At 37.8% G+C, this 119,111-nt stretch overlaps 5 protein-coding genes and 2 long non-coding RNA genes across 16 annotated transcripts; 4 read left to right on the top strand and 3 right to left on the bottom strand.

Annotated features, from left to right (window-relative positions):
- Window positions 1–1,618: 1,618 nt before the first annotated feature.
- On the top strand, window positions 1,619–22,662 carry LOC126824052 (metal cation symporter ZIP14). The gene is made up of 9 exons (XM_050553212.2): window positions 1,619–1,720; window positions 8,572–8,726; window positions 9,704–9,893; window positions 11,745–11,919; window positions 13,126–13,295; window positions 15,451–15,579; window positions 17,322–17,622; window positions 19,528–19,715; window positions 21,775–22,662. The coding sequence occupies exons 2-9, from the start codon at window positions 8,620–8,622 to the stop codon at window positions 21,919–21,921; spliced, it is 1,407 nt and encodes a 468-aa protein (XP_050409169.1). The 5' UTR covers window positions 1,619–1,720; window positions 8,572–8,619; the 3' UTR covers window positions 21,922–22,662.
- A 13,712-nt stretch (window positions 22,663–36,374) lies between these two features.
- Window positions 36,375–86,991, bottom strand: LOC126824037 (carbohydrate sulfotransferase 11). Of its 5 annotated transcripts, none has more exons than XM_050553186.2 (4): window positions 86,884–86,991; window positions 48,110–48,223; window positions 38,358–38,423; window positions 36,375–37,877 (listed from the first exon to the last, which is right to left on the bottom strand). In XM_050553186.2, the coding sequence occupies exon 4, from the start codon at window positions 37,821–37,823 to the stop codon at window positions 36,381–36,383; it is 1,443 nt and encodes a 480-aa protein (XP_050409143.1). In that variant the 5' UTR covers window positions 37,824–37,877; window positions 38,358–38,423; window positions 48,110–48,223; window positions 86,884–86,991; the 3' UTR covers window positions 36,375–36,380. The 5 variants fall into 5 exon arrangements, with proteins under 5 accessions (XP_050409143.1, XP_050409140.1, XP_050409138.1 ...); XM_050553183.2 differs by having other exon boundaries at window positions 38,392–38,423; XM_050553181.2 differs by lacking the exon at window positions 86,884–86,991 and adding an exon at window positions 82,439–82,656 and having other exon boundaries at window positions 38,392–38,423.
- LOC126824132 (uncharacterized) lies at window positions 64,170–66,202 on the bottom strand. The gene is made up of 2 exons (XR_007681489.1): window positions 65,001–66,202; window positions 64,170–64,493 (listed from the first exon to the last, which is right to left on the bottom strand). It is a non-coding gene; the product is annotated as an uncharacterized LOC126824132 (long non-coding RNA).
- LOC126824123 (uncharacterized) lies at window positions 68,284–70,597 on the bottom strand. Its single transcript, XR_007681476.2, has 3 exons — window positions 70,316–70,597; window positions 69,650–69,771; window positions 68,284–69,010 (listed from the first exon to the last, which is right to left on the bottom strand). It is a non-coding gene; the product is annotated as an uncharacterized LOC126824123 (long non-coding RNA).
- Window positions 75,467–82,067, top strand: LOC126824047 (uncharacterized). Of its 5 annotated transcripts, none has more exons than XM_050553204.2 (5): window positions 75,467–75,513; window positions 76,701–77,737; window positions 78,326–78,395; window positions 79,448–79,613; window positions 80,225–82,067. In XM_050553204.2, the coding sequence occupies exons 1-5, from the start codon at window positions 75,477–75,479 to the stop codon at window positions 80,343–80,345; spliced, it is 1,431 nt and encodes a 476-aa protein (XP_050409161.1). In that variant the 5' UTR covers window positions 75,467–75,476; the 3' UTR covers window positions 80,346–82,067. The 5 variants fall into 5 exon arrangements, with proteins under 5 accessions (XP_050409161.1, XP_050409160.1, XP_050409164.1 ...); XM_050553203.2 differs by having other exon boundaries at window positions 75,469–75,646; XM_050553207.2 differs by having other exon boundaries at window positions 75,474–75,600.
- Window positions 86,992–90,907: 3,916 nt separating the features above from the next.
- Window positions 90,908–98,448, top strand: LOC126824095 (uncharacterized). The gene is made up of 6 exons (XM_050553283.2): window positions 90,908–91,118; window positions 92,304–92,450; window positions 92,843–92,911; window positions 93,724–93,918; window positions 96,156–96,296; window positions 97,181–98,448. Exons 1-6 carry the CDS (start codon window positions 90,957–90,959, stop codon window positions 97,370–97,372), a joined length of 906 nt encoding a protein of 301 aa, XP_050409240.1. The 5' UTR covers window positions 90,908–90,956; the 3' UTR covers window positions 97,373–98,448.
- A 6,441-nt stretch (window positions 98,449–104,889) lies between these two features.
- Window positions 104,890–118,338, top strand: LOC126824490 (glutathione hydrolase 1 proenzyme-like). 2 transcript variants are annotated; one of them, XM_056101919.1, is made up of 13 exons: window positions 104,890–104,981; window positions 107,363–107,404; window positions 108,622–108,834; window positions 109,660–109,785; window positions 110,365–110,462; window positions 110,935–111,133; window positions 112,403–112,557; window positions 113,274–113,423; window positions 114,353–114,495; window positions 114,943–115,130; window positions 115,875–116,115; window positions 116,737–116,850; window positions 118,032–118,338. In XM_056101919.1, exons 2-13 carry the CDS (start codon window positions 107,364–107,366, stop codon window positions 118,176–118,178), a joined length of 1,815 nt encoding a protein of 604 aa, XP_055957894.1. In that variant the 5' UTR covers window positions 104,890–104,981; window position 107,363; the 3' UTR covers window positions 118,179–118,338. The 2 variants fall into 2 exon arrangements, with proteins under 2 accessions (XP_055957894.1, XP_050409681.2); XM_050553724.2 differs by having other exon boundaries at window positions 104,913–105,138.
- The last annotated feature ends 773 nt before the right edge of the window (window positions 118,339–119,111 follow it).

Here is a 119,111-nt window from a genome sequence, read left to right as displayed (position 1 = left end):
ACATCGATTGAAATGGACAAATATTAAATTCTAATTTGTGTTTTTAATTTCGAATGTTATGGAAAATATTGAGTTAGCGATTCAGTCCCTTTAATGTAGATATCCCAATTATTTATGTTAAAAAGGCTTTCATTATTCCTAATCACGCCGAGTTCAGAGAAATATACTATTAATACATTTACAATACAGGCCAAATATTAGTAGGTCGTTGAAGACGTTGGCAGTGAAATTGAAAAATAAAACGAAACGAAATAGGATGTCATGTCCTACTTTTCTGATCCATCTGGGTTAATGTAGACGGACATGCGCTGAAGCTAAGTATTATGTTTAAACATACATTATGCAAGAGCTAAATCTGCCTATTGTAGGTCTTTCTTTAGGCCTGAAATGTTATCTAAATGATTAATTAGACATTAATTAACTTATCCAGACCATAATCAACTCTAGATGGCATCGCTAGCCTGCGATCGTTAGTGGACTATGAGCCGATTTACTGCATAAATTTCCTTAACGATTTAACGATTAACTGGATAATCAAGACTATGCTGTTTATCGTACTGACTTTAGTAATGATGATCGAGGCTAGGCGGAAATTTCAATCGCTTAGTTCTAGGTTCATAGTAGATCAGTTTGAATGAAATTTTCAGCAAATTGCCTTTACATTATCTAGTTTTTAAATTATTATAGTGAGGACTGCCAACCCAACTCGTTATCGAATCTCCCATAATGTATCTTTAATGTCTATTACATTCATATAAGCGAACGATATAATCAGATTCAGGGGCAAATAACTCGCCTGAACCCGCTCCTCAATCAGAGAGAGAGAGAAATTGGGTTTAACGTCCACTCGACACAAACTAGGTCATTTCGGGACTAACTTATGGTTTAATTTAATTTCAATAATTCGCTTGCGCGTAGGGGTATTTAGCAGTGGGAGGAAATGGGGTTTAACGTCCTACTATTCTGCTCCAATACTGATCTGATGAAGACGAGCATACAGTGTGCTATGGAGGATCTTTTACGTGCATGCCAATGTATACACAGGACCTCGGGTTTTCGTTTCATCCGAAGGACTAGACAGCTGTCCTTGTCAGGCCCTCCGTCCTGCACACCTGACAAGGGGAAACCGCGTCGGAAAATCCCGATGAACTTTCTCTACCAATACAGGGATACGTTTGGAGGAAGTCGCCATATTTGATACCTTATGAAATCCTTTACTTATTTAGATAAAGTGTTGGTGTGAAAGTGTTAAAGTTTTAAACGTATAAAGAAATAAAACCTTAACAACAAAGTAGTTACAGTATGTACGGCAGTGGGGTGGGGCGGGCAGGGGGGGGGGGGCACTGAAACGTTCGTCCTCCTGGCCTTGAGAAGCTGTTGAGTATGTTCACTAGTGACAATGCGAACGAAATGTCCAAGATATGTGTCAAAGATACATTCAGACTTTTTAATTTTTAGTGACAGGTTATGTTACGGAGATGGTGATAATATGAATGGCGAAGATAGGTCATACTTTGAAACCTGTACCTCGCTAAGGTCGGGATACAATTTCGTGATTTGGCATAAATTTAATAAAGTTTTATCAAATAAGCCACAGAATGACGTTAAACAATTCATACATAAATTAAAATCGTTTTCATTATGTGATCATGGGCGCAGATTGTATATCAGAACACCACCTTTATTTCAAAGGTAAAATCTGCCCGCCATCAGTATCGCGGTAAGTAGTAAATTTTTAATTACGACATAAGTCATTTAATTTTTACTTCGCTTTTTACTACATTTCACGAAAATGGTTATTTATAAAAGTTCTTTCCTTCAATGTGCCTACATTGAGATTTCTTGTGGCTATGTGGGTAAGACGCTGGCTCGCTAGCCTGGAGGTCGGGTGTTCGATCCCTGCATTGGCCGAGAAATTTCATTCAGATTTTCCGGCGTGGCTCCCTCTTGTCAGTGATGCAGGACGGAGGGCGGAGGGCCTGACAAGGACAGATATCTAGTCACTCGGATGGGACGAAAAACCGAGGTCCCGTGTACACAGGTCGTAGTGCCGCTGCCCGGGCATAATTTCTCTCATAGCACACTGTATGGCGTATGCCCGTCTTCATTAGCCCAGTTGGAGCAGAACAATAGGACGTTAAACCCCATTTCATTTCATTTTCATGACTTTCACTAGTATGATTCAAATGGTTAGCGCGTGCGGGTTGTATCGTAAGGTCTACCATTGAGTCAACTGGCGTGGTTTCGATTTCCCGGTTGTACCGGACAAGGAGTATGATCACCTGTCCAAACTCGTGGGTTTTCTCCGCGCAGAGGACGGTTACGGCTAGCCCCCCGCTTCCATTCACTTAATTTGATTTTTTAGAGGTGTAAATTCCTTCTTCAGATAAAACAGCCTTCAAATGATTCTTCAATTCTTTAATATACCGGAACGTACAAAAACAATAGATGGGATTAACGTCGTTAACCAATGTCGGCTCGGTGTATTCCCACGACGGCGCCGTTACAGAGCCTGACCAAAATTAATCCTTCCCACGTTGGCGCAGATATCGATTTGTCGGCTTTCGTTTGAAGGGAGGCATGTTGTTATTAGGGCTCAATTAACGGTGTTAAAGATTTTATGAATTTATGTTTACTCTAAATTTTATCCACCACTTGGCAAGTAATGATGAATATCATGAATATCATCAAATCATCCAAGTAGTGTTCACTCTGTCCCCCAAGGAAGAGACATAAATATGCCCAAATTCAAAGCCAGCTCCAGGAATTAAAGTGAAGACACGAAGAAGAGGAATTGACTTTAGTCGAGTATTTAGACAAGGTGTTATATTTGGCGAAATTAAATTAATTTGTTTTTATTTCTTAAAGTCCTATGCCAAACATAATAAAATGTTAGTTTATTAGTCATATTAGGAATAATGAAAGTATAAATTCTTATCATAACAAACTATAACCCCATTGTTACATTTTTAATCCATTTTAAGCTCTAAGAAGCTGGATTCCCAAGAAGTCGTCGAAATCCGTTACGGTCAATAACTGCGCATTCGTGGGAATACACCGTCGGCTCATAAAGGCTAGTAACTGGCTAGTACGGCGTTAACCTGTCATCACTTTTCAAGTTGTCATTGGGTAACGATTTTAATCCCATCTATTGTTCTTGTTCATCCATTATCCATTATCCATTATGCCTTCTTCATCTATCGTCATGTAAGTTCTAATTACAAGATCTACTTTAATCCTATTATCTGATTTTCCTTAAATATAACGAATCTGTACCTTGATGACAGTCACTAGTTAGGATCTCTTACCGAAGATGTTTATAGACCCAATTTTACGGTAAGTGCTAAATGATAAAGCCAGCTCAATTTTTTGTGATAGGTCAGAAATCGAGACAGAATCCCATTTTTTAATAGAATGCAAAATGTACCTCGACCTTCTTTAAAGACCGTTTAGAGAAATGCATAAGATAGAGGTAAATTTCTATAAAATGTCCCTAAAAGAGAAAGTTATTAGTATTTTTTATTAGTGATAACAACTCCAGTATGATATGTAATTTTATATTTGGCATGTTTCAAAGGAGATCCCGGTATGACACTATTTAATAATATGATCTTTTATTCAATGTCCCATAGATCATTATGGTCGGGCGGTGTTCGTTTTAATTAAGTTTTTAACTGAATTATGATATGTAAATGTACACCGTGTGACACTTTAATAAACACTTATTCTTGTTCTGTAAACAGGGCTAGCGGTCATCCCAACCCTAACCCTAACCCTGGACCTAGCCCTAATGCTTACTCTAACCCTAACCTGCAATCTCGCCAAAAATCACTTGCCCTAACATTGTTTACATCTCAGGGACCTTGACAAAAATTGAGCTGGCCTTAACAAATAGATTTAGCCCAATTTTTGCACAGCTACCACAGACCTCTATCATTATATGAAGTTAGTGTAGAGGCCTGTTTATTTGACAAACATCACGTTGGTTTGTATTTGACATTAAAGGAGTGTTGGGTGGACGAATGGTTAGCATGTGCGCCCTATATCATAAGGTTTGTCATTGAGTCAACTGGCGTGGTTTCGATTCCCTGGTTGTACGTGACAAGGAGTAGGGTCGCATGTCCAACCTCGTGGGTTTTCTCTGGGTCCTCTGGTTTCCCCCAACTGCTAAAGACAGCTACGCTCAAGAGAATTGTTGAAATATAATTGATCCACTTGTGAGTGTCGAAATGAACTAGTTTGTGTCGAGCGGACCTTAAACCCCATTTCTCTCTCTCTGTCTTTGGGACCTAGAAATTGACACAAATGGGTCGCTACGCAAATAATAATGTAATATGAATGTATATAAACTGATTTACATTCATTCATTTCCGTTTTTACTTTATTTTCAAATCGGTTATGTTTGGCGAAATACGCTAGAAGTCTCAATCGAATGGCAATATCTAGCGTCTGGTTATTCCAGTCTACACCGATAGTATCTATTGCGCATGCTCTCCAAATTAGAATATCGCGTCACCGATTGTTTAGCCTCGTTCTGCGAGTCTCTTGTTACAAATAGCGCTGAAACGCAGTACGGTACACGATTCGTGTACCAATGGTAAAATGTTAATTTTGGATATCAGAAGCCCATATTTTCCCGGTAAGATCACAACATCAATATTGATTTAAATTGACAAATAATTGATGTTGTCAATGTGGCAGAATTTGGCTGATATTTGGCTGAGACTTAGCTACTTTAAGGCCATAGGAGTTATTATTATGAATCCGCCAATATCAACACTAAACTTCGGGTAACAATGTTATGACACGTTAATGTCAAAATGAATTGGGTACAAAGGCTCACCCTAGTGTATGTGTACATTAGTAGGCAGTAATTAAAGGCACAATTTTCAGACCAAACACACGAGAGTTGCGCTTCGGGCTCTCGCCGTCCGGCCACCTATGTCATGTAGTCGTGATTTCGATCCCTAGGAGACAGGAGCGCCTTCTCGACCTCGTGGGTTTACTCCGGTTTTCTCCCACAGGAAAGACCCTGCGCGTGCTCTAAAACAAGACTTGTCTGCGGACGTTAAACATAATACTCTAGACCAAGAGGCAAACGTAGACTTTCAGACTATACACAATATTCCAGACCAAGAGGAACAATTTTTTGTGGTGTATAATCTTCCACGGACTTCATAATTCTATTTTATATTGGGGGGGGGGGGGGCTGAATGGTTAGCACGTGCGCGCTGTATCATAAAGTCTGTCATTGAGTCAACTGGCGTGGTTTCGATTTCCCGGTTGTACGCGACAAGGAGTAGGGTCGCCTGTCCAACCTCGTTGTTTTCCCCGGGTCCTCCGGTTTCCTCCCACTGCTAAAGACCCCTACGCGCAAGCGAATTATGAAAATAAAATTGAACCATATATTAGTCCCGAAATGACCTAGTTTTTGTCGAGTGGACGTTAAACCCCATTTCTAGTTTTTAACTATTATAATGAGAACTGTCAGCTCTTTATCTAATCTCCCATAATATATCTTTAAAAATATTTTTTAAGTATCAATATATATTTTTAGGCATGGAAGTTAACGTTCACCCAACACAACTGGGTTATTTCGGGGCAAGCACATGGTTAAAGTTTATTTCAAAGGTCTTTAGCTGTATGGAAAAACAGAAGGACCCGGAGAAAACACACGAGCTTGGACGGGTGACAGGCGACCCTAGTCCTTGTAATGCACAAGCGGAGAATCGAGACCACGTCACTCAATGGCTTACCATTCGGCCCCCCCCCCCGCCCCCCTTCAATCGCGTTCCAACGTCACTCAATGGCTTACCTTATGGTCTTATGAACACGCGTTAAACTATTCGGCCACCCCGACCCCCGTCAATCGCGTTCAAACGTCACTCAATGCCTTACCTTATGGTCTTATGTACACGCGTTAAACCATTCGGCCAACCCCGACCCTCGTCAATCGCATTCAAACGAACCAATGAAACAAATCTATGCATATAGTCTCGTAATTAACTAGCCTGTATTCAACATGCTCTGTCTAAAGATAGGGGGGTTGGGTGTCCGAATGGTTAGCACGTGCGTGCTGCATCATACGGCCTGTCATTGAGTCAACTGGTCTGGTTTCGAATCCCCGGTTGTACGTGACAAGGAGTAGGGTCGCCCGTCCAACCGCGTGGGTTTTCTCCGGGTCCTCCGGTTTCCTCCCACTGCTAAAGACCCCTATGCGCAAGCGAATTATTGAAATAAAATTAAACCATATGTTAGTCCCGAAATGACCTAGTTTGTGTCGAGTGGACGTTAAACCCCATCTCTCTCTCTCTCTCTCTCCCTCTCTCTGTCTAAAGATGAAGTACAAATGACAAATCCACATTTTGTATTCGAGACTACTGCAGATACGTTAGTAAACAACAATGTGAAATGAAATTAAAAGAAATAGGGTTTAACGTTCTACGCCATACAGTGTGCTATGAGGGAATTTTTGCCCGGGCAGCACCACCAGGCCTTCTCTTATATCGAATTCCAACTGCCAGGGGATCTTTTACGTGCATGTCAATATATACACGGGGCCCTGTTTTTTTCGGCCTTGTCAGGCCCCCCGCCCCATCCTGCATCACTGACAAGGGGAAACCACGTCGGAAAATCCCGATGAACTTTCTCGGCCAATGCAGGGATCGAACACCCGACCTCCAGGCTAGCGAGCCAGCGTCTTACCCACTTAGCCTCCGTGGCTCCTGCATCAATGTAAAGCATAGTTAGTTTGTATTTGCCATGTAAGGTATTAGGTAAAGAAAAACAAAGTGGCTATTTGTTACGACGAGTGTGAGCCAAGTTTAGAACGAATTCCAAAATGGCTGCCAATCTCACCAACACCAGCTTTGAAAAGGGAGCAGTATTTTCAACGTTCTCAGAACTAAAGGCAGCAATAAAGAGATGGGGAGGGTTGGGGTTAGGGTTAGGACTATTTTTGCGACTATTCAGTTTTTAACTTCGCCGATGGAGGGCAGTGAAAGCATCGTCGTAACAATAGCCCGAGGACTATTTTTATGACTCGTCGTAACAATAGCCACTGCCAAAGAGAAAAACAAGATGTCGGTTTAAACAATATTTTATTACTATTAAATCATGATTATTTACAATACTGATATTGTGGATCTGAAAACAAGCCATAGCTTCTATAAATTCATCTCCATGTAAATTGTAAATTTCAATAACATAGATAAAATGTACAAATTTCAAAGGTATTATATCTTACATTTTTACAAATAAATAAATAAATCATCTTCATTGTCATCATCATCACCATCCTCATCATCATCATTATTTAACAACAACCAGATGTCGACAAGAGTATGAAAATAAAACAAAATCAATAGGCTATATATTTATTTAGGATTATAATTACGTCATATAATGGCCGTTACATTAACTTTAAGCTCAAACAGTTAAAAGACTTGACAGATTAGTAAAATATCAATTCGGACAGTGGCCAATTGCCACTTTAACTAAAATTAAATGATAACAAAATATATACAACGATACACTATAACAGCAAGACTTGGAGTATTGCTCATGTAAAATAGGCAATAGCACTTTAATATGTAACAAATTGAAACGATTATATAACACGTTATGCTCAATCTTATGATATCGATCCGCAACCTTCCTAATTGGTTCTTTGTTTATTAGTTTGACAGCAAGCCACGCCCCTCCTACATATATTATTACACATGGGTTCAGTAGTTTATTAGTGCATTCGTTTATTGTTTGAAGATATTTCCATTAAAAATAGGATAGCTGAAAGGTAAGTACAATGAGAGAGAGTGAGAGAGAGAGAGAGAGAGAGAGAGAGAGAGATGGGGTTTAATGTCCACTCGACACAAACTAGGTCACTTCGGGACTAACATATGGTTTTTAATTTCTTTTTTATTTCAATAATTCGCTTGCGCGTAGGGGTCTTTGGCAGTGGGAGGAAACCGGAGGACCCGGAAATAACCCACTCCTTGCCACGTACAACTAGGTATTCGAAACCACGCCAGTTGACTCAATGACAGGCCTTATGATACAGCGCGCACGTGCTAACCATTCGGCCATCGACTCCCCCATACAATTAAAGATATGACAATCGTGAAACTTCATATTCCTTGCTGAATAATTACACTTCTTTTAGACCGGAGGCTTAGTTGCGGGGTTGGGGTGGGGGTGGTGGGTGGTCCATCAAATGGGCACAAAACCAGACCCAACTTTTCTAGAGTAAAATTATTTTGACCGTTTGACCTTAGGGGTCACAAAGAACAAAGGTGAATTTAGCTAGTTTACATTTTTATTGAAAGACTGATTAGTTTCGACCATTTTCAGCATGTTTGCACGGAATTCTGGGTAATCCACTAGTAACATCAATGCTGATTGGTTAATCAAAAGTCTGACGTCATAGGTCAAAAGCCGATCGTATGACCCCTGACGCGACCTATCGTTACAACCAGTGTAGTGTAGGCCATCGAAAGTATAAAAAAAAACAACGAAATATAGATCTGTATTTGAATCGGATTGATAATATGTCGTCCTTTCCTTTTATTTTAGATCAGATTTTACCAGTTTATCAAGCAAGGTTTTGACTTCTAGTTCATCATGAATAACCTACGAATACTACTGTTGCTATCTCTAGCTGTATTTGTCATGTCGCATCAGGAGGAGACAACTTCAAAATTTACACAACTGCTTATACGAAAATACAGGTATGCATTGTTGTTTCTTTTGATTTTTTTTTTGTTGTCGTTGTTTTTTTTTTTTTTTTTTTTTTCTTATTGAAAACATAATATCAAGATAATTAGCGTATACCCAACGTTATGCGACTAAGTGTAAATCCTTTTTTTTTCATTTTGAGTATGTATATGTATATATTCTGTCTTGTCCGCAGGTTTATCATGTAGATTTTGTTTTGCGTGTAGTGCGGTCCTCCTGTACTTACTATTGTATAGTTCTTAAGCTGTGTACGTAATCGTTATTCTCGCAACCAATCTTCATTATCCCGGTTGGCGCAGAACACATCGGACGTTAAACCTCATTTATTCTTTAATATGAGTCACAGTGGCTTAGTGGGTAAGACGCTGGTTCGCTATCCTGGAGATCGCGGGTTCGATCCTGGTCTTGGCCGAGAAAGTACGCCGGGTTTTTCCGTCGTGGTTTCCCCTTGTCAGTGATGCAGGACGGATGGCTTGACAAGGACAGCTGTCTAGTCGTTCCAATGGGACGAAAAACCGAGGTCCCGTGTACACATTGGCGTACACGTAAAAGTTCCCTTGGCAGTTTAAATTCGATATAAGAGTAGGCCATAGTGCCGCTGCCCGTCTTCATTCGCCCATTATAGGAACAGAACAGTAGCACGTTAAATCCATTTTATTTCATTTCCATAGATTTTTGTCCATTTTTATTTTCATTGGATCGTAGAATCAAGCTACGATCAAGCGTAGATAATTTGAATACGTGAATACCTCGTGGATAAACTCATGGTTTAGTGGAGTAGAACGGAAATGAGACCACTGCGGAAACCGAGGATGTTAGTTGTGAGCGTGGGAGATTGCAAAGTTATGGGGAAGGAGGGTTTCATTAGGTGATTCTAAATCCGACACTCAACAACAATTAACATTAATGTCCAGCTGTATTATATAATCAAAAGAACAAATAAATAGGAAATGAGTCTTTAAATTTCCAGCTCATCATCAACACTGAGTAGAAAAGAGTTTCAACAGCTGTACAATGATTTGGTACAGGATGTTGATACGGAGGACCATGATGGACACGTTCCTATGGCTGAGCTACCTATTCCAGAACCGGAGGGCCATGGTGATCATCATTCTTTGGAATTATTTTATAATCCTGCCAATGATTCCACCAATTTAACGGTATGTAAATTGTCCCCCTTTAGTGTGTCAAGGGAGATAACCGCTAATACGAAATGAAATGAAATGAAATGAAATGGAGTTTAACGTCCTACTGTTCTGCTCCTAACCTGGGCTAATGAAGACGGGCATACGCCATACAGTGTGCTATGAGGGAAATTTTGCCCGGACAGCGGCACTACGGCCTACTCTTATATCGAATTCCAACTGCCAAGGGATCTTTTACGTGCACGCCAATGTGTACACGGGACCTCGGTTTTTCGTCCCATCCGAACGACTAGACAGCTTTCCTTGTCAGCCCCTCCGTCCTGCATCACAACCGCTAATACATTTTTTAAAAATAATTTAATACACTATTAAAGATGCATTATGTAAGAGCTTAATTTGCATGTTTGTTTTTTTCTGGCTTCAAATGTTATATAAATTATTATTTAGACATTTATTCAGATGGCAAGCCTATAATCAACTGGCGTGGTTTCGAGTCCCAGGTTGTACGTGACAGGGAGTAGGGTCGCCTGTCCAACCTCGTGGGTTTTCTCCGGGTCCCCCGGTTTCTTCCCACTGCTAAAGACCCCCACGCGCAAGCGAATTATTGAAATAAAATTAAACCATATGTTAGTCCCGAAATGACCTAGTTTGTGTCGAGTGGATGTTAAACCCATATCAAAGATTAAAACAGTAATTATATACCATGGAATTGATACCAATGTATTCACAATAAACTAAAAAAAAAAGAAAATGGACTACCCCATATAAAAAAGGCAAATCATACCATGAGCCCTGGTGCCGCTGTTTGGCACGGTACATTATGTTATTTAGTTCCTAACAACGCAAATCGGTTAAGTAAAACTTAGAAAATAAAAATAACAGCGAGCTTATTCCGGCCAAGAACGACCAATCTCAACCACAAACATAAGAGACGGCGAGCTGCGATTAGGCCCCAAAGTGAGTGAGAAAGAGACACACAAACTAGGTGATTTTGGGACTAGCATATGGTTCAAGGTTATTTCAATAATTCGCCTGCGCGTAGGGTCTTTGGCAGAAGAGGGACAGACCTTGTGGATTTACGCGCTCGCGTTAAACGACTAGACCCCCCCCCCCACACACACGCACACACACAAACACACACTTTATAACGACAATGAGAGAGAGAGATGGGGTTTAACGTCCACTCGAAACAAACTAGGTCATTTCGAGACTAACATATGGTCTAATTTTATTTCAATAATTCGCCTGCGCGTAGGGGTCTTTAGTAGTGGGAGGAAACCGGAGGACCCGGAGAAAACCCACGAAGTTGGACAGGCGACCCTACTCCTTGTCACGTACAACCAAGGGATTCGAAACCACGCCAGTTGACTCAATGACAGACTTTATGATACAGCACGCACGTGCTAATTATTCAGCCATCCAACCCCCCATAACGACAATGAACAAAAATGTCCTAATAGATCAGCCTTCTGCTTTAAAAAAACAATACATGCATTGCATTTTGATACTCGAATTTGGTCTATCTGATTAAAACACAGATCCTATTTCGTTTCGTTTTTTTTTTATTATTGACGTGTTCTGAATGATGTGAGTTATTAGCAAATGAAACGGTCTGTTACGGCGAGCTTTAGGCGTGTTTTCCACGGAACTGTGGGTAATCCACTAGTAACATCAATGCTGATTGGTTAATCAAATGTCTGACATCATAGGTCAAAAGCCCTCGTATGACCTCTGACGCGACCTATTGCAGATCTTCATGTAGTGTAGGCCATCGAAAGTATAAAAAACGAAACGAAATATAAATCTGTATTATAATCAGATTGGGAATTCGGTATAAAGAAACATTTTTTTCTTCCTACATTTCAGTGTCTGAATTCGGGAAGTATTTTTGATCACTTCCAAATCAACTCAACCTTTGATGCCATGACTCTTACAGCCGTACTGCCGCTTGTTGTTGTCAATATCAGACATTGCAGACTTTTAGAATCCCAGTCAGGGGTGGTAACTGTAAATACGAAAGGTCGACCATCAACAGGGGAAGGTAAATATGTATGGTTTAATGGTCGAAAGTGAGACATTAAGTAATATATTGATACTGCACGAGGCGTCAGCCGAGTGTTGTGTCACTATATTACGCAATGTCTTTAGCTCGAGACCATTAAACAACTTAAAATAAAAGACAATATCCCGCACGTGCTTTTCAATGAAATACGTCACGCGAGTCCAATATTTCATCTAGTATAGATAATGTTGTTGCCCGTACATTATTGGAAATATTGCTACGCCAACATCAAAGGATGACGTCACATTTGTATTTTAAGATCTTTTACAGGCCTAGGGAGACGTGGTGGCCCTTTGAGTAAGATGTTGGGTGGCTAACCTAGATGTCCCGTGCTCGATACCGATGTTGTCGGAGGAAGTTCATCGGGATTTTCCGGCATGCACCCCCACCCCCTGTCAGTGGTGCAGGATGGGGAGCCAGCGAGGGACAAAGCATAATTGATAGTTGGAAATCGATATAAGAGTATGCCATAGAGCCGTTGTCAGAGCAAAATAGACCTCATAGCACACTGTATGGCGTATGACCATTTTCATTAACGCAGTCGCAGCAGAACAGTAGGACGTTAAACCCCATTTCATTTCATTTCACCCATCATAACTAGCGTGCAAGTTCTCTAGTGTTTATGTTGCCTAGAAAGAAGGATGGCTGAATGGTTACCACGTGCGCGTTGTATCATAAGGCCTGTCCATTGCTGGATTGGCTTCTGATACTTGAGCTTTTGAAGGAGTGTGTGTATTCTTCCCGTTCAATCTATCCCAAGTACAGCAACATGACAGCCCTTTGGACAGTGATTTAAGGTATTAAAAACGGTGAAAGTATGTTCGTCTCCAAACAGTATTGTTTACAGTGTTTTCGATTTGATAGCCTCGTTTGTCACGCAGTTAGTTTTTCTACAATATTCTGCTATGCACTGGTTAATTGGGCATAATAAAATCGCGAGTCATGACGTAACGTTATGTAAACATATTTGGTCCAATTTGGAGCTCTGTTTTAAGCGTAATGCTTTTGTAACACAGTTAGCTATTGGTTGTTAATCGGACCATTGACCAGTCATAATTTGGAACAGAAATTTGCCTTCGTTAAAGCAGTGATTAGTGGGATTAGGTAAAAAAAAAACCAACTTTGCTGTAAATGGAATCCTTTTGTCCTGAGTTACTTATATTGTTTATCTTCATGTTTTGGTAGTGTGGGGTTATGGTATTGGATTCGCTGTATTAATTTCCCTGATATCTAATCTTGGTGCTTTACTGGCACCCATCATGGACACCAAGTGTTTTAAACATTTGTTGATGTTCCTGGTTTCCATGGCAGTTGGAACCTTGGTAGCTACAGCCCTGTTGGTTCTTATTCCCGAGGTAAGTTTTCCATACGTCCATGTTTATCTTCTGCTAAGGTAACGCTCTCTAATACCATTACTAAACGGGCCTTAAACATACAGTGAGAGCTAAATCTGCCTATTGCAGGTCTTTCTTTAGGCCTGAAATGTTTTCTAAATTATTAATTAGATATTAATTAACTTATCCAGGCCATAATCAACCCTCGATGGCATCGTATTTCTCCGATATTAAAGGACAATATTGGTGTCAGTCATTATAAAATATGTGATAGAACTGGTTAAATACATCCCAAATATAACTTTAACACAGAGATCATTGCTACGATAGATGAGTAATCAATGTTTCAACAATGGGAAGTGACGAATGCAAAAGGAAAACACGAGTTATCCCTCAATATAACTGACTGAAGTGACGGGTGATAACAGATACATGGGCGAATTTCTGCTCACTTAAAATTCCTTCGAAGACCAAATGTTGTTATATGAGACTGTAAGAGTATATCTGACAATTCAAAAAAGTAACTGAATGCCATTAGATAAGAGAACACGAGAAAAACAGAAACAGTCCGTACATTCACGGGTGTTTTTTCATTCTGTAAAAACATGGTAATGCACGGACTTTTTCTATATTTCTTTCATGTTCTCTTATCTAGTGACAGTCAATTTTGTTTATGAATTGTCAGATATCCTTTCACAGTCTCAACAACAACTTTTGGTTTTGAAGGAATTATTAGTGAGCAGAAATTCGCCCATGTGTTTTCCTTTTGCATTCGTCACTTCCCATTGTTGAAACATTGATTACTCATCTATCGTAGCAATGATCTCTGTGATAAAATAATATTTGAAACGTGTTTAATCAATTCTATCACATATGGGATAATGACTGGCACCAATATTGTCCTTTAAGCTAAAAAATGGAGGAGCGAGACTTAGCTTCGAACAACCAGTACGGTGGTTGAAATTATTGCACAACCTTCAAAGGTAGGGTGACCCGTGCACTTTACAGAAAGTTGGTCTCGACACGGCTAAATGTGCACGCTTCAGTTGCGTGTCTCGAACTGATTTCTGACTACCCCGCACTCGCTTTGAGTCGATAAATAGCCATGGCACGTGCAATTCTCTACAAATATATCAACTATTACAGCCGTAAAAAATCTATTGTTGACGATTTTGAATAGCAGTAAAATTTAGCTTCTTGGTTATTACAGCAGCTTTAGTAATTACGTTTGTTTTATTTTTTAAATTGCTTTATCATTAACTGTACCGTTAAGAGCGGCATCTTTTGGTTTAGTACAAATACTATCTCTGAATCACTTTCTTTAGCAGGAACATGATACTAGCAGTAGTTTCATTTTACTTTTACAAGTTTCTTAAAACAATTGTTGAGTTGTCTAAAGTGCTTATTTCTAAATTCAATTTCTTGTTCTAGCTTTCTGTTATGTTTCGTAAAAAAGTAGTCTTGATTATCCCGACCTGTCAATCAGACGTAGAATGGTCGATAGACTGGTTAAGCGAGACTAATTTCAAAACAAGGGCACGTAACCTATCTTTTACTCAAAAGTGTCTGGATGTTATGGACGCAACTTGGAACCAGTTTTCAGTCTATTATTTATAGATGATTAATGGTCATAGCTTATTAAGTACAACATGATCGTTTATTTAGTGACTATAATTGTGTGAAACTGATTTGAGGCTTGGCATATATATAAATATTGTGGCGTAATTGTCGAGATATTTGGAGATATTTATTTATGGTGGGTCACCCTACCTTTGTCAAAGGCTAATATCTCCGCTCGCAATAGAGTAAATTGAATGAAATTTTCAAATTATTCATTTTACATTATCTATTTCCGAACTATTATAGCAAGAATGGCTAGCTATAGTCGTTGGGGTGGAAATAACGAGATCCCTGTGTACGGATGAGCGTGAACGTAAAAGATCCATTGACAGTTAGGATTCGATAAAAGAGTAGGCCGTAGCGCCACTGTACCCCCTATCGGATGGAACGAAAACCCGAGGTCCCGTGTACACATTGGCGTACACGTAAAATATCGATATAAGAGTAGACCGTAGCGTCACTGCCCCCCGTATAACACTGTTTGGCGTATGCCCGTCTTCATTAACCCAGTCAGAGCAGAAGAGTAGGACGTTAAACCCCATTTAATTTGTTGCAGGCACTAAATCTGATGGTATATGATGGACTGAGTGAAGAATATATAAGTAAAATGTCAACTGTCTGTGGAGCTCTTCTATTTTTCTTTTTATCTGAGAGAACTATCAAAAGTTTGGTTGAGAATAGTAGGGTGAGTTATCTTATACATACTCTACAACCATTATAACCAATTCGTATCTACATCACCACAACCAGTATATAAAACACAATAACCAGTTCGTATATAAATCAATATAAATCATTATAACCAGTTCGTATATAAATCACTATAAATCACAATAACCAGTTCGTATATAAATCACTATAACCAGTTCGTATATAAATATAAATCACTATAACCAGTTCGTATATAAATCACTATAACCAGTTCGTATATAAATCACTATAACCAGTTCGTATATAAATCACTATGACTATAACTAGTATATAAATCACTATAACTAGTTCGTATATAAATCACCCTAACCAGTTCGTATATATATCACTATAACCAGTTCGTATATAAATCACTATAACCAGTTCGCATATAAATCACTATAACCAGTTCGTATATAAATCACTATAACCAGTTCGCATATAAATCACTATAAACAGTTCGTATATAAATCACTATAACCAGTTCGTATATAAATCTCTATAACCAGTTCGTATAGAAACCACTATAACCAGTTCGTATATAAATCATCATACCCAGTTCGCATATAAATCACTATAACTAGTTCGTATATAAATCACCCTAATCAGTTCGTATATAAATCACCATACCCAGTTCGCATATAAATCACTATAACTAGTTCGTATATAAATCACCCTAATCAGTTCGTATATAAATCACCATAACCAGTTCGTATATAAATCACCATAACCAGTTCGTATATAAATCACAACTATATCGTCCCATCTGGTTACACATTATACTACTGTACCTATACAGTACCTATATCGGTTAGGGTTATGGCCACGATTAAAATTATCCATAGCAGAAACGTCGGTGGCCGAAATGTGTGCGGTGTGCTAACTGCTGCTAATAGAATGGAATTGAATACAAGCGATGGAATACACTGAACTATTTTTATTGCTGTCATCAAGTGGGTTTAACTCAATGCCAGACCTTATGATCTAAAGCCCACTTTTTAATGTAAGACTTGTAGAATTTTTGCTCTTTTAGTTAGTAGCATTATATTAATTAATATCTTGGCCAAGTCGTATCTATTGCAGTCAAGAATGAGTGACAGATTGATATATAAAAAAAGAGTTACAATTTGGTAAACATTAGCTGGTTCCGTGGGAATAAGAATATCATGTTTAACACGTGATCGGAAAATTACGATTCACCATTTGGCTTAATTAACCAATCTCTATAATTATTTACATCATATTTGATCAATCATATAATTGAAAGTCGCTACAAAACTATCATATTTGTGAGCATTGGTCGGACAGCAGCTTGATTCTGGAAGGGAAAAGATGTAGCAATTTCTATCAGCAGATTCGTCCTAGCGAGTCTGGCTGGATGGGATTTTAGAGAATGGCTTATAATCTATTATGCATTGTACCATATGTAAGTAGCCATGATATATAAAATGTAAAAACGAACTGTTGCATTGTTATTCCTGGTAAGACAAAAGTCTTCACTAACTGAGAAAACAACAAGAAGTAAATACACAACGTGAAGTGGAAGCAAAAGCGACAAGTGAAAATACTAGACGATCACAAGGCATATGTGATATGTAGTATGTAGTAAGATATGTAGTAAGAAAAGATGCATGGTCATACGTAGGATATGGCGACCGGTTTGGCGTGGTCCGCTCTTCACGTCTGACAGAAAGACCCATTGTAATACAGTTAAACCCTATTTATTTCTATTTTTAGAATAATAAAAAGACTAGTAAAGAGATTATAATCAAGGCACCAGATGCAAATGATGATTTACTTAAAGAACTCAATGATCTTGAAGTTACTGATGATTCAGACATTGCAGACACTCACCATGGACATGCGCATTACGACAAAACATCGCTTGTTTCCACGGTAGCGTATATAATCGTAGTGGGAGACGGATTACATAAATTCGTTGATGGTTTATCAGTTGGCGCCGCCTTCTCTGAAAATCTACTAACAGGAATGACGGTTGCTGTTGCTATGATCTGCGAAGAGATTGCACATGAAATCGGTAAGTTCGTCAACGGATGCGCTGTATCATACGGTCTGTCAATGAGTCAACTGGTGTAGTTTCGATTCTTCGGTTCTACGTGACAAGGAGTAGGGTAGCCTGTGCAGCCTCGTGGGTCTTCTCCGGGTCCTTCGGTTTCCCCCCACTGCTAAAGACCACTCTCCTCTCTCTCTCTCTCCATCTCTCTCTCTCTCTTGTCAACGGATACTGAGATTTTTGCGTGACTCTATATATTTAAATGTGCTACTTGTATTGGGATTTAACGTCCACTCGACACAAACCAGGTCATTTTGGGACTAACATATGGTTCAAATTAATTTCAATAATGCGTTTGCGCGTATGGGTGTTTAGCAGTGGGATGGATCCGGAGGACCCGGACAAAACCCACGAGGTTAAAAAGGCGACCCTACTCCTTGTAATGTACAACCGAGGAATCGAACCACGCCAGTTGACTAAATGACAGAACTTATGATACATCGCGCACGCACTAACCATCCAACCCCCCGGAAGGTGGCGACCCAACTCCTGTGATGTACAGGCCGTGTCATCTAAAGCGCATGCGTTAGACTACTCGACCACGCAGGTGTTAGAGTTAGATTAACGTGGTGTTGAAACACCTTTAATTGGCTAGAATTAGGCCAATAGTCGAATGAACAGCCGACTTCATCAGGTAATTAGATATAATATTTTTCGAGGTCCGACCGACGTTTTATATAAATGAAATGAAATGGTTTTCAACGTCCTATTGTTCTGGTCTAACTGGGCTAATGAAGATGGACATTCGCCATGCAGTGTGCTATGAGGGAAAAGTTTGCCCGGACAGCGGCGCAACGGCTTACTTTTATATCGAATTCCAACTGTTAAGGGATTTTTTACGTGCACGTCAATGTGTACACGGGGCCTTAGTTTTTCGTCCCATCCGAACGACTATACATTGTCCCTTGTCAGCGTGTCAGGCTCTCCGTCCTGCATAACTGACAAGGTGGAAACACGACGGAAAATTCTGATGAAATTTTTCGGCCAACGCAGGCATCGAATATTCTTGGCTGCGAGTCAAAGTCTTACTCACTGCACCACCATGGCCTCCTATCGGGGTACATATTGACCACCTGGCATAGGGAGTGAAATTGCAATGTACACCCACCAATAATATACTCTTCAAAAAAAAAGTAGGGGATATTCAGAAACAATACAAAACTGCGGAAATGCACTGCTGTTTTTATTAGAGGTGACATGCGAATGTTAATAACAGGTCAATTCCCTACACATGAACATAAACAGTTCATATGGGCAGCTTATCTGACAGTCCCATTTCATTCGCAAAGAGATACACCGTCAAAAGTGAAAATGGACGTTTTTGATTTTTGTCTTAATAATGAGTAATTGCTCCACCAATCCTTAGACATTCAGCAATTCGTCGTGGCATGCTCCTAATCAACCGTCCAATCACGATTTAGGGCAATCTGACCCACTCCTCTTGCAGTGCCACGGCCAATTCTTGCAGTGTTGTCGGTTGACGTTGACGTCGACGGACACGTCTCCCGATCAAATTAAACGTAACACACTAAAGCAAAGATACGCTAAACAGCAAATCTTATGCAAGAATCGATAGGAAAGCAAACATGGATAGATAAACCAGTACGCGGCAGTTTTCATCAACCCTTCCTTGAAGTGTCAAATTTGACAATGAACCCCTCCCACGTGTATGGCGCTATTGCATGTCGCATGTGCAGCTCAGTGGTTCTGCTGGGGCGATAAGTTCTTCATCTGTGAACATACACTCAAAGCATGTCAAGTGTCCATGACTATTTATCATATCACAACCTGCATAGGTATTTGCATTTCAATATCCCCTACTCTTTTTGAAGAGTATATAACGCTATTTTCTCCTTTCTGCTTTTTTAGGTGATATCGCCATTTTACTTCATTCTGGAATGAGCATGAAAAGAGCTCTGTTCTGTAATTGTATAGCGGCCGTCTTCTGCTTCTTTGGTGTGGCAGTAGGTATTGTTCTAGGGGAGACAACTTCAGCCAATCATTGGATATTTGCTATTGCTGGTGGTATCTTTCTCTACGTTTCACTCGTCGACATGGTAAGACGATTTATAATAACTAGTGTTCTCATGATACGGGGTACGACTCAATGTTCCAACAACCATACACCGCCGTCTTGCTTGATAATATAGGATGCAGACCACCATTTGTAGTTTGTCTATTTATAGCAATTCTCTGTCAGTATTCTACCCCGTGGACACACTGATCAGAAGTGAATATTCGCTAGGCCGCTACAATCACTGATAAGGATGACATCGATGCGGCTTAATGAGTCTCAAATGTTAAAGATACATTATGGGAGATAAGATAAAGAGATGGCAGTTCTCGCTGTAATAGTTAAAAACTAGATAGTGTAAAGGTAATTTGCTGAAAATTTCAGTCAAATTGATCCACTATGAGCCGAGAAAGAAGCGGGTGAAATTTTTGCATAGTCTCGGTTATCATTACTAAAATCATTAATATAAACAGCATAGTCTCGATTATCCACTTTTTCTGATTTAATTATCTTTGGCCGTTAGCGGCATATAGGAATCTAATCCAGCCAACATCGAAAGGCTAACCTTGACATCGAGAGTTTATTATGGTCTGGATAAGTTAATTAATGTCTAATTGATAATTTAGATAACATTTCAGGCCTTAAGAAAGACTTGTAATAAGCAGATTTTGCTCTTGCATAATGCATGTTTAACTTTTTTCCTCCGACAAATTAAATTATAAAACGTTTTTTTAAGCTTTAGAAAAATAAATAAAGATGTTTGAAGTATATGTTGGTTAGGTAAAAATTATTTCCTATTTAGTGTAAATGGATATATCAAACGAGTAAAGGGCGCCATTTTGCTCGAACCAGTAACGTCTTGTGTAAACATTACACACGCTATTACGCTATTGAGCCAATGATTGACGCCCCATGATGTGACGTCATATGTTGAAAGCAGCCATCTTTTACAGAGCTTTAAGAAGACTTTTCGCAATACCCCTGTGAAACAGATTGCCCCGTGACATGCCATTTTTGTTAAATTTGTTGGTCTAGGATCAAGGAAGGGGGTTGACGTAACATTTTCTGCCATTTTGTTTGGTAAATATTCATGGCTAAGCGATGTAAGGATAACAGAGTTAAGCGGCTGGTTACCGTGAAATGGACACAGCTTACCAAATATTTCTACAGCTCACTAAATATTTCTACGCCGTCACAATACGAATATAGGGCGAAAGTTATTTTTAGTCTTCCTCTCCCTTTCCTTTTCCCGCCTTTTGCATGTCGATTTTCGTTGACTTCTTGATGTAGAATCTAAGAAAAGGGTTTGAAAATACATTTTCTGTCAGGTTTAGGTGAATATTCATGATTTGGAAACGGAAGGATACAAGAGTTGAGAGGTTGGTTAGGTTGAAATATAGGGCCGAAAATTGCATGTTTACTTGTCTCGAATTCCAGCTTGTGTATCTCAAGTTTCCAAGGTGAATTTCATACGTGCTTTTGGGCAAGAGGTTATTACATTCCATCTGTGGTAGAAAGCGTCCTACCCAACGAAAATTTAGGGAAAAGTTAGAGCCGGTCTAAGTGACGAGAATTAACATTAAAGTCATTAGCGATCTGTGGCCAAATGTACTGTGGATAATGTAGTACTATGGTCTTTGCGACCATGTTGTATTTTTAACTAATTATTGGGTTCACATACACACATTCTATAGAAGTCAGATACCATGCACCCAAATAATGAGTGACGGAATTAAACATAAAAATAGTTATAATTTGGTAAACATTTAGGATGTGGCGACCGGATTTGGGGCTCGCTTTCCACGTCTAACAAAAGACCCATATAATTACATATTTGTGTATCTACAAATTTTAGTGGTCAACATCAAACAAAATTTTGAGCATAGACATGAAAATTTGTTGCTCTGACTGCAATGAAAACATTCAGCCCAAACAATTCGTGGAAAAGTTGGAGCGGCGCAAAGAGAAATGAGTTGACATTGACGTCGATGGAAACATTAATGGTAGTCTGCATCCAACTGCAAATGTATGAATTGCTTCCCCTTAATGGAGTCGAGAGTTATAGTAACAATTTATAACCTCGTTTTTTCTCTCTTTTATAGTTACCTGAAATGGGAACGGCTGCTGAGCTTGCTGTAAAGAACAACTCATCACCTGTATTTGTAACTTGTCTTCAGTTAACTGGTTTAGTTGTTGGCTTCTGTGTTATATACCTGGTGGCAGCCTACGTAGGACAAATACAACTTTAAAGGCAGATGCTTCAATGCAGCAAAAGGCTCTATCTGAAACGTGTATATCGTTTAAACGTCAGACCTATTCCTGAAACGTACCTGTATAATGTGAAGGAGTCAAGAGACTTTACCTACACACGCCCTACATACACTTCAAACCTTTTTGTGAGTGCAAGGACAGAATTAATACCATTGGTCGCCATTTGCATTTTTCCGACCATGTCTTATTTTTCGGACTGTGTCTTATTTTTCGGATAATGTGTTTTTGTTACGACTTAATCCACACTGACCTAAATACTAAAAGGAATTGAGCCATTTTTGAGTGCAAGGACAGAATTAATACCATTGGTCGCTATTTGCGTTTTTCCGACTGTGTCTTATTTTTCGGACTGTGTCTTATTTTTCGGATAATGTGTTATTTTTCACGACTTAATTCACGCTGACTTAAATACTAGAAAGAATTGAACCATTTTTTTAGTGAAAAGCCAGAATTACTACCATTGGCGGCCATTTGCATTTTTCAGACTATGTCTAATTTTTCGGACTGTGTCTTATTTTGTCGGATAATGTGTTATGTTATTTTTCACGACTTAACCCACGCTGAATTAAATACTAAAAGGAAATGACCAATGTTTAACTTTCACATTATTGTAAGTAGGACCTTTTACATGTTTATCATCGGCTTTAAACCCCAGGGCCCTTATTCACGAAAACTTCAACTAAGATACAATCGAAATTTTAAGAAATACTGCAATTCGATTGGCTGACCAGTAAAATCAATTTGCATATATCAAATTTGCATATTAGTCAGCCAATCGAATTGCAGTATTTCTTAAAATTTCGATTGTATCTTAGTTTAAGTTTTCGTGAATAAGGGCCCAGATGTAACTGGGTGTTATCGAGGATATAGATATGTTTTGGTCTGATTGTAATCCCATATATACCTATGAAATATAAACTCTATTTTATATATTATATTATGCCAGTACAACTCTTAATTGACTTGTATATAATTTTTATACATAAACTTGATGAACAAAATATAGACATATTCTTTTTATTTGAGATCGAAAAAGATCGACATGACATAAGGGTTTAACGTGTTGTGGGTGTGTGTGTGTGTGTGTGTGTGCGTTTGTATATGGTGTATATCGAGGACACACATCTGAATACACACCTTCTAATCGTGGACCTGTGTCAACCGAGTACGTCCTCGGTTGAACCGAGGACTTTTTTTTTTAACTAAATCCAAGACTATAACGATGTTCAGAAGCCCGGATTTAATATCTCATTTGAATGTCGCGTCGATCTGAGGTGCTCCGCGTTAGGCGGTATTCTACAGTTAGGGTGTATCTTTCGAGTGTGTGATCTGAAAAATGAAAAGTATGATTTTGTGTATCAAATCCTCGGTTAGTGTTTATTGGACAACTAGCGTATCAAGTCCTCGGTTGATCTACGTCTACCATACACATCATAATATGGTCACATGGGAGAAATAAGTTGTTATTTCAACGATAATGAAAGCAAGTTTTACTATTATCATCATCATACCTTTGACAAAACACCCGATGACCTGTACAGGAAAGCCGTTCGATGTTAAAAAATCAAGCCATCTAGTCATTATATCACTTCTGAATGAATTTTCGAATTTTTTACCTGGCGTAACGTAAAACATTATTGCCGAAATAATAAGGATAAAATAATAAGTAATCAACAATTGAAATATTAATAAGTTGCGTAAGTTCAAGTAGTGACACTTGTTAGCGCGTGTTACTGTTAAGCCTAGTTTTATATTATGCCTAGGTCCCACTGGGCATCGCGATCCATGCGGATCCATCTGGAAAGCGCCAGGAATGCCTCCACGGCCAGTTTTCCCGACGATAAGTAGGGAACACATCGGTAAAAATTCCAATGCAAGCTTTGAAATTTTTCGCAGTTCTCCCGGACAACCCCGAAAGCTTAACAACTTCCATTTCTCACGGGACTACTCCGGTGTTTGGGGAAAAATTTGTTTTATTTCCATATCGCCGATGATTTTCCCCCAGTGGGACCTAGGCATTAGTTCGTCAAACGTTAGTGATCAGCTATTTTCCAAATTGTACAAAAGAACTCAATATAAAAGACTAGGTTTTGTTATTAACATTTTGATCCACACATCTTAAATAAGAATAGGTCCCCATACACCACGGTGGAAGCGGACGTAAAATACAACTAACAAACAACAACAACATACATGCCCTTTGCGCACTACAGACTTGAGCCTTTCGTTTCAAGTAAATATCTTGAAAATGCAAGTTAATATCTTGAAAGTTCATGTTAGTGTTTTAAAAATTCAAGTTAGTATCTTGAAAATTCAATCTAATATCAAATTAATCTATCAAAAATTTGTTTCATATCCCTCTCAAAACATTGTATTCGGGAGGAAGGACCCCAAGATGTAAAAATCTAATTTTAAAAGCCATGTTTGTTACGTAACTTAATTGAGAGAGTGCCCATTTTCAGAATGTATTTGTCGTTACTTGTGTACATTAAACTATAGTTTAAATTCTGCCCATCGAAATATTGACATCAAGCGAAACAAACAAAGTACACCAATGTAACATGGCGGGGGTGTAGTATGTGGGTAGTTTTTTTTTTAATTATTGGCCATCGCATTTGGTGGCTTTCTATGTTCTGACCTGTTCGAGCTATTTATTGGTTATGTAACGAAGACAGTAAACAATTCGATTACACAATGGTCCTCTTTTAGTGGGTATTAAGTAACTGTTAAATGTAGGCTTTATTTATATTAACATTTCGTCACAAATCTGAATTATCATACTGCTTATATACACGTATAAGCCTTCGTATTTTCCATAAATACAGTGGCATATTGTTGAACAAGTTTCACTCATCAAAGTTTGTTTCCAAAGTAGCAAATTCTTATATGGGTTCAAATCGCAAAACCAACTGGACTAGTTTCTTCTTTAGTATTTCAGTTTTTATTCTCTCTATAGGTAGAGAAATATAATAGCCAAGGATTTCATATCGCATTTCACATTACATTGCAAGGGATATCTGGATTATATAGCCAGTTATGCTTGTCAGTTAATGATACAGAGTTAGGAAATGGTCGTCGTAATTGCCCCGAGCAAATATAGAGGACTGTTACAAATTAAAAGTCTTCCTAAAATTAGCATACTGTCCCAAAATTTATATTGCTTTTATTAATTTCACTCCACATTTGGTTTGTCTTCTCGTTATTTGCGTTTTATTCGTCTGATTTATTATCTAAAACACTATGGTTTAAAAGCAGATAAAATGGTCATATCAAAATCGTTTGTACTTAAAGCCAGTATATATTATAAATGAAATGAAATGAAATGGGGTTTAACGTCCTACTGTTCTGCTCCGAACTGGGCATATGCCATACAGTGTGCTATGAGGGCAATTTTGCCCGGACAGCGGCACTACGGCCTACTCTTATATCGAATTCCAACTGTCAAAGGATCTTTTAGTGCACGCCAATGTGTACACGGGACCTCGGTTTTTCGTCCCATCCGAACAACTAGACAGCCGCCTTGTCAGGCCCTCCGTCCTGTATCACTGACAAGGATGAACTTTCTCGGCCAATGCAGGAATCGAACACCCGACCTCTAGGCTAGCGAGCCAGCGTCTTACTCACTTAGCCACGTGATCCCCGTATATATTATAAATACTTTAGCCAATTGTACACCAATCTGATTAATATTATGATCGTGCGGCGGCGTCCATGATGATCACAAACTAAACTTGATTACCTAATCAACAACCTTAATCTCCTCGCCACAAGATGCTTATCAATTGGTGAGATTACCAGGAATTATTTGTCTTGACAAATCTAGACCGAATTGAAAAAAAAAAACACCTACAAATACAGGATCACTCTAAATTAAGTTTTCTTCCATTTTCTGAACAGTTGGTAAAAAAATGTTATTTTCTTGGTGATTGATACGTGTTTTATCACCCAAAATAACAAAATATGTCATATCATATCTTACAGTGCTAGCTTTAAAATGGGCATTTTATCATATTCAACGCTCTTAAAAGAGTTTGTTACATTCTTTGCTTCAGTTTCATATGTGCATACAACATTTTCGATAAAGATATGTTAGGAGTTCTTGAAGCTTGGTCTATGCAAATATACTTTTCACGTTTTTATATAATAAATGACATGCTTCCATATACCTTACCAGTGTCGGTATTACGCGGCTTTATTAAAATTTCAATTATCCATAATTATCCATGAAGCGAATCGAGGACAACATATTTGGGGACTTTTTTTTAAAAAAGGTAGTGATTTTTAGATAAATAAAACCCCCGGGCAATTTGGTGCAATATTTCCGAGAAAGAGATGAAAGAAATGAAAGACAGTCGTGCAGAACGAACAAAATAAATTTCTTTTAGCTATTTGAAACTGGGTAAAATGCAAACTTTTATTACGTTTTAATGATTATTAATTATTAATATGCTCAATGCACCTTATGATAGTTTATATAAATGAAACTCAGTTGTACAAAAATTGCACATCTATCGTTTATAAACAATGACGACCAGCTGGGCGAAGCGATATCCAAAACATTCTTAAAAATAATAGTTATATTTAAAATTTTTCAACTTGTCAGAGTAGGCCTCGAGTCTGATTTATAATCGTGGGAACGTGTAGTATTATGACAACCCATAAATGAAATGAAATGGAGTTTAACGTCCTACTGTTCTGCTCCTCTGGGCTAATAAGACGGGCATACGCCATACAGTGTGTTATGAGGGAAATTTTGCCCGGGCAGCGGCGCTACGGCCTATTCTTATATCGAATTCCAACTGCCAAGGGATCTTTTATGTGCACGCCAATGTGTACACGTGACCTCGGTTTTCCGTCCCATCCGAACGACTAGACAGCTGTCCTTGTCAGGCCCTCCATCCTGCATCACCGACAAGAGGAAACCACGCCGGAAGAGAACCCATAAAGCGGAAAGCTAACTATAGCAATATGGCAATTTCGGTTATTAATCTGAGAGACACCCCCCCCCCCCAACCAAAAAAGGAAAATAAATTGCCAATAGGAAAGCAGGGACAGATCCCCTCTATATCCACGTATAGCGCGATTTGGTTTGTTACATAATTCCCATCCGTCGGCTTTTCGGGTAGAAATCGTGGAATAATTTTGAAGGTTTTGATGTTTACTGACAAACAAACCAGTGTTGACATTTCTTTCGGAGTAGATCTTCATTATGGTGGTTGTTAGGCATGGAAGCGTATAGGGGTCAATAGCGCGATAAATACCGCAATATTAAGTTGGTAATATGTTAACATATTGTAATTGTTATGAAGATTTTATCTCTGAAAAGACAATTTTGCTATGGAAGCGTATTTGGGTCACTACTTATTGAGATAATATCGCAACACATCGAACTAAAATATGTCAACTTCATGAGTTATCTTACAAAAAATCGACTTAATAAGTCGACTCGACACATTAAATTCACCTCTAAACGACAAAAACTATGTCGATATGTTTACATCATGCCAATAGTCGATTTGACTCTAAATCAACAAGTCATATTTTAATGCAATATATAGACTTAATAATGTCGCCGTTTTCAGTTATGTACCACGTGCTTAATTTCATTGCCCGAGATTGCTTATTCATGAAAGTGCAGCCAATGATGGGGTTTAACGTCCACTCGACACACCTTCTAATCACGGACCTGTGTCAACCGAGGACGTCCTCGGTTCAACCCAGGACTTTTTGAACTAAATCTAGGACTGTAACGATGTTCAGACGCCCGGATTTAATATCCCATTTGATTTTAAGGTCGATCTGAGGTGATCCGCGTTAAGCGGTATTCTACAGTTGGGGTGTATCTTTCGTGTGTGTGATCTGAAAAGGGAAAAATATGATTATGTGTATCAAGTCCGCAGTGAGTGTTTATTGGACACGGAGTGTATCAAGTTCTCAGTTAACCGATGTCTACCATACACATCATATATGGTCACATGGGAGAAATAAGTTATTATTTATACCATATCTAAACTTAACCGTTTTAAACCCGCACGATATTAAAAATCTAGCCATCTAGTCATTATATTACTTCTGGCGTAACTTATATTACTTATTTTTACCTGGCGTAACATATAAGATTATTGCCGAAATGATAAAGATAAAGTAATGAGTAATCAACAGTTGAAATATTAATAAGTCGCGCAATTTCAAGTAGTGTTATATAATGCGTAGGTACCACTGGGCAATTTTTGCCTTGCCGATGTACTAAAGATATAAGGCGTCGGGAACAGGTTTTCAGGTGTCCTAGGGGAGCTCCTGGGGCATCGCGAGCCACGTGGACCCATCGTGAGGTGTAGCACTATCATCGTTGCGACATTGTTTTTAAATTTATAGACAAGGAATAGAGAAATAAGATCGGTTAAACAACATATTTTATCTTTACAAATTATTCTCTATTGTCAGTATAGTAGCTATGGTATGAGTTTATTTAAAACGCAAATTAATTGTTTGTGAAATAGCGTGAGAATAACAGGAAAGGGGTTTTAAGTTCAAGGATAGATTGTGTCGAAAAACATGTGACGGAAATTTACGATTGCATCATTTGGCTTATTTGACCAATCTCTGTAATTATTTACATCATATTTGACCAATTAGATAATTGAAGATCCAAAGCCAAAAGCTACAAAACTATCATATTTGTGAGAATTCGTTAGACAGCAGCTTGGTTCTAGAAGTGAAAAGATGTAGAAGTTTCTATTCAGCAGACTCGCCCATATCGAGTCTGGCTGGCTAGGGTTTGAGATTGACTTTAGTATTGTAATCTATACTAATGCTTATATGTATCCAGCTTGATATATAAAATGTAAAAACGAACAGTTGCATTGTTATAACTACTGAGAAGACAAACGTCTTAAGAAAACAGTAAGAAGTAAATACACAACGTGAGGCAGAAGTAAAGACAGCTAGAGGCAAATTCTTGACGATAACAAGGCTACTAAGATATGTAGTAAGAAAAGATGCATGGGTCGTACGTAGGATGTGGCGATCGATTAGGATCTCCCGCTCTCCACGTCTGACAGAAGGTCCATGGTGCTACAGAGGTCACGGAAGAACTGCGAAAAGTTTCAATGCTTTCATTGTCAGGAAAATAGATCGGGAGGCATCCCCAGAGCTTTCCAGATTCACAAGGACATTCCGGGGATGCTTCCCTGGAGCTTCCGCGAAATATGCTCCGGGGCATGACCGAAGCATCGGCGATGTCTTGCTGATGTATCAGAGGACCTTTGAGGATATTTGAATCGGGATGCCTCGGGGAAAAAGTATTCTTCAAGGAAGAATCTCGGAGCTTCCCCGTCGGGTAAACATCGGGCAAATTTTCAATACTAGCTTTGAAATTTATCGCAGTTATCCCCAGGCTTCCCGATGGTTTCATATGGCCCGCGACTACTCCGAAGCATCGGCGATGTCTTGCTGACTTATCAGGCGACCTTTGAGTATATTTGAAGCAAAATATTTCGCTGAAGCTTCACTGCTCCAGGGAAGCATCTCCGGAGCTTCCCCGTCGATATGGAAAGCTGCCGGCATGCCCTCCCGGCCTGTTTTCCAGACAAAACGTCGGGAACACATCGGAAGAAATTTCAATGCCAGCTTTGAAATTTTTTGCAGTTCTCCTGAGTCCTCCTAATGGTTCTACATTGCTCATGATGACCCCGAGACTTTCCCTTCACACCGGGCGCCTCGGGGGATCATCAATTTCAGTCGGTAGTATATCGCCGATGCAAAAAATGCCCAGTAGGACCTTGGCATATGTGCCGCCGATTGAGATCTCCCGACATGAATATTCACCCGATGTTTTGATTATCGGCAAAGGTACCCCGGAGCTTTCCCGGTTATTGGGAGCCATCCTCGATGATTCATGGCAATTGCTCGGGGCGGGGCATTCCCGGAAGTTTGTGACCATAGCCTAAGCATCAGTGCACATTCACCAGACCACTCCCGATGCTTAATAAGTTCTATTTCTGACGGGACTACTTCGTTTCTTTGGGCAAAAACATCGGGACCCATCGGGAGAAAATTTAATATCTTAAAAAGTTAAGTTCTTAAAAGTTTAAATTAACACTGTAAACCTCAGAATGCCTCGTTCGGCAATTTTGTTCAAACGTGGCAAAAATGTGGCTGAATTTTCTCGACCAATGCAGGGATCGAACACCCGACGACCTCCAGGCAAGCGAGCCAGCGTCTTACCCACTTAGCCACCGTGTCCCCGTTGAGGATGCAAATATCGATTTAAGCCGATAATGAATTTTGTTTCTGAATGTGTAGACATATTTATATCGGTTTCTGCATTGATGTTGTTATACTTTTCCTCATACATGAACATAATCGACCCATAAGCCACGTTTATCTTGAATAACCAATCACGAGCAAGGATTTAAACACTAAAGCACCAATATCAAATATTATTTTCGTGAAAAAAATGAAAGCAACATGTCGACAAGAAGTTGATAGCTAAAACCTTTAGATCTAAAATTAACGACCACATAAAAGTTATTGATTTTATTTCCAAACACAATTGATGCATACTATTTACAGCGAGAACCCCCCCAATAATTATTTCTTTTTAACGCAAGGATACTTCCCACAATTAGACTATTGAACAAGGGAGGTTATCATTTGTTTTATACACAAATAACTGATCACATGACGTGTTCGTTTGAACATGAATATAAAACATATAATGTTGCCATCTCATCATGATGGTTTAAACCACTCAATGTTCCAAATACCAGTTAACTGTTTGATTAAGAAATAATAACAACTTCCTAAGTTAATCTGGCAGACAATAAACCGTCGGACTAACAGTAAGTAATACCCTGACATTCTTGTCCAGTGCCTGCCCCATCCAGTATTTTTCTAGTAAGACTGGGCGTCTCTACGTTCATATACCAAATTTGCCATACTTCTATTGGAAATAACTACCCTATAAATACTTTCGTGGGAATGTATCTTTCATATCTTAAAGGTTTACGTTAATATCTTAAAAGATTAAGTTCAAGTTGAAATTTGAAAATGTTAGTACTTTAAAAGCTCAAGTTAATATCTTAAGCGGTTATATTTTAAGATATTGACTTTAAATTTCCCCCATTTACACTCGCTGCGCTCTCCCGTCTTCCCTCCGTTTCCCCTCCGTTTCAGTTCACTGTCCTTCTGGTCTCATTTACCAAATAATTTCTTAATTAATAATATAGAGTTAACTAGAGTTTATAATTTTCTCGTGTACCCTCACCCAACGCCTCCAGCCTTTCTTTTACTACTCCAATCATTTTCAGACCATTACAAACTGATAATGACGATGATAATGTTAATGGTGATGCTGATGATGAATTATGTTACTGCCGCAATGTAAATTTTGGAATTACATATTAGAGATCCAGATTCCCATGTATTCGATTGTGTGCGAGTCATCGATTGTTCAAATACAGACTGTAAGACCTCACTTATATTGGTTCCGGAAATTAGAAGTTTCAGTGGTTGAATCAATTAAAAAAATATTCTTTCAATGAGCTACTCCTGTGGACAAAGGGGGTCTGTCCTCGAATATAGAATGTTGAGCCCACTCAATTTATATTTTTGATATACATCCTCGGATGTGAGTGTGTGTGTACTCGGTTGTTGGTGTTCACCATACACAAAGTCCCCATTTGTCCGTATTAAAAGATAATGTACGTTAAACATGCATTATGCAAGAGCAAAATCTGCTTATTACAAGTCTTTCTTTAGGCCTGAAATGTTATCTAAATTATCAATTAGACATTAATTAACTTATCCAGACCATAATAAACTCTCGATGTCAAGGCCAGCCTTCGATGTTGGCTGGATTAGATTCCTATATGCCGCTAACGGCTATTGATAATTAAATCAGAAAAAGTGGATAATCGAGGCTATGCTGTTTATATTAATGATTTTAGTAATGATGACCGAGACTATGCAAAAATTTCACCCGCTTCTTTCTCGGCTCATAGTGGATCAATTTGACTGAAATTTCCAGCAAATTACCTTTACACTATCTAGTTTTTAACTATTATAGCGAGAACTGCCATCTCTTTATCTTATCTCCCATAATGTATCTTTAATAAAAAAAACCCCTCTTCTATCGCGATATTGCACCGCAAATCAATTATAACGGTTATGTTGTCTTTTTTCCCATGTGTGATCAAAGGGAGAACAAAAACGTAGTTATTTACGGGTTAAAGACCACAATAAGTGTCAAGAAGACAAGTCCTCGATTGTTCACATACAGTCTGTACGACCTCAGTCAGACTGGTTTAGAAAATTAAAAGTTTTATGTGGCTGAATCAATAAAAAAAATATTCTTTCAGTGGGCTGATCATGCGGTCAAAGGGGACCTGTTCTCGGATATAGAGTATTGATCCCACTCAATTTATATTATTGATATACACTTGTAACGTCCTCGGATGTGAGTGTGTGTGTACTCGTTGTTGGTGTTCAACATACACAAAGTCCCCAATTGTCGGTATTAAAACATAATATGCGTCCTCGGATGACCACATTAATAAACTTAGTTATTTACAGGTTAAAGGCCACAATAAGTGTCAAGTCCACAGTATGGTAGTATAGAGCAAATGACCTCGTTTGGCGGCGTTCCCAACTTACACCATGCGTGTCCTCGGTTAGGCGTAACGGACTCGGCCGGTCGTGTTTCCCCAATTATTTGCAAACTCCTGCATGTCCGCATTTCTTCCGTAAAAGGTCAAATGCATAAAATATATAAATTGAGGTATAAATTATAACTTTTCATAATCGTTTAATGTAATAGAGTTCAGGAATAAGGGTGGTTTTCAGCTACATGCAGTATTTATGAAGACCTCGATTAGGAAGATCCAGTCTAAGTCCTCGATTTACACCATATATACTATTCAAAAAAAGTAGGGGATATTTGATTTTTAAGTGTTATTAAAGTCACCTAATGAAACTGACGAAGAAACAAATGACAAAATGAAATGAAGTTCACATTCATCGATTTATTCCAAATGATCGTTAGACTAAGTAAGGCACAGACTGACCATTATAAGGGTAAAATGATACCCGGGGTCAAACAGCAAAGTTACCACAGCATCACAACCAAGTCAATAACGGGTAAATCCTCCTCTGTTTGCCAAACAAGCATTGATCCGAGGTGGCATACTCCTAATGAGACGTCTAAGGTCATTTTGGTCCAGATTGTCCCATTCCTGTTGCAACGCATCAGCAAGTTCTTGGACATTGGCAGGACGTTGTTGACGTTGACGTAACCTCTGTCCAAGCATGTCCCAGACATGCTCGATGGGGGAGAGGTCGGGACTCAGTGCTGGCCAAGGTAATGTGGTGATGTTCTGTTGTTGTAGGTAACCTGTAACGATCCTGGCCCTGTGACATCTTGCGTTGTCATCCTGGAAGATGAAACGGCGGCCATGACGTCGTGCGAACGGCACAACATGGACTGCCAAGATGTTGTCCCGGTAGTACTGGCCTGTAACACGCCCTGCAACAACATGTAAAGCCGTTCTTCCAGCAACAGTGATGCCTCCCCACACCATAACAGAACCACCCCCAAATCGATCATGTCTGATGACGTTAACGTCTTGGAAGCGCTCGTTTCGGACGACGCCACACCCTCCTACGTCTGTCCAAAAAATCAACAGTGAACCTTGACTCATCTGAAAACATCACATTGCTCCAGCGTCGATTATCCCAGTGTTGACGATCCCTACACCAACGACGTCTTGCCTGAATGTGATGATCTCTCAAACAAGGGATCACGCGAGGACGTCGGGCGCGAAGGTGACCCCTATGCAGTCGATTCCGAATCGTCTGGCCACTCACTCTCACACCAGTGTCTGTTTGAAGACGAGCGCTGATCTGATTTGCTGTGATGACACGATTTCTCAAGGCCAAGGTACGGATAAATCGATCCTGGGCTTGAGTTGTCGCCCTTGGTCGACCTGAGCGTGGTCTGTCCTGTACAGATTGTGTATCACGGTATCTGGACCATAGCCTGCTTATGACAGACTGAGAAACATTCATCGTCCGCGCCACAACCGCCTGTGTTGTGCCGATCTGTAGCATGCCAAGGGCACGTAACCTTTCATTTTGGGTAAGCCGACGCATATCAAAATTTGTTTTCTGGTCACTAAAACAATTAAACTGATGTTTCCACCCTGGAATTCAATGCCACAATGACTGTAACATTCAAAGTCAGAGTCGTGCAAATCTTGGGTTGGACCCCCATGATGATCCCAAGCATCACCTGCATTCCATGCGGTAGCTATTGGTGCGTTTGGGCGTCACATGTAACTGGAAATGTTTCTTCTGTTAGGTTCTATAGTGACTTTTTTCGTAGTCATTTGCATATTTTAGTATTATGCCCCCAAAATCAAATATCCCCTACTTTTTTTGAATAGTATACATGTATGGGTGTGTGTGTATGGGTGTGTGTGTGTGTGAGAGAGAGAGAGAGAGAGAGAGAGAGAGAGAGAGAGAGATGGGGGGGGGGTATTTCGAGACTGAGAATTTCTGACCTCCACAATCGACTGAAAGACTCCATCAACAGATATTCTCTTGTCCCAGAATGGTTAGCACGTGCGCGCTGTATCATAGAGTCTGTTATTGAGTCAACAGGCGTGGTTTCCATTCCCGGTTGTACGTGTCCAACCTCGTTGGTTTTCTCCGGTCCTCCGGTTTCCTCCCACTGCTAAAGACCCCTACGCGCAAGCGAATTGTTGAAATAAAATTGAACTATGTGTTAGTCTCGAAATGACCTACTTTGTGTCTAGTGAACGTTAAACCTCATTTCTCTCTCCCTCTTTCTTTCTTGATCGCTTTCATGTCCGTCTTGTATAACTGGTAGTTCAAGACTATCTTTTTTCTCGGTGAACCAGCACATTGCGTCTGTTTTAGAATTGGAGGGTTTTCTATTTCAAGAACACAGAATTTAGACTTCCAAACGAAATGTTTGCATACGATGAAAACTCCATAGACAGCTATTGAATTCGTCGTTATATTGCCTAACCGTCGTGATCAAACACCCATACTAGGCCTGTTTATAAACTGATATGGGGTTTAATACCCTACAGTTTTGCACCGATTGGGGCCCTGTTTATAAAAAAAAGGGTTCAATTATGCAAATAGGCCAACTTCATACAAATGTTTGGAATAAATTTTAGAAGCTTATAGAGTTGTTAAGGATAGGGCATATTTAATAATGTGATTATTTATCACTCGCTATGCGAGGTCATGGCGTATGGTTGTCTTGATTAGGCCGCTTGTGTCTGGGCAAATTTCCCTCATAGCACACTGTATGACGTATACCCGTCTTCATTATCCCGGTCGGTGTATAACAGTAGGACGCTAATTCCCATTTCATGACTCATGAGGCCGTTTGATGTAAACCAGTAGGACGTTAAACCCCATTTTCACAATCGGTGAAGAACAGTAGGACGTTAAACCTCATTTCATGCGGTCGGTTGGTGTAAACCAGTATGCCGTTAAATCCAATTTCACGATCCCGGTTGGTGTAGAACAGTGTAACGTTAAATCCCATTTCACGAGGCCGGTTGGTGTAGGACGTTAAACCCCATTTCACGAGGCCGGTTGGTGTAGGACGGTAAACCCCATTTCACGAGGCCGGTTGGTGTAGAACAGTAGGACGTTAAACGCCATTTCACGAGGCCGGTTGATGTAAAACAATTGGACGTTAAACCTCAGTTTATTTCCATTTTGATGCCCAATCCTAGCCGAGCCAACTGTTGACCAGATTCGCTCAATATATATATAAATAACCCTGGGAGGGAGCACACTAACATTGCGGGATTGGGATAGCGTAATGGTCTAGAGTTTCGCACTTCGAGCTCTATCTGGACGAGGGGGGTTGGGTGGCTGAATGGTTAGCACGCGCGCGCTGTATCATAAAGTCTGTCATTGAGTCAACTGGCGTGGTTTCGAATCCTCGGTTGTACGTGGCAAGGAGTAGGGTCGCCTGTCCAACCTAGTGGGTTTTCTCCAGGTCCTCCGGTTTCCTCCCACTGCTAAAGACCCCTACACGCAAGCGAATTATTGAAATAAGGTTAAACAAAGTGTTAGTCCCGAAATGACCTAGTTTGTGTCTAATGGACGTTAAACCCCATTTCTCTCTCTCTCTCTCTCTCTCTCTCTCTCGCTCTATCTGGCCGGTCATCTCTGGTTTGTAGTCGTGGTTTAAATCTCTGGTGTGAGCGTGTGTGGTTTGGGTACTCCGGTTTCCTCCCACAAGAAAGACGACTAAGATAAGATAATAAAAATGAGACTACTTGTCTGCGATATCACCCTCGGCGGAAGCGGAAGTTAAACACTAATAGAAGAAGACGAACACTTACATTGCACAGTAACCTTAATATATAACATTCGAACTACATCGTTTTTAAACCGTCTTTTTATTATAAAAGAATTCAGGGGGATCTAAACGATAATCGAACAGTTCAAAATCCATCAGATAAATTTGTTGTAATTTATGCATAAGTTGTAACGGAATGGTTTGAAATGCTTTTATTTTTAGTTCTTGGCGCTGGGCTTTGACCATTGCCTGTGTTCGATTTGTACTGCGATAAACGCCCCAAACTAGATCAAGTAATCGTTCTTTCATTAAAGGTAATTTTTCAATAAGGACACTTTCTTCACTCAGTGGAATATAACCATTTAAAACAAAAGCACGGAGAAGTCTTTTCCCTAAGGAAACAGGATTCAGACACCGCGATAACAACCGGAGGTCTTTGACTATATGAAAATTAAATTCGATGATGGTCTTCATCTCTTGATATGTACGATGATCCTTCCCGGAAGTTGGTTCTCCCCACGTGACATTCATCGAATTAAGGACTATATCGCTATCACTAGTCATTGTCTCCAGCTTTCCCACAAAATGTGGTTTAAAATCACACGGATTACATAATCGATGAATCGGCCTAATATGATCATTCATGTCATCGGGATTAACGCCCGTGGCCACAACAAAATTTATAAAATGTCTAAAAGTAAAATGATAGCACGGTTTTAAAGCCGGAAGTATCACCATATTGTTTATCCGGGCTACTTTAGGCCCGTAGAACGACCAAAAATAATTATCAGCTAAAATAAATTTGTCAATGTACACAGACCACAGACGTGTAAACGGTTCACGAACAAACATAAAACGCCTCGTGCTCATTATTAACCTTTGATCCAAGGGATACCTGAAATTGTGGTCGGCCATTTTGAATTTTGGTGACAGGTGGGCCTCCATCTTGGTAATCTTGTAAGGACTTGAGACGTGACCTTTTTTAGTGGCATTCCATAAATACCGATAGACTCTCAACCAATGGGTAGAGGCTATCTTATGAATAACACAGTAAGACATTGTGTTTGTCGGGTCCACGAGCACGCGCACGACTCTCCCTCCGACTGGTTTCGCCTTACAGACTTTTTCTAAACGTGAAATACGTTGCTTGGTTCGTTCGTCATTTAAAAATGGCGATTTGTCTTGCTTGATTATGTTTTCCTTTTTCACATTAAGATCATTAAACACTTCCGGGATTATTCTGTCAACAAGGCGATGATTCACTTCCGGGTCAGTCACATTTAATCCATTAATACTGATATTTAAATAGCTAGTTTTAATGGCATATTGTTCAATGTTGTTTGATGGGACGGCTTTGCTGATGAAGTCTGGAGGTTTAACACGATTAAAATTATTCTGTCCATTAATTTCCGAAGAATCGTCTGTTGTCTTTAAAATGAATTCGTTGTTCTGAGATTCCGGTGATCCCGTCGTTGTATTATATCTTCGGCTCCCATCACGTGACGGGGATCTTTCTAACTTATTTAACATAAGTTCCAGACCACCATTATATTGTTTGTACTCGTCTCCAGTAAATCTTCCTGTCTGAAAAACAACGAAAATTAGATTTACCTCAAAGATCGATAAAACTCAAATGAAAATCAACATATACGTTTTGTTGACAATTGTTTTTTAAAGAAGCGGGGGGGGGGGGGGAGATGACGAATGGTTAGCGCGTGCGCGTTGTATCATAAGATCTGCCATTGAGTCAACTGGTTTCGATTCCCCGATTGTACGTGACAAGAAGTAGGGTCGTCTGTCCAACCTCGTGAATTTTGTCCGGGTCCTCCAGTTTCCCCCCCACTTGACACAAACTCCCTTACGTCCGCAACAGGAATACCATTATGTTAGGTTTACCTTAGGTTGCATAACCTGGATTATTAAAAGACGTGCACTGTTACGACCCTAGCGCGTAAAATCAGTAGAAACCATACAAACTTCAAATGGCCAGAACTAGAATTAATCGGTTTTGTTAATTGCATTTCAGGTAAGAATACATAGTAAGTCTATTTTGACTTTCTTTACCTTAACTATAAATATATGAATAAAATGAACCTACATCGCTGTATTTCATTCCCGTCAACTTGACATCTGAAAGAAATAAAAATACAGAAACTATGACGTCAGTATATCTTTTAATATCCTGAAATGAAAAGATGAAAATGGATGTGACATTAGAGACATGGGTATGACGTCATGGGCATTCCACAGGGGGTTGTAGCATCATGTCAATGTCGGTGTTTATCACGGTAATACTGATTAAAGGTGTTTGTCAAGCATTCAAACAGAAAAAAGATCGACATGACAAAAGAGAGAGAGAGATGGGATTTAACGTCCACTCGACACAGACTAGGTCATTTCAGGACTAAAATATGGTTTAATTTTATTTCAATAATTCGCTTGCGCGTAAGGGTCTTTAGCAGTGGGAGGAACCGAAGGACCCGGAGAAAACCCACGAGGTTGGACAGGCGACCCGACTCCTTGCCACGTATAACCGGGGAATCGAAACCACGCCAGTTGATTCAATGACAGACTTTATGATACTGTAACAGTGTAAATCTTCGATAATAACTAAAGACCGGAACTATCCTTGAGACTATTTATTACCGGAAAACATTTAACATCATATACGGAGAATAGCACGTCCGACAAGCAGAGTAACTGTACCGGAAACGGGATAAAACCTAGAATGTTTTGTCAATGTACAAATCGGTGTTTATAATAAAATGGTATCTTAGGAAATAACAATATACACCAAGGTTACTAATAACAATTAAAAAGGGGAGATTAAATTATACAAGACATTGCAATAAAATAAACAATAAGATAGTAATTAAACTCATTAATGTGTCAGCCCCCCCCCCCCTTAACGCCTTGAGTTTCTGCACCAAACTGGGTTAATGAAGACTGGCGTACGCAGTGCAGTGTGCTATGAGGGTGATTTTGCCCGGCAAGCGATCTTTCTGACTATTTTCTGCTGAATTTCAACTGCCAAGTTTTCTTTTACCATGCTTTTGTCCATGTCGGGCCTCCGTGCAGCACCATTGAAAAGAGAAAACCCGACTGGGAAATCCCGTCCTGCACTACTAACAAGGTAAAACCCGACTGGGAAATCCCGTTCTGTACCACTAACAAGGAAAACCTCGACTGAGAAATCCCGTCCTGCACCACTGACAAGGGAAAACCCGGCTGAGAAATCCCGTCCTACACCAATGACAAGGGAAAACCCGGGGAAATTTCCAAGCCAACATATTATACAAACTAAGCCAGCATGCCTCTCATTTTAAAAAGATACATTTACTATAATATAATAAATTTGTAATAGTTGCATTTACGATATACAGTTTTTCTTCAATTAATTTTTATCTATATTGTCTCTTGCTATGAAACATAAATTAAAGGTCGGGGGTTGGATGACTGAATCAACGCGTTGTATCATAAGGTCTGTCATTGAGTCAAATGGCGTGGTTTTGATTCCCTGGTTGTACGTGACAAGGAGTAGGTCGCCTGTCTAACCTCGTGGGTTTTCTCTGGGTCCTCGGGGTTCCTCCTGCTGCTAAAGACCCTTACGCGCAAGCGAATTATTGAAATAAAATTAAACCATATCTTAGTCCTGAAATGACCTAGTCTGTGCCGAGTGGACGTTACCCCCCCTCTCTCTCTCTCTCTCTCTCTCTCTCTGAGTAGACAGCTAGATTATGATTTGATGTTTATCAGAACAAAGTAAAGATGATTGATTTTATTTTTAACTGGACATATTTTTTTATTGATGTAGCTTTATACACACATATGAACATCTGACCAATGTTTATTGACGTCACGGATCAATTAACATAATGACTAAGCGGTATAGACTAATTATTCCCAACTAACCATATCATTGCTTGATAATGACTAGAGAAGCCTAGTCGAAACGTTGTTCAGTCATTAAGCAGTAATAGAAATGATGAAGTCTATAGAGGCCTAGTTGAATTGAGGATGACTAGAGAAGCCTAGTTGAAACGTCGCGCAGTAATAAGCAGTAATTTTATTACATAGAACTGATAATGACTAGAGAAGCCTAGTCGAAATGTTGTTCAGTAATAAGCAGTAATTGTATTCCATAGAATTGTGACCTTTATATTACCATATCACATAATATTATCACTTATTCCCAACTTACCATATCACATATGTAAATTAAAACTTAAACATACATTATGCAAGAGCTAAATCTCTCTCTCTCTCTCTCTTTCTCTATATTAAAGGTCACCGGAAAAGCTTCATAATCTTTTTAAATAATGCAAGTAATTATGTCAACATATCCTTTCCATAAGTATAACACCAACCCGAATGTCAATATTACCTGCAACAGGTAAATTTAATGTAAGTAATTTCCGCCGTTTGAAGCTTTTCCGGTGACCTTTAATGTACATACCGCATTTCGAATTGAAATAGTTAAAAAAAAAAAAAATTATGACTTTTAAATCTTATTAGAGCTAAAATAAAAACAAAGGATGGCTTCGCGGTCAGCAAGTTTTGAAAAAAAAACAAAAAAAAATTCCACAATCACGGTTATTTTAAATCAATGAAATGAAATGAAATGGGGTTTAATGTCCTACTGTTCTGCTCCGACTGGGCCAATGAAGACGGGCATACGCCATACAGTGGGCAATGAGGAAAATTTTGCCCCGGCAGCGACACTATGGCCTATTTTTATACCGAATTCCATATAAAAATAAAAATATAACAAGACAATATATACATGTACATAACAACATGTATTGACTCGTTATATTTCATATTTTATCAAGGAATTGTGACCTGTATATTCCCAGGTCACTTACTAAATGCTATTGAAACAAGATATATATGTATATATATATATATATAGATAAAATACTGTGTAGGTCTCGAGAGTAATTATGGAATCTAAGGGCAATAACTCGATAAACGATCAACCACAATTCAACAGGGACCGATACGACTGGAAACATTAGGAAATAATCCTTGCTATAATATAACAATTGGGTTCTTCAATGACTAATAAGTCTGGAATGGTTCTTCAATCTTTTAATTACTAGAACTTATATCTTAAAAATGACAATAATTCAATACATAAAATGTGAATGTACACTTATAGAGCCCATACACGTTGAATAATTCCGTCAATATTATTGAGATTGAACATGTGTGGGCTATATTGATGTAAAATATTGTCAATAACCATCATTGCGTCAATATATTCACAGATCAAAACCATTTTGATTTTTATTGATGGTTCATCAATATATTGACGGACGGTCAATTTATTGAATGACAATATAGATCGTGCGTGGAGAATCTGTCAATAATTGCGTCAATATTTTCATTCCATCGTCAACCTTGGAAGAGTAAACATGGCATCCATTTTGAAAAATGACCAAAAAATGATGAAATTATTGATGGAAATATTGAATCGTGTGTGGGCAATTCCTGTCAATATTATTGATTCAATATATTGAGTCAATATATTGGATCAATAATATTGACGGAATTATTGAACGTGTATGGGCCCCTTTACAGCACAGTGGATGACCGACGTAGTTGCTGCTAAGTCGAGTGACCTAATGACTTGCTTATTGATTTAGGCTGGTCAAACTAACGTTTGACCTAGAACAAATTGCAACAAAAGGTTTTTTGATTTCTTTTGACTCATTATGATGTCCTATGTAAGGAAAAGAAAGTTTACCAAAATCAAAGTCCAAATAAGGACGGGGGGCGTGGCCAAATCCAAGATGGCGGCTGTCGATCAAAAATTGCAAATATCTCTAAAACTATTGGATTTAGACACCATAAATGTATTGCGGACAGATAGGAAGTCGGTATCAGCGTTATGTCTCTATGACGCCATGACGTCGCTGCGATGTCACAACGGCATATCAGACGTCGCATTTCTTCCAAAATTAGTCCATTTACACATCTTAACAGCAGAAACGAATGCTGATGCAGAAAAGATTGCAAGCCCATTATGTTGTGTTGACAAAGAAGAACAATGTGTTACAATTACGGAGAGGGGGGGGCTAAAAGTATAACTACTGCTGCATTGCCGATAGGTGATACTATCAGAGTAGCTGCAGGAAAACGGATTCATTTCAATTGTTGAAGAAATGAAATAAAATGAGGTTATACATCCTATTGTTCTGCTCCGATTTGGCTCCCTTAGTGTGCTATGAGGGAAAATTTGCCCTGCAATGGCGCAACAGCCTACTCATATATCGAATTTCATCCGCCAAGAGGTCTTTTATTGGAAAAGTAGTGCATAAAAAGGTGAATGGGTGGGGCTGATCAATTTTGACATTTGGCCCAAAAATCATCAGAAAGATTTATATTTTGACACCAGTTTCATAGATGTACCCGAGATGTGTTACAAAACCAACTTTCGCGGTAATGTGAACAGCAGCCCCTGGTGGTGTCCACAAAAGCATTACTTTATAGTGGCGTTTTGTGGGTCCAGATCATATGTGGACAGATAGGAACTGAATACCAGAGAGTCCAAAAAGGTGAAAATCGGTCGACCCTATCCATGCAACATTCAATGCACTTCCACAGTACAAGCACAAAATAGGTGTCAAACATTGAGTCGCTGGGCTCCTTAATGTCGCTTTTTTTTTTATCTATTTGGCCACTACATCGTCGCTCTCATTCGGCTTCATCCTTAAAATTGATTATATCGTCTTTATACTAGTTATGTTAGGCCACATTTTGAAGAAGTTCTTATATTTGTCCCCATACATTTTCTGGTTATTTTTCTCAGACGTCGGTTTGAAGGTTGGTTTTTATAAGAATACGACTCGCTGAATCCAAAGAACATTGGCATTCCCCCCGCCCCCAAAAGTGACGGCAAATTCCGCTAGGAAGCCAAATTCAAAATGGGACCCATTTTAGACTGTATAGTTTTTCGTGGTCTCCTAATTCAGGTATTAACATAAAATATGTTCCATCCAAAGTTATTCCAATATGACCACTGTATTCGCATTGGCGGTCACGATTGGCGGGACATTTCGAAATGAAATGGGGTTTAACATCCTACAGTTCTGCCCCAACTTGGATAATGAAGACGGAGGGACATTTCAATGTTAATTGTAGTAATGTGATGGTGTAATACGTTAAACTGGAGGTTTTCAAGGTCTCCGAATTAATATATGAACTGCTAAATGTACTATTTACTTCCATGGTCTACTGAACATAGATATTTTGTCAAATTTGAGTACCATATTGGTGTTTTGTTCGGTCATGGCACATTTTGGGGTTCAGATGTTAATGTGCCTACCCCGAAAACCTACTATTTGACGTATTATGCCACCACATTGCTAACATCGAAATGTGGCCATATTTTGAATAAAGTCGTCATATTGGAATACTAATTTGTATTGGCATCATCCGGGTTCTGAATCGGCACATATTAAAGATATATAATCCATCAAAACACATTAGTTGGATTTTATTTCATGGCCCGCGACAGCGACATCCAGGCCCTGGGACAAGCTACTCGACGAAACGTTTTGAAAGACACATAGTCTCTAGCGTCACTTGGCGTATATCTGGGGTAACTGGAGGTCACTTTGCTAAAGCACATTGGTTGGAAAAAGGTCCGCAATTGCCAAATATATCGAAAAACTTCAGTTTCGTTTTTAATGTAAATTGTGCTTTATAGAGTATATCTTGGTGTTTCTAGCTTCTGCACATCTAACTTGCGGCAATCTTAGCAATTCATCAAAAACGACATAAATTCATGATTAAACGGGTACACCAAATTACGCAAGAACCTAAACTAGTTTTGGGAGCCCTGAAACTACTATACTCTTGTTCAACCCATCCCTAAAAAGGGAGGGGAAAAATGTTAATATGGAAGGTCCACATGGATATAAAATAATATTTTGTGTGAAATAGGCGTCTTGAATACAATACAACATTTTGCCACCAAAGCTGGTTTGAATACTGTTTGATGCAAAGTGAACGTACTCTTGACTGCGCGCCCAGTTTGCAATATTTTAGTATGTTTACGGTAATAACATGTCTTAAAATGCTTCTGTTATAAAGGTAACAATTATTATCGTGATACATATAAATATATATATATAAGTTTATTCACGCTAGGTATATGTTTGCTAATTTCATTTTGAATTCGTGTGAGAGATTCCGCTCGGTGTATTTCTTCACAGTCAGAAGATACTACATCTTATGGTAACTATGTGACATCACATCTTGCGGTAACTATGCTTGACATCATTAATTAGTATGCACAGATAGTTCTTAATATAAAAAGACAGAACTTCTTTTTTGAGTGTTATTAAAGTATTCTTATTGTTGTAGCATTGTAAATGTGCTAATTTTCTTATATTTTTTTTAACTTTTTCCACGTTTTCGCTTAGAAATGTGATGTGTTTTCTTGAAAATTAATAAAAAAATTACCAAATATATGTTCTTCAAATCAGTTCAAATAAACAGCTTCATTCTGGCCTTTATTTCATAGAAATTGACGGAAAACTAGAGCGGGTAGGATAAAATTGATATAATGTCGGCGGCCATATTTGATGACGTCATTGTGAAATAACCTACCACGTGGTGAGTGTCCACCCAAGTTCAAAATACTTACTTCGGCACCCACTAAACATTTCTTCGAAAAAATTCTTCCTACTCAAACTTTCCTACAGAACCATAGTCAGATGCTGGATTAAATACCCTCACGTTGACGATAGCATCAAAAGGAACGAGAACGGGTCAGGGCTCCACGGCACTAAGGCCTGGGCAGGTGACTTATAGTTTTAAATTTACCAATTTTTCCAAATTCCCACATTCAGCAAAGTTACCTGTTTTCTTCTGCTTTATGATCAAGTAACAGTGTATTTTTTAATTACTTTATACCAACAAATGTTTTTTTAAAACATTACCATTACGCGGCATACCTCCGGGACTCTTTAGACTCCGGGCTCCTGGACAAGTGTCCCAGTTGTCCCCCCCCCCCTCTATTACGGGCCCTGCTTTATTTCCATCGCACGGCTTAACCTGGTGTTTGACTACCGGAGTAGTAGCATTAGCCATGCTCATCAGGAAAAATACATCCCAACAGACTTTCAGCTAAAACGTAAAAAATCGGGTAGACCAGTTTTCATCTTTTGAACTCTGTGGTACTGACTTCCTGTCTGTCCACATGAACGGGGCCCACAAAACGTAACTTTTTAAGTGTAGCTTTTAGGAACACTACCAGAGGGCGCTTTTCGCATTACAGCCAAAATTATTTTTTGTTTTTTTGTAACACATCTCGAGTACACCTGTGTCAAAATATGAATCCTTATAATGATTTTGGGGATTAACCTACTTCTGAGTGGCCCAAATGTGAAAATTGGTCAGCCCCGCCCATTCATACTTTAATGCACTTCTCCAGTAAAAGAACCCTTTGCAGTTGGAATTCGATATAAGAGTGCTTTTGCGCCACTGCAGGGCAAAATTCCCCTAATAGCATACTGATGGAGCCCAGTTGGACGTAGGCTATTTTTGTCAACAATTAAAATGAATCTGTGTTCCTAGGGCTGCTGTAATAGTATCACCTTTCGACAATGCAGCAATATTTATATACTTTTAGCTTCCTTCTACGTTATTGTAACACATTGTTCTTGTTTATCAACCCATAATGGGCAAATCCTCTTCTCTGAATCAGCATTCGTTTCTACTGCTAACATGCGTATTATATGGACTAATTTTGGAAGATATGCCGTTGTGACGTCACAGTAACGTCATGACGTCGTAGAGACAGAACGTCGCCATTTTTTTAACTCGCTGGTACCGACTTCCTATCCGTCCGCAATACATTTATGGTATCTAAACCCAATAGTTTTAGATATATTTGCAATTTTTGATCGACAGCCGCCATCTTGGATTTGGCCACGCCCCCTGTCCTTATTTGGACTCCGATTTTGGTAAACTTTCTTTTCCTTACTTAGGACATTATAATGAGTCAATAGAAAACAAAAAACCTTTTGTTGCAATTTGTTCTACGTACGACATCATTTAGCCGTCGTTTGACCCGCCTAATTCGTTCGTTCGTTCCTGGAGTTTGACGTCCACTTCCACATAAGGTGATATTGTAGACAACTGTTTCCTCATAGTAAGTGCAAGGGGACTGCACCACACACAATTTACATAAAAACAAATATATGGACAAGACATAATACGCAGAAATCACAAACAAACGAACAATTCAAATAAAGTGAATGGATCCGGCGGCTAGCCGTAAGCGTCCACCAATCAAGAATAAAACCCAGAGAAACCAATGTGTAATGCCAGCATGAGTCATGATCTGCTATATGTTACAAGAAATATGAATGTGAGCATATTGTAGTAAAATTTAACTATACAAGTAATTAACCACATAGGTGAAATGTATAAAAAAAAAACAGGTAGTCTAAACCAAATGCTCTAAGTCATTTAAGAAACGTTTTAGTATTCAATAGAATCGAGGCATATTGAAAACAGTAGGGAAAATGTTCCACCCATCACAAAAACAGATAAAAACAATACTGAATTCAAAGAGGCAAATGAGAAAATGTAGACCGCCTCGATAGACAGCCGTCTGCTGACTGAATAACGTGACGTAAAAAAATCCGGTAGGTTGTCAATGACGTCAAAATTTTAGAAAGTAACAAAAACAACACAATAAAAAGGGCGATAATCCAGGTAAAATAACGCCAAAAGGTTCATAAACTATCAGCTTTGCAACTAATCGGAATTATTAAGCTATGTAATTGCACAAAATATAATACGTAATATCCCACATAAGAAACTTGCCAGAAGAAGTCACAAAATAGGTTTGATCCAGCTTTTTTGGATAAGACACAATGTCTTTGCAGGGAAGCGCCCGAGGTGAAATTCATCCGAAGGAGACGCTCCGGGTTTTAGAAAAGAGAGAATGGCGAGCGTGCGCAGTCTGGCCCTTGCCTATTGCTGTACATTACCCTTTTTATATTCTAACTATTAATGGATAAGCTCAAGTGTTGACATTAAAAAAGATATTAACATAAATAAACAATAATGGATTAAATACTTAACTAATTAGCTTCTATCCTGATTTATATTAACCATGACTGGGGGGGGGGGGCGAATGGTTAGCACGTGCGTGCGGTAACATAATGCCTGGCGTGGTTTCGAACTCCGGTTGTACTTGACAAGGAGTAGGGTCGCCTGTCCAACTTCGTGGGTTTTCCCTGGTTTCCTCCCACTGCCAAAGACCCTACGAGCAGGCGAATTATTGAAATAAAATTGAACCATATGTTAGTCCAGAAATGACCTAGATTGTGTCGATTGGACGTTAAACCCCATTTCTCTCTCTTTCCGGTTGATGCAGAGAGGTAGGCCGTTAAACCCTATTTCATTTCATTTGAAACTGTGTGATTGTCTGTTAATTAACAATTAATGTCATTTCTTACCCTTCGTAATGTTTTTCTGTTGAAGAGACGAAGGACGCTAAACACCATTTTATTTGAAACTGTGTAATGAGAGGGAGAGGGAGAGAAATGGGGTTTAACGTCCACTCCACGTAAACCAGGTCATTTCGGGACTAACATATGGTTTAATTTTATTTCAATAATTCGCTTGCGCGTAGGGGTCTTTAGTAGTGGGAGGAAACCGTAGGAACCGGAGAAAAACCCACGAGGTTGGACAGGCGACCCTACTCCTTGTCACGTACAAACGGGGGAAGAAACAAAATAGGATGTGTGTTTTAATCAGATTGAGTAATTAACAATAAATGTTGTTCTTACCCCTCGTTATGTTCTTCTGTTGTTCCACGAGTAAAAACGTTTCAAAAGTTAGAAATATCACACAAATATACACAAGTACCCGCCGCCGGAACATGTTTTTAACTTCTCGCTCACCTGAAAAATTAAAGTAAAATAATAAAAGGTACATCTCATACCATATATATGAAATGGGGTTTAACGTTCGACTGTTCTGCTCCGGCTGCGTCATAAAGTGTGCCTACTCTTACATCGAATTCCAACTGCCAAGGGATCTTTTACGTGCACGCCAATGTGTACACGGGACCTCGGGTTTTCTTCCTATCCGAACGACTAGACAACTGTCCTTGTCAGACTCTCCATCCTCCACCCTTGACAAGGGGAAACCACACCGGAAAATACCGATGAACTTTCTCGGTCAACAAAGGGATCGAACAGACGACCTCTAGACTAGGGAGCCAGCGTCTTACTCACTTAGCCACCGTGGTTCCCTCAGACCATACAGGCTCGGCATACTGAACCTGCTGCGGCCTAGGTGTACACGCACTGTAGTCTTAACACCTTTCATCATCCTCGGTGTTTCTCAATTATGTTTCAGCAGACTTCCATCTTCCTCTAGCCGTCAGGGTGGGGGCTGGTAGACTAAATCCTGGGACCTCCCGATCTAGACGTCTTTCGGTTAAGGTGTGTTAACACCTGTCACTCAAACACTTTCATCCCCCTCTATAGTCTTTACGGTGCCGGGTGGGGGGGGGGCGGGGTAAGTGGAATAGCCAAGTATCTCGCCTCATCTCAATTCAGAAGAGTTTACGATATTTTCTAACAATATATCCAATATTTACGTCGACTTTATTATCTACTATAGATGTATAATCGTTGCTGTGCAACTGAACAAGTCAAACTAATAAAACAAACTGTAGATATACACTATAGACCTGATTGAACAGCTGTCATCCCATTCCCTAGTTCTAAATTTAACAGACACGCCCCTTTATCAAACATAATCAGAATTTGTCGTTAGTAAAATATATTGATCTGTTTTGTTTTTGGTTTTTTTTAATGTCTATCTTTCTACAATTTTTTCACTTAAAGTAGCTAAGGCTCTAACTCAGTACTATCTAAAGTCTTCGACATTGAAAACACAAATTATTTGTCAATTTAAATCAACATTGATGCTGTTATCTTACCGGGAAAAGATGAACTTCTGATATCCAATATTTAAGACAAAATAAATTTTTTACCGTGTACCATAATGCGTTTCAGCGCCTTTTGTAATGAAGGACTCGAAGAACGAAGCTAGACATATTCCACAAGTCATGTCAAACGGTGAGGCCATATTCTTATCTGGAGATCATGCGCAATAAATACTATATGTGTAGACTGGAATAACCAGACGCCAGAGATTGCCATTCCATTGAGACTTCTTGCGTAATTCGCCGAACACGTGGCATAAATGATTAGAAACTACAGTAAAAACAGAAACGATTGAATGTAAATCAATTTATATACATTCATATTACAATATTGTATGTGTTGCGACCCACTTGTGTCAATTTCTAGGTCTCAAATATTAGCGATTTAGCTACTTTAAACATAAATTATGCAAGAGCTAAATCTGCTTATTGCAGGTTTTTCTTTAGGTGTGAAATGTTATCTAAATTATTATAAATACATTATGCATGGGCGAAATCTGTCTAGTGCAGGTCCTTCTTTAGTCTTTAGGCCTGAAATGTTATCTAAATTATTAATTAGACATTAATTAACTTTTCCAGACTATAATCAACTCTCTATGTCATCGCTAGCCTGCGACATTTACTGGATTACGATCAGATTTCCTGCTCAACTTTCAGTCATTATTTAATCACGAAATGGATAATCGAGACTATGTTTTTTTTTATCTTACCGACTTTAGTAATGATGATCGAGGCAAGGCCGAAAATTCAATCGCTAAAATCTCGGTTCAGAGTGAATCAATTTGACTGAAATTTTCAGCAAATTCCCGTTACATTATCTCGTTTTTAACTATAATAGTGAGAACCGTAAGCTCTTTATCTAATCTCCCATAATGTATCTTTAATTAGACATTTATTAACTTGAAAAAACCTTGATCAACTTTCGATGCCATCCTATGTCAGCTCTCTGTTTAATCTTCCATAATGCCCCTTTAACTTGCTTTAATTGATTCCACGATGTATTGAGTTTTTCATACCTAATTTTAGCAGTACAAAATCTGTTTATGTCATACCTAACCCCAATCTGATTAAAACACAGATCCTATTTCGTTTCGTTTTTTATAGTTCAAAATTTCGTTTTACTTGTCTTTACTACACTAGGATCTAGAAAAGTTGTGATATAACCCGCGTTCTGGATGATGTGAGGGATTAGCCAATGAAACGGTCTGTTATGGCGAGTTTTAGGCGTGAGGTGCACGGAACTGTCGGTAACCCAGTAGAAACATCAACGCTGATTGGTTAATCGAATGTCTGACGTCATATGGTCAAAAGCCGCTCGTGTGACCTCTGACGCGACATTCCACTACAACCGACCAGATCTTCATGTAGTGTAGGTCATCGAAAGTATAAAAAAAACGAAACGAAATATAGATCTGTATTATAATCAGATTGTTCTGTCAACAAATATTCAGCATTCAATTGCAGTACAATAATTTCTCTATTAATGGCAATCGACCGAAACTGTGTTTCCTCCCATTGCTAAAGACCCCTACGCGCAAGTGAATTATTGAAATAAAATTGAACCATATGTTAGTCCCGAAATGACCAAGTTTGTGTCGAGTGGACGTTAAACCCCATTCTCTGTCTATTTCTCTAGCATCGTTTGAACCATCGATAAACAATTCTAAAATTTCGTGTCAAAGCTACACAACAGCCCTATCATAGCTACCATTTAAAATACATATTAGTGCAACCGTGCCTAAATTCTACTTCGTTATCTTTAAAATGATTGCTTACCACGAATTCCGGGACTGTACTTCGTGCTATAGCTACACAACAGTAGGTCTATCATAAACTACCATCAAAAATACGTATTAGCGCAACTGTGTCCAAATTCTACTTCGCTATCTTTAAAATAATTGCTTACCCGTGCAATAGCTACACAACAGTAGGCCTATCATAAACTGCCATCAAAAATACGTATTAGCGCAACTGTGTCCAAATTCTACTTCGCTATCTTTAAAATAATTGCTTACCCGTGCAATAGCTACACAACAGTAGGCCTATCATAAACTGCCATCAAAAGTACGTATTAGCGCAACCGTGTCCAAATTCTACTTCGCTACACAACAGTAGGCCTATCATAAACTACCATCACGTATTAGCGCAACCGTGTCGAAAGTCTACTTCGTTATGTTTAAAATGATTGCTTACCCTGAATTTCCATGGCTCTTTCTCTGTGGCCTGCATGGAACGTATCTGTGTATATCAGTATACATTTACAACAAAATCAATATGGTTTAACCGCTGTTATATTATACTGTATGTAATCGAGGTAAAGTTACACTATAAAAATATATCCACTGTGGTTCAGTGAGTAGTGGATTCGTTGTTGATGGTGGCTCAGTGCTTAAGGCGCTGGCTCACTAACCAGGAGATCCTGGGTTCGATCCCGGCTCTTCTGACAAGGACAGCTGCAATCTGATTAAAACACAGATCCTATTTCGTTTCGTTTTTATAGTTCAAAATTTCGTTTTACTTGTCTTTTACTACACTAGGATCTGGAACAGTTGTTATCATTGACGTGTTCTGAATGATGTGAGCTATTAGCCAATGAAACGATCTTTTACAGCGAGCTTTGGGTGTGTTTTGCACGGAACTGTGGGTAATCCACTAGTAACATCAATGCTGATTAGTTAATCAAATGTCTGACGCCATAGGTCAAAAGCCGCTCGTATGGCCTCTGACGCGACCTATCGCTACAACCGGTCAGATCTTCATGTAGTGTAGGCCATCGAAAGTGTGAAAAAACGAAACGAAATCAGATTGGGACAGTCGTTCGGATGGGGGAAAACCGAGACCCGTGTACACATTGCATGCACGTAAAAGATCCATTGGCAGTTGTTATTCGATTTAAGAATACACCGTAGGGCCGCTACCTTGGCAAAATGACTCTCACAACATACTGTATGGCGTATGCCCCGTCTACATTAGCCCAGTCGGTGCAAACAAGTTGGAGGTGGGTTGGGATGACCTTCGACCTCTAAATGGCCGGTCACCTCTTGCTTACGGTTGTGGTTTCGATCCCTGGTGTGAGCGTATGGGGCGTGGAGATAAGGGCGCCTTCTAAACCTCGTGGGTTTACTCCGGGCACAGGAAAGACCCCTGCGCGTGCGCTAAGATAATAAAAATGAAAAAAAGACTTGTCTGCAATGTCACCTTCGGTGAAAGCTAAAGCGGACGCTAAACACAAAGAACAACAACAAACAGTTAGGACGTAAGTTAAACCCCATTTCATTTCATTTGTGTTGTGCTATTTTAGCATTTACAATAAAACAACGATTACATTTACAGTGCAGATTGAGCTATTACCATGGCTTGTCATTTTGGCGCTGAGAGTATTCCATAGAGACGGGGCTTAATTATTAGCCGTGTGTACGACGAACGATTGGAGATTTTAATAAATGTTGTCTCCGTGAAGTCAATTAGAAATGGTCTGGCTCTTTCAACTGGTCTTGTTTTGTTCAATTCAACCCCCCAAAACAAAGCGCGTGAATAGAGCTATATTCAATGACCATAAATGGGTACATTTCTAAGCTTTGGCTTTTAAACCACCAATAAATATTCGTGGAGAACCTTTGAATAGTACATATCGACTTCCGTTACGAGTATCAACACATTGATTCGTTCTCTAATTGTCCGTTTAACCATTTATCTGTTAACAAGTGTGGCCATATTGATTCTCCATTAAATATGAACAATAGCTCCACAACATCGGTCACATTTATATTTCGTCAAAGGTCGAACCCGAGTTTTGGCAAATCTCGTTAAAATCCAACGTAGCGCCGCTTTATGATAAGGTCTGTCATTGAGTCAGCTGGCGTGGTTTCGATTCCCAGATTGTACGTGACAAGGAGTAGGGTCGCTTGTCCAACCTCGTGGGTTTTCTCGGGGTCCTCCCGTTTCCTCTCACTGCTAAACACCCCTACGTGCACGTGAAATATTGAACTAAAATTAGAACCATAATCAAGTTAATCGCGCGGTTATTAAAACACCGAGGTCCCGTGTATACATTGGCGTGCACGTAAAAGATCCCTTGACAGTTGGAATTCGATATAAGAGTAGGCCGTAGTGCCGCTGTCCGGGCAAAATTTCCCTCATTGCACACTGTATGGCGTATGCCCGTCTTCATTAGCTCAGTTCAGAGCAGAATAGTAGGACGTTAAACCCCATTTCATTTCATTCCATTTCTCGAGGGAGAGAGAGAAAGAGAGAGAGAGAGAGAGTCTGCAGCTGATGAATATACTTACGTTAGGGGTCATCTCTAATCCATGCACCGCTCACACTAACTCGGAGGGTTACTAACAGGGATCGTGCACGAAGCAAACTATGCTGAATATTTACTAATATCACATCTTAACTAATACGTCTAGCCTTTATACGCCGTACTAACCCAATCTATCTTAATAGTGAAAAAAAAATAAAACGGCTGAAGCCAAGTAATTGCCCCTTCTCCCTCGGGATATGTCAAGCCATTAGATAAATTAATCTTTTTTAGCTCAAAAGTTAGGTAATTTATATTGTATGTTGTATATAACTCTAAAGGTGTTCTGGGGGTCTTGCTTAAACAATTAACGTCGGCAGTCAGTCACATTCCAGTCTTTAAAACGAACTTGATCCACGGCAAATAAAAATTTCGCCCGGACAGCGGCGCTACGGCCTATTCTTATATTGTATTCCATTACTGTCAAGAGTTCTTTTACGTGCACGCCAATGCGTACATTGGGCCCTACCTTCCCGTCCCATCGAGAGAGAGAGAGAGAGAGAGAGAGATGTCTCCCTTACGTACGCAACTGGAATATCATTCGGTTAGTTGTATAACCACTCGACATGGGTCATTTCGGGACTAAATTATGTTTCAATTTTCTTTCAATAATTCGCTTGCGCGTTGGGGCCTTTAGCAGTGGGAGGGAACTGGAGGTCAGCAATTAATGATAAATTAATTAGCAACAAGCTGTTCCAAGGATTAAGATGGTTGATTATAGATTATCAAAGAAAACCGCCACAGCTGTAAGTTTATCTGATTTCTAATTAAACATCAGAAATGAAATGAAATAAAATGGGGTTTAACGTCCTACTGTTCTACTCTGACTGGGCTAATGAAGACGAGCATACGCCATACAGTGTGCTATGAGGGAAATTTTGCCCGGGCAACAGCACTATCGCCTACTCTTATATCGATTTCCAACTGCCAAGGGATCTTTTACGTGCATTCCAATGTATACACGGGACCTCATCCGAAGGACTAGACAGCTGTCCTGCACCACTGACAAGGGGAAAATTTCAAAATTTCGTTTTACTTATCTTCATTGCATCAAGGGGGGGGGGGGGGGTAGATCTAATTAACAAAGCCAAATGCATATTTCCTCAACGTCACGTGATTGTTGACGAGGATTGTGGGTTAGGGTTAGGGTAATGCGTATGGCAAGGTCTTGGGGTAAGGTTAAAGCTAGGGTTAGCGATAGCCCTGCTTACACCTCGCAATTATGCATTTAACCTTGAGTGGAGACAATCGACAGTATAAAAAAAACGAAACGAAATATAGATCTGCAATTTAATGAGATTGATCAATTCTATATTAAAGCTATATTGTAAAGGAAATTTGCTGAAATTTTCAGTCAAATTGATCCACTCTGAACCAAGATTTTAGAGATTGAATATTGGGGTAAGCCTCGATCATCATTACTAAAGTCGGTAGGATTAAAGTAGTCTCGATTATCCATTTTTTTGATTTAGTTATGAATGGAAGTCGAACAGCAAACCGGAACCTAATCCAATAAATATCACAGTCTAGCGATGCCATCGAGAGTTGGTTATTGTCTGGATAAGTTAATTAATGTCTAATTAATAATTTAGATAACATTTCTAACCTAAAGAAAGACCTGCAATAGGCAGATTTAGCTCTTGAATAATGTATGTTTAAGTTTTAATTTACAGATGTGATATGGTAAGTTGGGAATAAGTATTAATTTACATATTTGATATGGTAATATATAGGTCACAATTCTATGGAATACAATTACTGCTTATTACTGAACAACATTTCGACTAGGCTTCTCTAGTCATTATCAGTTCTATGTAATAAAATTACTGCTTATTACTGCGCGACCTTTCAACTAGGCTTCTCTAATCATTATCAATTCTATGAAATATAATTACTGCTTATTACTTGGCGACGTTTCAACTAGGCCTCTATAGTCTTCATCATTTCTATTACTGCTTATTACTAAGCAACGTTTCGACTAGGTTTCTCAAGTCATCATCAAGCAATGATATGGTAAGTTGGGAATAAGTATTAATTAGTCTATACCGCTTAGTTATTATGTTAATTGATCCGTGATATCAATAAACATTGGCCAGATGTTCATATGTGTGTATATAGCTACATCAATAAATATAAAATAAGTCCAGTTAAAAATAAAATCAATCATCTTTACTTTGTTCTGATAAACATCGAATCATAATCTAGCTGTCTAAAAAATAAGTTCAGTTAAAAATGAAATCATTCATCTTTGATAAACATCTAATCTTAATCTAGCTGTCTATTCCGATGTCTTCAGAGAGAGAGAGAGAGAGAGATTGGATTTAACGTCCACTCGACATAAACTAGGTTATTTCGGGACTAACACATGGTTCAATTTTAATTCTATAATTCGCTTGCGTGAGGGGTTTTTAGCAGTGGGAGGAAACAGCAGGACCCTGAGAAAACCCAAGGACCCGACTCCTTGTCAGGTACAACCGGGGATTCGAAACCACGCCAGTTGACTAAATGACAGACCTTATGATACAGCACGCACGTGCTACCCCCCCCCCCCCCCCCCCCCCCGATGTCTTCAGATGTTTATAATGTAATAAATGAAATGAAATGAAATGAAATGGGGTTTAACGCCCTACTATTCTGCTCCGAACTGGGCTAATGAAGACGGGCATACGTCATACAGTGTGCTATGAGTGAAATTTTACCCGGACAGCGGCACTGCGGCCTACTCTTACATTGAATTCCAACTGTCAAGGGATCTTTTACGTGCATGCCAATGTGTACACGGGACCTCGGTTTTTCGTCCCATCCGAACGACTAGACAGCTGTCCTTGTCAGGCCCTCCGTCCTGCAAAGGGGAACGACACCGGAAAATCTGGCTGAACTTTCTCGGCCAATGAAGGGGTCGAACACCCGACTTCCGGGCTTACGAGCCAACATCTTACCCGCGTAGCCACCGTGATCCCCTATAATGTAATAAATACGATGCAGTTTTATACATATATACGTACAATAATAGATTACCATGGCAATGGATTATAAATAAAATCAGGTCCAATACAACAAATGGTTATAAACTATATGACATATAAATATCATATGTTGGAAACGAAAACAATCTACATAATATTGTAAGCTAGCACTTTCAGTTCCATCGGAACCTTTTCTTGCTTTAATATATGATAGCGTAATTATATATAATGAATATTTGTCAGGATATTTGATTAGGAAAAGGCTTAGTCAAAGAGAGAGAGATGGAGAAATGGGGTTTAACGTCCACTCTGCCCCCCCCCCCCCCCGCCCCTGCAAAGAACGTAGTTAGAGACAAGATTTTTGTTTAGTGTAATAATGGATCTTTATTCTCAAAACAATATCACTTCTTTGCTAACATTTAGAAATCTACATAATATTGGCAACACGTCAGATAAAAAGTGAGTTATGTACATAATAAAGTGATCGGATCATCCGCTGCCGTAGGAAAGAGAGAGAGAGGGAGAAATGGGGTTTAACGTTCACTCGACACAAACTAGGTCATTTCGGGACTAACACATTTAAATTTTTATTTCAAGAATTCGCTTGCGCGTAGTGGTCTTTAGCAGTGGGAGGAAACCGGAGGACCCGGAGAAGACCCACGAGGTTGGACAGGTGACCCTACTCCTTGTCACGTACAACCGGGGATTCGAAACCACGCCCGTTAACTCAATGACAGGCCTCATGACATAGCGCGCACGTGCTAACCATTCGGCCATCCAACCCCCCAAAGATCAAAAAGATTTCCCGTTATAGGTTTATAAATCGGCTGATAGTTAATGGAGTTATATTGAATAATTTCAATCGAATTTATGCGGAGTTGGTGTATATAATCATCCTCGCTTCATATACATATAACTTTTATATGCTTCCCCTTGTCGGTGGTACATGGCGGAGTGCCTGGCAATTAAAAGTGTCTAGACATTCGGCTGGGGCGATAACCCGAGGTTCACCGACGTACTAGTTGGCGTTCACGTGGAAGAATCTTCGGCAGTAATGTTGAGTAAAGAAAACGACGTTGACCGGTCAAATTTACCCTTGTACCCCTTTCCGACGTGATTTCTCCTTAGCAGTGGTGCAGGACGGGTGACCTGATAAGGACAGCTGTCTAGTCGTCCGGGTGGTATGGAAAACCGAGGTCCCGTGTACACATTGATGTGCATGTAAAAGATCCCTTGGCAGTTGGAATTCAATATAAGCGTAGGTCGTGTCGCCGCTGACGGGCACCATTTCTCTCCTAGCACACTGTATGTCGTATGTCCGTCTTCACCTTGCTAAATTCACCTTTTACGCTGACATTTATTTCAACTTAGGGGGAGAGAGAGAGAAATGGGGTTTAACGTCCACTCGACACAAACTAGGTCATTTCGGGACTAACATGGTTTAATTTTATTTACATAATTCGCTTGCGCGTAGGGGTCTTTAGCAGTGGGAGGAAACCGGAGGACCCGGAGAAAACCCACGAGGTTGGACAGGCGACCCTACTCCTTGCCACGTACAACCGGGGATTCGATATTTCAACTTAGGACCTCGAAACATTACGTAAAATAGTTCCTAAACAAGGACGTACTGATAGACCTTTATAAATGTATTAATGCTCACTTTAAACATGCATCTGCCTATTGCAGGTCATTTTTTTTAGGTATGAAATGTTATCTAAACTATTAATTAGACATTAATTAACTTTCCAGACCATAATCAACTCGCGATGCCATCGCTAGCCTGCGATATTTACTGGATTTGAATATATTTTGTAATGGATGATTTAACGTCAAAATGGATAATCGAGACTTTGTTTTTTATCGTATTGACTTTAGTAATGACGATCGAGGCTACGCTTAAAATTCAAAAGCTAATATCTCGGTTCAGTGTTGGAGTAAGTTGACTGAAATTTTCAACAAATTCCCTATCCGTTATCTAGTTTTTAACTATTATAGTGAGAACTGCCAGCTCTTTATCTAATCTTCCATAATGTATCTTTAATTAAATGTTAAATATTCAATCTGAGTGCATATTAGCGAGGGTCAGGTCATGGGAGATTTGTTATTTTCCGACAAAGTGCAAATCGCGCACTATTACTCTAAATTTGCTAATTTGTACAATGTACTATTACATGCAAATGTTAATTGTCACCCCGCTGTGTGTATTTGTGCACTTTGTAATATGATTATGAATAATGAGAAGACTTTAAAGTTACATTATGGGAGATTAGATAAAGAGTTGGCAGTTCTCACTATGCTAGTTAAAAACTAGATAATGTAAAGGCCTTTTGTTAAATATTTCAGTCAAATTGATTCACTCTGAACCGAGAATTAAGCGATTGAAATTTCGGCCAAGCCTCGATCACCATTACTAAAGTCTGTACGATAAAAAAAAAACATAGTCTCGATCATCCATTTCATGATTAAATTATGAATGGAAGTCGAGCAGCAAATTGGATCATAATCCAGTAAATATCACAGACTAGCGATGCCATCAAGAGTTGATTATGGTCTGGATAAGTTAATTAATGTCTAATTAATAATTTAGATAACATTTTAGGTCTAAAGAAAGACCTTCAGTTGGCTTATTTAGATGTTTAATACTCCTGTTCTTAGAATCAATAGGGAATTTAGCCCTTGCATAATGTATGTTTAATACTCCTGTTCTTGGAATCAATAGGGAATTTAGCCCTTGCATAATGTATGTTTAATATAATCATTTGGCTTGGTATTTTGTTTAGTCCGTGCCATTTATTGAAATAACTATTATTAAGAAATATAAGCCGCCCCATACGTAGGAAAATTGGTTAATAGAATAATAATGTAGTTTATTATCTGGAATTCTACTCAATTTATTTTATGTTTTTTTTCCCTTTTTCCTAACTGTGCTATGACGTAAGGTCATTGTGTAATATTATATAGGAATTTAAGAGAAATAAAAACATTAGTCAAAATTACATCTTTGTTTCTTTGTTCAATGGAGGGGTTGGATTGCCGAATGGTTAGCACGTGCGCGCTGTATCATAAGGCCTGTCATGGAGTCAACTGGCGTGGTTTCAACTGTGACAAGGAGTAGGATCGCCTGTCCAACCTCGTGGGTTTTCTCCGGGTCCTCCGGTTTCCTCCCACTGCTAAAGACCTCCTACGCGCAAGCGAATTATTGAAATAAAATTAAACAATATGTTAGTCCCGAAATGACCTAGTTTGTGTTTATTGGACGTTAAACTCTCTCTCTCTCTCTCTCTCTCTCTGGGCCAGAAGAAATTTGTTTCACACAGTAAAAGGCAACACATATACAGATATTATTCTGAACATCAGAGACACGCTACCTGCGGAAAAGGCCAGCTACCATTTAATTTTCGTACGTTAGTTACGTACTATACAGATATACGTCGTGCTTTTAGAATAAACCAGTGATTGTATCCCATAAAAAACTGTGTTCTGTTATACAGATATATATAACTCAATCAATATAACCGTAAACATACAAGTTGATTATTGAAAGTAAAAATTCTGTTGTTGAAAGTAGAAATTCTGTTGTTGAAAGTAAAATATTTACGACTTAAAGTTGAAAAGCACCACGAAAATGTCCATTTTGGATAAGAATTTTCTCTTTTGCTTTTTATTTTCTACTTTCTACCGCAGATCGCATTTTGAACCTGATACCCCGCCATAATTGCAGGTCTTTCTTTAGGCCTGGAATATTATCTAAATTATTAATTAGACATTAATTAACTTATCCAGACCATAATCAACCCTCGATGACATCGCTAGCCTGTCATGTTTATTGGATTAGGTTCCGTTTGCTGTTCGACTTCCATTCATAATTTAATTATTAAATGGATAACCGAGACTATGTTTTATATCCTACCGACTTTAGTAATGATGATCGAGGCTAGGCGGAAAATTCAATCGCTAAAATCTCGGTTCATAGTGGGTCAATTTGACAGAAACTTTCAGCAAATTCACTTTACATTATCTAGTTTTAACTATTATGAGAACTGCCAGCTCTTTATCTAATCTCCCATAACGTATCGAGGCTAGGCGGAAAATTCAATCGCTAAAATCTCGGTTCATAGTGGGTCAATTTGACTGGAATTTTCATCAAATTCACTTTACATTATCTAGTTTTAACTATTATAATGAGAACTGCCAGCTCTTTATCTAATCTCCCATAACGTATTTTCAAAATAAATCATGTAAGATCTCAAACCGAGTAGCCTATATACAGCAGATTGTATAGATTTATGAAAATACAGTTTTAATATAAATCGTTTTTAATAAAGTTATAAATTTGAAAATAGCCTATATATACAACAGATTGTATAGATTTATGCAAATTTCAATACACATATTAGTTCATATCTAATAAAATGAAATGAATGATTGCTATATTAAAATATCGTGTTATTATGTTATGTAAGAGAGGTTATATAAGTGTATGACTTCATCAGAGGCAAGGTAGGCAGGGTAGGACGTGTTTGCAAAAACAAAAGAGAGAGAGAGAGAGAGAAATGGGGTTTAACATCCACTCGACACAAACTAGGTCATTTCGGGACTAACACATGGTTTAATTTTATTTCAATAATTCGCTTGTGCATAGGGGTCTTTAGCAGTGGGAGGAAACCGGAGGACCCAGAGAAAACCCACGAGGTTGGACAGGCGACCCTACTCCTTGCCACGTACAACCGGGGATTCGAAACCACGCCAGATGACTCAATGACAGACTTTATGGTACTGCGCGCACGTGCTAACCATTCAGCCACCCAACCCCCCCAAAAACAAAAGAAACAAGCCAACAGTGAGGCTGATGTCCCCCGCCGAAATAGGAAAATAATTAGAGGACACATATAAAAATCAAATTGCGTATTGCTCTGCTTACCCTGAGCAGAAAATGCTCATTATCAAACTTAGTCAAGGTATTACTGTAATTAAACTATACACCAAGTTTCATCAATCTCACTTAATTAGAACTAAAGTTATCGTGTCCCAAAGCATCAACCAATCAAATTGCTTATCTCTGCTTACCCTAAGCGGAAAATGCTCATCTTCGAACTCCATCAAGGCATTGACCTAATCAACACATACACCATGTTTGAACATTCTAGCTCAATTAGGAAGAGAGTTATCGTGCCCCAAAGTATCAACCAATCAAATTGCTTATCTCTGCTTACCCTAAGCGGAAAATGCTCATCTTCGAACTCCATCAAGGCATTGACCTAATAAACACATACACCAAGTTTGAACATTCTAGCTCAATTAAAAGTTATCGTGTCCCAAAGCATCAACCAATCAAATTGCTTATCTCTGCTTACCCTAAGCGGAAAATGCTCATCTTCGAACTCCATCAAGGCATTGACCTAATCAACACATACACCAAGTTTGAACATTCTAGCCCAATTAGGAAGAGAGTTATCGTGTCCCAAAGCATCAACCAATCAAATTGCTTATCTCTGCTTACCCTAATAAACACATACACCAAGTTTGAACATTCTAGCTCAATTAGGAAGAGAGTTATTGTGTCCCAAAAAGTGTGACGGACAGACAGACAGACGGACGGACAGACAGACGGACGAACCCATTTTAATAGTCCCCTGCTTTCTTCGAAAGGCGGGGGACAACCAGGATTTAGTGATAACACTCGAATCCGGTGAGATCAGGGTATAGGGGTGGGTGTGACTATGTGCCCTCTGTTAGGAAAAAGTGCCCCCTCCCCCATCAATGTACGTACATGCGCCATTAAACAATCCTCCTTGTTCCTTGACTTTAATTTTCAGTGGGACAGGAAACCAGTTAACGCTGCTGGTGATCGACTTATTGTATGGCTGGTATCCAATTTTCCCTGATTATTGGTTTCGATTTTAAAAATTTTGCAGTGTGCAACCATTTATTATCATAATTCCGCATTTAGCCCCAGGTTAAAATTGTCAGGGTTGCACTGGGTGACTCTATGCCCTCGGACCGACTGGTTTCGTTGAGCCCCCATCGCGGTTAACAATAAAGAGAGAGAGAGAGAAATGGGGTTTACCGTCCACGCGACACAAATTAGGTCATTTCGGGACTAACATAATATGGTTCAATTTTATTTTAATAATTCGCTTGAGCGTAGGGTTCTTTAGCAGTGGGGTGGGGGGGGGATAATGGAGGACCCGGAGACAGCCCACGAGGTTGGACAGACGCCCTACTCCTTGTCACGTACAATTCCGGGGACTCGAAACCACGCCAGCTGACTCAATGCCAAACCTTATGATACAACGATCATGCGCTAACCATTAGGCCATCCACCGCTACACCTTAAAGGAGCTAAATCGCTAATATTTGGGACCTAGAAATTGACACAAGTGGGTCGCAACTCATATAATTATTATAATACCGTAATATGAATGTATATAAACTGATTTACATTCAATCGTTTCCGTTTTTACTCTAATTTCAAATCAGTTATGTTCCGTGAAATAAGCCAGCAGTCTCAATCGAGTGCAAATTCCTAGTGTCTGGTTATTCCAGTCTACATCAGCCGTTTGGTTTGGTGCAATATGTCTAGCCTCGTTCCTCTAGTCTCTTGCTAGAACTGGGGCTGAAACGCATTATGGTACACGATTCGTGTACCAATGATAAAATATTTATTTTGTCTTAAATATTGGATATCAGAAGCCCACCCTTTTCCGGTAAGATCACAGCATCAATGTTGTTTTAAATTGACAAATAATTTGTGTTTTAAATGTTGAAGATTTTGGATGATATTGAGTTAGAGACTTAGCTCCTTTAATTATATGGTTTTGCGAAATAATTCAATCCATTGCGCATCTGAGCTCAATAAGTTGCATTTATAGACACTTACGTCCCACACAAGTGTGATAAAGCAAATAAATAAGGTGCGGAAAAAATGGCGCCTATAAAGCTGCGTGACTACTCTCAGAGAGGCGCCAGACAGTGTCCGGCGTTCACAATTGCTTGAGGCTAAAGTTAAAATCCGATTGACTTTAAATTTATACACGGTGTTTAAGGTCATGAGATGAGGATGTCTATGGTTTTTCAACGATTTCCGATAATTACGTCCAGAGTTATGACCATTGCTCACTTTGAAAAATCTTGTGGGCGCCCTAGAGGTTGAAGTTAATGTCCGATTGACTTTAAATTTATACAGTGTTTAAGGTCATGAGACAAAGAAGCCTATTAATTTTTAGTTGCTGCCAGAGTTATTGCCCCTTGATCAATTTGAAATACCTTGTGAACCCTCTGGAGGGAAAAGTTAATAATCGATTGACGTTAAATATATACGCAGTGTTTAATGTCATGAGACGAAGACGATGATAATCACTTTGAAATATCTAGCGGCTAAAGTTAATATAAATTGCATAAGGTCACGAGACAAACAATTGAAACAAATTCTAATGATTTCTGACAATTTCTGGTTATTATTCGTAATCAGATTTTCATATGTTGTAAATGTTCTCATTGCTGACAAAAGAAAAAATATGCGACAACCCTTGATGACTGTCCGGACGACTTAGCTTCTGTTGGCGTATGTTTCGTTGGATGCAAACCTATCTTTTTAAGAGTAAGAACAAGAAGACAAACCATTATGAAAACAATATGTCATTTATTTAAGCTGATCAATCGTAGAAATATTCGTGTAGTCATTCAGTCATCGTTTAAAAATAATTGTAGCACAAATTAGAAATTTCCTCGATTCTGATTGGTCGAAAAGTGTGGTCGAATGGACAATAAACCCCCTCTAAATTATCAAGGCGAATTACTGCGTATAAATATAACAGTGTACTTTTTTTCATTTTTGTGCTCTGATCTTCTTCAACTCAAATCTTTATTGGCAAATATCTTCAAGGAATTCTGCACACATGACTATCACACCATTTTCAAACATCATCTTTTATGAAATCACATTTCTGAAATACATAAAACAGTAGAAAATCAGTCATAAATTAATTAAAACCGTTTTCAGGTATCCAAATATATTCGTAATTAGGCAGTGACAGTGTCAGTAGGCCCCGTTTTCTTTTTTGGTAGGCGAGCTTCACTCACCAATTTTTATTAATCAGGTGGTGGATTTTTTTTTAAAAAATCATGCTTTTAAAATCTGACTTACATGATCTACCTAATAATAAGTCATTAGTCACAAGGAATCGCTTGAGAATACAATGAGGGAGTCGAATATAGCTGCTGAAATATAGGCCTAATCATTATCATTGCCAATTGTCATTTGTTGACAACACGTACGTCAGAACAGCTACATATAGCAACCACTGGCATCCTAAGACTAGCTAGACATCATTGTCATGGTTTATATGTTATTTTAGAGGATGAAAGTATGAACTTCAATTGTGTAAAGAAGAACTAGCTACAACATTGTGATAACAATCTGCAAAATAAAATAATAAAGGCTGGAAACTTACATGAATCTCCCGAAGCGAAGTCATTTTTGTTGCCAAGAGTTACTCCTCTTTTAGTCTCGGATAGCAGGACGGAATTCTTTCAATCGCGTTGACACTCGTCTCGAAATACCGCACTAATACTAATTTCTTATTCTTTTAAAAATCTTCAAACGTTAAAAATACTTTTTGTTGTCGATATCCGAATAACATTTTCTTTCATAATTCATTTACCATCAACTCGAGACCCAAACATTTTAAATTTGCAGGTAAGCAAATGAGGCCGTCTATAATCTATTGAAAATATTTTGAAAAATGAACGCAAACGCGTGACCAAATAACGACTTTTTAAAATGAGTGTAAAAATGTTTCCTAAATAGTTCCGAAGAAAATCTCAAAATATTTGTGCTACAATATCGATAAACACGTTCCTGTTACGTATTTATCGGGTGTTTATTGTCCATTTAACCATGCTTGAATTATCCATTAGAACAACTCGACGCTATCGCGTCTCGTGTTCTAATGATTCAAGCATGGTTAAATGGACAATAAACCCCCTCTAAATACGTAACAGGAAGTGTTTATCTCCTAATTCACAGATGAAATTAAACATACATTATGACGTCACATTAATAATGACGTCATTGTATTAATCATTTAAACCATAGAACTAGAACACTAACGGGAACGCCCACTCGGTGACGTATAACGGTGATGACATAATTATGTTGTACATCGCATGCGCGAAGTCAATAAGGCACAAGTAACTTCCGGCCGTATGTCAACATGGCAGAAGCGTACGACGTCCTGGAATTTCAAGAACTTGACGGTGTAATAGATGTAAGTTATTCATAATTTTAATGAGTTTTTTTTAAATTAGTTATATAACATACCATCGGGAGTATAAACCATTTATTTTCGGACATTAAATTATCCGAACACACGTTTGTGTATCATTTTCTACTACATATTATAAAATTATTATTAATAAATTATGATGACATTCACATTTTATTTTTTTTATTTATTGTTTTGTGTATATTGTTGTTAGCCTTTGGCATGTCCGTGCCAGTTTTGGCTGGTTTCCCAGTGCCCTTTTCTTGTTTATAACAAGGGGTTTTACATAGGCTAAGCCTGTTCCCCAATCCCATTCAGACATCTTGAATAAAAATATTGTTTATAAAAAAAAAAATGTGTATTCTTTACTACAGCTTTTCTTTGCTAAAGATTTGTTGAGACATCTCAACCTGTCGTTCCAGTAGCATCCGTAAGTTTTCTACATATACAACATACATGCATATAGTCACATAGTGTTCGTAGCAAATGGGCAAGTTATGAAACTCATTATAGTCTCGACCATGTCTATATATTTTTTTTCTTCTCAAACGATCAAATTGCTTTGGAAATGAAATGAAATGGGGTTTAACGTCCTACTATTCTGCTCCTATGCTGGGCTAATGAAGACGGGCATACGCCATAAGGTGTGATTTAAGGGAAATTTTGCCCGGGCAGCGGCTCTATCACCTATTCTTATATCGAATTCCAACTGCCACGGGATCTTTTACGTGCATTCCAATGTATACAGGTGACCTCGGGTTTTCGTATCATCCGAAGGATTAGACAGCTGTCCTTGTCAGGCCCTCCGTACTGCATCACTGAAAAGGGGGAACCACGCCGGAAAATCTCGGCCAATGCAGGGATCGAACACCCGACCTCCAGGCTAGCGAGCCAGCGTCTTACCCACTTAGCCACGTGATCCCAAATTGCTTTGGAACAGTTTCTTTTATTTTGTATATTTACTTTAAAGGGACAATAACACTCTTGCTGGCTTGAAAGCTCCAGAAAATAAATAATATCTCTATCTAAGTACTAGATGTTTAAGTGTCCCACCTGTTGTGTAAATTATCCATTACATCCTATTTTACTTGTCCAGAGGGTTCGAAAATATTTTTAAATCGAAGTTTCATTTGAAAAGGTTTACGTTAGACGTTTCAAAGCATTATGTTGAATTGTTTATATAAGGTGTGTTAAGATGAAATTTGTATCATCAATTAATTGAAATATTCTAAAATAGCCTTCAAAGGCTAATATCTTCGCTCGCAATAGAGTAATTTGAATGAAATTTTCAAATTAGTCATTTTACATTTTTTATCTTCGAACTATTATAGCAAGAATGGCTAGCTCTTTATCAAAATCTTACATAATGTATATTTAAGAATAATTTAATACATTTATAAAGCTCACACATTACAAGTTGTGCACCTGTATAAAATTTATATAAATTTTGTTATCATTGTTAATATTTTATACTGAGATGCAATAAAAATAATACATCACTTTTATAAATAGATGAATGTAAATCTTGTTTGAAATAAATCCAGGTTTAACGCCCTACTTAGTACTTTTCAGCTCAATTTTGTTTTAAAGATTTGCTTTAATCTTGCAATTAAGGATGTAACAACATCATATTACGATGATAACATGTGAGAATGTTTTGAAGATTGCGTAAACGCACCCCGAACAATTCTCAATCAAAAAAATTAAACCCAACAGAATCAGTATGTTGATTTTTCTGGTACACACGTGGGGTATATAATGCAGCTTTTAAAAAGCTAGGTTTTGTGGAAGGTGCAAAGTTATGCCACGTCATCTCAGAGGTGCTATTTCATTGCGTCTCGATATATTTTGTTTACTATTATCAACCTGGCCCCAAGTTCACAAAGCATTCCCAGACTTAAGAATTTGCTCAACCTTCAATCACTGTTTTTGAGAAATATCTTTGATCCAGAAACACAAAACTTTGCACAGTTTCTTATTGATATATTTACATTAAAACAACAATAGTTAGTAAAGTGCTATATTTGAGTTAAAATAAGACAAACAATTTTGAGTAAAACCTTAACTTAAGACTGAGAATGCTTTGTGAACTTGGGGCCTTGTTTTCTTTTCATTACTTATTAACTACAATACAGTAATAACAAGAAATAAAAAATCTGTAGAACACTGCTGATTAAGTTCTAGATTTAATCCTAGATTCAATCACATTTATATTTTTATACTTCCAATATTGATATTAATTCCAATAGAGCCAGGAAATGTTTAGTTTAATTATACACTTTCTATTTTGTTGTATGAAATTATCTGTATAATCTGTGTTTTTGTTACTTTCATTGTGTGAAATGCTTGCAGCAAAGTGCTGTAAATAAAATACCTGACATCACTGATCACAGTTTAACTCTATAACTTCTCATTTGACCTCAAATCTATGTGGAGTCGAGTCAGTTGGAAGAAATAAATCAAAATGGAGTGAAATCTACATTTTAATCAAATTCATACCACATGATTATATTCTATCACTGTTTGCTCGTTTATATGGCAACTATATATTATTGCTAAGCTATTTTTGAATTGTAAATTACATTTACAAGTATGTAAATATTGATTCTTTGAATTATATATTGTCAATCAAAATCTGAATATGCAATGTGCTATGTAGCCATATATGTGAAATAAACTATTATTATTACTATTTACTTTCTCTGTAAATCTCTGTTAATCTGTCGACAACTTAAACAAATTTCTTTTTGAGTGTCCTCAACAAAACTATTACATACAGAAGCAAGTACACAGCTTTCGTAATTTCTATGTTGACTTATTTGTGTTCATGAAAATATCAACCTGTCTGATATATCTTACAGTTGTAGGCTGACATTGAGAATAAGACTGTAAATGTTTTGATGTTATGCCCCCACATATCTTCATATTCTCAACAGTTCTTATAAGTAAATCTATAGATGTAACTTTAATTTGAACAGGAAACAAAAATTATTATATTGTACTTCACAATTCAAGTCCTTGTCAATGGTTAAATGGTATGTTACACTTTTATCTTCAGTTTTAAACAGATAGATATAATCACTTGAAGACTGACATAGCCACAAAGCAGACATTTGACATAAAAATGATTTCTGCAACATCTGAAAGGTTACTTCGTTCATATGTAAACATTGAGTTTCCTCGGTTTTCCTTGGACTCTGAATAAAATAGACAAATTCATAAAATTCAATTAAAACAAGAAGAATTGGATTCTGATACATGTATTCATAATTTTCTCGGTTTCTGAATAAAATCGAAAAAATTACAAAAGTAAATATAAAGAAGAATCGGATATTCATACAAGAATTTATAAATAAAATTATGGGAGATTACAGAAAGAGCTAGCAGTTCTCATTATAATAGTTAAAAAATAGATAATGTAAAGGGAATTTGCTGAAAATTTCAGTCAAATTCATCCACCCTGAACCAAGTATTTAATGATTAAATTTTGGGCCTAGCCTCGATCAGCATTACTATAGTCGGTACGATAAAAAAAAACCATGGTCTCGATTATCGATTTTTTGATTTAATCAGAAGTAGCAGACTGGGCTCTAATTCAGTATATATCACAGGCTAGCGATGCCATCGAGCGTTGATTATGGTCTGGATAAGTTAATTAATGTCTAATTAATAATTTAGATAACATTCCAGGCCTAAAGAAAGACCTGCAATTGACAGATTTAGCTCTTGCATAATGTCTGTTTAATATTGATGAATTAAATGTTCATATACTGATCTTTTATAAGGAAACATCGAATGTTCATATTCATAATTAAGTTAACAGAAATTTAAGTTACCGGTGACTTCCTTGGATTCAATTTCTTTGTTGTTACGCTTTTCTGTAGAAGAATTAAGGTTGATAGTCTCCCTAACCCTTCTTTTAATCTTCGATATGTGGACCCAGAATTTTTGTAAACATCTGAAATATTCATAAAATCAAAATAAAAAGGTTCCTACATACAAAACAAAAGGTTCAGATATAATTAATTTTTTTTCCATGCTTGTTGATTATTCATACCGGGAACAAGATTATTTCGGAATTTAAAAGTAAAAGGATTTGACAGGTCAAGGTCAGTCATAAATAAATATACAATTTTAATTTTTATGGAGCTGCTCAGTTAAAACTTTGACCTTTAAAAAAAAATAATAATTAGTAATTCATAAAATTAAAGTAAAAGAAGATTGTTGAGAGAGACTCGTCATGCTGTCACACACTCATCGGGTGTAGTATTCGTCAATTTCATAACAAATTGCAAGTAGACTAGGCCTAGCTACGGCACTAATGTAAACAAACCTATATGCATACAACTTTGATGAGAGAAAGGGTAAAATCTAACGGGCAAACATGAAAATACAGACATTCAGCTAGTATGGGTTTAACTTAACTTCATTGTAGGTTGTCAGGGTGGACTGCCAACTAGAATCTACATAATTAATTTCTTTTGATTTGAGTTTTCACTTACTTTTTCAACGAAATAATCCGGCTCAACGTGTCTTGAACATATTGTCAAGGTCTTGTCATTTATCGGGTCTGATCTGGTAGACTGTATGATACGTAATGATTCTCTCTCCACTCTATGTTGTTTTTGGGTAAGCGATAGAATGATCAACCCCGATTTCTTTTATTGCAGGCGGAACATCCGAACAAAACCCAATTCGCGCCAGGCATTTTGTTAGTGCGAGCAGAAACCGGAAGTAAGCTGTGCCCGATATCAGCGTCAGAGGCCCGCCGTCACATAAGGTAGTGACGTCACACGGTGGGCGTTCCCGTTAGTATTCTAGTTCTATGTTTAAACATACATTATGCAAGAGCTAAATCTGCCTATTGCAGGTCTTTCTTTAGGCCTGAAATGCTATATAAATCAATTAGACATTAATTAACTTATCCAGACCATAATCCACTCTCGATGACATCGGATACTCGAGATTTTAACTAGATTAGAATGGTTCGCCATTTAAAAATTTAATTTAAAAATGAGAAAGCGAGGCTAAGCCTCGAATATACCAGTGCACTGGTTACCGATATGCACACATCTTGTCAAAACTACAAACAGTGATAATTTGGTTCAGAATAAAGTAACTTGAGTGAAATTTTCAATATTTTCTTTTTTTATCATCTATTTTTGAATTATTATAGCAAGAATGACCAACTCTTTATTAAACTCTTAACTAATGTATCTTTAAATAAACATAAATCTGCAGAGACAAGAAATGCGATACATAACTAACTTGAAATGAAACGAGGTTTAATGTCCAATTTTTCTGCTCCGACTGAGCTAATGAAGACAGGTATACTTCATACAGTCTGTTATGGGGGAAATTTGGTACGGCCTACTCTTTATTTCGAATTCTAACCGCCATGGTTTCTTTAACGTGCACTCCATTGTGTACACGGGACCTCGATTTTTCGTCCCAGCCGAACGGCTATACGTTGTCCCTTGCCATGCAATCTGTCCTTCATCGCCGACAACACCGGGATTGAACACGAGACCTTCGGGATAAGAAAGAGTAGGCCGTAGTGCCGCTGCCCAGGCAAAATTTCCCTCATAGCACACAATATTGCGTATGCCCGTCTTCAATAGCAAAGTTCGCAGAACAGTAGGACGTTAAACCCCATTTCATTTCATTTCATTTTATTTTTGTAGATGTCAGTATACCCTCATTCTCCACACGGAGATCTAGCTACGTAATACTTCTAGAATCCCTAAATGGCCGCCATATCCAAGACTTAGTATATTGTTTTGTAAGACGGTTCTACTCCGTTTCACGTCTGTCATACACACAAAGACTAAATAAACCCATTCAATCCCATTAAATGGAAGCAGATTAAATACTTCTCAAAATTCTCCAAGTTTATGCTTAGTGTTTTCGACTAAAATCGTTGATTTAAGACTTAAAATGTCGGTCAACTAGCTTAGTGTGGTTAGTGCTAAATGATAAGGCCAGCTCAACTTTTCGTCATAGGTCACGAGATGTAAACAGGGCTAGCGCTAATCCCAAACCTAAACCCTAACTATGGATCTAGACCCAACGGTTACTCTACACTGTAAGCCTTTTCTGTAATTTTTACAGACCGGTTTCTGTAAAACGCCTACAGAACAGTTCTGTTATCCTGATAACAGAACCAAGTCTGTAAATATTTGAGAAATACAGAATTCCTTCTGTAAATATGACATACGGGTGATTAAATTAGCCTGACGTCATCGGTCTTCCTAGGCGCCATTACTTCAATTTAAAGAGTCAACGTTAACGACTATGATGAATCCATCAGCATCGAACACAGTGGCGAATATAATCATGTTTTGAAGTATTGTATGGCTGTCCGCATTGCTCTTTAAAGACTTTATCTATTCAGCTGTATGTGTATCAATATAAGTTCCATGAAAATTGATTAAATTATGCTGACGTCGTAAGTCTATCTGGGTGCCATTACTTCAATTTAAGAGTCAACGTTATAGTTTATAGGCAAAGATGAATCCATCAGCAACGAACACAGTGGCGAATATAATCATATTTTGAAGTAATGTATGGTTGTGCGCATTGCTCTTTTAAGACTTTATCTATTCAGCAATATGTGTATCACTATAAGTTCCATGCAAATGTACCACATATTCAATTTTCGTGTTGCCATTTAGATTGTAAACGATCTTTTCATACATATTCAGCCTTTAAATCGCATGTTGTAAGAAACCATATTAATAATGATAATAGTAAACAAATACACCCAAACGTCTTTAACTCTTCAGATGTTAGGTTTAGGTGTTTCAATCAAATATGTGAACAAAACATTGATTCATACCCGGAATTAATTTCTCATCTAAAAGGCCACATTTCAGTTAATGAACATGTTAAGTGTCCATTTAATGCATGTCAGGGCATATTTAAAATAAAATCGTCATTTTCTTCACATTTATCACGTTGTCACCGATCAAAACATTGGAAGAACTTGGCCCCATGCTACATTGTTGAATCAAATGAAAATTGTGAAGACACAAATTTAACTGTAGGCCTTGATCAAGGCCTAGATATTGGTCAACAGCCACATGAGGTCATTGATGATCGTGGTGTGAGTGATGTGGAAGCCCAATTACATTTAGATAATCTAGAAATTGATAATGAAACACAGGAGAATTACTTAAAAAACTTGGCCCTTTTTTACCTAAAATTGCAAGGTAAATATTTAATGCCAGCATCGCTCATACAAAATATAATAACTGAAATACAGCAGTTACATGGCATGAATCAATTAATTGTAAAAAACAAGTTATTTGAAACATTACAAAATTTGGATCTGTCTGATGAGGTGAAAGATCGTTTACAGAATGATTTGTTTGCAGATGTTTTTTCAGAGTGCAACAAAGGGCCCTTAAAAACCATTAAAAAGCGATTGACCTTTTTCAAGACAAATTTTGCTTACATTGCCCCAAGAGAAATTGTTTTAGGATATGATAACAATAATAAACTCCAAAAGATGCACATTGTCTCGATCAAAGAAAGCTTGAAAATGCTTTTTAAGCATTTTCCTGAAAAAATAAAATTAGATAACAGAAAGGAGATCAATTTTGAGGGAAATGACAAAACATATACAGATGTCACACATGGGGGTTTATTTCGGAATAACCATCTTATTAATAAAGAGTCTGAAAGTTTTCAATTGATATTATATCAAGACGCATTTGAGCTGGTCAATCCTTTGGGCTCTGCCAAGAAAAAACATAAATTAATTGGTGTTTATTTCACACTTGCAAATTTCCCAAGTCACCACAGGTCTATCATAGATCATATGCAGTTAGTAATGCTTGTAAAAGAAAGCCATTTAAAACAGTTTGGCAAGGATTTTATTTTTAGTTTTATAGTAGATGAATTGAAAGATCTTGAAAATAATGGGTTAAATCTAGGAAATGATAGAGTAGTTAAAGCTTTCCTCCATTGTATTGTAGGAGATAATCTTGGCTCTCATATGATTGGGGGATTCATAGAGAGTTTTTCTGGCGCATACTTTTGTAGGTTTTGTTGCTTAACAAGAGAGGATTTTCTTAAGGCTGAGATACCAATTCTGGGTGAAAAAAGAACTGTTGAGAATTATGAAGAACATCTCGGCATATTAAGTCAAAATCCTGATCTTTGTCATTATATGGGAATTAAATCCAACTCAGTATTCAACAACTTGTCAAATTTCCACGTGGTAACCAGCTTACCACCATGTATCGGACATGATTTATTTGAGGGAGTTGTTTCATATGACCTTCATCTCATAATAAAATTTCTAATAAAAGAGGTCAAGTGGTTTACTGTTGATCAATTCAATAGAAAACTTTCAAATTTCAAATTTCTTGGTGCAGACGCATTGGATAAACCAGCTCCATTCAGTCTCACAGCAGACAGAATAGTTGGCCACGCCGTTCAAAATTGGGTTTTAGTTAGAACACTACCCCTTATTATGGGAACATATATCATCGATACTAATAACAAAGTTTGGTGTCTATATATTAAACTAAAAGTATTAATTCAGCTTATTTGTACTCCAAAAATAACAGAGAGACAAATAGCCATTTTAAATGAAACTGCAATCGAATATTTGCAAGACCGAAAGTCCTGTTTTCCCGAGAATAACTTGAAACCAAAACACCATTATTTATTACACTATGCTCAACTTATCATCCACTTTGGACCACTAATTCGCTTATGGACTATGAGATTTGAGAGCAAGCACAGCTACTTTAAAGAATGTGCTAGAAAAATGAAAAATTATAAAAACTTGTCCATGACACTTTCTACCAGGCATCAATTGCTTCAGTCATATTATTCTGTTGGAAACTTGTTTCCCGACAGTTTGATAGATGACTGGAGTGTACCATACGATGAAAGTTTGGTTAATGATTGCATTAACAACTGTGTAAAACAATTGGATTTGTGTGATAATTCAAACATCAGAATTTCTACTAAAGTTATATTCAAAAGTACTGAATATAATCAGGGTATGATTCTGATTGTTTCCAAAAATGAAAAGGGTCTCGTGTTTGGAAAAATCAAATCTTTTGTTATATGTAGATTGTTACCTTATGCAATTGTTGATATTTTTCAGGGAATTTCAGAACAAGTGTATGGTGTATTTTCCGTTTCTGACAAGAATAGTTCACAGACACATTTTATTTCACTAAATGATACACTAGACCCTTTTCCAGTCTGTATGTACAGAGTGAATGACTGTAATTTCATCTCTATCAAACACGATGTCTAATGTTATTAATGAAATAAAAGAGAAAATTTTATATGAAAGCCAGTTAAGTGGAGTGGTTTTGGATACAACAACACTGGATACATTTATAGGCAAACTCTGTGAACTAGATTTGCAGTCAGTGGATGACTTAATATACATAAAAGAAACAGATTTTGAGGGAATATCTCTCATTCAGAGAAGAAAATTATTTTCAATTTTGCCAAGGCTAACAGCCAGTGCTAGTAAGCATATTATATGTGAGTATTTTTCATAAATCTTTTTGAAAAAAAAAGGACATTATACGGGTGGCATGTAGAATAACTGACATTTTAGGTCTTGACAGTATTAATAACAGTTTGTAGTCTCGATTAGGCTACAGGAGTACAGTGTACGGAAGTGGCTGCATGTTAAATGTCGACTCGTGTTTCTTAATTACAGCAGGTTTAATCTAGTACCCGTTGTCATTGTCATTATTGTACCAAAATGATAGAGTGTTGTTCAATAAGTTGGTTAAATAATTTGATATTGGTAATGCGTTGCATGAAGTATAAAGCCAAGAGTAGCCTTGAATTGAGTAAGCTAGATTTAACCGAGGTCCGAGCCTTTTCCCTGATCCCTTTTCATAAATTTGAAATAAAATAGTGTTTACAAAAAAAAAACCTGTAGGTACTGCCTTAGCTACGAGAACGTAGCTAAAAACGTTGAGATATAATGATGTCAGAGAGTGTTGAGAGATTAAGGTTTGTTATCTGTACTGCCTGTGATCAAGTCTATTCCGCATTTTTGCTCTAGTTCACAGGTGACCATAGAATACTTTGCAACAAAGATTAAAAAGAGAAATGGGGTTTAATGTCTACTTGACACAGACTAGGTCATTTCTGGACTAACATATGGTTTAATTTTATTTCAATAATTCGCTTAATAGGGGTCTTTAGCAGTGGGAGGAAACCGAAGGCGAAGGACCCGGAGAAAATCATAAAGAGGCTGGACAAGCAACCAGACTCCTTGTCACATACAACCGGTTTTTTGACTCAATGACAGGCCAAATGATACAGCTCGCACGTGCTAACTATTCAGCCATCTAACCCCCCAAGAAAAATGATATCAAATTGCCAAGTTGATCACTTACGGTGTGGGCAAATTTTTCTCCCTGAGCGTCACAGGAACATGTACATGTTTAGTAATCAGCGGGCCAATGTGACTTGCGGCAAATAGCCGTTTTTTTCAGGCGGGCATTGACCCCCCCCCCTCGTTTTGCATCCCATCCAAACAACCAGACAACTGTCCTTGTCAAGCCCTCCATCTACTGACATAGGGAAAACCATGCTGGAAAATCCCAATGAACTTTCTCAGGTGAATGCCTGGAGCAAACCCACAACCGCCAGGCTAGTGAGCCAGCGTCTTTCTCAGTTAGCCACTGTGGCTCCCAATAATATACAAATCACAGAGTATAGATTTTAAAAAAAACTTTAAAGTTTAAAATATTGCCCATCATTCACTTCTAAAGACTTAATAAAAATAATTCCCATCATTCAACTTTACGACATACTATACGACATAGGGCCTACACTGTGTGTATACATACATTACTCATTAGGCTAATTGTTGTATTTTTTATTCTTTTTCAGCACAATTTCAAGCATTAAGCCGAAATGGTGATGAAGTTTTTGATTCTTGCACATCTTTTACAAGGACATCCTCTTCAAGCAGCAGTGACAGTGTTTTCATAAATCCAAGTCCTAGGCCTTCTTCCTCAAGTTCCGGTACTGACATTGTTATCACGCATCAAAATGCTAGTGATTGTGTTTCAGTTAATAAAAATCCCGGTTGGGCACAGCAAATTGAAATTCCGTTTGGGAAACTACCTAGTGACATTTTGGTCCCCCTAAATGCAAATAAACCACTTAGTGCAGAAAAAAAAAGGAAAATGGTTAGGATACTTGTGGATGAATTCAGAAAAACAAGTCGACATATAACGTGCAGCCAGTTTCGTACCCTAGCCCATCGTATCACATCAAGGTACAGTATTCTACAGGATAAAATAGACAATCAGATTGTGGGACTTGGATTTGAAAGTTTTTCTAGTAAATTAATAATACGTAATGATAATCTCAACAGGGGTAGCTCGCCTTTTGCTAAACAAAAACGTAAAACTGATACTGGTACAAATAGCGATACAACTACAGAGAAAGATACAGAAGTTTCATCAACTTTAAAGAAAAAAGACTCGTACGGATGCATAAGTTGGAGTCCAGTTATTGAAAACATTGATGCCTTAGAACAGTGTAGAAATGAAATGGTGGATATCTTTAGGGAACATCATGACGTTGTCAACTGGAATGACGTAGAACCCAAATTATCTTTTACATTTGCTTTGCAGCGAAAGGAAATAAATGAGAGTGCTCCTATTAGTGACCTTTTGGAAAGGTGGCCATTCCTTTTTCAGCTGCAGGGAATAATCAACCATTTTAGACACCTCACCGATATTGACCTATTAAATACCATGACAAATAAAGTAAATGGAAGAGCAAGTCGTATACTATCTTTTTTTAAAGAGAGCAAGACTGACTATTTAGATGATATTCCAGCTACCCTAAGACAATTAACGATTTTATTGTTGAAATATTTTAAAGAAAAAGAAGAAGATTTGTTTGTATATTTTGATGTGAGTACTTATTGATTACTTTTTTGGTGTGGTCCCCCCTTGTCAGTGATGCAGGACAGAGGGCCTGACAAGGACAGCTGTCTAGTCATTCGGATGGGACAAAAAAATGAGGTCCTGTCCATGTAAACATTGGCATGTACGTAAAAGATCCCTTGACAGTTGGAATTCGATATAAGAGTAGGCCGTAGTGCTGCTGTCCGCGCAAAATTTCCCTCATAGCACCATGGCATATGCCCGTCTTCATTAGCCCAGTATAGGACGTTATACCCCATTTCATTTATTGATATCTTAGAAATGAAGATAAACAAAATTAGATATTTTATTTCCTGCAAATAAAGTTAAAGAACTTTAATCTATGTGAACGGAACTGTTGTGATATTGCTCATAAAATCTCAGTTCAAAGGCAGTAAAACAACCCTGTAAGCTCTCTATAAAGGGCTTACCAAATATCTCTTGTCCAATTTATTAATCTGTAAACTATATTTGCTAATTCTATGTTATTTGCCAGACTTTTGATCTGAAATTTTACATGCACATGCCATGGTAATAATGCTTGGTTGAAGTTGTGGCCTTTATTTATTATTTCAGGAAACTAGAACAAAACAAGAGGTTCAAAATAAAGTTAAAGATATGCATGAACCAAAAATTGCAGTTTTAGGTAAGTAATGTTTATATAGTAGTAGGCATACATCTTGGTTTGATACAGATTGATTCTTGACGTCTTCAAAATGTAACAGATTTTTGACATAGTAACTGGACATCATGGCATAATATTGTGTTGGAGCCTTGACAGTGCTCACACTGGGTCCTATTTTTTTTTTCATCAATTTTTCATTTGAATTTATTAACCATATATATTTTTTCGGCCAGAGAAAAAAAAAAATATGTATTAATTTTTTTTCCAATAATTTTTATTACATTTTTACTTTCAAAATAAATACAAAAAATTACGATGTTACAATTTACAAAATACTTGTCTGCTTTTCAGAGGCCATTTTTTGAAAGCTTTTTAAGTACACTACAACAATGTAACAAAATTTGTAACAAAACATTGTGTTGGTAGCTGCATCATACCTTAATCAAGGATTTGAAAATTTCCATTCATCCGTAAAAGATCTAGGGGAGACTGGGACACGTTGACCATATGTTCACATTGAGCTACCCATGATATGTTTTTATTGCATTATGTGGAAACAGCTACAGATACTGGGAGTTGTTCCCCTTTAAGTCTGCCTTGATATAAATAAATGTATGAAGGAAATGAAATGAAATGGGGTTTAGCATCCTACTGTTCTGCTCCGAACTTGGCTAATGAAGACGGGCATACGCCATACAGTGTGCTATGAGGATAATATTGCCCGGACAGCGGCACTACGGCCTACTCTTATATCGAATTCCAACTGTCAAGGGATCTTTTATGTGCACGCCAATGTGTACACGGGACCTCGCTTTTTCCTCCCATCCGTACGACTAGACAGCTGTCCTTGTCAGGCCCTCCGTCCTGCATCATTGACAAGGGGGAACCACGCCGGAAAATCTGGATGAACTTTCTCGGCCAATGCAGGGATCGAACACCCAACCTCCAGGCTAGCGAGCCAGCGTCTTACCCACTTAGCCACGTGATCCCCAATGAAGGGCTAACATTTGTAACTGAAAATCATTAAGAATTTATTGACTGTATAATAAGATATTTTTTATGTTTTATTTTAGGCACAACTATTGCGGATAGTGACATATTTTATTTAGTGGTTGATGGTATAATTATTCTTAAAACATCATCATTTTTGAGTGCCTTTTCGTCGTACTTTGCATCATTCTATATCATTAACATTGAGTACCCAGAGTCTCTCTCTGGGTTGCTGGAGTTTTTTCAAAGGTAAAAGAAAAATTTTAAGATAATAAAACTGTTGGGAATTGGGCATTGTCAGTAAAAGTCAGCACTTTCTGTCCTCTGCCTGGACCTTGAGGGGTTGATTGGCTGAATGATATGACCTGTGTGCTTTAGATCATAAGGTCTGTCATCCAAGACTTGTATTTGACGAGGAGTAGGGTTGCCTGTCTAACCTTGTGCGTTTTCTCCAGGCCTTCCTCCCATTGTAAAGAACTACATACTCTCAAGCAAATTATTGAAATAAAATTGTACCATATGCAAGTCCAGAGATGACCTAGTTTGTGTTATGTGGATGTTAAACCCCATTTCTCTCTCCCTGATTGGACCTTGTGGTATTAGCAAAAGGTGAATCCCATTATAATCTGCTTGTACAATAAAAATAGTAACCAATTATACATTGAGCAACACTTTGGTTTTGAGAGTGACTACCATGGTTTTAATGACAGTGATGTGTGCATATTCTCATTCAAACCTTTGGCAGTGGCCCACAACACCAATCTGTTGCGCAAAATAACTGCATGTCAGCATCAGCCCTCATTATTTGTTTGTGGACTGTTTTCTGAAATTTTATATTAATAACAATATTTGTTTTGTAGGTGCATTTTTGGTATTAATCCCGATAATGGTCAGAAATCCAAAAAAAGAAGAAAGACACAAGTATGCCAGAAAGTGTTAAAATTGATAAATGAACTGTCTAACTTTGAGTGGATGGAGTAATTTTGAGGGATATTGGGTTTATTTATCCTTCTCAAAACTTTTTTTCCCGAGGGAATACTCCTGCTATAGAAAATCTATTAAAAAAAGTCATGTTTGTGTCACATGACTTGGCTGACACGATGCCTAGCAATGGGATGGGTGCGAAGCTGAAGGAGAATTCATTGTATACACAAGACGAAGTTGTCTTCAATCACTGTCCATTTATCATAAATGTCAAAGCCTAATTAAATTCGTGGAATATCCACTGCCATGACCTTTTCTGTGTTTTTACATCAGAAACAGTTTTACGTTTAAGCTCACCATCAAGTTTATCAACATATACATCAAGCCCCCACTAACGCTGAGAGATCAGACAATCTTAGTGTGCAACCTAATCCCTAATCATCGGGTTGCTTGTTAGGGAAACCCTTACATTTTTGCCCCAGATGCGCTCCGTTGGTACTTTTGAGGGAATTCAGTATTTTTCTAGTAAGATTGGAGGTTTCTACTTTTCATATATACCTAAATTGCCATACTTTTATTGAAATAAGCATCTGATAATACTTTCCTTGGAACCCATCTTTATATGTTGTCAGTAGTAAAGTTCCATCAGCCAGACTGAATCAAATTATGCTATTCTCACTAAAGAATGTACATGCTTAATATTAATATGCAACATGATAGGATGTGTAAAATTTAAAATAGAGATTACGCTCAGCTAATAATATTAAAACAAGTTGGAATGATTGGAAATCTTTTTCATGCTGTTGTTTTAAAATTTTGATACTTTTGGAGTGTAATTGTTAGTTTTTATATTGTCAATTTAAAATTCAAATTTGTTAATCTCCCAAATTTTGAATGATTTCATTATCAGATCAAGTTTTACAGTTATAATTTACTGATAGTTTTAGTTTTATTTTCATGTTGTTAATATGTTAAATTTTGCTAGATAGATTTGAGGTGAATATTACAACACTATTGTAACACACTGACTATATTTCTAGAACAGATTCAGAATGTTATTGTTAGAAATTAAAAAGTTCATTTAAATATTATAATGTAAATATTTTACATGTACAAGTATTATAATAGATAATACTATTTTGTTGCTACCCATTATATGGCACATTCCTGGAAATTTTCACATATTTGTTATTTACTGGGTATTTTTGTTTGCCTGCCTTGAGACAAGTTGATAAATATTTTGGGGAGTTATTTCCCTTGTTAATGGGGGCAACAGATTTTTTTTTTTTTTTTTCAAGTCTTATTATTCCATGTACAAATTATTCCATGTATAAATGTATCTTATTATTAATGAAGAATTGTGCATGGAGCCTTGTCTTTAAATATGTTACCAAACTGCTTGAAAACCAAAGAATTTGTCCAATCTCCACACATTCTCAATATTGTCATAGAAAATTTGTTCTTGATCCACTGTGTTAAAAAATATGGATTTGTGGTTGATAGGTTAAAAAAAACAACCAGTTGTTAGCTTTACTTTCTGACAAATCTCAAATTTTCAGTTTATATGGATTTTGTCATCTTTTATTATATTTTAAACTATCATCATGTAATTGCATATTTGAGATTTTGTATCTTATTTTGTTTTGAATAATTAAATTCTATTTTAAATCTTAAATAATGTCTTTTTTGATGCTTATCATACCATAGTTTTTTTACAGCTGTAAAATATTTTCCGTAAAATTTACGCACAAATGGCTGGCAGCTAGGTTGCCAATCTTTGGTCGTAATTTTTACGACATGTTCGTAAAAATTTATTTACGGTGTGTCGTAATTTTTACGTACATTGGTTGGCAACCTAGCTGCCAGCCATTTGTCCGTAAATTTTACGGAAAAAGTTTTACAGTGTAACCCTAACCTACAATCACGTGTCCTAACCTTATTTACATGTAGGGGACCGGGGACCTTGACAAAAATTGACCTGGCCGTAACAAATAGATATAGCCGTGTTTATCTGTTTTCAAGCGGAGTTAACTGTAGACAGACAATCTAAGTTTAGTACGAATACAGCCTATCTATCTAGTAGAGGGCAATTTAAATTTGAGAATAAAAAAAAAATGAATTAATTCACCGAAAACATAAAAACAACCAACCTGAAACAGCCATTGTGCTATCCGGTAATCCACACAAATTCAAACTAATAAATATTCAGTGTTAAAATGCCGAACTTTAGTCGACGACATCGCCAACGAATTCTTCAATTCGGAGTTCTGTTTGAAAGATACCAGGTGATAAAACCGCGACCTCGCTCTTTAAAATAACAGTTGATCGGACTGTGTGAACAAAGCTAACGCGAAAACATTTCTGGCGTGTAAAATACACGTTTTTTGCTGTGAGAGAAAATATGTGACAGCGTTTGTTTGTTTGCATGTTTCATTGAAACTTCTCCAATCTGTGAACAGGTATAGACAAAACACCCATTGAAAGCGATTTTAAAATTATTTACAATGTGTTTAATGCATGTATAGTTTCGTATAAGAAAATTAAGAATGAAATATGCTATTTATACTCTCAATGTTATATTAAGATGTCATGTGCTAATAAACGTTGTTATGTCATGTTTGTACTATTATTATAGCAAAAACGGAGAGAGAATAAGAGAGAGAGAGAGAGAGAGAGATGGGTTTTTTTTAACGTCTACTCGACACAAACTGGGTCATTTCGGGACTAACACATGGTTCAACCTTATTTCAATAATTGGCTTGCGTGTAGTGCAGTCTTTAGCAGTGGGAGGAAACCGGAGGATCCGGAGAAAACCCATGACGTTGGACGGGCGACCCTCTTGTCACGTAAAACCGGGGAATCGAAACCACGCCAGTTGACTCAATGACAGACCGTATGATACAGCGGGCATGTGGTAACCATTAGGCAATCCAATACCCCGGCCACAGAGAGAGAGAGAGAGAGAGAGAGAGAGAGTTAAGAACTAAGAATTAAGAACGCTGTATAAAGAGCTGTTTGGACTTCCATACTCCGGTTCAACTGGTTGCATATTAAACATACATTATACAAGAGCTAAATCTGTCTATTGCAGGTCTTTCTTTAGGACTGCAATGTTATATAAACTATTAATTAGACATTAATTAACTTATCCAGACCTCTCGATGGCATCCCTAGCCTGCGATGTTTATTGGATTAGGTTCTGATTGGCTATTCGACTTCCATTCATAATTAAATCAAAAAATTGGATAACCAGACTATGTTTTTTTATTCTACCGACTTTAGTAATGATGACCGAGGCTCGCCCCAATATTCAATCGCTAAAATCCCGGTTCAGAGAGGATCAATTTGACGGAAATTTTCAGCAAATACCCTTTACATTATCTAGTTTTTAACTATTATAGTGAGAACTACCAGCTCTTTATCTAATCTCCCATAATGTATCTTTAATTGCTCGTTGTTTCAAAACTTAAAACAAAAATATGTCTCCCGTGTGCACTAGGCTTTATCAGCCCGGGAAACTAATTAAGTAAAAGGTTACAAGTTAATGAATATGACGTTCTACTTGTTTTCATATCTTTTGTTCAGCTCTTGGTACACACGATAAAATAACACATATTATGCATACATTATGCAAGAGCTACATCTGCCTATTGAAGGTCTTTGTTTAGGCTTCAGATGTTATAGAAATTATTAATTAGACCTTTATTAACATGACAAACACAAAATCAACTCTGTAGACCCTCGGATGGCTTGGATACAGCTTGGATTTAAACAGTCGTAAATTTAATAATTAAATCAAGAACATTGGTCATTTCGGGAATAACGTAGGGAACAGTTTTATATCAATAATCTGCTTACGAGTAAAGGTCTTTATATGTAGGTGGAAACCAGGAGGCCCGGAAAAAACCCACAAGGCTGGACAGGCGACCATATTCCTTGTCACGTACACGCGGGAATCAAAACTACGCCACTTGATCCAATGACGGACCTTATAAACTAACGCGCACTCGTTAAACCACTATAGACCTCCCCCCCCCCCCCGAGCAAACCGGAGGACCCGGAGAAAAACCACGAAGTAGGACAGGCGACCCTACTCCTTGTCACGTAGAAACGGAGAATCGAAACCCAAGTGGGTAAGATGCTGGCTCACTAGCCTGGAGGTCGCGTGTTCGATCCCTGCATTGGCCGAGAAAGTCCATCGGAATTTTCCGACGTGGTTTCCCCTTTTCAGTGGTGCATAACGGAGGGCCTGGCAAGGAGAGCTGTCTAGTCTTTCGGATGGGACGAAAAACCGAGGTCCCGTGTACACATTGGCGTGCACGTAAAAGATCCCTTGGCAGTTTGAATTCGATATAAGAGTAAGCCATAGTGCCGCTACCCGGGCAAATTTTCCCTTATATCACACTTTATGGCGTAAGCCAGTCTTTATTAGCGAAGTTCGGGGCGGAACAGTAGGACGTTAAACCCCATTTCATTTCATCTCATTTACGACATGTGTGATTTAATCAAAAGATAGTTTTTTTTAGGTAAGGGGGATAACTGTATTTTCTAAAGAAAATGTTTTCTCTCAAATTATTCACAAGTTACATTTTCAAATAAGTGAAAATATAATCTTGTCCTTATAAAAAAAAAAATTAAAAAAAAAAAACAGATTGTGAGATATTGCGAAATACTCTCGTATAAGTTGGCTTGCACATCAGTAAAAAAAACCTTGACAGTTTAATTCAAAGAAGAGCACAGGCTGTCCGAGCAAATTATACAAAGAAGCATAGCTTTGGCAAATTGTAAACGACAGTTGAAAATCGAATAAGGAGTAAGTATACGCCATAGCACGATTAATGTCATCCTCGGTCTCCCCAGAGTGGTCGATAAAATTAGCACAATCATCAAGGGCAGATAATTTGAATATGTGTCTCCCCTAAGGATAAACGGATGGAGTAGCGTACACGATCTTTATTAACTTAAATGAAATGAAATGAAATGGTGTTTAACGTCCTACTGTTCTGCTCCTATACTGGGCTAATGAAAACGGGCATACGCCATACAGTGGGGTTTAATGTCCTACTGTTCTGCTCCTATACTGGGCTAATGAAGACGGGCATACGCCATACAGTGGGGTTTAACGTCCTACTGTTCTGCTCCTATACTGGGCTAATGGAGACGGGCATACGCCATACATAGTGGGGTTTAACGTCCTACTGTTCTGCTCCTATACTGGGCTAATGAAGACGGGCATACGACATACAGTGTGCTATGAGGGAAATTTTACCCGGACAGCGGCACTACGGCCTACTCTTATATCGAATTTCAACTGCCAGGGGATCTTTAACGTGCATTCCAATATATACACTAGACAGCTGTCCTTGTCAGCCCCCCCCCCCCCCCCGTTCTGCACCACTGACAAGGGGAAACCACGCCGGAAAATCTGGATGAACTTTCTCGGCCAATGCAGGAATCGAACACCCGACCTCCAGGCTAGCGAGCCAGCGTCTTAACCACTCAGCCACCGTGGCTCGCTGACTGCTAGAAACCACATTCCAATTCCTGGCAAATTGTACAAGTGATCTTAACAATTTGTATGTCAGTATGGTAGATTATAAATTATAAATTATATACTTTATATAAAAGTGCATAATGCAGACTCCCCCCCCCCCACTCCACCCACAGCCTTAATCAAGCCCTGCTCAAATCGACTTGGGTAACGCTATTCCTAGATAATGATAATTGTTCTTGTTGTTGATTACGTATGTACATACAAAAGTTACGCTGTCTCTCTACAAAATTCTTGTCTGCGATATCACTTCGATGGAAGCGGACGTTAAATAAAGCTATTTCACGCACACTCTACAAAACTAGCTCCGCTTGAGAACAGACACAAAACTAGTTGACTGACATTTTAAGTAGATATTCAAAATGTAATATGTAGCCACTGGGCAGTGTGAAATAAAATAGATTTAACGTCTTACGTAATTTCTCCATCAACCGTGCTAATAAAAACGGGCATGTGCGTCATGTAGTGCGCTATGAGGGATATTTTTCCAGATTTTCCGGCGTGGTTCTCACTTGTCAGTGATGCAGGACGGAGGGACTGACAAGGACAGCTGTCTAGTCCTTCGGATGGGACGAAAACCCGAGCTCCCGTGTACAGATTGGCGTGTACGTAAAAGACCCCTTGACAGATGGAATTCGATAGGCCGTAGTACCGCTGTCCGGGCAAAACAGTAGGACGTTAAACCCCATTTCATTTCATTTCATTATTTTGCCCGGATAATCGAATTCAAACTGTCAGCTTTTTTTTATTTATAGGAACACCAACGCATACACGAAACCTGGTTTTTGCCCCACCCGAACGACTATATAAACATTGTCCCTTGTCAGGCAATTCTATCTACACCACTGACAAGGGGGGGGGGGGGCATGCGGAGAATTCTCATGGAACGCTTTCAGTTAACACGGGGATGGAACCCGGGAACGTCTGATTAGTGCCAGCAGCGCCTCACTCATTAGCCCGCCCCCTCTCCCCCAAAATGTAATTTCATTATTACGACAATCTCAAATTATTTTATCAAACCAAAAGCAATCAAAAAACGCTTACCGTTTAACAAAGCAAATTCTGTCAACCAACTCTCTAATTTGTACTTGCGTGTTTTTTAAAGTCCAACGTAGAAGTGCAATGCAGTCCTTCTTCAAATGTTTTGATTTTTCCTGGACTAGTAAGTTTATTTACTTTTCATGTTTTCACAGCATTTTCAAGTAGAAAGGGTCAAGAAATAATATTGGTAGAAGTTAACCTGCCGCGAGTTGAGAAATCCCCCCTCTGAAATTAGGTCAGACAAACGACTTTAGTCACGTGCTACACTGAGAAGTCAGACATTCTGTCTTGAATGTGCTTCGGTTTATTTTATTAATTATCATTATTCGAGTTAAAACCAGAGAGAGAGAAAGGGAGGGAAATGAAATGAAATGGGGTTTAACGTCCTATTGTTTTGCTCCGAACTGGGCTAATGAAGAGGGGCATACGCCATACAGTGTGTTATGAGGGAAATTTTGCCCGGACAGCGGCACTACGGCCTACTCTTATATCGAATTCCAACTGTCATGGGATCTTTTACGTGCACGCCAATGTGTACACGTGACCTCGTTTTTTTTGTCTCATCTGAACGACTAGACAGCTGTCCTTGTCAGGCCTTCCAGAGAGAGAGAGAGAGAGAGAGAGAGAGAGAGAGCGTCTATATCTCAGTGATGGGTTGGCAGATAAGTTTAGGTGTAAATATTAAGGCTACCTGCAGATTGCGTCCTGCACTACTGACAAGGGAAAACCATGCTGGAAAATCCTGGGAAATTTTCACGAACAACACCGGGATTGAACCCCGGAACGCACTCGGCAAACCTCAGCGGATTCCAGGGCCCTAGATCTACCCTCGGATGTATGACGAAGTCCGCTATTGGAACTACTTTCAAGTTCCCGGATTACCAACGGCGTTGCCCATGATAACACCTTTGAAGAATGTTTTATCATACAAATATTTCAAAGTCTGAAGCTGTTTTTCTTTCAAGTTTATCCGATTTGTTTCAAACAAGGACAACTTTGCACTAAAAATTCTGCACACGCAACGAACGACGCAATTTTGATAACTTCTTTTTAAAAGCGGCAAGTTTTCCAATAAATATGTAATCCGAGGCTAGATGTAGAGTAACGTAATCTGCCGAGTGCTCCGGAACGCCTATTATAATTAGTGAGCCACCGCCCGAGACGTCGTATTTTTGATTCCCCCGTTACCATGGCTCCTGTAATCTGGAATAACCTAGTTAGTCTGTTGAATGCAAATTTGAGAAAACAACGGAAAGCTGTTTTGTTTCTGGATTAAGCTACTGAATATAAAACTAATTTTAATTTGGCTTTTTAGATGAAGATAATTAGAAGCTTTTGAGTGAAGGAGGAAACCTATATATATACTAAGTCCAGATATGGGTCTAACTCAGATTTAACCAAAATCTGACTTAAGGGTTTTTCGAGATTACAGGAGATGGTTTCATACTTATGAAGCATTTAAACATACAATACTCAACAGATAAATCTGCCTATTGCAGGTCTTTCTTTAGACTGAAATGTTATATTAACTATTAATTAGACATTTATTAACATTAAAAGATCTTAATCAACTCTAGATGCCATCTTATGTGTGTGATTTGAACTGGTTTTGAATCCGATCTGCTGCCCAACGCTCATTGATGTTTAAATCCAAAAATGGATAACCGAGACTTTGTTTTTTATCGTACCGACTTTAGTAATGATGATCGTGGCTATAGGCTTAAAATTCAATCTCTGATATCTCGGTTCAGAGTGGAGCAAATTGACTGAAATGTTCAACATATTCCCTTTACATTATCTAGATTTTAACTATCATTACCAACTTTAGTAATGATGATCGAGGCTAGGCTTAAAATTCAATCCGTAATATCTCGGTTCAGAGTGGAGCAATTGGACTGAAATTATGAGCATATTCCCTTTATACATTATCTGTTTTTTAACTATTATAGTGAGAAATGCCAGTTCTTTATGTCCCTTAAGAAAATATTTTTACATATAAATGTAGTTTTCAGAGTTCTAGTTTTTAAAATGAATTTTCTACTTCTTTTGTCAGTTGTTATGTTTCAGTAAAATATTGAATCCAATATGTCAGCTTTTGTTTGTGTGAACTCCATCTTGAATCACCGAACCACCGCATGGCCTGTCTTCTATTGTTGTTTAATATAATTGTGTTTGATAACAACACGTTTATCAAAAGATAACACGATTATCAACCAGTGTATATGTTGAGATATGATAAAATAATCGTGATTTAGAATTAATGATTATTTCAGATGATGTAAATCATAATATACGAGTTTTTGATGTAAATATGAGCTAAATCTATTTGTTAAGGCCAGCTCAATATTTGTCAAGGTCGATCGCTGAGATGTAAATAAGGTTAGGGCACGTGATTGTTGGTCCTGGGTTAGGGTTAGGTTTGGGATTAACGCTAGCCCTGTTTACACCTCGTGACCTATGACGAAAAATTGAGCTGGCCTTATCTTTTAGCAGTAACCGTAATGAAATGATATGAAATGGGGTTTAACGTCCTACTGTTCTGGGCTAATGACGACGGGCATACGCCATACAGTGTGCTATGAGGGAAATTTTGCCCGGACATCGGCGCTACGGCCTACTCTTATATCGAATTCCAACTGTCAATGGATCTTTTACGTGCACGCCAATGTGTACACGGGACCTCGGTTTTTCGTCCCATCCGAACGACTAAATAGCTGTCCTTGTCAGGCCCTCCGTCCTGCATCACTGACAAGGGGGAACCACGCCGAAAAAGCTGGATGCACTTTCCCGGCCGATGCAGGGATCGACCACGTACCCGACCTCCAGGCTAGCGAGCCAGCGTCTTACCCACTTAGCCACATTGACCCCCCCCCCCCCCCTGCAAAGAACGCAGTTAGAGACAAGAGTTTTGTTTAGTGTGATAATGGATCTTAATTCGAAAAACAATATGACTTCTTTGCTAACATTTAGAAATCTACATAACATTCGCAATACGTCAGTAAAAAGTGAGTTATGTACAATACAGTGATCGGATCATCCGCTGCCGTAGGAAAGAGAGAGAGGGGGAGAAATGGGGATTAACGTCCACTCGACACAAACCAGCTCATTTCGGGACTAACACATGGTTCAATTTTATTTCAAGAATTCGCTTGCGCGTAGTGTTCTTTAGCAGTGGGAGGAAACCGGAGGACCCGCAGAAAACCCACGAGATTGGGCAGACGACCCTATACTCCTTGTCACATGTCATACAACCGGAGATTCGAAATCACGCCAGTTGATTCAATGACAGACCTTATGATAAGCGCGCACGTGCTAACCGTTTTTTTCAGGCAAAAATGATACAGCACCCCCGCCACCCCCACCTCCAGGAAAATTGACCCATACGCCCTGTGTGTACTTATAAACAATGTGTTTGATAATGTTTTCTTGCTTTCTTGAATCCATGAGCCCTGTTGTTTTTTACATAGGGTGTATGCTTGTCAACTCACAAGTCTAAATTATCCAGCCAAAAAAATAAAAGCAAGAATATAAAAAAGAAAGGCAAAAAAAAAAAATGGGCATTAAAATGTTTTTTAATTGTACACACACCATTAAAATCTCACTGATCTAGTAAATAGGTTGTTGTTTTTTCGTCTACGTAAATCATTCGAAACTTGCGCAATAGGCTTCCCGGTCATATTACATTTTTCATGACCATGCATATTTCATCACAAAATCTCAATGGGCGATCCGAGGTTTGGGTGTATTCATGCAAATATAAGTTATAATTGATTGCATCAGTGGAATGACGTTTAACCTTTAAAACTTTCATAAGTTATACATTGCATCAGTGTCGAAATTGTCATGTTAATATGACAAATGTTATTACAAATTTTGTTTGCCTACACCGATTATAAAATTAAAAAAATATCGAGGCGCACACTACAATGCTTCAGTAATCCAGCAGTCTGGTAGATCGCGTCATTTATTGTTGGTAAACATTGATCACGTGATTAATCCTCGCTGCTTTCGTTCTTTTAGGCGCGGAGGAAGGAACGTTGACAGTTCAAAATTATTACGATTTGTGAACAGACGAAATGGCGAATGTTTATGATTATGTTCGAGCTGCAGCATTTTTGATCGGTTTCATGGTGTTAGCCTTTCAAAATGTTAATACGTGGATGATTGTTGATGGTTTTATGGCAGCTGTCTTCGGTGTAGCATGCATCGTTGTTCCTGTCATGAACTTTGATTTGCTGGTATGGAACTCACTCATTCAGTTTGATTTTGAACAGTAACAAATCAAAAACTCATTTTCAATTTTTGTTAGCAGCAGCCCATCTGATGACTTAGGTGGTCAGTTAAAAAGTCTGTATAGGGCCTAGTTGTCTGGCGTAGAATTTTTTATGTTTTTAACAATTTTGAGATTATTATTCGACCAAATTGAAATTGGCAACCCTCAGAGTGAGAGTCAGCGTGAATTTTTGAAAACTTTATGAAGAATTTCTAAAGTTATAATCTGAATGGGATTTGTTTTTGTTTTTTTAACTTTATTATCAGATGAAGAATCTGAGCTAAGCCTAAACTGATTTTCAATGAAAAATCTACCGGTAGGCCTACATGATCTAGCCAGCCTACCAAGAATGAAGAAGGCACTGGCAAGGGCCAAAAAAAAAAAGGCATTCAAAAGTGATTTTCTGATTGATTTGATTTTAATGCATAAATAATTGATTATAGCCACTAGTCCTCCTAGGCCTAATCTGACGTTGCAAGACTTCTGTAACCATACGCATACAGCCAATTCATGTGATTGGAAAGATATAGACCTAGAGGCTACGATGAATCCAATCATAATTTTAATTTTGATGATTTCTAATTCCAATGCCGGCAATGGGTTGTTGCTGTTGACTATCAGGAGGCCTACCATTGTAAATGAACATTTCTATTACTGCAATACTGGTATAGGCAAAAACGAAAGATTAAACAGCTCAGACAACTACTCTTGGCTGATCTTTTGGTTTTCTGGCAACCTATCTTGGGAGGGATTGTGCTGTAGTCTGTCTTGTCACTGTTGTTAGGAGCAATCTTCAGCAAGAGTGACTGGGTGGATGCTTGAAATCCTCCCTTTTTTATTGCTCTCTTACAGTGACACCAACTATTGTACAGTTTGCCTTTGTGGAGACGGGCCTGGGGCCTCTCGGTCATGAGATGAGACTGAGTCTTAGTTGTGAATTCAACTCATTTTGGGCCTAGATTAAGATTAGAATAGAATTTCAACAAGTACAATAGGAGACGAAAAGAACCACAACTAATTTGTCATTATGTAGGGTTAGGGTTAGCTACGTATTAAAACTAGGGTCAATGTAGGTGACCATAGGATTAGGGGAAAAAAAATCTCAATAAAAAAGTAGAGAGATTTTATAAGTTTTGTTTCTCTAATTTAGGTAACTGGTGTAAGAATAGATCCCTTACATGTGTATTTCTTGAGGGAGATTGGTTGTACTATGGTGGCTACAGCAGTTCTAATCTATCTCATCAGAAACTCTAAAGACAGGAATGTCATCAAAACAGTTCTCTGTGCAAGAACTCTGGTAAGTAAGATATGAATTTTACACAAATTTATAAATAAGTGTTTTAATCTGTGATCCGACTGTGTTTAAATGGAGTAACATAGAAAACATTTACCCCCTGGCCCAGACTATATAGAATTAGAAAAACATGGATGTATCGACAGTGAAAAGGCCATTAATTATTCTTTAAATGACAAAGTATAATTTACATTAAAAATGGATGAAATTTTAAAAATATCACATTAAATTGATTAACAAACCTTTCATCTTTTTTAAATGTGTATATTGAATTACTTTTATACCAAGTTATTGCCCTTGTTCTCTAGTGAACACTATGTCAACACTATGTGGTTGTATGTTTCTTTGCCTGGCAACCTATCTATATGATTGATTGATTGATTATTATATTTCAGGCATTGGCTGTTTATACAGTAAGAGCTATTTATGGTCAGTGGAAATTTACTGGAATCTTTACTAGTGCTGTAAGTAAACTCATCTAATGCTCATTAAAAATACATTCCCGTGTACAAACTTGGTGATTTGATGATATATTTGGACTAAAAGCATATCCAAACTAATTAATCGCTCAAAAATTTGCTTCAGAACATTGTTCACTAGGAAATAGTCCAAGCTATAAAAAATCTATTAAACAAAGTCGTATTTGTGTCACATGACTTGGCTGTAACAGTGACTAGCAAAGGGTGAGAAGTTGAAGTAGAATTCATTGCATAAAGATTATGTTGCCTTTAATCGATGTCCATTTACCATAAATATCAAAGCCTAAGTAAACTCTCTGATTATCCCCTGCCCACGTCTTTTTCTGCGGTTTTTATCTCAGAAACTGTAGTACATTAAATCCCATTTCTCTCACTATCTTTTATGATACGGTAAATGTGCTTGTAACATGGATGGGAAATCTTCCTTTGTTCTTTTTGTTGAATAAACAGATTGTTTTGAATTTCCCTCTAGTAGATTGGGTGGAACTTAACCGTGCAATAACTAGACATGTTCAATTTTATTGCACACTTTTGCTGGTTTACACTTGTTTGAGTAGAAATCATATAGAGAAGTGGGGTGGGTTTTCTGTGCAGTAACAATGAGCATGTTGAGCAGTTGTCAATGTTACAAGTCATTTATAGCACGTTTCATTCGTTAACAGGTTTAACCCCTCGGCCTTCAGCCTCTGGTTAAACGTGTTAACTCCTAAAAGCCCTAAAAGCGGTGCTATAAATATAACTTGTACATCCACCTCATTGTTGTTTTATATTTAAATGAAATGTATGATTTATTTCAGCATGTATGGACGGAAGTGTATGCTAGTGCTGTGTTGTTGGTAGTATCGTCTATACAGCTAGTACGATATGGTATGGATTTAAATGGTAGAAACAGTGGAAGTAAAGTTAATCGTTACTTTCTGTATGATACAATCCTCACTGGTGTTGTTGCTGCTATAGATATACTTATACCATTTTTCATTTTCGGTTTTATGGTAAGTTAACTACGGGACACTGTTACAAAATGTTCACCACTTCTATCCAAGTGATTAACCCGTGAATGATCTTCACCTACACGAACACAACAATAAAATGTTAACATAGATAGATTGTGATGTGAGTTTAAAGGAGCTAAATCTCTAACACAATATCATCCAGTCTTTTACTCAATATCATCCAAAGTCTTCCACATTGAAAATACAAATTATTTATCAATTTAAATCAACAATGATGTTGTGATCTTACCGGGAAAAGATGGGCTTCAGATATTCAATATTTAACATTTGTAACAAGGGACTCGAAGAACGAGGCTAGACATATTCCATATTCTTATCTAGATAGCATGTGCAATAAATACTATCAGTGTAGACTGTAATAATCAGGCACTAGAGATTGCGATTTGATTGATACTTCTGGCGTATTTCGCCAAACATAACTCATTTGAAATTAGAGTAAAAATTTAATGTTAATCAGTTTATAAACATTCATATATTACATTATGTTATTCTGTGTGTTGTGATCCATTTATGTCAATTTCTAGGTCCCAAATGTTCAACCCATTCATAGGCGTATCAATATAGATAACTGATTTGGTCTGAACTGTCACATTTACATCTCCCATCATGTGTGTGTTATTATAAAAGTAGCCATAGGTCTATTTTTTTTTTTAAAATATCCAAATGGAGTTGTCTCCCTTCATATAATAAATTGCATACTGTAAAAAAAAAAAAAAATCTTGGACCCCATAACCACACAACAGCTCACAATATTACACAAATGTTTAACATTATAAATAAACCAATCAGATTTATAAGAATTAATGGATTGAAAATCTGAACTGGGCAGAATAGCTAAAATGGGGTTTAAATCCATTTTGAAACTAACCGGCCAGAATTGGGTAAAATGACGTCCTGGTGGGAAATACTCAAAAAGGTTAATTATAAACCGACAAAAAACAGATGATTAAGAACAATGGTTTAAGTCCTACTTTTCTACTCCGACTGGGCTAATGAAGACGGGAGGACCCCATACAGTGTGCTATGAGGGAAATTTTTGCCAGGACAGCAGCACTACAGCCTATGCTTATACAGTGGACTCTGTCACATCCGATCTCTGATCACTCCGGATTGCTGTGACATCCGACATGATTTTCATGTCCCGATTTATTTCCTTATTACTTCAGCCAAAAAATCGCTGGTTAATCCGAATTCTGTATGTTCTGGATTCTGACATCAATCAGCCGTCCTGACACATAGTTTCCATTGAATCGACACCGTATAATCCGTACTTCAAACGGTGGGTGTGAAGCATCCAATTATCGGTGAGATTAAAACTCAATGGGTGTGAAGCCAGAAAAGATTAACAAGCAATCACCAATCAATTATTATCGGTGAGATTAAAACTCGCAAGCGCCGGTCTGTGTTGATTACTTTGATAATGTTATAAATTCTTTGTTGATTATAATTTTACAATTTATAATCTCTTTTAAGAGTGAACTTAATATTTGATTTTAGTTACTCATGTCAAATACCGCGACATTATATAAAAATTGCCGCGATTGAAGAATCATTATACATTATTGTATTCAAAATGTCTGAACGTCCTGCAAAGCGTGCCCGAACAGATTTGACATTAGATGTAAAGTGGCAACTTATAGCAGATTTCGAGAAAGTTTCACGACCTTGACCTATTCATGAATGAAATGGAGTTTAACGTCCTACTGTTCTGCTCCTTTGACCTATTCAGAATGCCTACGCATGCTCAACGACATTAAACACTTCGCACAGATGAAGGACGAAAAGATGATCGCAACAATTCATTTGTTAGAAGATGTTGTCCAGGACTCCGCCTTACGATATCCTTCCGGTAATCTTAAGCAAACTACTTTAAACGATTACATCATTTATAAAGGGAATAGCATTCTGGTGATTCGAAGCTACAATATAAAAGTACTTCCCGTTTTCGAAGTTACAGTATTTCCGGTTTTGGAGAAAGCTCGGTATTCCGAATCGCTGTGTGATCCGAATTATTGTAACGATGTCGGATGTGACAGTCCACTGTATCAAATTCCAACTGTCTTTGGGTTTTTTTACGTGCATGTGTGTACAAGGGAACTCTGTTTTTTTTGTCCCATCTGAATGACTAGACGAAAGGCCTTCCAGTTCCATCCTGCACCACTGACAAGGGAAAACCAGGCCGAACTGAAGAAGATTTTTGACTTTTTTTATTTCAGAATACCAGGACTGACAATCTGCATCAACATGTTTTTGCTAGTTTGGGTTGTATGAATCTTAGTGCTGCTTTCATCACCTGGTTTGCCCGGGCGTTCAGATTTAACGAAGATAAACGTGCTGTTATATACTTTAGAGTAACTGTAAGTACATTGTAGCTATATTTATATTATGAGAAAGGGGTGGGGGGAATAGAACACGCCCTTGAAAGCGTAGCAGAGACTGGTAAATCTGTAGGGGGTTGCATGGCGGAATGGTTAGCGTGTGTGTACTGTATCATAAGGTCTTTCATTGAGTCAGTTGGCGTGGTTTTGATTTCTCGGTTGTACGTGACAAGGAGTAGGGTCGTGTGTCGAACCTCGTGGGTTTTCTTCGGGCCCTCCGGTTTCCTCCCACTGCTAAACCCCCTACGCGCAAGTGAGTTATTGAAAAAAAATTGAACCATGTGTTAGTCCCGAAATGACCTAGTTTGTATCGAGTGGACGTTAAACCCCATTTCTCTCTCGCTGTCTGGTAGATCTGTGTGGCTGCTGGGTCAAACGATGATGCTAGCAGATAGATAGTACAGGTAGATTTTATGTAGAAATGAGGTGTTTTTTTCTTCATACTATATGTTGCGACCTTTTTTATAAGCCCACATTTACATGAGGTCATATAGGCCATTGTCGTTGCCCCTGTCATTGTTAATGATTGTTTATTTTAGATTTCAATGTTTAAAATAGAATAGTTTTATTTTTATTAATAAACTTTTAGATTTTACTTAATGTGGATATTATTTATATACCGGGTACAGGTTGAAATAAAACTGGAGTTTAACGTCCGACTTTCGCTCCACCAACTTGGCTAATAACAAGGCGTGTGTGTGGAGGGGGTAACGTCCGACTTTCCTCCACCAACTTGGCTAATAACAGTGTGTGTGTGGAGGGTCTAGCGGTTTAATTCTAGCGCATAAAATCATCATAAAGTCAGCAGATTTATTCCGTCAGTCACTCACCTCCTAATTCTCATATATTTGATTTTTTTTTAGGCTCTTTCGTTGATTCTGGTATGTTTGCTGTATGGTAAGATGGTGGAGGGATTACTACCAGACGTGTTCGACTTTATTTTTGTTCTACTTGGATGTCTACCTCTTTCGTTCCATGCTGGTGGTTTTATTGCCATGAGAGACAGAAAGTCTTCCTCTTCTGCTGCTGGATATAATCTCAGAGATCGAAATTAAATAATACGTTCTTAAACAAATCTTAAAGATGCATTATGTAAGATTTAGATAAAGAGCTGGCCCCAGTTTCACAAAACATTCTCAGATTTAAGTTAAGAATTTACTCAATTTTCAATCGCTATTTATGAGAAATATCTTTGATCCAGAAACACAAATATTTGCACATAGTTTCTTATTGATTTATTGATATATTAAAACAACAAAAGTTTTAAAAAGGGCTATAGTTTAGTTAAAATAAAGCAAACAATTTTGAGAAAATTCTTAACTTTGGTCTGAAAATGTTTTCTGAAACAAGAGCCTGTCCGTTCTTGCTATAATAATAATAGTTAAAAAATAGATAATGTAAAATGAATACATTTAAAATGTCAGTCAAATTAATTTATTCTGAATGCTTTAAGTTTCGACAAGAAAAATCGCAAATACCGGTAGTCTCAATTGTCAATTACCATTGTTACATGAATATACAAAGTCTTGATTTTGCATTTTAGAATTTAATGAAGATATGGCAGCCATTGTCTAATGCATTTAATATCTCAGTCATACGATGATCTAGAGAGTGAATTATGGTCTTGTCATGTTAATAAATGTTCAAATAAAAATTTATATAAAATTTGAAGCCAGAACTAACAGAGTTATATGGTACAACAATCACTGGTTTATTATACACAAACACCACGTTTCGATAAGTATTCTCCTATCGTTATCAAGCACAATGACATTTAGTAAACAGAAGGGTCTATATATATATATAAATGTACAGTATGAAGTCATACTTAATTAATTGTTATTAATTATTAGAGGAGTTTGTGATTATAGTTAATGATATTTAGCTCTTACATAATGCACCTTTAATATTATATATTATTTTTGTAAGTTTCACATTTGATTTCACACAAATGATTGTATTTTTAAAATGGCATATTTATTCTAGCTCAAAGATATTAACCAACTAATATACAACACTTTGATTGGCATTTAGTAATTAAACATATTAACACAAGGTACAGTTTTATAGATACATGTACACAATTACTGAGTTTAATACTAATTGACGTTTCGAGAGGATATTCTCGTCTTATTCAAACAAATGATACGGGTATGGCGAAATGTCGCTTAGTATTAAACTATTCACATACCCGTATTATTTGCTTGATAAAGACGAGAGTATCCTTGTCGAAACGTCGCTTAATATTAAACAAAGTAATTGTGTATCCATAAAATTGTACCTTGTGTTAATATTATATATAAGAACACTATTTTATTAATAAAAAGATGTTTCCTTGACAGTTACGATCGTATCCTTATTATTAGGATTCAAATATATTTGTTACTTAAATACCTCCAATCTTTTGAGATGCTACCCGAGAAACTATATTAAGGTAACTGCCAGTATGCAGGCCTGTTGCAGGTGATGAACGAACAAGCACTTGCAGTAGGGTTCTTATTAATTCAGATAGATTTACCTATTCTGACTGACTAGCAGTGAATTTGACCAGCTAGAGAACTTAACACTGTAAACTGGGTATCATTTAATCTTGTGTATTTAGCACTAATATCTTTCACATTCGTTTAATATGAAATCTTTGTTTAACAATTCATAAAAGTCATTTAAAATAACACAAAATCATCTTATTAGGCAATTATTGTCAATAATATAGTGTGGATTTATTAGGCAACTATTGTCTACAATTTAATTTAATTTTTGCTGGTCATTATAAATAACGTTTTGTGGATCGAACAGATGATCTATCTATTATCAAGGAAACATCTTTAAATAAATTTATTTTATTGGTTCCTGAATTTTTATAAAGTTATAATGGAACAACTTGAAATCAATATGTGGTTAGTTCCTGATCTCTTAGTATTGTACTTATATATCCATGCCAAAGATTTTCCATGATACCAAAGCAAACAATGGTGTTAAACTGTTGATCATAATATCCATGACTACAATATACTAAAGAAAAATATCACTTTAAACCATCTTATCTTTCCTCTTGGTACATAAACAGACTAATATAAAACATATCATTTATTCCAAATAAATATGGCGGGGCTGGATGGCCGAATGGTTGGCGTGTGTGCGCTGTATCATAAGATCTGTCATTGAGTCAGCTGGAGTGGCTCGATTCTAGGGTTGTTCATTTTTGTGTTTAATCATCAATGAGCGTTAGGCAACAGATCGAATTCAAATACGATGAAAATCGGACACATAAGATGGGGTCGAGAGTTGATTATGTTCCTTTCATGTTAATTAATGTCTAATTAATAATTTAGATAACATTTCAGGCCGAAAAAAAGACGTACAATAGACATATTTGGCAGATCTTCATCATTTACTTTAAAAATTCCATGCTGAGACGCAACTTTATTAAATTATCATATGACCACTATTTTGTATAAAGAAAAAGCATGATTCACAAAGTGCCTGTACCATATTAGTACACCAATATCTGCGTGTTTAGTTTATGTGTTATTGTTATTAGTACCCTTGTTAGTTTCCATGGCAGCAATTTTAAATTGTTATTGAGTAGTTTAGTTGTTATTATCGTATTATTGAACATTTAGCTGATGGAATAAAAGATCTGAACATTATTTCTATATACACTGTAACCCGAGTATCATTTAATCTTGTGTATTTAGCACTAATTTCTTTCACATTCATTCAATATCAAATCTGTAAAGATCGTTTCAAATCACCAAAAATCATCCTATTTGTTCTTGTGTCCAGCTTGAAGTTGACCATTAAATTTTGATAATGAGTGTCCAATTTACAAGTGTTTAATTTCTGGATAACTGTTAAAAAATAAACAACCCAATTGAAATTAAATACTTGTAAATTGGACACTCATTATCAAAATTAATCAGTCAGCTTTAAACTGGACACAAGTACAAATTTGATGATTTTGGGTGATTTTAAATGATTTTTACAAATTTTTAAACAAAGATTTGATATTAAACTAATGTGAAAGAAATTAATGCTGAATACACAAGATTAAATGATACCTGGGTTACAGTGATGATAGTGAGAGCATTATCTTATATAATGACAGTCCTGTTGGCAGTCTACACCATGACACAATCAACACAAACATTCAATGTGGCTCTATCCAGATATGTTCTTCTTACCAAGATTGCATCTGTCTTTTCTCAAATTGAACTCCGACACAATTAATGTTGTTTACTTATATCCAAAATCTAGATGAAAAAAACTTGATGGGATTTGATCTTAAGTTACAGAGCTCGTCACCGTAACTTAAATTCCATATCCATATTCTAGAATCCATTTCCCTATTTCAACATAAATGTACTTTGTCAATCCGAGCCAAAACACTTGTTACTTCTTTCATCAACCCGGGACCAAGAGTGTTGAATTATTTCTGCTGAAATTACTTATAATAAGTAATCAAAATGGTGATTTATTTTTAATGGGGCATTCATTGTTAATAATTGTTTAGATCAGAACAGTACAGGTTTCTTTTATTTTGTATTTCGATGTTTAAAATAGAATAGTTTTATTTTTATTAATAAACTTTTAAATTTAACTTCATGTGTATATTATTTATATACCGGGTTCATATGACTTCCCTCGTCGTCATAGCCCAATTCGGAGCAGAACAGTAGACTGGATAACCTGCTCTAAATGACGTCAGATTCGTTCCTACGTTACTGCGCTATTCTGACCAAAGCCCTTTATAGGGAAAGTTATAACTCATTTACAGGCGCCATTTTGGATCCCAACTATGACGCCCATTGACGTCATCTAAACAAATTGCAAAAGAAACCGATGCAGTTTGGTTCAATCATAAATATGTCAGTCGGAATCATACTGAAAATCGACCAAGAATGACATGATTAACAGAACTCAATTTGGCGTTCTTCAGGAATTATCGGAGAGCGATATCTCGTAATCAGTGTATTTCAGTGGTGGTAGGATAAATAATTTATTTTTAAATTCCTCAAACACAGATTGGTTATGCAAGCGAAATGTGTGGAAAAATTGAATTCGACAAACATCAATTAAAAAAATGTATTTGTCATTTGGTGGCGGGCATTTCTTTCAATATGACTGCCAAATTTGGTAATAGAATACCATTTAAAAAAAAATAAAATAAATGAAAAAACAAACATTAATTTGGTAAGAAAAGGCCAGCGATAATCTCAAAAATTTAATTTCGAGAAATCTTGATGTTAGAAATTCAAAAAGACCGGCAAAATGAAATCCAAAATGGTTTAATTTTAATTAATCGTCATTTCTTTCCGTTGGGTACATTATGTGGTATATTAATCCCGAAATGACATAGATGCTCTTAAATGAATATATTGTTAACGCGCTTTAAACATCTAGATGCAATAGACTTGGGGCTGACAAGGAAAGCTGTCTAGTCGTTCGGATGGGTCGAAAAACCGAGGACCCGCGTACACATTGGCGTGCACGTAAAAGATCCCTTGGCAGTTGGAATTCGATATAAGAGTAGGCCGTAGTGCCGCTGTCCGGGCAAAATTTCCCTCATAGCACACTCTATGGCGTATGCCCGTCTTCATTAGCCCAGGTTAGGAGTAGGACGTTAAACCCCATTTCATTTCATCATATTTCATAGTTTGTCGACATTAAGGTGTGCTTGTTCTATTGTTCCATTTAGCCTATGCATTTTCTTGTTTGACTTGACTGACTAAACAAAACATTTTGTAGGAATGTAGGCTTTTATAGATTGAACAAAAAGTTGATAAATATTGAGATGTGTGGAACATGCTCGAGGCGATTTGTAACAAATCTCAGACACGATATATACTTGATACTAGTTGAGCATCAGAACAACATGATTATTTCATTGGATATGGGGCGCAAATACCCCAAATAGTCGGACAAACTCTAAACCAACTGCGTCTCCTTCATTGAGCCCCTTCAATGTCTGTCTACCTGTGGAATAACATGTACATTATTTGTATCTGTTATATTTGTGCGGTTTATATATTAGATTAATATTATTATTTACACATGGGCGGGGAGTGATAACGTCTTGCCCTAAACAAATTGCAAAAGCAACCAGAAAGTTTCGGAGAGCGACATCTCGTATCACATGTCACTGATGAAACATATGCCCGAAACACATGTCACGCTAGACACCTTTTGTTTAGATTAGACCGATTTTACACTGATTTTAAATGTTTTATCCATTAGTCAATTTAAAGAAATTTCTATTTTCGAAAAATTGACGATACAATTAATGATCGATGACCGAAAATTGACACACAATCCGGAATGGCTCCAGACCAAAAAATCATGGAATTTCAGGCATTTATTTTGCCGGCTAGAAGGCAAAAAGGTTGTATCTCTCAAATTACTATTTAAATTTTCATTTTTCACTTTACCCGTCTGCACAAAAAATCTGATTTTTAAAAGCGTTGGAAATAATGCGCCTCGGGAAGATTGTATAGCCTCGGGGCGTCTTCCGATAATGCGCAACTGGAAACCCTTGTCCCACAGTAATACTAAATATACGACTTTACGTTGTCATTACGGGGTGACCGTGGTACTAGAGCGTCTACAAACTGGAGGAAAAAATACTTTTAAGAACAACTGACGTTTATTTCGGGTGCTGGTATATACAGTGTGAGTGAGTAAAGAGAGACGGGTCTCACTCCCATATATACACACGGATCCGCAGTGAATATTTGCGTGGCCGCGACAATCACTGATAAGGATGACATTGATGCGGTTTAATGAGCTAGAAATATTAACTTTTTTCCTGCGACAAATTAAATTCTAAAACATTTTTTGTATATATTGGAAAAATAAATAAAGGCGTTTGACGTATTTGTAGGTAAAAATTATTTCCGATTTAGTGTAAATGGGTATTAAATTGACTAAAATGCAGCATTCTCTCCGAAGCAGTTATGTCTTATGTAAACAATGCACGCGCCATTCAGCCAATGATTCACACCGCGTGCTGTGACAGCACGTGTTAAGGCAGTCATCTATGACAGAGATATTATACTAGACTCGTAATTCACTGTGAAACAGATTGCCATATATATTCTAACGACACTGACTTTTAACTTTAAGTAACTTTTAACCCTCTTAGTTTCTAAACTTGGTCTGAACCTATACTTGCAGGAAACCGCAATTAATGTTTCGACTCTAACTATATAAAAGTTGAATAAGAGATCTTGAAAACCATTAAATATTTAAATAATTATAATGTGAATGAACTGTGCAGGAAAAGGGCTTTTCGGGGAGATGTGATAAGACATGTATGACTAAAGATCTGAACGTAATATCTGTATTCTATAACATGAGAAACATCGCTTTGAAAATGTAGAACGCATAAACACAAAGACAAGCTATTTTAGTGGTCCAACCTTCACTATTTGTGATAGAATTACTTATTTCAATACAAACTGTAATGATATGTGTTGACAATTGTGCGTAAGGAGTCTTAGACAGTTTAACGATACATATTCTAGCTAGTCGCCATTAACGTGAAACCCCATTTCATAACGAATTACAATGGAGATTGATTCATTGATCTCTATATATTCAAAGTTTTAGTTCGGTAAATTTGACTGGTGTAGAGACTGAAGGTCTTATACTTTCCATTATTTATTCAACTGACTAGTTACATAATTGTTTACAGTGTTACAGTGTATCTTTGTTAGCTTTACAAAGCATTTTGAACCAATAACATCACTTCCGGTTTTGATCAAAATTAATTTCTCGCTTCCTTGTGTTACAGAGCGGATTATTTCTGAATATATATATTTAAGATTTATGGAAACCTTGTTGAAAATTGTTGGTCTCTCCCCCTCCCCCTTAACTGCATGAGTTTGTACTTACTATATGTGATAATATATTAATTACCTAATTATAGTTAACACGCGTTCTTGCTCTATTGTCGTATATAATATATGAATATCATCTTCTGTATTGAAACATTTCGTGATAGTGTTAGAATTAGCTATAACACCCCCTCCCCCCAATAAACAGAATTACAAGAACATCTTAAAGATATCCGCAGATTATTAAAATATTAATGTCTTAGTTCAGTTTTCCTCCCCCGATCCACCCCACCCCACCCCGACACTTAAATAAAGATACGAAATTCATATTGGGGCCTGGGGGTGCGTTGTCAGCGTAGCGAGACAAAATAGATTAAATTACCTACATGTATATGTATCCTTTAGTCAACCCCATGCCACCGCTCCACATGGCTAAATCTATTTGTTAAGGCCAGCTCAATTTTTGTCAAGGAGATGTAAATTAGTTTAGGGCACGTGATTGTTGGCGAGATTGTAGGTAGGTTAAGGTAAGCATTGGTTGGGGTTAGGTTTAGAATTAGCACCAGCCCTGTTTACATCTCTTGATCTATAACGAAAAATTGAGATGGCCTTATCATTTAGCACTAAAACCGCTCACATATATCAAAGGAGAAAAGAAAAATAATCCGACCTACCGGTACTATTTATTATTTGGCCAAATAACCGTCAACAGCTGAATTTTTTGGGCCTTAGCCGAACATTGAACCATTACTAAGTCAAAAGCCAGACAGTTACAAGACCTTTGTGTGTAAGCGGACTCACAGTTGTCAGTCATACAGTGGGCTTACCAGTGAGTATTTTAATTCCGTAAGTAAATTAGCCGAACATTGAACCATTACTAAGTAAAAAGCCAGACAGTTAGTTGTATGTTTCAAGACCTTTGTGTGGAAGCGTACTCATACAGTTGTTAGTCATACAGTGGGCGTAAGGGATTTTATATAATAACGGTAAGTAAGTTATCCTGAGGCCTGGACATGAGGCAATTGTCAGTCATAAATTATCATACAACATATATATTATACATGTATATTATAACGTATACGTTGTACCTTTCAATGTCTATGACAGGTGCCTTATGTCCAGATTTCGTTATCATCTACCTTTGCCTTACCTGCCCATCTTTTAAACTCTGGTTTATGTCATATCTTTAAGGATCATTCATCGGGATTTTCCGACGTGGTTTCCCTTGTCAGTGGTGCAGGACCGAGGGCCTGACAAGGACAGCTGTCTAGTCATTCGGATGGGACGAAAACTGACGTGCATGTAAAAGATCCCTTTTCAGTTTGAATTCAATATAAGAGTAGGCCATAGTGCCGCTTCCCGGGCCAAATTTCCCTCATAGCACACTGTATGGCGTAAGCCCGTTTTTATTAGCCCAGATTATGAGCAGAACAGTAGGACGTTAAACAGCATTTTATTTCATTTTCTTTAAGGATAATTATAGATTATGTTTTTAAAACTTTGTGTTACATTGTATACCTTATTGAAAGGTAAAGTTGTTAGCAGTAGATCATGGGGTGTAGTGGGTACAATGGTAAGATCTTATAGACCTGGCCCCGGTTTCACAAAGCATTCTCAGAATTCTTGAGAATTTACTCAAATTATTCGCCTTATTTTAACTAAAATATAGCCCTGTATAAAACACATCAACTAGTGTTTATTGATGTATTTAATATATGGTATCTATATTTGCAAAGGTTTGCGCTAAAAATGACCAGACAAGTGTGCCGGGTTTTACATTAGTGGTCTCAAGTTCTTGACAGATACAAAACAGCCCGGGGGATTGGTGTAATTCAACACCATAGTAACCAAATACTCTCCCGGATGATTCTAAGAACATATTTTATTACTACGAGTGAGCAGTATAAAATAATAATAATAATAATAATAGTAGTAATTCTCAATCTATATAACCGGCGTACCGTGTATATATTGGAATGCACTTGAAAGATCCTTTGTCAGTTGGAATTCGATATAATTTAAGAGTAGGCCATAGTGCCGCTGCCCGGGCAAATTTCCCTCATAGCACACTGTATGGCGTATGCCTGTCTTCATTAGCCCAGTATAGAAGCAGAACAGTAGGACGTTAAACACCATTTCATTTCAATTTATATAGCGCAAAAATACTTTATGGCAGTTTCTATTGCGCTCTTCAAGTTTGAACAAATCCATTTACTACTGACAAGAATACGCCCACTTAAAATGAAATGAGGTACTGCTCTACTCCCGACAGATGAGTTTTAAGCGGAGATTTGAAACTAGCCTTAGTCAGCCGAACTGACAAGGGTAGTGAATTCCATAGATAAGGTATCTACTATAAATGATAATATTTTATACAGCCGTGCGAACTTATTTATTTAACGTCAGCTTCCGCCGGGAGTGATATCTCGGCAACTTAGATATCACAGAATTAATACGGTACTATCTCATAGTTTTTAACACATATTTGTGAGATGGTTTTCTCTGAACCAAAGTGATATGGTAAATCGAAAAGATAAGTAATAGTACTATAAATTAATACACAGCTGTAGAACTATATACCTAGAGCCGGATTGAAGGCGTGTGTGTGTGTGTGGGGGGGGGGGGGCTCTTACTGCTAAAGACTCATACGCGCAAGCGAATTATTGAAATATAATTGAACCATATGTTAGTCCTAGTTTGTGTCGAGCGAAAGTCAACCTCTCTCTCTCTCTCTCTCTCTCTCTCTCTCTTCCTGTGATCCAATAAGTTGTCAGTAATGTAGTGCATATGATGATTAAACCACCCTTTTATCAAATACATCTAACTTTAACTAATGTGCGACATATACACATCAAAGAAATACATGATTTATATCTTATCAAGGATAAATTATTATCATTCAAATCATTAAACAGTTATCCGTTCTTCATATAATAATTCAAAAATAGATGACGAGAAATGACTATGTTGAAAATTTCATTCAAATCATTAAACAGTTGTCCGTTCTTCATATGACGAGTCCAGGGGAAGAACGATCTAAGTCACGTTTTTGACTTTTCGCATTAAACGCAAAACAGACTTTTGGACGAGAATGAGAAATAGACGACTTTGTACAAGTGATTTTTTTTTTTTTTACCAAAACGAAATTTGTTGATTATTCGGTTTCCATTTGTTTTCATGAATTGATATTATCTGATTTTTAATTTTTAGAATGGAGAACGAAGCATATAATATGGGCAGTAATTCCAAATCGTAAGTATAAAAACTACCAATAATTGTGGATGGTGGGGGGGGGGCGGCTGAATGGTTTAAAACCACCCGATTAGATTTTATTACATACTCCGAGAAGGTATTTGTTGAGTAATAAAACCTTCTAGTAGTTTATCGAGGGCTGGCCGTCCTTACCGCACGGTACAAATATTATCACCACTAGAAGCAAAAAATTCCAGAACAAGCCAGAAGTCATACCAAAATGGCCGCTTTATACAAATGAGTATTTAGGGGAATACTAACCCGAACCCTAACCCTTTTAAGAGAAGTAAAAACTAAATTAGACCCAAGTTCAGTCTTTATCCCCAAAATTCTCATTTATATAAAGCGGCCATTTTGGATTCCGGAATCACCCGAACCTCGATAAACTACTAGAAGGTTTTATTTGTACCGTGCGGTAAGGACGGCCAGCCCTCGATAAACTACTAGAAGGTTTTATTACTCAACAAATACCTTATCGAGAGAGAGAGAGAGAGAGAGAAATGGGGTTTAACGTCCACTCGACACAAACTAGGTCATTTCGGGACTAACATATGGTTCAATTTTATTTCAATAATTCGCTTGCGCGTAGGGGTCTTTAGCAGTGGGAGGAAACCGGAGGACCCGGAGAAAACCCACGAGGTTGGACAGGCGACCCTACTCCTTGTCACGTACAACCGGGGATTCGAAACCACGCCAGTCGACTCAATGACAGACTTTATGATACAGCGCGCGCGCACGCTAACCATTCAGCCATCCAACCCCCCAATACCATATCGAAGTATGTAATAAAATCTAATCGGGTGTTAAAACATGCTCATAAGATCATAAGGTCGGTCATTAAGTCAAGTGACGTGGTTTTGATCCACCGCTTGTACGTGGCAAGGAGTAGGGTAGCCTGTCGAATCTCGTGGGATTTCTCCTGGTGCTCCGGTTTCCTTCCACTGCTAAACACTCCTACGGGTAAAGCCAATTATTGAAATGAAATTGAACCATAAGTATGATTTATAGTTTATTGTTATAAATGTAGTTGTACGGGTTGCCAAACATGTCAAAATATGTATTTTTTAAAAACAAAACTGTGACATTTTGTGAGTTTAAGCGTAAAATACAACTAAATCCCAAGCTACTGAACATTCGTTAATGTCCGAAAATGTCTAATGTTTTGCATTTACTTTTTTTGTTAGAATTTCAGATGATAATTGCCTTATTTTTTTCAGAAGTAGCAACAGAAGAATTATCTTGGTAATAGTTGGAGGATGTTTGATAATAGCTGTTGGATTAGCGATCGGATTAGGTGTAGGACTTCATAGACATCACCAATCTGAAAGCCAGTGTCCATCGGAAGATAAAACAGTGGTCACTTCAACAGAAGGAGTTTACAGATATGCAGCAGTAGCAGCAGATGCAGAAGTATGTTCAAAAATCGGGAGGTAGGTTTTGTGTGTAATATTTAAAACAAGCACAATAGTACAAAATGGACCAGGAACCTAACATGACGTCATCTCCGCTATCTTGGAATAGTGATGTCATAAGCCTGTACGAATTGATGGTAAAGCCTTAGGCTTTATTTCAAGAGCGTCGTACTCAAGAAGAACGACAACAGCAAGATGGTTAGCCCTTTGGGCCCAGTTCCTGTTTTGCTAGAAATAAAATAAAACAAAGTACGAACAATCCAAACCATCACACAAAATTCGAAGTCCTAAAAAAAACGGTATAGGCAAAATGGTGTAATCAGCAAATGGACTTTTCACCTTGTACAAAATACACGACAAACAGTGGTAACAGGTGTCGAAAAGAGTAAGCTTACCCTGCCTGGCGCCACACCCGCCATAGCTGCATCCAAGAAAGAAATAAAGGAAATAGGGCGATAGGGCGATGAGTTCTACTGGAGAGAATGAGGAAATGGGAGATGGTATGAGGTGTTCTGCTAGAAAGATTAAGGAATGGGGGTGGTTATCACGTGTTCTACTAGAAAGAATAAGGAAATGGGAGATGGTATCAGGTGTTCTACTGGAGGGAATGTGGATAAACTAACCGTAGAGGAGAACTGAACACGAGCGGTGACTAGATCGCGTATGAGGCTAGCAACACTGACGCAAAAATAGTCTTGGACGGGTTACGTCAACACTAATCTGAGTTTCTGGTACGAATGAGAAGTGACGTATTAACCTGCCTTGGGTACTATTACTCGATGTTTTATATGAGGCAATCATATAAAGAATGATGTTAATATGTGTTATTTTGTTTCATTTCAGTGATATGATATTAATACATAATGGAACAGCAGTAGACGGAGCTATAGCAGCTTTGTTATGTAGTGGTGTTGTAGCTGCCCATAGTATGGGTATTGGTGGTGGATTCTTTATGACTCTTTATGATAGGTGAGGGATTTATATACTGGTAGGAACAGCGTCTAGTCGTTCGGGTGAGACGGAAATTGAGGCCCCGTGTACACCCGGGTGTGCACGTAAGAGAACCCCTGACAATTGTTGTTCGGGCAAACTTTTCCTCATAGCACACAGTTTGGCGTATGTCCGTCTTCAATAGCTCGGTTGGTATTACTTCTGTTTTATTCCTCTATGACTTTGGCAAGGAAGTCTGTATGAACTGAAGTTGTCTAATTTTGGGAATGGTGTTTTATGTACAGAAGTTACTGACTGTAGTATGGGAAAGTATAGTCCAATGGTTCAGTTGCTGTCCATTGTATGGAAATGTTTGTGGTTTTGTTTAAATCAAGGTGACTGAAGTTGTTATCAGTAGTATGGGAAAGATGAAGGATTTGCAGATGCTTTAGCTACTTGTGTTGAAGACCATAGTATGGTATAGGCGCGGATTCTTTTTTTATTATTATTCAATATAATACATAAGGATTTCAATCTACTGGCTTAGCCTGTGTGGACATAGGCTTTATCTATAAGTGTTGAAGACCATAGTATTGCATAAATTATTTTGTATTTCAGAAACACGAGAACTGTAGATGCTGTCGATGCTCGTGAAATAGCTCCATTGTTTGCTACTGAAGATATGTATGTAGATGGTAAAGCTTCGTCAGTTCTTGGTGAGTAAGCACAAGTGTTGATGTAAATCATGTTCAATAGAAATGAAATAGGGTTTAACGTCCTACTGTTCTGCTCCGAACTGGGCTAATGAATACTCTTATATCGAATTCCAACTGTCAAGGGATCTTTTATGTGCACGTCAGTGTGTACACGGGACCTTGGTTTTTGTCAGGGCCTCCGTCCTGCATCACTGACAAAGGAGAACCCCGCCGGAAAATCTGAATGAACTTTCTCGGCCACTGCAGGTATCGAACACCCGACCTCCAGGCTAGATGTTCAATAGTATAAGACTGCTGTTAATTTGTCAGTTTTAAAGGTTATCTGGTGCCTCGAAGGACAGAACGTTTCAACTGGCTTTATTGAATTTTTATTGCAATTCCTACCAGAAATTGTTATTCTAAACGAAACATAACTTGTTTTGATGAACTATTTAGTGTCTTCAACTTTTAGACCTGTAATATATGTATTCAGGTGGCTCATCTGTAGCAGTTCCCGGAGAATTGAAGGGTTACGAAGAAGTACACCGAGATTACGGGAGATTAGAGTGGAGTACTCTAGTCCAACCTACTATAGATTTATGTGAAAACGGGGTACCAGTAACTCGAGCTTTACATGAATCTATTTCTAGAGAGTCGACAAAAGATCTTATTGCAAATGATCCAAATTTCAGGTATGCAACCGTTACATTGTTTACTCTGACACTCACATTCCGAGCTTCCATTGTTTTGTTTAATGTATCTCTATCTTTACATATACATTGTTGTGACTGTCGTTTGTCTGTTCGTTTGTCTGTTCGGGGTGGGCGGTTACATTAAGTAAACGATTGAATGGTTTCCTAAGCTAACCAAGATGGCAGAACTACCATCATCATATATAGTCATTTATTCTATTATTAATATACCATCACCAATATTGGTGAATGTTTGATATCAACACCCCCCCCCCCCTCATTTACCACTGTTTATTTTGGTCATCCACACGACACATACAATTTGTTTTTACCCGCATTCTACAAAAATAAATGAAATGAAACAGCTTGTCTTTGCTCTGTCATCAACTGTTTACTTAGGCTGAAATTCTAATGTTGTGTGGTATGTAAGTCCTTAACGTTTTCATGGGGTTTCAGTGAGTAAGACGTTGACTCACTAACCTGGAGGTCACGTGTTCGATCCCTGCGTTGGCGGTCACGTGTTCGATCCCTGCGTTGGCTGAGAAAGTTCATCGGGACTTACCGGCGTGTTTCCCACTTGTCAGTGATGTAGGACGGAGAGAGAGAGAGAGAGAGATAAATGGGGTTTAACGTCCACTCGACACAAACTAGGTCATTTCGGGACTAACATATGGTTTAATTTTATTTACATAATTCGCTTGCGCGTAGGGGTCTTTAGCAGTGGGAGGAAACCGGAGGACCCGGAGAAAACCCACGAGGTTGGACAGGCGACCCTACTCCTTGCCACGTACAACCGGGGATTCGAAACCACGCCAGTCGACTCAATGACAGACTTTATGATACAGCGCGCGCACGCTAACCATTCAGCCATCCAACCCAACTGATGTAGGACGGAAGGGTTTGACAAGGGAAAACGTATGGTACAAAAAAACGAGGTTTCGTGTACACATTGACGTGCATGTAAAAGAACCCTCCACAGTTGGAATTCGATAAGAGAGTGGGTCTTAGCGCCGCTGTCCGGGTAAAATTTCCCTCATAGCACACTGTATGGCGTATGCCCGTCTTCATTAGCCCAGTCGGAGCAGAACAGTAGGACGTTAAATAAACCCCATTTCTATTCGCCTCTCACTTCTGTTGTCTATGGATATCTTGGCCAATTCTTTATTTTGTTCCTTTAGCAGGCCGTAAAGGGTTGGAATTATTAATTTTCTATTAGCATTGTATGTATTATTTTACACCATTATTATTATTACTATTACTATCTGACAGCATGTATTACCCGAATGGTAAACCTATAGAAGAAGGCGAAAAGGTCAAGCTACCAAAATTAGCAGAAACATTTAAAATTATAGCCGATAAAGGAGCAAGGGCGTTTTATGACGGAGAACTGTCACCGTTAATTGTAGAGGATATTAAAGATAAAGGTATGATCAAATTTGCAAAATTTGCAAAAGCTCAAATTTTCATAATTTACAAAAGCTCAAATTTGCAAAATTTGCAAAAGCTCAAATTTTATAAAGAGCAGTATGGAACTGTGATATAGGTTTCACAGATGGATTCTCGAATGATAATTTGTCTGGCTTTATATTCGTTTGGGTGAAATAAAATTGAATCATATTATGTTTGTCCTGAAATGACCTAGTTTGTGTCGAATGGACGTTAATCTCCATTTCTCATTCACTCTCTTTTTTCTTTACTATGGTGCTTGAAACACACCGACTACTTAATCTTAAAGGAGCATTAGGTAAGAATAGATAAAGAGCTGACAGTTCTCGCTGTAATAGTTAAAACATAGAATATGTTGAACATTTCAGTCAAATTGCTTCACTTTGAACCGAGATATTAGCGATTCAATTTTAGGCTAGTCTCGGTCGTCATTACTACCGTTAGTACAATAATAGTCTCGATTATCCAGAAATCCATAAAAGAAAATCGCAGGCTAAGGATGGCATCGAGAGTTGATTATGGTCTGGATAAGTTCTGTAATGTCTAATTAATATTTTAGAAAACATTTCAGGCCTAAAGAAAGACCTGCTGCAATAAGCATATACATGTATAGCCCTTGCATAATGTATCTTTAAGTATGCCGCTAATCGTACTGTTTAACTGTTGTGTTTATAATTTATTTAATATATTTCAGGTGGTAATATAACATTAACAGATTTATTAAGCTATTCCGTTGTTAAGAAACGACCAATTAATATAACGTTAAACGATGGTTTAACTGTTTATTCTGTTCCACTACCATCAAGTGGCGCTGTGTATGAATATATATTAAATATATTAGATGGTACGTATAAGTTTTATCACTACCGAGGGGAGGGGGGACGGTGGATCGGGAGGCGTGACGGGATACAAATTACTTTGTATGAATATATATTAAATATATTAGATGGTACTGTACAAAAGACTGGGTGAATGTCTCGGTTTGACTGGGTAAAACTGTACCTAGGATATAACCGATACAAAGTCTTTTTACCATAAGAGTTACTGATCACTCTAACGTGCATCGATTATCAGTTTCTGAAAACTGTTGTTCATTTCAATCGGTGTAGAATTATAAAACAAATGAAATGAATTTGGGGGTAACGTCTTATATTTCTGTACTCACGAGGTTAATGAAGACAGCCATTATACATAATGATAAATGACCATGATATATACATAACGATATGTTATGTACATAATAATAAATGTCCATGATGTATACATAACGATAAATGACCATGATAATGATTAAATGACCATGATGTATACATAATAATAAATGACCATGATATATACATAACGATAAATGACCATGAAACATACATAATGATAAACGACCATGATGTATACATAATAATAAATGACCATGATATATACATAACGATCAATTACCATGATAATGATAAATGACCATGATATGTACATAACGATAAATGACCATGATATATGCATATTGATATGGAGGCCAGAAAGTCCAGTTGGCGGCCATCTTGGTTTTATGCTAATTATGAAAAACGCTACAGGGTTTCAGCGGACAATTTTGAGTTGGGAGTCCTTTAGACACCCCTTTACTAGATTCCAGTGAAAGAAATTCTTTTGCAATTTGTTCTCGGTAGTTTTTTATTTCTCTCCGTCTATCAGGGTGAGGTGACAACTAGATTGTTGTTAGTATATGCATAATGATAAATGACCATGATATATGCATAATGATAAATGTTCAAATTATTTTAGGTTATAATTTTACATCAGATGATATGTCAACTGACGCTAAGACGGTTTTAACTCAACATCGTATTATAGAAGCCATGAAATTTGCCTATGCTAAAAGAACAAACTTGGGCGATGAGAATTTAGGTTTTGTGAATGTTTCTGATGTAAGTAAATTTATTTGTAGATTAATAGATTACTTAAATAAGCGTTCTTTATATGTAACAATACATCGAAGAATATAACACATATAACCATATGAATGTAATAACAAAATCGATATGTATATAAGACCCTGGGGATTAGATATCATCTTTATCAGTTACCATTAAATAAAATGTCGTCAAGCACAGCGAGTTTCTGATAGTTCTTAATAATTAAAAAACACAGCCACACATGGAGATGAAGGAGTCAATATTACTAGGTGTCGCCACATGGTATGAAATATGACGCATAATGATTAATATTGTTTGCCAAGAATGTGACGTCAATGATTTATATCGTAGTTAGTTAAGAATATGACGTCAAATGCTTTAAATTATAGCTAGTTAAGAATATGACGTCAAATGATTTATTGTAGTTAAGAATATGACGTCAAATGATTTATATTATAGCTAGTTAAGAATATGACGTCAAATGCGTTTGGTGACAGTATACGACAAAAGATAGACGATATTAGAACATTTGATACGATGTATTATGGTCCAACATTTTATGACCAGAAAACAGTTGGTACATCACATTTATCAGTCATAGATAAAGAAGGAAATGCTGTATCAGTCACTAGTACTATTAACTTGCAGTAAGTATCCGACTTCTCGTGGAAAAGAGAGAGAGAGAGAGAGAGAGAGAGAGAGAGAGATTTTAACGTCAATTCGACACAAACTAGGTCATTTCGGGACTAACATATGGTTTATTTATTTCAATAATTCGCTTGGGCATAGGGGTCTTTAGCAGTGGGAGGAAACCGGAGGACCCGGAGAAACCCCACGAGGTTGGACAGGCGACCCTACTCCTTCTCACGTACAACCGGGGATTCGAAACCACGCCAGTTGTCTCAATGACAGGCCTTATGAGCATCCACTTGAACTGAAAAGTGTAGACAACATAAACATTTTCAAAAAGAAACTAAAAACTCATTTTTTTAACGAAGCTTTCGTGATTTTTAAACTATTTTCCCTGTCATTATGAGAATTGTAACAGCGCACCAGAGTAGCTAATCTAGCTGGATGTTGGCGCTCTATAAATGTCCATTATTATTATTATTATGATACAGCGCGCACGTGCTAACCATTCGGCCATCCAACCCCCCAAACTTCTCGTGGAAACATTCCGATAGTTTTATTTATCTGGACTAGCTGTGGAATATGAGGGAAGGTGAATGTCCCAGGAGAGCGGCGTTAATGGATCACCTTCCCTGTTCCAACTACCAAGTTTTTAGTTACGGGTTTCGGATTTTTCATATTCAACACAGCAACTCAATTGACTGCTAAACTGCAACCTCGTCAACTTGCTCAAAAAAGTCATTTTTTTAATTATTTTTCAGCTTTGGGTCAAAGGTGAAAGGGGCCCGTACAGGGATTATCTTCAATAATGCAATGGATGATTTTTCTACACCAAATCTAAAGAATACATTTGGCATCCCACCGTCTCCAGCAAACTTTATTAAACCTTTAAAGCGCCCCTTATCATCAATGTGTCCAGCTATAATAATAGATAGTAAGGCTGACGTAGTGTTGATACCGGGGGCCGCGGGAGGATCAAAAATCACCACGGCAACAGCACTGGTAAATATTTTCTTTACAATTTTATACTGGATCGTTTCCCAAAAGTAAACAATATGTACTACGTTAATCTATTAATATTTTTGATCGGGGTTTCGTGATCATTTTTTCAATAAAGTAAAAATACTCATCGAAAGGTTTCGGTATTGGCTATTTTATATGGATTAAGGTTGCCAGTTGGATACGGTATGGGCTGTTCTATAAGGATCAAGCCTGTCAGTTAAATACTGCTGTTCTGTAGGGATCAAATCTGTCAGTTGGATACGGCATGGGCTTTCAGTTTGATGCGATATGGGCTGTACGCTCTATAAGGATTAAGTCTGTCAGTGGGATACGGTATGGGCTGCACGTTCTATAAGGATTAAGCCTGTCAGTTGGATACGGTATGGGCTGTACGTTCTATAAGGATTAAGTCTGTCAGTTGGATACGGTACGAGCTCTACGTTCTATAAGGATTAAGTCTGTCAGTGGGATACGGTATTGGCTCTTCTATACGGATACAATATGGGCTGTTGTATAAGGATTAAGCCCATCGTATGTGGTACATTTCTCCCGTTATGTGTCCTTTACTATTTAGCTACTAATAAATTGCCTTAATTATTTACATAAATGTATATATTCCAGGTAACGCTATATACACTAAGATTAGGATTATCGTTACCAGAAGCTGTGGATATGAAAAGATTTCATCATCAACTTTTACCTAAAGAATTGCAGTTAGAAAACGGTTTTCCCCAGGTAATACAAAGTAAAAACATAGCCTAAGAATTTGGAGCCGCGAAATTACACCATGTCTACACGGTCTGTTTTTAACCTCTGAATCTCAAAGAAAAGATAGGTGCCCACAGCAGCTAAGGTGTCAGGGCAGTCCATAAAACATAGCCGTAGAATTACTAGACGTTGCCAGAAAACGAAACATGTAATTACGAATTTCAATGGGACTCACAGTTTCACTATTCTGAACAGTGCATAGCAAATTTCGAACAGACCCTCCATAAAGTGAACGTTGTCCATTACTCTAGAAGTAATTAGCAAATATCCGATAGGCGTTTTCGTCCTCTGGATACAAGAGAGGGGCAATGCAAATGATGGAACCGGAATTCAGGGCGATCGTCTGCTGAATGACGTCTCTTAACGGCGGTAATCTGCTGAATGACGTCTTTCAACGGCGGTAGTCTACCGAATGACGTCATTAAATTAGAACGTCGACAACACTAGCGTTGCCGTTAATTAACCCAGTTTATATTTTGGAAATAGGCATAAACAACGCATATAAATTTCAAATAAATCCGCCGATAACCATTGACGTGTAAATTCCGATCTCTGCAACTCTCCCAGTCCGAGTTGAAAACGTTATTTGGGCTTGCGCCTCGAGTCAGGAAAGCTGACCATCATTTTCTACGTCCTTAATTCAACAGAATATCTAAATGGACTAAGACTAGTAATTATTTCCCCTTATTTCATGATGTAGTCCGAATTATAAATAGACAATTTTATCCTTAATTTTTTTTTTCTCCCGGCCATTTCCAGCATGTTTTGGTTGACTTTTAGGTCTAGAATTGGAGAAAAGGGGTCAAACTTTCAGTTTTGGAGGGATAGGGGGTGTGAAGTGTCTTTTTGCAGAGCAATCATTGTGTCGGAAGTGAGATTTTGACCCCAGTCAACATCAAATCCCCCGTAGCAAAAAAATCTAAAGGGTCAATCCCCTACAAAATTATGATGAGGAGATTGCCAAATGCGGTCCCCTATGTGCCTATAAAGGTTGTAACCAACGGAAGGTTGAGCAAAAAGCTACAGCCTGTGATGTGTTATAGCCATTTAACATTGAAGTCAATGGGCAAATAATTGCTAGTCTGAGTCCATATAAATATTGTTGTGTGATTGTATGCTACTATAATTCCACTTATCTCCCCTTTCAGGTCTATTTAGATGGATTAAAAGCTTTAGGACACAACGTGACGTATTTTAATCCCGCTACGTCAGTGGTGCAAGTCATTCAAGTCAAAGATAAAATACTGTACGCGGTGTCTGATGAGAGAAAAGGCGGGAAACCAGCTGGCTATTAACCAATCAAACAATAGCTTTAGTTGTTCAATGTAATACGAAGCTCAACAATGTACCTCATTGTCTTTGATAAAATATTATTTATTTTTGATAAAAAAAATATCCTATACATCTCTCGTTTGCAATATCATGTTGTTTTAATTAATAATGTTTAAAGTTATTTTCTCACAAAAGTATTCATCGGGTGATTATTTCCAATAAAAGTATATATGGAAAGTAGAAACATCCAATCTTACTAGAAAAATACTGGATTCCCTGAAAAACACCTATGGAGCGCATACGGGACAAAAATGTAAGGATTTCCCTAACCGGCAACCTGACGTTTAGGGATGTCTGCTCGAGTGATGTCAAAGGTTGCACGCGAAGATTGTCTGCGTTAGTCGCTATCATCCAGAAAAATATTCTACGAATATTAGTCTGGATGGGTTGTCAACATTTGAGAAAAATTGGCTAGATAATCCGGTCTATTACATTGTCTAAGGGAGGTAACTCCATTTAAACAAGATGTTTACGCCCATGAAATTAATTTAAGAATGTCATTTCAAAAAATCCATGTGATTGCATGCGAGTTCAATATCTAACACTCTTAATTTATTATTGTAAAATTTCTCTCTTCATGGGCCATATCTATGCTTTCAAAATTAATCCTAATTCGTCGTCACGATTCATGTTTGTTTATATTATTAATGCAAGAATTATGGGATTTATTTGGGAAGGGGCGCAACTCTTACTTGACTTGGCTAAAGAGACTGGATAATCAACCACATTAAAAACCAAACTCCCGGTTACGCATGGGCAATGGACTTTACGTCAAATATTGACAACTTTCCCAGACCCTCCGTATGTTGAAGACTAGGAGGTTCTGGGTGACCGAGACTATGTATGCGTTAGTTAGCGCTTGATGTATATGTTGATAAACTTGATGGTGAGCTTAA

Source organism: Patella vulgata, chromosome 6 (assembly GCF_932274485.2).
Source record: "Patella vulgata chromosome 6, xgPatVulg1.2, whole genome shotgun sequence".
Taxonomy (NCBI): Eukaryota; Metazoa; Mollusca; class Gastropoda; family Patellidae; genus Patella; species Patella vulgata.
The sequence above is the reverse complement of the archived record's forward strand: the minus strand, read 5'-3'. Positions and strand labels throughout refer to the sequence as shown.

Coding starts and splice junctions, on each gene's coding strand:
- LOC126824095 (XM_050553283.2), top strand. CDS start 90,957: ATGGCGAATGTTTATGATTATGTTCGAGCTGCAGCATTTTTGATCGGT. Junction 92,451..92,842: donor TTCTCTGTGCAAGAACTCTG/GTAAGTAAGATA, acceptor ATTATATTTCAG/GCATTGGCTGTTTATACAGT. Junction 92,912..93,723: donor CTGGAATCTTTACTAGTGCT/GTAAGTAAACTC, acceptor GATTTATTTCAG/CATGTATGGACGGAAGTGTA.
- LOC126824490 (XM_056101919.1), top strand. CDS start 107,364: ATGGAGAACGAAGCATATAATATGGGCAGTAATTCCAAATC. Junction 114,496..114,942: donor GTTTTGTGAATGTTTCTGAT/GTAAGTAAATTT, acceptor TTTATATTATAG/CTAGTTAAGAATATGACGTC. Junction 115,131..115,874: donor ACTAGTACTATTAACTTGCA/GTAAGTATCCGA, acceptor ATTATTTTTCAG/CTTTGGGTCAAAGGTGAAAG.
- LOC126824047 (XM_050553203.2), top strand. CDS start 75,556: ATGATAGAGTGTTGTTCAATAAGTTGGTTAAATAATTTGATATTGGTA. Junction 78,396..79,447: donor ACCAAAAATTGCAGTTTTAG/GTAAGTAATGTT, acceptor GTTTTATTTTAG/GCACAACTATTGCGGATAGT. Junction 79,614..80,224: donor TTGCTGGAGTTTTTTCAAAG/GTAAAAGAAAAA, acceptor TTTGTTTTGTAG/GTGCATTTTTGGTATTAATC.
- LOC126824052 (XM_050553212.2), top strand. CDS start 8,620: ATGAATAACCTACGAATACTACTGTTGCTATCTCTAGCTGTATTTGTC. Junction 9,894..11,744: donor ATGATTCCACCAATTTAACG/GTATGTAAATTG, acceptor CCTACATTTCAG/TGTCTGAATTCGGGAAGTAT. Junction 13,296..15,450: donor TGTTGGTTCTTATTCCCGAG/GTAAGTTTTCCA, acceptor AATTTGTTGCAG/GCACTAAATCTGATGGTATA.
- LOC126824037 (XM_050553181.2), bottom strand. Junction 38,424..48,109: donor ACAGAAGAACATAACGAGGG/GTAAGAACAACA, acceptor TATTTCTTTCAG/ATGTCAAGTTGACGGGAATG. Junction 37,878..38,391: donor CGGGAATGAAATACAGCGAT/GTAGGTTCATTT, acceptor GTTGTTTTTCAG/ACAGGAAGATTTACTGGAGA.